This window comes from Myotis yumanensis, unplaced genomic scaffold (genome assembly GCF_028538775.1).
Source record: "Myotis yumanensis isolate MYYU_CA2020_CCGP unplaced genomic scaffold, mMyoYum1.0.hap1 SCAF_5, whole genome shotgun sequence".
Classification (NCBI taxonomy): Eukaryota; Metazoa; Chordata; class Mammalia; order Chiroptera; family Vespertilionidae; genus Myotis; species Myotis yumanensis.
Genome location: NW_027223756.1, coordinates 11,453,959 through 11,598,137, shown reverse-complemented (window position 1 = coordinate 11,598,137; position 144,179 = coordinate 11,453,959). Strand labels below are relative to the sequence as shown.

Here is a 144,179-nt window from a genome sequence, read left to right as displayed (position 1 = left end):
ATCTCCACAGGTTAGGCCGAGGGACCCCACCTGCTGGAAGGACCCCGCTAACTCCGCAGATGCCCTTTGAACCCCGGCACCACCCCAGGTGTGGCCGGCCGGGAAGGGACCTCAGGAGGCATGTCCGGCCCATCTCACCCAGTCCTGCCCTGCCAGCCACCTTCTAATTAATTTCCTTTCAATGTGCACGAATCCGTGCACCAGGCCTCTAGTTAAAAGATAAATAACCCAATTTAAAAATGGCAGATTTGAATGGACATTTCTCCAACGAAGATACACAAATTGCAAATAAACATATGAAAAGATGTTCAATATCATTAGCCATCAAAGAAATGTAAATTAGAACCACAAGGAAGACACAACTTCTTATTCGCTAGGACTGCTATAATAAAATAACAAGCACTGGCAATGTTGTGGAGAAAGCAGAACATGCCAAGGAACATTTGCTGGTTGGAACATAAAATGGCGAGCTACTATGAAAAAGTCTGGAAGTTCCTCAATGGTTAAACATGAGTTATCATATGATCCAGCATTTCTACTCTTAGGTACACTCGTATACCCAAGAAAAATGGAAACATACCTCCTCACAAAACTTACACGGAAATGTTCATAGAAGCATTGTTTATAATATCCAAAAGGTGGAAATAACCCAAATGTCCATCAACTGATGAGTAGATAAACAAAAGTGGTATATCCATACAATGGAATATTATTCACAGATAGAAAGGAATAAAGTAATGGCACATGTGATGACCCTTTGAGACATTATGTTAAGTGAAAGAAGCCAGTCACAAAAGGCCACATATAGCATGAAATGCCCATAGGAGGCAAATCTATAGAGGCAGAAATTAGAACCTGTTGCCTAAGTCATTTTGCTAAAATACGAAACTAATTATGCCTCTCTCCTGCTTAAAATATGTCAACAGTCCAAGACTCCTTAGCAAAGTATGCAACATCCCTACGATCTTGCCTCACCTACCACTCCATCATATTCTGATACTCTTCAACATGTTACCCACTACCCACGTAGTGTTTTTGCACATCTTTTACACTCTGCCTCCACTACAAATATCTCACCTCCCATCTCCACCCTCCAGTCTTTCTATCAATCATAGTAGCTTAACACAACTCAGCTGATGCAGTTCTACCCAGTATAGCTTCTCAGGTACCCAGGCAGATGGAAGCCATGTACAAATCTGTTTATCTGCAGTCCTATCAGTGGAGTAAGAGAACACAGCAAGTCACTCACTGGTTTTTAAACCCTGAAGTGATACATACATATGAACCCTGCTTACCATATATTTCATTGACCAATGCAGCAGCATGGCCATGCCTAACTTCAAAGGGGGCACAGAAGTACAATGCTTCCATTTGTCTGAAAGACACAGAACTGGTCTTTTAATGTTATTTTTATTTAAAACAGCATTACTATAATTTCACTTTCACCCTTCTCTCATCCTTTAAAATTCAGCTCAGGCATTAACTTAATGGGAAGTTATTGCCCATTTGCATTTTTTTTTGCACATCTTTCCCAGAGCATGTATCAAACAATTGCAATTGTAGACTTTTTATTCGTCATCCTCAATGTACTGAACTCCATGGGGGTAGAGACTATATTTTGTTTATGTATTTCCGGTTCCTAAGTTGTGAAGTGTCAGGCATACAGTAGTTTATGAATATTTATCACGTGAATGAATAAATGAGTGAATGAATAAGTATATGAATTAATTTTAACAAGCTTCTGCAGATCCAATTATGTGAGAATGTTTTAACGGGACTCCCTTTCAGAAGGGGGTTCCACTTTATCTCATTAAATCCTCATTTTGGTACTGCTTTTATCCTGACCTTATAGGTGAACAGAGAGTATAAATAAACTGTGGAAGTTCATACGATGCTGCAACTTTTTAATACCACACCGTGCTGGCAGTCCCCATGATATTTCCAGATGACTTAGATCAGTGGTTCTCAACCTGTGGGTCTCGACCCCTTTGGCGGTCGAACGACCCTTTCACAGGGGTCGCCTAAGACCATCCTGCATATCAGGTATTTACATTACGATTCATAACAGTAGCAACATTACAATTATGAAGTAGCAACGCCAATAATTTTATGGTTGGGTCACAACATGAGGAACTGTATTTAAAGGGCCAGAAGGTTGAGAACCACTGTCTTAGATGCTATTTCAGAATTGAACAAGTGTTTAATATTTTTAAATTAAATTTTTATTGTTGAAAGTATTACATATGTTCCTCTTTTTCTCCCATTGACCCCTCCTAGCCTACCGCATCCCCTGCCCCAGGCCTTCACCACTCTATTGTCTGTATCCATGGGTTATGCATATATGCATACAAGTTCTTTGGTTGATCTTTAAGTCTCTGCTAGCTCAAAACTTTAAGTTCAGAGATAATACTCCTTCAAAGTACTCTTGATTTTTTAGCCGTCTGGCCTGACCTATTGTGTTTGATTAGCACAGTGTTTATTTTAAGAAATAAGATTTTTAATGCTTTGAGGTTTGGAAGGCATTCAAGCTTCTTCCCGGCACAACCACTCCCTATCGTCACACATTGTTATTTTCATGGCCTCTGAAGACATTTGAATGTACTATATCTCAGACACAATGAACAGCATTTCTGCCCACGTGGTCCCCTTGCTTTCCCCTCTTATAATGAGTTTAGTCTCTGACCTAGTCCTGATTTCATTGGCAGGGTCCATAATCATTCCATCTTTTTCATTTAAGAAATAATACCATTTTCATCAAATTCTGTTAATGTGGTCATAACACATATTCATTTAGTGTGACTCTTTTGTAAGTCACATTGTGATTTTAATAGAAAAATTGCTTTAAGAAGAGAAACCAATCTCACAGAATGGAATTTCAGACTGTCAATGGCTTATGTGAGCCACTCAAATGCTAACTTTTGTTGGTATCCATTTCTGTATGAAAGAAAGAACAGAAATCCCATTGCTGACCATTTCTGTTAGGTTAATTTATTCTATTAATTGAATTATTGACTCTCTTTCCTTCAGCTGAATTGGAAACAGGAATTGTACTGAATGGTTTTCCTACTCATGTTTACAATATGGGAAGAATTAGTGCTTTGTCTTTGGCTCTTTTAAGAACTTTGACCAGTTCTCAAAAAATATACTCATTTAAGTAACATACAGGTAGTAAATGTGTTGTAATTTACTTACATCTAATTAAACTTGTTAACAGAGTTCTGAAATTTTCTTGGAAATTTTTATCTTAGAGGTCTAAATTCTATAAAATAATGTGAGAGAATGTATAGAAAATATTTACCAAAACATGAATTCTTTCTTGTTTGTATTCTTTTATATAATTGGTGGCAGCCTCTTTTGTTCTAACTACCTAAATGGAATTTCTTTGGAATATTTTGCTAATCTATAAAAGCTACATCTCCCATGCTAAATAACCATATCATAATGAAAACATTAGCCTTCCTGTCAGTTTTCAACTTTTTAATCTTTCAGAATTTAGATCAAATTCTCTGCTTGAATTGACAGTTCCTGCCTAATCCCTCCAAATTCTGGGAGCTTTACACATTATCATCTTAGCATGTAATGGAATATAACTACACACAGTGCAGACATAAATCCAAAATGGCTATAATTAAAAAGAATAAACTTATTTTTAAGAGATGTGCTTTCATACCCAAGACTTTACCCAAATTAGCTTTGGAATTTTCTAAAATCTAAAAAAAATACTATTTGTGATACATTTCCTCCTTGTTCCTCTCAGTTTCCTAAGGTGCATAGTTTGAGGGGTGCTTGCATATGAAATGCAGGCATACCTTGGTGGTATTGTGGGTTTGGTTCCAGACCACCACAATAAAGCAAATGTAGCAATAAAGCAAATCACACAATTTTTTGTTTCCCAATGCATATAAAAGTTGTGTTTCCACCATGGTGTAGTCTATTAAGTGTGCAATGGCCTTATGTCTAAAAAACTGTTCATACCTTAATTAAAAATACTTTGTTACTAAAAAATGGTAAGCATCATCTAAGCCTTCAGCAATTTTTTTTTTCTGGAGGAGTGTCTTGAATTTATAAAAAAGCAGTATCTTCGAAGTACAATAAAGTGAAGCACAGTAAAATGAGATATGCCTGCATTTACCTTCCTTAAAATCATTTATTTAGCTAAGGAAAAGGATATTACTTGTAATAAAATAAAGTGCTTAGGAGCTACATAAATGTTCCTTGCCCTCTTTGGTCAATCTGTTTAGTAGAGTGACTTTTAAAAATTCACCTGACTCTACTAGTAGCAGTCAACCAGCCTAAAATTATTTACAGGTTATTAATGCATCATTTCAAGCCAAAAAAATGGTTTCATTGGGAAAGTATGGGTTTATTTGTGTGAAAAGCTTCTGCCAACCAAAAATATCAGAGTTGTTATTATGTAATAATAATATTGATTAGACTTAGGATAGCATGGAGTTTAGTGTTAGGAAAGGGTTCAGAGTAAAGTGGTCTATGCCCCATAGAATCAATATCCTTCCCACCTCTCAATTGTACTTGCCTACATTCAAAATGAGGGCATTCTTCCTTGTAGGATATGATTTAGATAATTTAATTAGGTGTGAATGGGATTTCAACTCTGCAGTGGAAACACAATGATTTTATTCAGTCTAGTACTTGATTTGGTTTCTTTGTGCTTCAATACAACTTAAGAATCCTCATAATGCTATTTTGTAAATTTCTATTAGAATTTTCAAAAGCTTAGAGAAAGTTCCTGAGATTTTTAGATTAAGGTAGCTAGAAGAAATATTTTTTATCAGTATATATTATGAAGATGTTTTTCCCTTATTCATCCTATCTAAATGTTTCCTGATCCCTCATAGCTAAAGTACCATAAATATTTGAGCCCACAAAGTATATGTGTAAATATATCAACTTGAGCTTTATAAGAAACCACTCTTGAGCTATTATTGCAAGGTGTTTCTTGACTATTTCTTTAACTTTCTACATACTAGAAGACAAGAAATATATATGTATATATACATGTATAGAAATAATGAATTAATATATGTCTATTAAATATGGTATTTACTTATATATATCCTATATACATTTTAGTAAAAATATTCATGGCTGAAAGCTGATAGCTAATTACAATCCTCTAAGAGCATAAACATGGCAATAAAATTATTCATCTTAAAGTATTTCTAATCACATTTCTATCCTGTACCCAAAGTATTCATGGGCTCAATTTAGTTAAAAAAACAAAAGCTCTACCAACTTCTTACCCACACATTCAAAGCTCTCCATGGTATATGCCCAATCTCTGTTGGCAAACACTTCTCACTGTGCTTTTTACACAATATCCGTGTCTTGTTTCATCATAGTAATTTTCCTCACTCCATTCTCCCTCCTCAAAATGGCCATCCCTGGCTTTTTACATGTACCTAACCTCTAAGGGTCAGCATAGATGCCATTTTGACCAGGAAGCCCTCCCTGATTTTATATGGAGGTATTTATTTCTCATTCTTTAAACTTGCAAAGGACTTTATTTCTGCCTCTTTCACTACGCTCATTACGTTTAGTCTCCATTGAACAAAGTATCTGAACATGACTGACATTTGTATTCTACAGACACTGTGCCTAGTAGGCGCTCAGTATATTACTGACTCAAGCAGATAAGTCAGCGTGACAATAAAAGTAATGTTTACTCACATTAATTGTATAGTTTTTAAGTGCAAATCACGGAGTTATGCACTTTATACTCACTAAGGAGAAACTAAAATATATACAGGGTTAGTCAACTTCCTTCAGTCTAAATATTCTGGGTATGTGTTTCTCCAAAATTACCACTAAATAATTTTAGAAATGATTACCAGAAATATTAAAAAATATGTTTCTTTTATTTAAAGTGAATATAACAACCTGTGTTATTGCTATGATAGCTCAACACCCTAAATGTTCTCTGCTGTTTTATGGTTTGGGGAGATGTTACAAATAATATGCGACTCTAAAGAAAGATCATCAATTTCTGGTGCTGCTCACTCCCACAAAGTCTGAGACGGTGAAGGGAATGCTGTGAAATGCCACTGAAGCTTAGAAAAAGTGTTTCTAGACCTCATTCATTTCCTCTGTCAGTAAGGAAACCTTGTGTCAGACAACAGGAAGACGAAACTGGTAATAGAAATTGCTGCAAATTCTGTTTTTGTTGATCCTCCAAGTTCAAACCTTTCACATCATGGGCTGCAGCCCTTAAGAAGCGAACTGGGGTAGCTGGATTATTCATTTCTATAATTAAAGAGATACCCAGTCATTGAAATAGAATGGCCTTCTCTGTGACTGACACCTGCTAGGATTGGATGTTAGCAATGGACCACATGGAAAATGAATTCAGGTAATCTCTAAATTTTTTTTCCTTCTCTGAGAAATGCCTCAAATTGACACTAATTTGAAGTCTGAAATCCCAGAGCCCCTTGGATACTGAGAGTGGAATGTAAAGAAATTCTCCTTGGTGTCAGTAACTTTCCCTTTTCTTTAGGTTATAAAGGGTGATTGACAGGAAGAGAAGGCCTGCTCACTGCTACAATAGAGATGAACTTGAAAACTGGATTGGCAGCTATCTGCTCTGGATATTTTTTTCTCTAATTGGGATACCAGTGATGATAAAGAATAGATAAGTGCTCATGGGAAGATTGATACCTAACAGCCATTGTCAGAGTCAGATGGCACAACCGAGAAGCCCAACCAAAATAAGGTCAAGGTGCACTAAACACATCTTCCTTCTTCCTTTTATCTATTCAAGTAGCACAAAATTAAAGACTAGAGGTAAAAATACAAATACAGGTGCTCTGTACTTTCATTGAGTAGGACTTTCTCATAAAATAGTTTTCCCAACCCATCACTCCCTGCACATAGTAAATGAGTAAATATGAGTTGAGTAAAAGAAAGTGAAAAATAGAAAGTAACACTCTATCTCAGAAACAAAAACAGTAAAGCAAGTTGCCTATTTGTAGTATTTTATTTTTTTAATTCTTTTTTAATTTATTGATTTCAGAGAGACAGAAATATCAATTTGTTGTTCCAGTTATTACTGCATTCATTGGTTGATTCTTTTTATTTTATTTTTCCCATCACCACTTACCCCTTTATGCTCTCTTCCACCTCCACCCCAACCCCCCAATCACTCTCTTGTCCATGTCCATGAGTTCTCTCTCTTTTTTTCTTTTTTGTTCAATCCCTCCACACTAAACCCCCGATACTACATGGCCTGAAAGAGGCCACACACATATGTACATTATAGATGCCAGAGGTGAAGACGATGGAGTGGAATAGAGATGCCACTGGAGCAGAATTATGTACAGCACCTCTCAGTACACATTACTTTGCTCTGGTTAGGTGAGTCTTTGTACACCTGGCCAGATCTCAGGAGCTTGATTTTGGGTTGCCTCACAGTCCAGTTGGAAAAACTTGCACAATATATGTTTCTGAGAATATATGTTCTGTATCAACAGGGCTACTTTCTCATTCGGGGGTGGAGGGAACAGAGTAAGTATGCAAGCATTACAAAGCCCTATATCCAGCACTCTAGAAAGCAGTATTACCCTAAATACAGTGCTTTCTAAATACAAAAAAAAATCAAAGCAGAAAAATATATTGAATTATATATTAAAATTCCAGTTTAATTTACTACCTGGTATAACCATAAAAAAGGAAATCTGAGTGATCCATATTTTGGAATGTGAATTCCTTGTGTTTTCTTTCTGCACTACTGTCAGCACCCAGAAGACCTCCTAGTATAGTTGTTTTACAATTAATTATTGAACTAATGAATATGCAAAAATACTCAGAATGCTGGGCCATCTCCAGGATATTGTTCAGAGCTCTGATGATCCAAGCTATCCCAGAAATAGTAAACACCCTGGGCACTTGCAATTTCATACTGGCTTCTATTAGTCACATCTCCTACTTGATTGTTTTAAGAAAAATCAAGAAGGGATTGTTCAATTAGAAGCAAATATTGCAAATTGCTCAGAAAACAATTTCAGCTCCCACTGTTGCCCTTTTTATCTCTGCTATCTTAATTTAATGTTATGTTCTATGTGCTTCTATTATAAGGGCCTCCTTTTACACGGAGCGAGTATGTACTAGGAGTCATATTTGAGTTGCAGGTACCACCTGGATGCAATTCCTTAGGAACTTGTGGGCTAACTCTTTTGCCTGTTAAGAGAAAAAGTTCATGGTAAAGAATAGCTGCTCCAGCTTTCCAAAGATACCTCCACCAATCCCAAGGTAGATTATTTTAGCACTGAGAAGACTGTCAGAGGTGCTGAGGTAACCATTTGGTTACACCAGCAGGTGTCCTTCACAGGGGAAATGTACACCCTTCATTTATTTTTCTTACTCAACCAATACTTATTGAGCATTTACCTCATGTAAGCAGTATGCTGTGATTTGGCTAAAGTAAATATACAGTCCCTGCCCTCAAGGAGCTCAAAATCTGGGGATGGAGATATGGGAGTGTCCTTGGTCAAATGTCTTTTTATGGGAAGGATATGCCTGCCAAAAATTGGCAGACAAAAAAAAATGACTTTGCTGTCTGCCCCGCCCAAAAATAAAGATAAAAATTACAAAGTGTGATTATTAATTATCAAGTGAGTCACAGTAACTTCTGTGTGTCCAAACATTACAAAACAACACAGGTAAACAAGTACTGCAATAAATATAAGAGGTAGTACAACGAAGTTCCTATTAAAACACTCTTTATGTAAAACCTTTCACTTTCTTCTCTTAATGTTGCCACTAAATAATAGTCCTTCATTGGTTAAACCTGCCTCAAAAGAGATAATGGAATCATTAGTAGATATTATCACTGCTAGTCTTTCTGTCCAAGGGGAGGTACTAAGACAAGTAGACTTTCTCCACCTTCTTTTAAATTACTCACCTGACCACCGTCCCGCATCTCCCAAACCTTCAAAGAAAAAAAAAAAAAAAGGAGAAATTCCTCACTGGGTAGGGTTAAAACCAATGATTACTGTTTATTATCACTCAGAGTACATAACAAATAAATAAATCGACAGGAGAAAAGCCCTTTGACAAGTTTCTCTCTCTTGCTAACCCGCTATTTCATGGCATTGCTCGTGATAAAGAACCACAGAGTCGGGTTCAAGACAGCAACAGAAAAGTTCTCAAATCACCTCTCCCACAAGCACACGAGCCTGTGGCTACAACGACTTCCTTTCACAAAAACCTAAAACCCCGCCAACTCCTGAAAGAGAAAGCCCACATGCAAGCAAATAAGAGAGGACTTGTATGCATGCATACTAGCATATCTAATGGACACAGGCACCCAGGCGGTGGGGGCGAGCCTGGGTGGGAATGGCTGGGGGGGTGTCAATTGGGGAAAAAGAAGACAAATGTAAAACTTTAGACAATGAAAGAGAGAGAGAGGAGGGAGAGAGAGAGAGAGAGAGAGAGAGAGAGAGAGAGAGAGAGAGAGAGAGAGAGACAGGAGAGAGAAAGGGAAAGAGAAAGAGAGATTTAGGTACAACCTTGCTATAAATATAAATAAACCTCACCTGTGGCCGCGACCCACTGTTCGCCAGGAATTACAAACCCGAAGCTAAGGACCCGGCTTTGATGACCTGCACCTGCAAACCATCCGGCTTTGGAAAGCCACGTAGCACGTGGCTCAGTCTAGGAGCCAATGGGCGCTGAGATGCGCGGTGCTCTCGCGAGAACTGTGGGCCCGAGCGGAAGCAGCGATGCCCCGGCCCACTGGTCCTGTGCGCGCCATGGCCCGGTGGCTTGTCTCCGGTGTGCACTGCAGGGCCAGGCACCTGATCTGACCCAGGTTGGGAGCCTGCCATGTGCCCTCGGGGACAGAGACTGACGGACACCATCGCTGCCCGCTCCGTTGGCCTTCCACCAACCAGGGGGCCTCAGTGTTTTAACTCGAGGCTTTTGTTATCCTTTTTTCTTTTTCTTTCACCTCTGATGGCATCCCCACCGTTCGCCCTTGGTGGTGTTCAGAAGGTAAGTACCTCCCAGAGGGGACCTGTACACTCACCTGGTGTCCTGGTATTTCTTGAGTTCCCCGTTTGTGCTGCTGTCGCCCCGGGGGTGCCTGGCTCCTGGGGCCGGGACAATGGAAGCATCAGTTCTTGGAAGGCACTGCCCCCCAGGCTACTCACAGACAGCGGAGTGAGACACCCACACCCCCGTCACTTGGGTGCGGGGGGGGGGGGGGGGGGGGGGGGGGGAAGGCTGGTTCGCTTGTCCAGAAGCTTTGGCCAGAATCTGGGGGGTGGGGGAGGGGCGCGGTGGTGGGAGGGGGTAAAGCAACTGATAAATACAGAGAACAGGGTGATGGCTACCAGAGGTGGCGTAGGGCTTGGGTGAAATGGGTGAAGGGCATCAAAAGGCACACATTTCCAGTTGTAACGTAAGTCATGGGGATGTAATGAACAGCACGGCGACTATACCTGGTACAGGCATGTCTCGGAGGTATGGAGGGTTTGGTTCCAGAACACCGCAAAGTAAGTTGTCCTCTTGTTGCTGGCGGAGGGGTTTGCCTACAATTTGCAAAAAAAAAAAAAAAAAAAAAGGAGCACCTGTGAGTCACAATAAAGCAAAGTGTAACAACATGAGGCAGGCCTTGCCCTTCACTTTATTGCACCTCACGGGTGTTACATTTTTTAACCTAACCACTAAGTAGCCATTACTCCAGAGGTTTTGTTGATTTCTGCTACCAAGTCATCATTTCTGGGATTTCTCTTCATTCCCCAGTTTTTCAGTCTCTGAACTCTGACTGAAAAAAGGCTAGTTCACTTGTCCCGGCATGGAGTCTCTCCTGGCCCCGTGTGTGAGAGCGGGAAGCTGCCCGGCGTCCTGGAAATTAACTCTACACATTCACAGTTTCATGTGCAACAACAGACCAGGAAATCCTACACGGAACTCCTTTCCTCTGTAGCTCCCGCCTCTCCAGCGCTCGGCCTCACCCATCCCACCTGCGTCTTTTCCCTAAAGCCCAAACACTGTCTTTTCCCCTTGGCATCACTGTCCTGCAGCTTGGATTACCATCTCTGAGCCACCATCTGTAAAGGATTTTTCAGGCAGAAATCTTGGCCAATAGGAGGGCTCACTGTATCCAGTATGGTTTTTTTTTTTGGATATTGCACACTGTTAGGTAATGTCTAAAAGAAGTTTAGAAGAGGTGATATTTCACAAATGTGTACGTATTACTAAGCTCATCAAATTGTATACATTAAAGATATACAGCTTTTTGCTTGTCAGTCATGCCTCAGTAGCATAGTTTTAAAAAAATCGCAAGTGAGGATACAAATGATGGCTCATCAAGATTTAGTTCCTTAAAGACACCTTGCTTGTAAGTGGAGGAGCCAGGATTAAAGGCATCCATTCTAACCTCTAGTTTAGCTCTTAACCTATTATGATGTAAAACTATTTTTTAAAAATTTCACAGCTTCATAGACTCATGAGTAGAATTTAAAGTATTAAGTATATGTATATTTTCTATTCTATCACCATCTTTATATGTGTAATTTTTCTCTATTCCTCCACCTCCTTTGGAAAAAGAACTGTATATCTTACATTTTCTTTGTACTTTTCACTCTAGTTGAAATCAGAAGTATTGTTTAAGGTATGAAAAAGTAGACATTGTTCAAGTGAGTTGGGGAAACCTGAGATTTGTGCAGAAATGCTTGCTTTCCATGTTACGGTCCTGAAGGAATTCACAGCATGGGCATACAATTAAAAGACAAAATGTACAAATTAAAAATCGAGGCTGTCTTTCCACTTGCTTTAGCTCTAATCTGGCTGGATTGATTGCTTGCTTGCTTGCTTGCTTGCTTGCTTCCTTCCTTCCTTCCTTCCTTCCTTCCTTCCATTTTCATCTTGGTTGTCATCTCCCAAGCTCATCACCCTGTATTCACACCAATATGTTGGATAAGCATCCTTTTCTCTGTAAAGTGATTGTTTTGTTTTATTTTTCATAAATGGCACATGTTATACATCTTCTGTTTCTTGTGTATTTAGCATTATCTTTCTAAGATATTGTATATCTATGTGGTGGTGTGAATATCGTGTGTGTGTGTGTGTGTGTGTGTGTGGTGTGCTATACAGTATCTCTGTTGGGCCTCACATTCTCTTATCCATTCTCCTAAAATGGACACCTAGTTTTTTTTTTCTACTCCTTATATGCACAGACATCACTGTGGACAACCTCATTCATGTACCACCACAGAACCCAGGAGAAGTTCCATGGGACATAGAAGTGAGATCTATGGGTCATATGGCATGCATGAGAATACTTAAAAAAAAATAGTTTATTCATTTTTTACAGAGAGGAAGGGAGAGGGATAGAGAGTTAGAAACATCGATGAGAGAGAAACATTAATCAGCTGCCTCCTGCACACCTCCCACTGGGGATATGCCTGCAACCAAGGTACATGCCCTTGACTGGAATTGAACCTGGGACCTTTCAGTCCGCAGGCCGGTGCTCTATCCACTGAGCCAAACCGGTTAGGGTGAGAATACTTAATTTAACTAAATCAGTGCTATATTGCTCTCCAGATAGGATCACAACACTACACTTCCACTAGTGCAGGAGGGTTATAACCCTAGGTCCAACTTCCCAATTTTTGATAACAGAAAGAATATCAAGTGACATCACAGACTTTTTTTCCCCCCTCTGAAAGATACTCTATTAGTAGAAAAGAAGATCTTTGACATCATTTTTGTACTGGGAACAAGGCAGACTTTACATAACTTAGAAAACCAAAGGAAAAGCATTCTGTTGGCACTGATCTTTTTATCAGAATTAGGCTGTTTTACAGCTAATGAGGGGGTCAAACATGGGTAAGTGACTATCCCAATAATTTGTTCCCTGTACTGCTACCTTTTAAAAGAACAGAGAATATCCAACTGACTCCTTCTAATTACATAGGAGACTGAATCACGGTTCTTTAAATGTAATAAAAAAGAACAATTTGTCAAAGAAGGAAGCCACTTCCTGACAGACTTACATAAAATAGGACAGAACATTTGGCTTGGCTTAGCATTTGTGAGAAACAATCCATAAATTTTGTTAATTAAAAGTATACATTAACTATTGAAAGGGGGCAAACATATATCAATAAATTTGAAGTTTTTTAAACTTTTAAATCCACTCAAAATTATCCATTAATAGCAATTCTGAAAAATAGCTTATTGAAAAAAATAGTGCTGCTAAACTATGAGTCCATATTTTTAAATAATTTCTTCCTCCAACATTTAATTGATATAATTATATTTTAAGTGATTAGTATAATTCATAGATAAATATATAAAGTTATTTTACCCTTAATATGCTTATAAGCCCATTTTACCAGAAATAGGCTATTTTACAGCTAATAAGGGGGGTCAAAATGGATATGTTACTATGTGACTAGAAAATAATAGAATTTAATATTGACCAGAAAATTTACTACCTTTGAATATAAATATTTTATAATAATTTATCTTCACTGATGACAATACAGGTATGTATGACATATAAACAGAAATCTCAGTCTCACTTCTGAATCTCAACTTCTATAAACACTGCTTGGTATATAGTTGATGTTTGAATAATATTTATTAAAATAGCATATTTTAATATGTATTTCTGGTACCAAGGATGTAATGGATTTAGAGTTAGGATTTATGGGTTTTAGTTTGGAACCATTCATTTACGATGCTGCTGAAACAGATATACACACAAATCTGTGTGACCCACCCACCTTCTGCTGTGCATGGAACTTATTTCAAAGCTGTTCTGTTTTCTTGAGAGAAAAGGTCTGGCTTCTTTAGTAAGGCATGTTTTAAAAGAAAGCAATGCAACAGAAAGGCAGCTCCATGAAAGAGCTCCAAGCACAGGTATCGCGATTCATTTGAAAGGAAGGATCCTAAGAAATATATAGAGGTAGAGTACATGAAGGTTTCAGGCAGTTGGTAATAAGTGGCCTTGGGAACCTATGAAATGGATCTGAAGCATGCTTAGAAATGAGAAGAAGGTCATTTCATTTACCTAGGGACAGATGTAGTTTAAGAGACTTAAAATGGGGCACTGTAGTTAAGAAGAGGCTGAGATCAGAGATCAGTAATATGGTTAAAATTAGAGCTTCATCTCTTTCTACCTATGTATTCTTTTTTAAAAAAAATATATTTTATTGATTTTTTACAGAGAAGAAGGGAGAGGGATAGAGAGTTAGAAACATCGATGAGAGAGATCGACCAGCTGCCTCCTGCACGCCCCCCAGTGGGGATGTGCCCGCAACCAAGGTACATGCCCTTGACCGGAGTTGAATCTAGGACCCTTGAGTCCGCAGGCCAATGCTCTATCCACTGAGCCAAACCGGTTCGGCAACCTATGTATTCTTGAGCAACCTTTTAACAGTGTCCTATTTGAAAACTGGAAATAATAACATCAACCAGTGTGGATTGTGAAGATTAATGTGTATGCATTTCATGATTTGCTATTACACTCAATAAATATTAACTAATATTGCAGTATTGCAGCTACTTTTTAAGACATCAACATTAACACACCATAAATACTGTATATAGGGTGTTCCTCCCAAAATGTCTATACACTTTAACAGCTGATAGCTCACTTTTGAAAATGAAATACATTTTAATAAACTCTGCCTTTATAATTATTCAAAGTGTGTGTATACATTATAATAGTATCTATACTAATAACAGCCAAATATGTAAATTGACAGTCCCTCCACAACACCCACAGCCAATCAGGAGTGAGTATGCAAATTAACTCGACAAAGGTTGCGGGCCTGTAGGCAGCATGCTGAGTGGCCAGGGATGGGGTGGGACGCCATGGCAACGATGCAGGCATTCCACCCTGCCCTGGACGCTCTGGACCTCTGGGCAGCGCGCGAAGGCAGCTCTGGCTGGAGCAAAGGCAGTGTGGGCAGCCAGGGGAAGGAAAGCCTATTCTTGCATGAATCTTCGTGCATTGGGCCTCTAGTATATTTATATGCTACTATATTTTGACTTCTATTTATTCTAACCCTGGTTCTCAAACAGTATAAGACAATGGAACTTGCATTTTCAAGAAGCTGCATAGGAACTTCTTAGTTGTCAGTCCTCCATTCCTTAAAAAAGCATAAAATGTGGATAAGCCACTTCCAAAGGTCCCTCGGTGACAGCTGTTCCAAGGGCATGGACTACCTTACAATATTTGTGCCTCTTGTATCATACTCCATATGTGCTCTGGGTCCTTCTGGCTCCTGATAACTAAAGTGCAGGGGTAGCAAGATCAAAGTAATATTTTATGGGAAATCACTGAGATCTTGATGAAAATATATATAATTATATATAATATGAATTGGGTGAAGGGATTAGCTAAAGAACATATATGCATAACCCATGGACACAGACAACATTGTGGTGATGGCCAGGGGGAAGAAAGGCTGGGGGTTTGGTGGAAAGGGCATTTGTAATGGTGTCAACAATAAAAACAAAATTAATATGAATTATTTTTTTCTCATTATCTGTCTCTATAAATTATTTTTCAAGCTGTCAATACATGCAAAGTCCAAAATAGAAATATTTACCTGATTATAAAGTCTACTTATGCATTTTTCAGGAACTATCAAATACATTATATTTTCTCTTTTCTTTACCAAATGCTGTCTGACACATCTCCTATTTAAATATCAAAGACTCACCCAAGAAACTGCATCATTTCCTTGGGCATGAATATCTGTAATAATATACCAACACTTTGGTTGTAAAGAGAATTAAGAACGCATCAGCTATTACTATTCCATGAATGGCAAGCATACTCATACCTCAAATATAGAAAGGAACAAAAACTGTAACTTTGACTTCAGGATCAACTGCTTTGATAATTTGACATTGATAGCGATGTTAGGAGCATATTGCCCTGCTCTTGAAAAACAAGGCCCCTTCTCTGCTATATTTATCTGAGCTATAAGATAAAATAAACCCCTCAGAACAATGCTATACATGTTACAATATTTCTGGAGCAGTATTTGGTAACATGTATCTGGGCAATCTCTCATGTGGATGACCATTTTTCAAATTTACCCTAAAGAATAAGAGAGAGGTGAACAAAGATGTTATTTACACAATGATCCTAACAACAACTAAAAAGTAGAAAAAATATAATTTTTCAACAAATGAGAATTGATTCAAATAACAATGCTAATTCATGCTAGAATACTAGGTAAGCAGTAACAATTATTTGTGGAAATGCATGTATGTAAATATATTGATAATACTGTAGTGCCCAGTGTGTATATATACGGATTGGTAAAGGTGTTTATAAATATCTGTAATGCAAATCACCCAAAGTTCATCTCTTCTGTAATATTCTAAAAATCAATTACAATATTTCCAGTGTCTTAAGTGGTTTACTGTGGAAAATCCACAACTCCACCACTGTCTTTATAAAGGCAATGTTTCCCTACCAAAGAATTTTGAAAAGTAGAAAATTGATCTCAACTTTGCTTCTGGATCAGTTTATATTGCAGCTTTTAAAAAATTATTTAATTTTGAATAGTTAATATATTCATGAGTTGAAAATGCAAAAACAACACAAACATGCAGAAGACTCCCTTTTCCTCATCCTTTTAATTTCTTTTTACCATTGTCATTGTGTTTGAAGTGAATTTCCTGTAGACAGCATATCGTTAGACCATGTTTTCAATATGTCCTCTCAGTCCCTGTTATCTTAATTGGCATATTTAGGTAATTTACATTGAAGGTCATTCTTGATATGTTATAATGGCTCAAGTCTGCCATTTTATGATGTGTTTTCTTTGCTTCTCTCATGTCACTGTACTGTGGGTTATTGGTTCATTATTTAGGATTCATCTTAATTTACCTAAAGTATTTCTGAGTATAACATCTTATATAAGTTTTTGGAGGATTCCAAACACTACAGTGTACATACCTAACTTATTATAGTCTAACAATATTGACATTGTATAACTTTGAGTGAAGTGTAGAAACCTTTCTTCATTTAGGTTCTTTTATTTGCCCAACTTTTTAATTATAATTGTCTTAAGCATTTCCTCTGCAGACATTGAGTACCACATCAGAGGATGTGATAGTTTCAGCTTCAACCATCAAATTTGTGGGTTAAATTTTGTATATACCCCTTTATGACTCAAGCCAAGTCTGATATTCCGAGACTTCTTTTGTTATCATTTCCTCCTGTTAGAGGACTCCCTTTAACCATTTAAGGGTTAGGTTTGCTACCAACAGATTATCTTAGAATAATCTCCATTTGAGAATTTCTTTCTCCTCCATTCACGAAGGATATTTTTCACTGAATATAGAAATTGCTATTGATAATTCTTTTCTTCCTGTTTGAAAATGCAGTGTTTCTCACTAGGCACCCTCCATCCCTTCTTCTCAGCTTCAGGCTTCTCTTCATAAGATTTGTCTCTCAGTGATTCAAAATAGTCATAGTATTATGCTATATTGGTGCCATGTCCAGGGAACCTTGCCTCTGTCAACAAAAGTGCTCAATGGGATAGACTCTTTCCTATCGAGACATCCACCCCAGTACATAGCTTTAAGGAAGTGGAAGCCTGGCAACCAACTTTATAGCATTTATTTTCCTGTTTTATGTATAATGACTTTTTATGAACCTAACACTGTTACAATAAAATTAAATTGAAGTTAATTTTAAAGCTTTATGTATATAGTAGTGTATGCAGATAAAATTTCAAACATGATTCTTAATTCTTGTGATGCATCAGAATAAACTGGAATGCTTTTAAAAAAATGTTAAGGCTGGATCCTGGCCAGATAGCTCCATTGGTTAGAGCATCATCGATGCAATAAGCTACACCTAGGTTGTGGGTTTGATCCCAGGTCAGGGCACATACAAGAATCAACCAATGAATGCATAAATAAGTATAACAACAAATTGATGTTTCTCTCCTTTCTTCTTCTGGAATCAACGACAGAAACAAAAACAAAGCAAACAGCACAAGTAAAATAAAAATGCTAAGTCTGGGGCCCTAAATCCATAGATTTTGATTTAATTTGCTTGATTGGGTCCCAAAGTATACATTCAACCCATTCACAAAGGGCAGAATCTCACCTCATCTGGGATTCCTCTTGCATGTTCATTTTCTATATAAGTAATTTCCATATATGCATTTGTGGTATTCTTTTCAATATCTACTTTTCCTTTCTGTATTGCCTACCACTATGCTAATTCAGACTCTCATTAATGTTCACTAGAATTATCATAACAGCCTCTTAAATAATCTCTCTAATTTTCCTCATGGCACTAGGTTTATAACTGAAATGAGTAATAGTGGCTATTTGCTAAAGATTTCTATTACACTAGGCATATTATGTAATTTAAATCAACAGTGACCTTGAAATATATAAATTATTTTCTTTTCCATATTATAGGGATGGAAACTGAAGCAATGAGAGGTTAAGCACCATATCTAAAAGTGGCAAAACCGTGAGTGAAATACAAATTACTTAATTTTCAAATGTCTCCCACTAAAACATTCCTTCTGTTCCTCTCACTCTCCTTCTCTATGAGATGCTCCCTTGTGTTAAAATTAGATGCTTCTTTAGGCATCTCTAGTCTACTGCAAGCTCCCTGAGGCTCTAATTTTATGTACTTTCACACAAAAACTATCCTGTAAATTTTACTCTTTTTACATTATTTAGTGGAATTTACATAATAGAATACTTTAGAAGGTATCTTCTATTTGAAATTTGTAACATTAATGTTCTATCTTCCCTGAGATTATATTTCTCTTAAGGCAGACATGATCCTCCATCTTCATATTATACTATTTCTGTTTATTTTAACTTTTTAAAAATTGCAGTTGAAGTACAATTTTTTATTAGTTTCAGGTGTACAACATACTGATTAGATATTTATATAACTTGTGAAGTAATCGCCAATAAGTCTAGTACCCATCTGACACCATACATAGTTATTACAATATTATTGACTATATATATTTCCTATGCTATATTTTACATCCCATGACAGTTTTTATATCCGGTATTTTGTACTTCTTAATCCCTTCATCTTTTTCACTCATCCCCTAATCCAACTCCCATTTGGTAGCCATTAGTTTATTCTCTGCATCTATTAGTCTGTTTCTGTTTTGTTTGTTCTGTTTTTTAGATTCAACATATAAGTGAAATCATATGGTATTTGTCTTGCTCTGTCTGACTTAGCATAATACCCTTTAGGTCCATTCATGTTGTTGCAAATGGCAAGATTTCATTTTTTTATGGCTGAGTAATATTCCATGGTGTGTGTGTGTGTGTGTGTGTGTGTGTGTGTGTGTGTATCACATTTCTTCATTCATTAGTGTAGTGATGGACACTTAAGTCCCATATCTTGGCTATTGTAAATAAGTCTGCAGTGAACATAGGGGTGCATATGTCTTTTCTAATTAGTGTTTTGGATATCTTCGGATAAAAACCAAAAAGTGGATTGCTGGGGCATGTGGCAGTTCTATTTTTAATTTTTTGAAGGACCTTAATCTGTTTCTTGTAGAGCCTGCACAATTTACAGTCACTCCAGCAATGTATGAGGGTTCCCTTTTCTCTACAACCTTGCCAACACTTGTTTGTTGATGTATTGACAGATATAAGGTGATCTCATTGGGTTCAACACCTATGCAAACATAAATATTCATATTACAGGCAATAGAATTTAGAAGCTAAATTGAACATCTGTCTTTTCTTGGGTCAATCTTGGTGATGAGAAAGAGACAAAGCTCTGGTTTTAGAAATATCTTTCATTATCTTCACAAAGGAATAATCCCCAAAGATTATAAAGCAAACTCTTAGATATTTTGTTATTAACATTACAACCATGTGCCTTATAATGACATTTTGGTCAATGTTGAAGCATAAATACAGCTTTGGTCCCATATGATTATAATGAAGTGGAAAATTCCTATTTCCCAGTGACTTCGTAGCGATTGTAATATCCTAGTGCAATGTATTACTCGTGTTTATGCTGGTGTAAACAAAGCTGCACTGTCAGTTGTATAAAAGTATATCACTAATGATTATGTCACTAATGACTATAATATACTTTTTACCATTATTTTAGAGTATTCTCTTTCTACTTAAAAAATAAAAATGTTGCTGTACAACAATTATGCCCACAGCAGCGTCATACATCTCTTGTTTACCCCATCTCTCAATTGCATCATTTTCTTTTGTGTTCCCTCTAATCTCATATTGTTTTGTTCATCACGGCTCCTAAGCATACAAAATCCTCTGGTAATGTTGCCAGTAAGAAGCCACATGAAGTGATTGACCTGGAAAAAAAAATTGAAAGTGATTAAGGACTACAAAGGTGGAAAATCAGTGATGGTGACTGCTCACCAGTCAGGCTTGTCCCATTTTACTAATTTGAAGAATAAGAACAAAGGGATGGAAGGTGTTAAAGGTCTGCTTTATTGAAGGCAATGAGACTAACAACAATTCCAGAAGGACCTGTATCAGACAAGGAGAAACGTCCAACAACCTGAATTGAAGACCAGACCCAGAAGCATACCTCTCTCAGCACCATGGTGATCATGGCCAAAGCAAAACGGTTTTGTTTGATTTTTTGTGATGTTGAAAGAAAAGGCTGAACCCAACTGTAATGTTAAATTTACTGCTTATCTGGCTAGTTTAATAATTCAAGAACAATTACTTATTACATAATGTGAAAGGGTGTGGTGAGTCTGCTGAGTACTGATGTGAAGGCAACTGAAAAAATTTTGGAAACTCTAGATACTAGTAAGCTAATTGTGGCAGAAAATTATATGCCAGAGTAGATATTCAGTATGGCTGAATCCTCCCTTTTCTAAAAACAGATATTTGAAAGGACTTTCATTCATAAGGAGGCCAAGTCAATGCCAGGTTTCGAGGCTTTTAGGGGGAGGCTAACAGTCTTGCTTGAAAGCAATGTTTCAAGCTACAAATTGAAATCCTTTGTGATCTGTCACAGTGAGAACCCCAGGGCCTCTAAGCATGTCAGTAAGCATGTACTGCCATTGTACTACAGAGGCAATAAGAAATCTGGATGACCCAGCTTCTCTTCTAAGATACCCTTCTGAATTGCTATGCCATTGAAAATGCTATGCTCCCCAACTATCGCTATGCTCCTTAACAATTGCTATGCTCATTGACAACACATCTGTTCCAAGAGTTCTGATGGAGATATACAATGAGATTAATGTTGTTTTTATGTTTGCTAATAGAATGTCCATTCTGTAGCCCATGGACCAAGGAGTAATTTCAACTTATAGGCCTTGTTATTTAAGAAATGCATACATGTTTTAAGGCTATAGCTGCCATAGTTAGTGATTCCTCTGGTGGATCTGGGCAAAGCAAATTGAAAACCTTCTGGAAAGTGTTCACCATTCAGATGCCATTTTGAACGTTTGTGATTCATGGGAAGAGGTCAAAATACCAACATTAACAAGAATTTGGAAGAAGTTGGTTTCAACTCTCATGGATGACTTTAATAGGTTCAAGATTTCAGTGGAGGAAGTAATTGAAGATAACAAGAGAACGAGATTTAGAACCTGAAAATGTGACTGAATTGCTGTAATCCCATGATAAAAATATGGCAGGTGAGGTGTTGCATCTAATGGATGAAAAGTGATTTCCTGAGATGTAACCTACTCCTGGCAAAGATGCTGTGTAAAATTGTTGCAACAACAATAAAGGACTTAGAATAGTACATAAACATAGTTGATAAAGTGGTAGCAGGATCTAAGAGAACTGACTCAAAATTTGAAAGAATTTCTTACTGTGGGTAAATGCTATCAAAGAGTACTGGATGCTACAGAAAAATCATTTGTGAAAGGAAGAGTCAATCAACATGACAAACTTGTTGTCTTGTTTTAAGAACTTGCCACAGCCCCTCCAGCCTTTAGTAATCACCACTTTGATCAGTCAGCAGTTAGCCTCATGAGGCTAGCTAGACACTCCACAGGCAAAGGATAACTCGCTGAAGTTTCAGGTGATGGTTAGCATTTTTAAGTAATAAAGTATCTTTTAATTAAGGTATGCAATTTTATTTAGACAAAATGCTATTGCACACTTAAAAAACAATAGTATATTGTAAACATTTATATGCACTGGGAAACACAAAAATTGTGTTACTCGATTTATTGCAGTATTTGCTTTATTGTAGCAGTCTGGAATTGAATCTGCAATATTTCCAAGGTATGCCTGCAATGTGTCCTCCTTATTTGTATTTTGGAAAAAATTTCTTTATTTTTGTCACTGTATTTTTCAAAATGCTTCTCTTGCGGCAATTGCTTTATTGTCATCGAAAGTAAGTTGTTATAACAATGATATTTCTATAAAATACTTTTTTTCAAATTAGCTGCAAACTATCACCTGTTTTCAGATGATCCAGGTTATACATTTTATTCATGGGAGTGGAAATAAAGCTGGGGAAGAAAAACAATCATATTTTTAAAAAAAGAATTTATAGTACAATACAAAGAGCCTTCCCTAGGATAGAAACATCAGATTAGAACACTCTTACATTAGAAAGCAGACTTAAAAATAAATACAGAAGGAAACACCTAACAACTGAGAGAAACCAAGATACGCTGGTGGAGAAGAGGCATTGAACCACAGGTAAAATGAGTCCTCCTTTCTCATTCTTCATTACCTTATGTTTTAAAAATGTATGTAAAGAGTCTGAGTACAATTTTATATAAGTGTTCATTCAGTATGTATTCAATTTGAAACACGTGAGTAGTAGGATAGGAAATAAAAAGAAATCACTGTCTTTAAGGAGTAGATAGACCTGTTGGAAAGATAAATCACTAAACACATACAATCCTATATAATAAAAGGCTAATATGCAAATTGGCTAATATGCAAATTGACTGAATGGTGGAACAACCTGTTGCTATGACACGCACTGACCACCGGGGAGCAGATGCTCAATGCAGTAGCTGCCCCCTGGGGGATCAGTGCGCTCCGACAGGGAGAGCACTGCTCAGCCAGAAGCCGGGCTCACAGCTGGCGAGTGCAGTGGCAGGAGCCTCTCCCATCTCCACAGAAGTGCTAAGGATGTCCGACTGCCAGCTTGCCATCAGTCAGATATCCCACGAGAGCTCCCTTCTGTGAAATGGCACAGGCGAGGCTGAGAGACCCCCTCCCCCAAAGCATGAATGTCGTGCACCGGGCTTTTAGTCTATATACATAAAAGCCTGTTTGACTAGTCCCTATGACATGCACTGACCACCAGAGTGCAGTCAACTTGGACAAATGAAAAGAGACACCGACGATTGAGTCTATGAAAGATCTCAAGCAGGTGGGGCTGAGCTGCAGTTCACATTGGAAGGAAGGGGCATCGGCCCAAATTCCGCCCCTCTCCAGGCACTGCTCCAGAGGCACTGCGCCCCTGACCCCCATCAACTTCTTTGGTTGCGTCCTTTCTGGGTAGCCGGGACCGAGGGGTAGAGGGAGGGGGAAAAAAGAGACCATGAACTCTGCCCCTAGCGCCCATCTCCTCCAATCAGACTGGGGCCACCCCAGGACTTGCAGGAAGGTGCGTGAATTGGGCAGCCTTGCTGCACAGCTAACTTGACTCCCCCCCAGGTGCCCCTCGGGCACTACCCCACTTCTCTGAGCCTCATTCTGCACCCCTAGCAAGGCCGTGGGAGCTCTGCCCTAGGGAACCACTTCTCCATTGCTGGGTGAGGCAGACAAGGAGATGAGAGGGGCAGTGGTGGAAGTGGGTGGGGTGGGAAGGGTGGGGAGGACAGATGCTCAGCTGACCAGGGTGAGTGGTAGTGGCTCCTCCCCAGCCACCTGCCACTTCTTGCATTACTACATCTCTCGGGGGATGTTGGATGCTGGTGTCAGCCTTATCTCCACAGGCCACACTGAGGGACCCCACCAATGCATAAATCTGTGCACCAGGCCTCTAATTAATTATGTATTGAAACCTTATAGAAGATAGTTAAGTGCCAAAATTCTATATAATAAAAGCCCAGCGACCATAATGTCAGAACGACCAGAACAACTGCTCAACCAGTCACTATGAGGTGCACTGACCACCTCTCAGTCCCTTTCCCTGGCCAGCAGGCTCCGATCGCTGATGGCAAACGGGGGGCCCGGGGTCAGTGGCGGGGGATGCTGGTGGCGCCAGGACAAGGCCCCCGCCCTGCTGGTTGCCCCACACACAGAGGGTGACCCGCAGCAGGGGTGGGGCTGGCGAGCTGGTGGGAACAGCTGACCTCTCGGTCCCTCCCCTGGCCGTCAGGCTTCCATTGCTGGATGGCGAATGGGGAACCGGGGTGGGTGGTGGTGGGGGGTGGGGCTGGCTGCCAGCAGCCGGGGAAGATGGCCCTGATCGCAGGCTAGGCCTGGGGACCATACCTGCGCACAATTTCATGCGCTGGGCCTCTAGTGAATACTATAAAGTGAACACCAAAGGAGATTAGAGGAGAGAGCAGTAAACACAGATTAGAAGAGAACACTTAACAGGATTGGGAAAAGATCTTGGAAAATGTGGTCAAGAATTAAGTTTATGATGAGAGAAGGTTTTTCTGGATAAAAAGCCCAGAATAAGCAAAGGCATAGAGAAGCAGAAGCAGTGTTGAGGGAACAGTGTGTATTTAGCTAATGTTAAAGAATGAGTTGCATTAGAGAGTGTGAAATTTAATAATAAGAGAAAAAGAAGTACCTAACAATTACTGAGCATTACTGTATATCATACACTTTACAACTTCTCACAAAAAAATCATGAGATAAGTACTATTATTTCCATTTTAATAATTAGGAGATACATTTGGAATGGATTAACAAGATTTATGAAAGGAAAATATTATATGCTGTGTGCTAAGTGAGAGGGTAATCTGCAGAAGGAACTGCAGTAGGTAAGAAAAAAGAGAACAGAGTTTGGGAAGTAGAGACAGTACTCATTTGTGACTTAAATTTCACTTTTCATAGACCCTTGACATTTAAAGAACTAATCTATAAAGTGAGTTAAAGAATGCAAGTCTAGGAAAATTCCTAGCTTCAGTGAATAAATTCATAATATTAACACTGAACAGTGACAAAGAAAAGTAGCTTCTTTTTTGAGGTAATGGTAGATCTCATTTCATATAATTTTTTAAAAAGTAATTTCATTCATCATGCAGATTCAGAAATATGCCATACAGATTCTACTGTCTGTCGGTAGCTAAGTAGGTATTATACCCATAAAAAGTCTAAAGTGTTTTCTCAGAAACAAAATGGGACAAGTACAGAGGACAGAAGAGCTGGACATAACTTACAGAAGATAATAGACTTAGTCACTCTTTTCTTCTTTGCTCTAAGTTTGTAGAATCCTTGCATCTCTTTCTCTTGCTCTCTTGCTCTATTTTTCTGTCTTTATTCTTTATTATTTGGATGCTGGTAAATCATACTATAGGAAGTGCAAAGAACAGATAAATGATTATGCAGTTATGAAAATCAGAATGATAAACTCTGTTAGAATCTGAAAAAATACAATTAATACCAGAAAATACAGTGTTAATATTTAAAATGTATTGAGAAGCTAATGCGAACATTAGGTACAGTGTAGTTTACTTTGGCTAATTTTGTTGTCATATTTGGTAATGATGACAAACAAAACAGAAAAGACTTTTTAAAATTAGAATAAGTGATAATAGCATCTATGCTTTTAGGGCACTGCTTTTGAAATTTGACAAGTTTCACTAACAGTTACAGATATACTGAAGGAATTTATAATAAGCTCTAAGGTGGAAGAAGTTGGCAATCTTAGGTCAGTACATGGATGTTAGTAAAGGCAGTAATAATTTTAAGTTAAAATAAAAAAAATTACCTAGATCATCAAGTTCTTTATACAAGTTCTGTCACTTGACAGCTGTCAGCAGCATTTCTTGGTAACTATTAATATTTTTAATCTGAAGGGTCAAGGTTTTCTTTCTAGGTTATACACTTTCTAACTCTTATTTTAACAAAATAAAGATTAACAGTGTTCAAAAATGGCTCCAATAAACTAAGGAATATGGGGGAAAGGAATTAATATTTAGAATAGAGTAGATTACAAATATTTGATTTATTAGAATATCTTAAGAGCTGTATTGGTAATGAGATTAATTGAATATTTTAGTTTAAAATATAACACACGTTAGGTTGAGAAATATTAAACTACACCTTTTGTGGGTTTAAAAATGGAATAAGGCACTTCTACTTTTGGTCAAGATAACAGTGACCAAACTTATGCTTCTACCTGGATCAACAAAAAAAGTGGGGGGAAATAATAAAATTTCAAGACTTGGCCTCAGACATCCAAGGACTGTGATCTGGAGAGCTGGTGAACAACTAGGTGAGCCCTGTGTTTGCCCCACTTACCAGCCTTGCGAGAGTTTCATTACCATGGAGCAGGGAGGGCAAACCCAAGCAAAACCCCGTGGACTCACTGCTTTGAGAAGCTGGAGATGCAGAGAAACCACAGTAGTTAAATTTCAGTGGATAGAGGACACAAATGGAGAGAACTGCAAGAGTGAACTCTGGAGATCAGTAGAGGGTTTCCTCTAGCTATTGAGCAGAGCACGGGGGGAAGACATTACCCAAGACTGGAGAAAGAACAATTGGAAAGGGTTAGTGAGAACAGTGTCATGCTTATACAGTGACTTTTCTCGCCAGCCATATCAGAGAACATTATAATTCAGGGAGCACTTGGTAGAGTACACGAAAATATCTAGTCTCAATAATAGGGAATAATTAGACTCAACATTGCTCTGGCACAGACTAACATAACTTACAAGCAAGAATGAAAAGGATCAAGATGTTTCTAATTTAATTGCATTCTAGGACAAAGCTCAATGTATATATAAGAATAGAAAAATATCCATTACCCAAGGAAGTAAAACTTTCTTGTTATTTTCTTTGTGAGCATAGAACAAGTCTCATTTTAAAAGGATTCATGTCATATAAAGTGGGTTCTCTGACCACAGTGGAATAATTTAGAAATTATTATTTTTAATCTCGAAAAATTCACAAACATTTGGAAAGTAAATAACACAATTATATATAACCTGTGAATCAAAAACAAAAAAGGAAATTAGAACATAATTTAAATTGAATGAAAATAAAAACAGTTTATTAAAATGTGTGGAATACTATTAAAGCAGTTTTTAGAAGGCAATTTATAGGACTAGCTCCCTATGTTAGAAATAAAAAAAGTCTCAAGTGATCTTTCTATATTAATAAATTAAACAAGAAGGATAACCACCACAATAACCACCCCAAAATTCATGAAAATCAGAGCATAGAAAATAAAAAAGAAAAATCAATGAAACCAAAACTATTTACTTGAAATAAAAGAAATTAAAGAGGTTTCCAAAAAATGAGTGGATTCTAACCAGACCAACCAGGATAAAGTACAGAAGATACAAATTACCAATTTCAAGAATGAGAGAGGAAACATCACAACAAATTCTACAAATGTCAAATGCATAATAAGCAAGTATTATGAATAATTTTATGTTTATAAACTGACAGCTTACATTAAATACATATTCCTTGAAAGATATAAATTATAAAAGCCCACTGAAGAAGAAACCTGAAAATAAATGTTATGGGATGTAATATACAGACAGTATGGTAACTACAGTTAATAATACTGTACTGCATATTTGAAAGTTGCTAAAAGTGATCTTACTAGTTCTCATTGTAAGAAAAACATGTATGTATGTATAGTGACAGATGTTAACTAGACTTATTGTGATCACTTCTAAATAGAAACACGAACTCATTATGTTGAACATCATCATGTTGTATGTCAATTATACCTTAAAGCTGTTTAAAAAGTTGGAATTTTAGCAATTTCACATGTTCAGTACATACAAACAGTTCATTCTGTTTATTCAGAAATATATTTTGAATGAATAGGAGAGGTTCTGTATTTAGGATATTGCTTTGAAATTACTTTATCATTAAATCCTTATTCATTTAATTATTTTGTATATATGTGTGACTATGTGTCCAGAATTCTGTCATAAAAGCATTTTGGATTGTTTTAAATTTTTCCATGTAAGACTTCCTTCTAAAAGCTTAGTACAGAAATATTAATTTAGCATTTTAGCTAATTGTAAAATGGCCAGTGTAAGAAGTTAGAGGAAATAGAAAAATAATGGCCTTATAAAGATCAGTTTTATTTCTCTACTCTATCAGTATCCTCAATGGTGCCCACCTTGACAAACTACTATCCCAATTTTGTAAAGATGTGGTTCTTTGACAGTGTAGCCACTTAAGACAATATTTGTGAAATGCCATAAGTAACTAAAAAGAAAGGAAACAAACCAAATCATTTTGTTCTCTGGCTTAATAAAACATTGACCTCAGTTAGGTAATTTGAGGATCAGTGTCATTAATAAAATTCACTACAATTGTAAAGTATTATCAAAAGAGCATATCAGATTGCAAAGCTTATTGTCCAACCTAATCACTCTCAACAATGAAATGATACAACAGCAAAAGAAAGAGGAAGTTATCTAAATTGATCTCTGTGGTTTCAGAAAATTTTATCAACTTAATCATTGATCTTCATCTGCATGGGTCTTTGAGAAAGCCATTCAGAAGCTTTTACATGCTATCATATCACTCAACAAACATATTCAACTTATCCTAATATTGAAAGTAAGGTGATGCGCAGCAATTACAGCCAATAAACTTGGTACCCATCACTTTAACAATGTTCAAATGAAATATTAATCAGAACACTTGTAAACATTCAAAAAGAAAGTGATGCTTATTTGTCAGCAACATGGTTGCACTAAAACAAGTCACTACAGACTTTATTTCCACTTTCAAATTGTCTGCCTGAGAATGAGTAAGGGAAAGCAGAGATCATACGGATTTTAGTAAGGTTATTATCAATGTTTTCCATCCACCCATGTATGTCAGGTGGAGGAATGAGACTTTAGTAAAAGAAGGTCCTTGTACACTGAACATTATGTGATTTAATCAGAAAGCATCTTTACTTTTTATCTCTCACTGTTCTTTGAATTTACTCTGAGAGGGATGTACTTCTGCTTTCCTAGATGGAAACTTCACTAATTCCTTGAGTTTTCTGAACCCTCTTAGTCAAATATTTTACAGCCGCTTTAAGCTGCAAATATAGACTCGATTTAGAAATTAGACATAAATTCACATAATACCAAAACTTCTATATTTAACTCCAAGTAGTTAAAATCTCTCACCCAAAAGGATATCCTAAATAGGACGCTGAGGAAAAAGGACATGGTTCACCTCTTTTCTGCATCATCTTGCTTACGACAGCTTTTTGACACCGTTCATGTCAAGGAGGCAAATAATGTTTTCCTTATGATACAGAAACTATTTTTGATTTCCTTATGATATAGATTTCCTTATGATAAACCATTTTGCTAGCAGAATTTTGAGTGGGTTGAACTATGCTCACCTCATGCAGTAGATATGACTAATATTTACTTATTAGCCTCTTCTATACTAATTATTTATTTATGGGTCATAATTCACTAATTTGATTTGTGGAATTTTGAGTTTAGGACCCTTGAGATGGGTCTGCAACCTCAAGTTCAGTATTCTTTAAGAGTCTTAAAAATTAAATGCAGCCCTTTTTATTCACATGTTAAGAATCCTACTTTAATATATAAACATATATAGGTAGAACACTTTATTTTTCTATGGCATCTAAAAGGAATAAGTTATTTCTCTTTGTGTCTGAGTACACAGACACACATGCACAACACATTTTTAAAAGTTGCAAAAAGGAGTAATTTAATAAAATAAATTAGGGGAAAGAGAGAATATGAGGCTTTTATCTGGACTAGACCCATAAAGTCATTAGAATCTGTACTGACCAAAGGAATATATTTCTTTATATGTGTATATTTAGGTATCTGTGTCTTTACATTTGCACAAACAAATGTATAAGTATTTTAACACACATTTTCCTTTCACAAAAATCAGCAATAATTTCAAAGGAAACTGAAACTGTTAACCATACTGGTTTTCTGTACTCATAATCTTATCTAGGCAGGCATGTTTTTATCACATAAACCTCATCTCATGTGTCATACCTAATAGATCCAAGATTGGGCACCCACATCCAAGGAAAGCCAATGGATAGCTTTCCTGTGACCTATGAAAAGGCTGTTATTGTGAATTAGCCACATTTATTGGTCCAATCAGATTTCCTCTCTTGGGTATTTGAACTACAGCAAGTGAAAAATGTTAAGCAGAAAGAGATCTGTAAGGGGGTACTTCATGAGGAATTATCTCAAAATGAAGTTGTTATAAAGTAGAAAGGATGGCTGCATGTTTATGTTCCCCAAAAATGTATATGTTGAAACCCAATCCCCAATGGATTGGTATTAGGAGGTGGAGATCTTGGGAGGTGATTGGGGTTAGATTGGGTCATGAAACTGGAGACTCCATGCTGGGATTCATGCCCTTATAAAAGGAATTGGACTCTATATCAGATACTGGATCAGCCAGAACCTTGGTCTAGGACAGGGGTGGGCAACCCCTGGCACGTGTGCCAAACATGGCACACCAGTAACTTTTGCTGGCATGCAAAACCCTCTCTTATAATCTTCCATTTACATTTTTTTCTTAATATCGACTTTTTTATTTTTCAGATAAATTCAGTGTAGGTGCATCTTAGATAAATAAATAATTTTACATAACAAGTTATCTTAAAGACCATAGACATGGATTGACGAGAGAGGGGAAGAGCAATTTCTATGCCTCTGCCTTAACTCTCCCTGCCTTCCTAGAGCCAACCAGTGTTTTGGTTTCATCCACATACACTTGTGAATCTTTGTTCTCAGTGATGAGTTTTGTTAAGTCTCGTAATAAGAGTAGCCTGATGGATGAAAGTAGTAGCTCGTGCATATCTCTGAAGGTCACGAAATATAAACCTGATGTAAAATCTCTGTCATCAGTGATGCAGCAGCAAAAGTCCCACTGATGATATCAAATGGAGTCATAAAGTTTTCTGTCGGACTATCAGTGTACATGTATACATTCAAAAATAAATGTATTTTTCATCATCATATACTGTTTTTTTGTCGCTCGAATGAATTTTATTTCTTCAAGGTTCTTCACATACGTACACCTTGAGATATCAAGTAGGCGTAACATGTTCTCAAAAAATTGGGGTTGGCACGCAGAAGAATTTTCAGTCAGAGATTTTGCTGGTTTTGGCACGCACTCACAAAAAGGTTGCCCACCCCTGGTCTAGGACATCCCAGCCTCCAGAACTGTGAGAAATAAATGTCTGATGTTTAAGCCCTGCTGCTGTCTATGGCATTCTGTTACAGCAGGCTGAGCTGACTAAAACAACAACTAAGACAAATCAGCCAAAGCTCAAAGTAAATTTATAGATAAGAGGGTAAGATCAATCATCTGTAGTGAGAGTTAAAATATTTATAAAGACTCCAAGAATAGATTGAGGAGCTCATCTATAGAATTGTCTCAAATTCTAAGGATAATTCTGGTTCAGGTGAATGCCCACTATCTCTCCTTCACTCGTTCCTTGTCGTCTTATTTTCCTTAAAATTCTCATTCTTGCAACTAAAAAATATTCTAAACTTATCAAGATTCAGCATAAGTAAGTTGCTTAGAAGAAGAAAAAAGTAGTCTGGCTAGGTGGCTCAGTTGGTTGGAGCATTGTCCCATGTACCAAAAGCTTACCTGTTTGCTTTCCAGTGAGGGCAAATACCTTGCAGGTTCGATCCCCAGTTAGGGCACATAGGGGAAGTGACAGATCAATGTTTCTCACATCAATGCTTCTTTCTCTCTTTTCTTTCCTCTCTAAAAAAATTAAAAATCAGTAATAAACATATCTTTGGGTGAGGATTTAAAAAAAAGGGCTTCAAATTGCAGTTTTATTACTTATCACCAGTATGATCTTTAGCAAGTTACTTAATGGTCAGTTTCTCTCTCATTTTTTTAAAAATTAACTTTATTAGGCTATAACTTACATAAAATATTATATACAAATTTGAAGTGTACAGTTAGAAGACTTTGAAGAAATGTATATATCTATTTTAACTATCACCACAATCAACACACAGAATGGTTTCCTCCAAAGAAGTACCCACATGCCATTTTGTAGCTAGTATCTCCCTGCTCTCCTGGTCTCAGGCAAATACTGATCTCTTTTCTGTCAGTTCTATTCAATTTTGTTTTTTCCAGAATTGTACATAAGTGCAACATTACAGAATCTCACAAGTTCATTCATGTTGTATGTATCAGTTGTATATTCCTGTTTATTGCTAAGAACTTTTCCACTGTATAGTTATACCACAATTTGATTATTTAGTCATGTGTTGATTGAAATTATTTTTCCTAGGTTTTGTTTTTGTTATTGATAAAACCTGTTACAGACATTTCAGTACAAGTCTTTTGTAGCCTTTTCCCCCTCTTGGGTTTTATATTGAGGAATGGAATTCCTGAATCATGCATGATTAAATTTTAAGAAGTTGCCAAATAATTTTCTAATATATGAGACTTCCAGTTTGTTAACATTTTCACCAATGCTTAGTAGCACTAGTCCTTTTCATTTTAACCTTTCTAGTGAGGGTGTATTTACCTCATTATGTTTTTATTTTGCATTTTCTTGAAAACGAATGACTTGAAACATTTTTTTTCATGAACACGTTGGCCATTTTTAGATCTTCTTTTGTGAAGTATCTATTTAACTCTTTGTCCATTTTTAAATCAAATTACTATTCTTGAAATTGTGAAATTGTACTTGTTAAATTTATTCTTAAGTATTTTAAGTATTTGATGCTATATTAAAATATATAAATTATATATACATGTATATACATGTATACATATACATATGTAAATGTATATATGCTTTTGTTTTACAACTTTTCACTGGTGCTGTTTATAAATACAATTGATTTTACATATTTACTTGTATTCTTTGATATTAGTAAATTCACTTATTCTTATATATTTTTATTTATTTTTGAATTCTTTAGGGTATTCTATATATATAAACATATTGACTAATAGTAAAGATAGCTAGCTTTACTTCTTTCTTTCAAATCCAGCTGCCTTTTCTTTCTTTTTTTTAATATTGCAGTGTTGAACATCTAATACAGAGTTGAATAAAAGGAGATAGAGTAGACAACATTGTTATGAATAGATGTTGAATTTTTTCAAAAAAATTAACATTTATTAAGATGATAATATAACTTTTCTTATTTAAAAAAATTATTGTTAAACGTATTACAGATGTTCCCCTTCTTCCCCCATTGGCCCCCTCTTCCCCACTCCCCCCACCTCAGGCCTTGACCCCACTATTATCTGTGTCTGTGGGTTATGCATATGTGCATACAAATTCTTTTTTTAAATACATTTTTATTGATTTTTTTACAGAGAGGAAGGGAGAGGGATAGAGAGTTAGAAACATCGATGAGAGAGAAACATCGATCAGCTGTCTCCTGCATGCTCCCCACTGGGGATGTGCCCGCAACCAAGGTACATGGCCTTGACCGGAACTGAACCTAGGACCCTTGAGTCTGCAGGCCGACGCTCTATCCACTGAGCCAAACCGGTTAGGGCCATACATGTTATTTGGTTAATCTCTTCTCCAGCCCCTTCCCTCTATCAGTCTGTTCCATGCTTCCATGTCTCTGGATCTAAATTTTCTTATTAATTAGGTTAATTCATAAATTCTATTGTTTGGTTTTTTAATATTAACTCAAACTTGAATTCTTGGTATAAACCCTTCATGGTCATAATATATTATCCTTTTCACATATTGCTGGATTTACTTTGCAATATTCTATGAAAGACTTTTATATTTTAGTTCATGAGAGATCTATTTTTGTCCTCTTCTTTTTTGTGATGTCTTATTCTGGTTTTGGTATCAGGTACTTCTGGCTTCATAAAATTGGTTGATCAGAGTTTCCTCTCACTCTATTTGCTGAAAGGGCTTGTGAAGTTTTGGTGACATCAATTGTTATCATCTCTTCCTTGAATGTTGAATTGACAAGTACAGTCACTTGGGCCTGGAGTGTTTTGTTTATGGAAAGGTTTTTTTATTATTATAAAATCAGTTTCTTTAATCTACATGTGACTATTCAGATTTTCCTTTTATTTCTTTTTTTGCAACTTTGGCAATGTGTGTAATTCCATATCTTAATTCATAAAATGAAGATAATAGTTATATACTTCTCAAGCTGCTGAGAAGATTATGTAAGTTCAGATATTATAAATACTTAAAGCAGAATTTGACATAGGGTAAACAAACCCAAGGGCAACTGTTAGCTGTTAAAATACAACAATTATTATTATGCACTGAACTGAGATCAAAAGCACACAGGATAGTCTTTTATTCTAGTTAAAGTCTGAGAAGTAATAATTGTAACAAAAATTAACAGTTATTTAAATTTATTGAGCTTGTGACATGTCCCCAACTCATAAACAAATTGGATTTCCAATAATCTTAATGGAATGTCAAATTAAATTTTTAGAACAATTAAATTAAATTGTTAGAAACCATTTCAAATAAATAAATTGAAAGTTTGAAGACCTGTGTAAGTAGAGATTTAATATGTTCTTTATATTTCTTATTGTAAATTAAGAAACAATAGATATCGCTGAGCCATGGAATTTTACACATGACATTAAGACTGAAGACAAGAAGTTATATATCAAATGCTTAATAACAGTGCTTGATTTCATGTAGAATTGAGAATGCTTTTGGTTACTAACAGAAAGCAGTATCAGCATGGCTTTTTAAAAATTCAGCATACTGGAATATATAACTAGAAGTTTAGAGTTAGTGTTAGCTTCAGAATTGATTAATCTAAAAGATAATAGATTTCAAGTAGCAAATTTCTTTTTCTTTATCCAAATTGTCATATTCACCTTAAAACTAGATCCTAAATCTTTCCATGTTCAACATTTATCCCCTTCTTTTTGAAGGTGTAGAGAGTGGGTCAGTATTAAAAATTATATGCCATAATTAAAAATTAACTGCCACCAAGTGAATATCATGCTCTGAATGGCTCAGGCCTGGCTTCCTTAACAATCTCTTCTAGTAAGTGTGATGCTGTTACCATAATTGGTTGAGACTATACAGAGTCCCCTGCTGGAAGTGGAATCAATTCCCTAAGTTACATTGCAGTTATGCAGTGGGATAAAGGTGGCATAGATGTTGTGGTATCATTCACAGTATCCATTATCCTTTATTTTGCCATAGCATGCACTGTTATTTCCCCCCATATTCCATTATTTATTTCTTCCTTAGTAAGGGAATACTCGGATTTTTAGCTACGTACATGGTCATTTAACAAAGATACTCTGTTTTCCAGGCTAGCATGCAGTTAGCTGTGATTATATGGTTAATTTCTGGTCAAAGAAATGTCATGTGCAGCATGATGTCCTTCCAGGATATGTCCTTAAATAAGGAGCATGTTCTCCTCATCCTTCTCTCTTCCTGAAGTTTTGGTATTGATTTGATCGCCACAGCTTGAAAAACCACCTGGCCCATGTTGAGGATGGCTGAGTAAGAGGAGCCGGATCCCTGATGATCATGGAGCTCACAGCAGCCCTGGATTATTTAGCTCTGCACTTCATCTTCTTGAGGGATAGAAATTTATATTTTATTTCAGCCATTATTTATTCCAAGTGTATTGGCATTTATGGATAAATCTAATCTTAACTTATACTTAATTAATTTTCCAAAACAACTGACTGCATTGTATTACTGCACTTTTTAAAAGACTCATCTTAATAGTATAAATTGATTGGGACCAATATTTGGGGTTGTGAATCCCTAAGCTCCATATTCATAGTTGAGTAACATGAAAAAAAATCTCTAACTTCCCTTAGGCAAACACCTGCAGGCTATCATCTACTAAATCTTTCTGGAATGCAGAATATATGTTAGCCTATGTTTATGTATATATGAATACTAGCAGAAAAACACAAAAAATGTACTAGGTAAGTAGAATCTCTTTCAGTTATCAAACCCGAATGATAGTTATAGGAAATCAGTGAGTCCCATTTGTTTACTCTGTTCATTCCTTTGCACTTATATCCTTCCAGACTCGTTCATCAATTTCACTTTAGTTTATCTCAGTTTCTATTTTTGGCACCTGCGAGATACTGATGCTTTTTGTTTGTTTGTCTATGCACCTCAGCCCCAGACTCTTCCCACTCAGTCCCTGTGGGGATACTCAGACTAGAGAAATCCATCTTCCTTTACCATGAACACATTTATCTGAGGCCTAACAGAACTGATCTTTATCTTCAAAAGTTAGCAAATTCAGTTACTTTGGCAACAACTCAGGGATTAGTTAGGTTCTCCAGGTTTAACATAATAGAGCACGAATAAAACACTTTTTGTGTAAGAGGTTCAGACAGTAAATAACAGGACAGAAAACAAGGTCCCCTAAAGGGGAAGCAAAGTCCTGAGCCAAAGTTTAAGGTGCACGTTCCTAGGAGGGAGGGCAAGGGGGATGTGATCCATCCCTCTGGCTGCCTGGCTGCCTCCGGAGTCTCAGGGCAGAGCATCCTTGCAGGGCTGTTTCAGGTAGTAATGCGCTGCTCTGGTCGGGCTTTGTCTTTATTCACAACACATTCATGTGTCTCAGCAGGGGAGGGGGGGCTGCACTGTTGCCTGCCAGCCTGTCCTCTTTGACTCTGCCGAATAAGCTGAGTGGTAACTCTCCATTAGTGAGGAGAGAGACAGAGAGAGAGAGAGAAAGAGAGAGAGAGAGAGAGAGAGAGAGAGAGAAACAGAAACAGAGAGAGACAGACACGCATACACTGAGATACAGAGGAAGAAAAACCACGCAAAAAGGAAAAGGGGAGGGGGGGCTAAGGATGCTCTCCGGCACACTCATATGTTAGGTCTCTGCGAAGGCAGGAGGCTGCAGGAGCAGCAGCAGCAGGCTTTCGGCAGTGATTCTAACTACTGCCCATAAACACCGTGGTCAGGACGACTTTGAAGAGGCAATGTATTACTTAGGCGTAGAACACTAGCTCTGCTAAAACTGGGAGTGCAAACACCCCCGTTTTCTCATTTAGAGACTTGCATCTTTTCGGCACTCCACACTATCAGGACACTCTGCTTCTACAGGTAAGACACAGTTAAGATTTATGTATCTGTTACATTATTGTAGTTTTACACACTTTAATCATGATGACTTCTTAATATAGTGCCAGCTTTCTCTCGATCTGCTGTGTTTTTCTTACTAGTCTCTCTTCAAGAAAATATTTTTTAATGAAAAACTGCAATTAAATGAAGGAACTGCCAAATCTTAACTAAAAGGAATGTATATGATGGTCTGCTTCTCCATGAGCTCTGAGTTCATAGTTGGGAACTTGATCTCAAACTGTGATCTGAGATGCAATTCATAGTGTATATTATTTCTAAATGTACAAAATTATTCATTATAATTTGGATAAGACATAATTCTTCCCTGTCTACAGTGTTATGCTGTATATATGCTTCATAGTATTTTATTAACTTCTATAGTTTGGGGGAAACCAATGATGAGGTTTATATCTTATAAATTTTGATCAGATCATTACAATGTGGGGTAATGCACTCATTCACAAACATGTGCTATGATAGTCTTATCTAGAAGGTGTTATCAAGAGCCTGTATGTATATAATTAACAGGTACCCGCAGACATGTGAAATGGTGATATTAAGAGAAAATGCAAGGGCATTGATAATTTATATATTGTATCATATCACTGAGTCTTAAGTTTTTCTAATGAAAATTTAACTTTTTAAAAATTCTGCTCAGTTTTTACCTGTCGTTATTTTATTATGTATTTATATATGATTAGCTCTTAGATGAGGTCATTTAAAGTTGCTGATATTGCTTAGAAAACTGTAATAATAGAAACACATTAAAATGTGTTATGAGTTTATAGAGAATGTAGGAGTAATATTGTCAACAGGTTTGTAAAATTTTGCTCTTCTGAGTTTTAATAAGAACATCTTGCAGTGTTACTCACTTGTAACTTGGTTTACATTCTGCTGTCCTGTTCAGGGTCCCACTAACTTGGTAGGCTGATTACATTGCTGTATATGATCAGAGCTAAAAGCACTGGACGATGCTAATTATCAAGCCATTTTTACTTGACATTTTAACTTAAATTGACCCCAATGACTATGTTTTCTTTCCTTGTGTTTCTGTAGTGTTTTTCTTTATTAATCATCTTTTTTATGAGTTGCTCCTAATCAAATTATCTCACATGAAGTATTTACATGCTAGTCATCTGGAATCATTAGAGTGACATTTGGCAGTTAATGGCTTTCACTCTTACATACAATAAAATATATAGCATAGGATTAAAGCATGTTTAACAGTAAAGTATTGTGAAAATAGAAGCATTTGCATGCACAAATACATAATTCATTGGAAGACTTGTGATTCTTGTTCCTATGCATGACTTATTTCATTTTCCAATTTCACTTACAAATGGTTTAAATCCATGGGGAGTATATGTAAAATATTCAATTGACTGAGAATGTGAAAATTAAAGGAGGAAAGAATTATTACTGCAGTGACTTTTTTAGGACTTTTGGGAAGTTGGTAACTGGTACAAATGTAAGGAATTCATTTTAGAGTTTCTCCTAGGGTGTACTAAAAAAGAAAGAAAAGGTGATGTGAAATATATGTTGGCCTGTGAAATTACTTGGGGAAAAATAAATGATGAAAGAGTAGAGAAGGGGTGTATAGTCTGTAAAGGGAAGAATATTTTCAATAAACATGGAGTAAATTCTATATTCTTTTATGACTGGCAGGAAAAAAAGACATACCATTTCTCAAGCATGTATGAAATCTCATTTGACCAAATATCTAATTGAAAAGTAATGGTTCTTTTTACTTAGTTACCATATTTGAATATGCAATTACCAAATTTACATCTTTCCTGAAAGGTTTCTTGGAACTATAAAGTTATTTTAAAGTTTTTATTTTGAAAATTTTTAATTTAGTATTAAAATTACTTACCCCAAATGGTTTAGTTCAGTTATCTCTTTTATCCAAAAAGAAACATGTCTACATTTTATTTTTTAATATACTACAAAAGCACCATGTAAATACAACATATAGCAGAGCTGTATACATAATTACATGATTGTATAAACATTTGGTAACATGCTCATTTTGTTTTCATTTCCCCCAAATCTCTAGTTTTTATAACTATGTAAGAACTTTAAAAATGTCTAATAAGAGTAAATTCATAATTCACAGGATTGCCAAAGCATTGGAATTTTAAACTAGTTCTGTGAGAAACTATTTTTAAATTATAGAGAATAAGCATCATATTAATAATACTTTTATTTATTTATCCCAAAGTTACCTAAAACATATTGGTTTGAATATGTCCTTTCTCTCAATTTCTTTATAGTTTCAACTTTCTGATTGAGAAAGTTTGGAAAAGTTTATTTTTGGCACCATTTTTTGTTGAGCTAGATCACAAGTTGGAAGTTTACCTGTATCTTGATCTTTTAATATAAGATTAGGTAATATAGTCATCATTGCACCACCTTTGACATTTGTTGAGTTTTAATGTGGCACAGAGCTAAGATGGGACTTGGTTAAGAAAGTTTGAGGCTTGGCTGATATAACAAGAGTCAAAAACAAAACAGTTCATTTTCTTATTATCTAAGAGGAATTTATCTATGTGTATATTCCATCAACTATTTATAACTTGTTGACCAGATTCAGTTTTCATTGATGTGGCATTGGTTTACTGAAATTTTTCTCTTTGATTTTCTACAGGAATTTTGTTTTGATAATTCTGGGGTATCATATAAGCCTTTCATTTGGAATCATGGACAGTTCCTTTGAAATTACAAAAAATATATACATAATTCTAGCCCTTTTCATCATTGAAGCATGAATAGAAATAGCTACAACTAAAAAATTCTGAAGTAACAAGCTAGAATAAGTAATGAGGGACCTCCAGCTAGTTTTCTGGTTCAGCTACTTCACTTAAAAATATTCTTGGGCTGTGATGTGGATCCTAGAAATCAAAGCTCCTTGCTGATCTCAGTGACAGAACTAGCAAGTAGCAGCTTTCTCGTGCTCCCCACAGGCACAGGTGAATACTGACCCTCCAGAGGAATTTTTTGGACTGAAATAATTCTTGTATTTTAAGTTATGTAAATGTAAAATATCGGAGCCCCCAAAAGTTAAGAATAATCATAATTGTAAAATGGCTGATTGCCTGTTTTGAAGTCAATTGCAGTCAACATTTTAAAGGTCATATTACAGAAGCCTGAAACAGTCATAAACATCCAATGTCAAAAAATATGACCTTAGTATTCTTTCACCCAATATTAATGTTTCTATGCATGTATTACCCAACAGTCTTTAAAAATATTGTGGCAGTATGCTTTGCTTCAAGGAAAGGAAAAACAGGAAAACCTGTTCATTTAATAAAATGCTAAATTACAATGTTTATTATTAGTTTTCTTAAAGTATTTCCCCTCCAAATCTAGTTAAAACAGTTTTTAAAGAACAAGCTTATTCAAATACATTCAAGACCATTAATTTTATTTAAAAAGTTGTTTTATTCACACTTTAAAAAAAAATAACCACCAGACAGCAAGGTACGTTTGGTAACACAATTACATGAGTATATGTGTGAACTCATAATAAAAACAATGCTAATTTTAAAACAAAGTGCCCATTCATTTACTTTCCTAAAACTGTGTACATGCAAAATGGCAAAACCAAACCATCTTAGTTTATACAATTGTTTGTATGTTATGTAATAGCAGCATACCTAACAAGGTAAATGAACTTGTCCATATGTAGAAAGGTTAAGTTGTTGTTACTTCTGTAGTGTACAAAAGTTGGAGATTAAAGAGTTTCCCTATCATGAGCTAACTTTATCAGATTAAAGGGTTCCTGACATTTCAGGAAAGTTCTGTTCAAATTAGCTTTCAGTGTTTTCTTTAATCTGCACAGGCAACTATTACATGGGTTAAGGTTACTCTTAGAAGGTTACAGAGTCCAATTAATTAGTTTCTGCTGATAGATATATACATTGTAAATATAAACCATCGGGTTCCAATAGAGAGATTAATTCAATTTCTACATGAGAAGACTGGGATCAATATTCTCTTTTAAGTATTATAAGACAATATACTAACCATTAGGCGATTATTAAATGAAGACCAAATTCTAGTTGTGATTAAAAGAGATTATATTTGCATTTTAAAACAGAATATGTAATGCTTAATCTGTTTAGTAAACACAGAATATGACTTGGGAGTCTTTGGAAAGTGATATTATTCCAAAGATCCTTTTACTTTTTAAAATGCAAATAATCATTGTTTGGTGGTTTGTTTTTTTTTACAGAAAATGTTATATGAAGAAATTAATTGCCATATAATTCAATTTGTTATTATTTTTCTTAAAACAGTAATCAAAACATTTGTGTGGGTTAGGGGAGATACATATGACAAGCATTTTAGTAAAACTAATTCTGTTTAAAAGCTCATTTTACACCCTTATTTGCTATAATAAATCCCAAATCATATTTGCAGAATACATTTCTCATCATCTGGAATACCTCTAGAATATCACCACCATCTCTTTTTTAAAACCTTGGTCTTCTAAATGACGTTTCATTTCCAACTGAAAACATGTGGTAAGTCCAGATGTTCAAACACTATCACTCCCCAAAGGCTTACAGTTACAGGTTGATTCAGGCATGGCTATGTATAAATATACACATCAGATCCCTAACTTAAAATTAGAACACAGACTGCGAAGTGCATAAAAATGGTAGGAGACCACAGTTGGCTGTGTAAACCCCTTGTTTAAATGAAAATGCACTTTCTAGCCCATCAGTGCAGCACATCTGATAGAGTCAATATATTCTCGAAAAAGTACTTATATATATGTAAAAGGATAGATGATATGTATGGCTTTATTGTCCGAATGAGAAATGTGATTTATGTGGTAACCCTATTTTAAGTAACTTTGATCGGCATCATTGGTTCATTTGGGAAATTCCAGGGTTCAAAGAGTTTAAAATGATTGATTCCTCTAGTAATTTCAGTGATGAAGGCATAAACAAAGAAGTTGGTTGTAGGAATAATAACTTACATGTTCTGATGTCCTAACAGTTTATTCAAACCTCAAAATAACAAGGAGAATGTCAGAAGAACTCCCTTCCTCAGGGGAAGCTAGCACTTGCCAACTAAGGATATTTATGGTGCTTTGCTGGCTACTTCATCCAGACAGATACAACAAAGGTTCGTGATAGAACAATAGTGAAAGCAGCAGACAGGTTTATGAACCACAGGGTGACTCTCCTGGGACTCCCCCATAATTGAGTTTTTTTTACATTATGCACTCATTGCTTTATTTATTTTTCTTTTTTTTTCTGCCCATTGTTTATAGCAGGGGTCCTCAAACTTTTTAAACAGGGGGCCAGTTCACTGTCCCTCAGACCGTTGGAGGGCCGGACTATAGTTTAAAAAAAAACTATGAACAAATTCCTGTGCACACTGCACATATCTTATTTTGAAGTAAAAAAACCAAACGGGAACAAATACAATATTTGTATTTGCATGTTGCCTGCGGGCCGTAGTTTGAGGACCCCTGGTTTATAGTCACATTTCCAAGCGTCTGAACAAGGGTAAGAAAACCCATCTTCAGCATTTTCTTAGTTCAAAATTCATTATACATGTTGTAATCAGATTTCCCAAACCAGTCAATAACTTTCCCTCTGGTCAGAGCATGTTACTAAGCCAAAACTTGTAAGGTTGGAATGACCAAGACAAACTCCACTATCAGTGATTGGTACATGGTATTAGTTTCCACATGTGTGGGAAAGGAAATAGACTCTGCCTGGATGCAGGTTATGGTATAAGCAAAGTCTTGCAGTCTAATTAGTCCCCTGATTTAAATCCATCTTTGGTCAATCTTTGTCCCACTCTACTTAAATTAATGGATGACACATCTTACAAAGATGGGGAAAAATAATCAAGTCTACTGGAAAATTCGATCCAAGAGTAGAACCATGCTAATATAATAGACACAAAATGTCCTTTTATTTCTAATAGAATAGGGCAAATGGAAAGAAGAAGCCAAACCAATTCAATTGCTCCTTCTACCTTCTAAACATCACAGTAAGTCGGCTCTTGCTCAAGCTGTAGAGAAATATTTCCTGATCAAAGGGAACTTTTATAATGAATAAGAATTACTACTACTGCTTCTGATGTTGCTGCTACTAATACTGATTGAGTATATTACCAAATGTCATTCTAGACACATTATGTGTATTATGTAATTATAAAAAAGTTTATGAAGTGAAAGTTAGTATCCCTATTTAAACAAGACAAGGTAGCCCTGGTTAGGCAAAGTGTCTTAATCAAGGACTTAAATGAAAGACAATTCTGAGTCTCCCAACACCTATAACCACTAGGATTTGATCTCTATGATTTTATTCTAGGAATCTACAAGTTATTTAGTGGAAGTTTACAAGATATACACCAGCCAGTAGGAAAACAGAACAGAAGAAATAAGAAAAATACAAAGCTTGAAGTGTTTTAAAAATTTATGACTAGTTAATCAACTTTAGTAATCAATCCTTGCTAGCAACTATATACATTTTATTTTCTCTTTACATCTGTTACTTTTACAAATCTGCAATGCGTACTTTTTAAAAATGCTGAAACTGAACTGAGTGCAGTTTTCTTTTTATTCCCAGAATTTATGAAGTAGTTATTTTCAAGCAAATTGTCTAACTCGTGGGTATGTCAGAATATCATTGTTATGTCCTGTCATAAAAATGTGAATAGGTTCTTATTGTGGCTTAGAGCCTCCAGCCAAAAACAATGGATCTGCTTGCTACAGTTAAGCCAGGATGGTTTATTGGCCAAAGAGTTAGTTATTCCCTCGAACATTCTTAAGATTTTGATTCTGGTACCACTTCTTCTATGTAATTTGCAATAATTTATTTATTGCATTTCTCAGAGTCAAAGTAACCTAGTGAATGCCAATCTTCACTTCATATATTCCCACTCAAATCATTTCCTTTGGAAATCAAGAACTCTGAATCATCCCAATTCAGTTCATGAAGTCATTTAAAAATATAGATGATATAGAATTCACAGATACTTCAAACACAAACTGCAATGTGCATCTGAATTTTAATTATATTTACAGAAAACTTCATGATTTTTTTATGGGAAAGTCTCCAAATTCTTGTCAATTAGTCCCTTGATTTAAATCTGACAATCTATTGTCCACTCTACTTAAAATAACAGAGGTAAAACCTTATATTGCATGTAACCTTTCCTATGTCCTTAGTCTAGAAACACTTGTATATTTGTGTGTATGTTATCGTGGATCGTTTTTTGGTTTGAACAAACAGGTAGCTAAACAAATAAATGTCTCCACATATAAACTAAGATTTACTGATTTGCTTGCTCAGAATGAACTTCAAAGGCTATCCTAAATACCTACATTTGGCAAAATTCAGGTTTGTCTACATCTAGAAAAATACAAAATTTTAAGGCAAGAATTCTAAAAGGTCACAAAGAAGCATTATGATTTGAAAGCAATTGCTAATGTTCTTAAATTTGCTAAAACTACATTTAGAGTGAATCAGTACCCGAGAGTAGGGTGAGACACTCTTACCCTACATTGTTTTTAATTTTTTCCTTTGAACATTTCAGGGGTTCTGAAGATTTATTTCATCTTCAATGGTGCATATTTAGTTTTCTTTCCAGTTTTTGGTAAGGAAGGTTATTATAGGCCTGCCCTTCCTGATAATTATTATCAAAGCTTCCTTGATTGCAGGAATGCTTGAAGAGAATGCAGGCTGGTTAAGTGACTACATAGCACCTACATTTTTCTTGACAAAACTGGGTGAAACATTACTTCCTGGTCTTTGATGTTGTTTTGATTAGGCCAAATTTGATAAGGCCGTAATTTTCAGCTGTCCTAGTGTTAAGAAACAGGAACCAATTGGTTACCAATAGATTTTCCATACCATAACTTTGTTTTCAAGACAAGAATAGAGGCAAACAGCTGGAGCTACAGGTCCTGGCCAAGTTTATCAAATATGCAAATCAAGGCTATAGTGACAGCATTTGGCTAAGATTCTTGTGGGTATACATGAATCAGCTGACTGTTGCTTAAAATACTGGTTTAAAAAAATCAATGATAAAACAAAATATAGGAGTTTTAGATTATAATCCCAAATATAAACTAATGTCTATGATATCATTCTGACATAAATGATTGAAAAAAATAAATGGGAGAATTGATACATCTTTTGCATAGAATTTCAAATAATTCATGTGGACACTTCATCTTCCAGGAGGGGGAGCCTGACTCTCCATTCCGTAAGTGTCGGATGCTCCTAGCTCCTAGCTCCTTCCTTCCATAGAGGATAGTGTGGAAGCGGGTGGGATGGGGAGGAATTTTATAGTGAAGAAACTTGACACACACCATCTCAGCCAGGTGGTCACAGTTCGCATCAACAGTGTATCAAATAAAAACAAATCAAGACTCACCTGGTACCATACATAGTTATCCCAGTATTACTGGCTATATTTCCTAACCTGTACCTTTTATTTCCATGACTATTTTTTAACTACAATCTGTACTTTTCAATCCCTTCACCTTTTTCAGCCTGTCCCTTAAACTCCCTACCCTCAGGCAACCATCGGGGGTGAGGGGGAGATATTCTTTGTAAAGTATATGATTGTCTAATGACTATGCTGTACACCTGAAAGTAATACAAAATAATACTGAATGTAAATGGTAATTGAAAAAAAATTTTTTAAAGTATTTGTTGTTGTGTTTGTTTTTTTTTTTAAAGAGAACAAGTCCAGACTTAGATAAGGAAAACTTTATTCAAAAAGACTACAGTTAAGTGCCACATAAGAAGTTTCAGTCAAAGATGGACCACGTATATAATAGTGGTATCATCCTCTTATATAATAAAAGCCTAATATGCAAATTGTCCCCTTGACTGGGAGTTCAACCAGGAGTTCGACCAGGGGGCGGGGCTGGTGGTGTAGTGGTGGCAGCTAGTAGCCACTAGGGACCCTACCTGTGCACAAACTTCGTGCACTGGGCCTCTAGTAAGATTATAATGGAGCTGAAAATTTTCTATCACCTACTGACACCGTAGCCATCTAATGTGCACCATTGATGTAAGCAAACCTACTTTGATGCCTGCCAATCATATAAAAAAAAGCATAGCACATTCGATTACTTACAGTACATGATACTTGATAATAAACAAGTGTGTTACTGGTTTATATATTTACTATCCTATAAGTTTTACTGATATTTTAGCGTATGCTCTTTCTACTTATAAAAAAGTTTCCTGTAAAACATGCTGTATTATGCAGGCAGCAACCTTATGCATCTTTTATTTACTGTGTCTTTTGATTGCATAAGTTTCTTTTGTGCTTTATTTAATCTTGGTTTGTACAGTAACATAGTCTATAGGCTTATAGCCTAGGAGCAATAGGCTGTGGTATATAGCCTAGATGTTTAGTAGGTTTTCCCATCTAGGTTTCTGTAAGTACTATTCATGATGTTTGTGTAAATACACTCTATTTGTGATGTCAAAATCACCTAGCGGTGCATTTATCAGAATGTATCCACATTGTTAAGTGCATATTCAGATCTTAGAAATATGCAAATGCCTCAAAAGCAAACAGTAAAAGGCTTTTCTTTTATAGGGAAAGGAGGGGTAAGCAGTAAGTAAGGTGAAGTTGAGTGCTATGAGCTGAATTGTGTCCCCAAACTCATAGGTTGAAGCCCTAACACTCAATACCTCAAAATGTGACTGTATTCAAAGATAGGGTCTTTAAAGAAGTGATTAATGCTAAATAAGGTCAAATGGATGGGTCCCAGTCCAATATGACTGGTCTCCTTATAAGAAAAAAATTTGAACACCCTAAGAGACACTAGGAATGCACACACACAAAGGAAAGACTCTGTGAGGACATAGTGCGATGGATAAGTCAAGGAGAAAAGCCTGAGGAGAGATCAACTCAGCCAATACCTTGATCTTGGATTTCTAGTTGTCAGACTGTAAGAAGTTAATTTCTATTATTTAAGCCACCCAGTGGTGTTTCATTATTGCATCCTAGCAATTAATATCTGGGGCAAACAAGGAAGTATAATGATCTTGTGGTTTGATAGGGGTGTGTCTCTGTGTGGTCAGAAACAGTGCGTAAGTGAGACACAGTCTTCATTTTAGTGTTTTCTCAGGCTTGGGGACAAGAACAGTTCAGGGGTTTGTGGAGAGGAGAGAAGCCTGACAAAAGACTGGTCAAGACAAAGCAGAGGTAAGAAATGGGCAATTGTGAACGTTTGGTCAAGAGATAAATCATAATGATTGTACATAACATTCATATGACATGATGAGAATGGCAATTCACCTTTGTTGTCTCCTCCCCAAAACCTACAATCTAGGTGTATAGAAAAATAATTAGATCCCAATTGAGGGGTATTCAATAGAATTCCCGACCAGCATTCCTCAAAACTGTCTCAAGGTCATAAAAAACAAATGTTTCAGAAACCCATAGTCAATGAGACGTGCCTATTAAATAAGTGGTTTCTGGAACAGAAAGAAGACATTAGGTTAAAACTAAGGAATTCTGAATAAAACATAGACTTTAGTTAGTAATAATGCATTGATATTGGTTCATTAACTGACAAATGGACAATAGTAATGTGTTAGTAATAGGCAAAAATGTGTGTGGGTTATATATAAATTCTATGTATCATCTTCCCAGTTCTGCAAATCTAAGTCCATTATAAAATAAACACTAACTGAAAAATGTGGAAATAAATAAAATCAGAGAATCTCACCAGTCATTTCAAACAACGAGATGGCACCAATCCATCATTAAAGAGTTCAAATAAGCTTTGAAATATTGCTGTATCTTCTTTAAAGCATGATTCAACTTTAGAGGATTGTGGCTTTAATAGAAAGTAACATATTTCTGCATTTACCAAATTCTATGAAAGTAATCTTTATCTGCTTTATGCAAAGTGTCCATCAGTGTGTAGAGTATAACAGTAGCTCATGTGTATTTAATTCTAAAACATCTTTTCCCTTCAAGTCTCCAGACACATTAACTGTAATGCTCTGGCCTTCACAGATTGACCTAAACAGCCATCGCTTTCAAGGCCTTTCTGGTAGGACTGCTTGTTTTCCTCAATGCTAAGCCGCTTTCCATGCCCACCTTACTAATTGAACTTATCTGTTATTCTAATTTAGGAAAGTTTTGCCTTTTGACAGCACATATACCACTAAATGCAATCCAACTAATAAGTATCCCACCTTTTCCCTATACAAAATTCCAGTAGCAGCAAGAACAAAGTCCGTTCCTCATAACTACTTTTAATATACTTTTCTCAAATAAAAAAAGTTACTTTTCTTTCTGCCTCTGGTATGTTCCCTACATGTGCAAAAGAGATGAATACCAACTTTGTTTCTAAGTGACAGGAAGCATTGTCTCATTGTAGTATTTCCATTGATGAAAATACTTTTATGAACCATTGTCAAATCAGAGCTATCTCCCACTTAAGAAATCACCCTTCAAGGATACTGCAGAAATAGCTTTTGTGCCCATAGACTTGAAAATTTTATCACACTCTTCACTTGGCATTTGTATTTAATTCCATCTTGCTTTGAATTTTTAAAATATCATTTCTGCTTTCTTAAGAATAATCAAAAGGGAAATAAGAAAGCTGACTGGGCAAAAGATAGTAATTAAATCTTCCTGGCTATTTGTCATATTTGATGATCATTTCAAAATTAAAATCTGATTGCTACAGGAAAAAATATAATATCCCATGAATAATAATGCTATTATTTGATATTTTTTATACCTTGAAAAATGGATTCACTCTGGAAAGTTTGAGTAATTATAGCCATAGAATTTTATTTTTCCCAGGTTCAGTAATGTGATTAGCCCTTTGGAAAATGAACATATTTCAGTAGCTGAAAAACATGACCTGTATGTATGTATTACACTTACAGTTTAATTAGGAAACTAATGAGGTGCGATTGGCAATCTGATTGGTGAGGAGCTGGTACAGTAAATTTCTATTAGCAGATTTGAGTATTTCTCTTCCAGCGCTGCATTCACCCAACCTCAGAACACAGGAATTATTACATTGGACACCTGCCATCTGGGTGTTCGGAAACCATCCTCCTGTAAACCACCAAATTAATTACAGTTCAGAGTAAGGGAATACTGGGAGATTCACCTACTTATGAATTTAGCTTAGAAGAGCAAACTATGGAACAGATTAAATATGGCTATTAGTTAGATGTAAAAATTCATTACAGAAATACCTTTAGACTGATATAGAGAGTAGTATTTAGCTAGAATTCATATTTTTGTGAGTGTGTGCACTTATGTATTTGTAATATATTATGCGGTGTATTTTCAGTGTCATCAACATTTTTTTGGAAATCAGAAATATGTGTTACCTTTCTAGATAATTTACAAGCTTGTTGATGTAATTTTACTCTGATACATATTGTTTTCATTAACACCAGTGTACTGTTCATGATTTATAGCAAATTTATATTTTAAAGCATTTTCCACACTTTCCAACTGTCTGAGGCTCATTCTCATAAGCATCGTAAATTCTGCTAATTCCATTCAATGCAGAGCTTGAATTGACAGAACAAATCAGCATTCTCATTGGTTGTTGTGAATACAACCAACTTTCTATTGTTAGATTTCATTTTGCTATTGAGCCAAATTCCATTATTTATAAAACATTGGATTTTAAATCTATTTAATAAATGACTTAAAGGGGATTTTTATTTTCTTGCTAAAAGCCAGCAAACTCGTTTAGACCGTAAAGCCTGAATCAGAAATACCAGGAAATGCCCCAGTATTTACTTACTAATGAAACAAGAAATGACAAAAACAATATTAGTAAACAGAGCAAACATTTTACTATAGTTTATCCGCTAAAAAACACTGTGCATTATTATTGCCACAGTTTTAAATGATGAAGATCAGACAGACACCAAGAAGTTTGATAATTTGTCCAAAAATACAAATGCAGTGAGTGCTGACATGGAATTTGAACCTGGGTCAACCTGACAACAAAGCCATGACCTTTAGTATTTTGCTGGACTGCAATTTAATTACCTATAATGAGCAATGCTTTCCATAAAAAAGAAGGAAAACTGATTAAAAGGGTATGAAAATTAATTTGAAGTGAAATGAATGGAATTCATTGGTAAGGAGTAATGTTGATTCATAATTTCCATCCTGCAGATGAACCCAGTACTGCGATTATTCCATAATAAACTGTCTCCCAAATGACTACTGCTATAAAACAGTAGTACATCTCTCATTTTAAAGTTCTGATATATAAAATTTCAATATTAGAAAAAAGTCATTTTTCTCTTAGAGTGTGTGTGTGTGTGTGTGTGTGTGTGTGTGTGTTTCTAGTGGAATTCTTTTTGTGGAATTTTTTTGTGTGTGGTGGTTTAGATCACTACTTGAGATGGAGGCAAGCAAATTAGAAGGGGAAGTAACAGAGTTCAATTATAGGTTGATTGAACCCACTGAAGATCAATCCCAAATGAAGGCTAAGAGCTCTGAGTAGATAATGTAAATCAATAGAAAATATGATTGGTCTTCAAAAGGTGTGATTTTTTTCAAGCTGCTTTTTAGGGAACTATCTATTGTGTAAATTAATATCCCTGAGTTTATTTCTAAGAAGTTTGCAAGTAACATATTCTTGAGCTCACCTAATCATCTTGCCAATTTCGATACCACATGTCCCAAACATCACCATGTATAAATTTTCATTCCAAGTTATATATTTCAACAAATATTTGAGCACCTACTATGAGCAAAGTAAAATTCCAGGTGCTGAGCATACTGTGGTGGGCAATCATTTAGCATGGTAACTATTAGACCAATCAACCCATAGTTATGTGTAACCCAGTGTTTAAACGAATGGTTAGAAACCCAAAACAGCTCATGTCAGCTACATCCGCCCCAATGCTAGGTGCTATCCAGGTCCTGCCTTACCTGGTCATAAGGATGTATAAGTTTAAGTTATAACATAGCTATAACCTTAAAGTATAATAGTGATTAAAATACCCCTCAGCTCTAACCCGTGGCTAGTCCTTTTACAGAAATTTATTTCAGACTTAATAGCTGTTATTTAAGAAAATTATCTCTCAAAAACCCTTTTAGAGTATGGGTTGGAGTTCTGGGTTTGATACACTCTTTCCATTGTGTTTTACATTGGGCAGGCTTTTGAGTCCCTTTTAATGTGGGGGTAATTGTGACTACTTATAATTTGATTTAAGAATTGAATGGGAGTATGTAAAATTCTTGCAGCACACATACATGTCATCAAGAATTATCATTAGGCTATATTTGCAGTGTGACTAGTTTTTAATGTTTAGTTGGATAGACTGGTTAGCTGATTCGATCCACAATTCATGAGGAAATGACAGATGACCTCAAGCATTAGAATAACACACGCACACGTATATAGAAATAAACTTTATTTTTGAATATAAAATGTTAAAGATATTGAATGAACTAAAATTCACGTGATATCTTAGCCTTAGAGAAATCGATATCACCTTATTTTTATTAGTAAAAGCAAACTTTCATATTTCTGTCTGGGAGAGCATTACAAAGGACATTTTTTGATAGTTATTAAATATGGCTCTTGGAAAATGAATCAGTTATAATTTCCTTTCGACTATAATTAAGGCACTGAGTGTAAAGTGTGGATACATGACTACACATACTTATTTCAAATATCAGGATCCTAAAACACTCAGATTCTAAATAACAGAAAAAAAATTAAATTCTATAAATTTTCCTTTCATTTAAGTCTCTGCATACACTATGGATTCTTTATAGCTCCAGAAAATTATATGCACTTCCATGTTGACATATGCTATTAAAAATGAATTGTACAGAAGAATGTGAATTAGATATACTCTTCTCTAGCATGGCATCGTCTGGTCAGATTATCAATATAGATTCTGTTTATGGTTAGATCAAAGTTTCTGCACTAAAAAATATGTTAAAATTTGATGGATATATACACATGTACATTTTGTCATTTTTAGTTTTCTTCAGAGTTTATGACAGCATGACTTTAAATGGTTAAGAACAACCGTCATAAAGGCCATTTTCACAGTTGCATCCAAGTAAATGAGATTGTTTACCATAATATTTTTTTCTTTTGCCTTCATTTCTTCAGGTCTACAATATTCTCCATCAGTCACTTTTCATACATGTGTCTTTTTTATTGCTGACACTATTGCAGATGTCCCCATTTTCTCCCCCTTTGCCCACCTCCATCCAACCTCTGCCTCCCCCTCCCCCTCCCTTGGCCTTCACCACACTATTGTCTGTGTCCCTGCGGTATGCATATATGTTCTTTAGCGAATACCTTCACCTTTTTCCAGTAACCCCCTAAACCTCTTCTCTTAGATGTTTGTCAGTCTGTTCCATGTCTTCATGCTTCTGGTTCTATTTTGCTTATCAGTTTAGTTTGTTCATTATATTCTACAGGTTAGTGAAATCATATGGCATTTGTCTTTATCTGAGTGGCTTACTTCTCTTAGCATAGTATTCTCCAGGTCTATCCATGCTGTTGTCAAGTGTAAGGGATCCTTTTTTACAGCTGCATACTATTCCATTGTACAAATGTACCACAACATTTTTATCCACTCATCTCCATAAATACACTCATCTAAAGGCTAAGGTACACTGTGCAGTAAACACATCATAACAGAGTTCTGCTGTGTATAAGAAACTAGTGTTTTACTTTTGTGCCCTAGCTTGAGTTTTCATACAGATGGTCTTCTACATAACAGGTAAGTTACACTCAGTGACAGTTGCTGGACCCCAATATGTTTTTCCTTCATTTTGAACTTCCATATTTTACAGAGGACAACTCTGAGTCTGGTCACACTAATTATTCTGGCTTTTTCTGGTTAAACACTGGCAAAGGGAAGATAGAGATGGAGGCAATTAAACAATACTTGCAGTCTAAATCATTTCAGGCGTAAGCATTCCTAGTCCCATTGTTATTTATCTTGTTAAGAGTAAAAGCAACATGAATGTAAACAAGGAAAAGAGTTTTACATTTACGCTTTAAAAATGAAGAGCATGCCATGTAGAGCGTAAACTAAGAAACTTCAATAAATAACCAGCAGTGCCTATCTGTCAAGGAAGAATTCATTGCTTATTAATCACAAACTGGGTTTTATAATGGTTTATGCTTGTTTCAAAGTCCTATTTTTTCAACCCCCAAGTTAGCAGCGTTCTTTCCTAATTAAATTGGATTTCTTCCAGTATGCCTCAGACTAGCCACCAAGATTTATTCCTCTTATTTTTTTTCCTGCAGAGCAAAAGTAATATAAATAGCAAGTATAAAGATTTTCCTTCTTCCGTTTCTAAAATTTTAACTGAAAGGTTCCTCTCTATATTAATGTATTCCAGCCACTTGACAAGATAATGCTCCTCCAATGTTATATATCTGATCTAACCTTTTGTCTTTGTCAGAAAAGGAAAGATTTTTCATGGAGATATCTGAGTTCAAAAGAATGCAGTTTGTCTCTTGAGTTGTTGCGTAGAATGAGCTATATTTTGGTGCAGGCACATGCCACTTTAAGTAAAGTGCTTCATTTATAAAGTAATAGGAACATCAGCTAAATTTGTGTTCTTAAATGTGAACAGAGAAGACAAACAGAGGTTTTATTTCAAACAAAAAATCCCACCTTGCCATATTGTTAGGTTTTTGACAGTTGCTGATTAGAGTGGCCACCTTTCATTCGTCACAGGAAAAATTAAAGCTTTTTTGGAATTTAATATCATCAATGCTAGAATCAGCTATTGTTTGGTCTTTTGTATGCTTGACTTGTTCCTCTGATGAGCAATCATTCTTAATATTCTATTCTTATTAAGGTCTTCGCTTAATAGGAAACTACCTAGGTGTGATTTCATTTACAAGTTCCCGAGAACTCCTTTTATTTGCATTCTTCATGCTTCTGAAAACAAAGTAATGCCCTCTTAAACTCAATGAGAATTAAACCTATACTATTAAAGAAATTAATTTTCCCAAAGAATAAAACAATGTGCTATTTTGCAGAACTTCATTGTCTATCCTATTCTGACTCCAGTTAACATCAAAATATCATGCTTGTCTTATTTACTTATTAACTCTACAAAATAGAATAATGTGAACAGAATTATCAGCATTTTAAAGTTTGTATCTTTAGACTAGTGAATCATTTCTTTTTATAGCAATTAGTCATTTTACAGCTCTCACTAAAAATTAAGGCACTTGACTTAATTTTAATAAGTAAAAAATGACTTGACATGGAATCTATTCTTTATTCTAGAAAATGTCTACCTAATTGTTTGGAACCTAAACATACATTAATTAGCAATAGTTATACTCTGTAACACCCCTAGTTAGGTAATAATTCATGGAATTCTAGTAATTGCATTGTTGTACTTAATTTTAAAATAATTATTAGTGCATATAAGTTCTTTCAAGATTAGGCTCTTTCCCTTTAATTTTATTGTCATGCAGGTTAAAACTTTGTACTACAAAAACAAAAAGTGATTTTATTGTACAAGAAAAATAAATTTTGTTATTTAAAAGTGAGGTGATTATTTTTAAAAGATTAAACTATTTTCTACAATAAAAGCATTTTCGGTCTATGTTAAAAATTTAAATGTTGTTATTAAAGAGAAACCACCACGGTTGAATAATGTGATGTAAAATTTATGAAAACATTATCTAAAATAAGATTTAAATCATCATATAATCCACATTAGGACACATACCATTTTGTAATGTTTTAAGGTCTAAAATGTGAACATTGGGATTCTTGTTACAATCACCAAATTCCTGTTAACCTGAAATGGTAGTACAAGGATCTTCTTTGTTCATTTGAGTATTTTTATTAAAATGGAATCATCCTTCTAACTCCAATATACAAAGTGTGCTACGTCTAGTTTCATTTTTCTTTTACAAAATAAAAAATATAAGATTTATAAATATATTATAGTGTAGTATATATTATACATGTTTAAGGTTTATTTTTCTGAGCATTCTTAATCTAAAATTGCAGCTAAGCTTTCCTGTTGTTGGTAGTCTAGATAAATAGGGCATTGCTCTTATGAATAATTATTTCATGTATCATTGCCATGCATATTACAAGTTGATACAATAATGCAGTCCTAGGAAATGGTAGAGACCTTATGGATCACCTAATGAAATTTCTACTGTGTCAATATGGCCCACTTTTAAATACCCTCAGTAATCTGCCAGCCAAAGCCCCAACTCCTCAAGGAGATAGGTCTGCGTCTCCTGAGGCAGCACAATCCATCATTGCAGCTCAGGTTCCTAGAAGTTTCTTCCTTTTGGCAGATAGAAATATTTCTCCTTATAGCTTATTCCATATAATTATCCTTTCATTTTCTTTCCCAACACACTTGCCTAATCCTGAATGCCATCTTATTCATTCTCCCCACCACTCTAAAAGGGAGGTGTGAGTGTCGCCATTCCCTGTCTGAGGATGTGGAAAAGCCTAGGTGTCAGGTTAATTGATCAAGCTGGGATTGTCTTCTGGTCAAGTTACTTTCAATCCAGTCTTCTTTTCAAGACACTTGTATTTTTCCTTTTCCTTATATGATAGAGGCAATAATTCCCCATCAAGATTCTATATGTAGGGTTAAATGGTTTTTATGGCATGGTTTTAATTTACTTACCACCTTGGCCAAGTTCCTCTGAACAACTTCTATTGGTCTCTTGTTTAATTTGTACCTCTTTATTTCTTCCCTTCCTCTCTTCATGCTTCCTTCCAGCCTTCCTGTACATATTGGTGGAACACCTTTTCCTTCTTAGGCTTGAGGCAGAACATAGTGAATAAGACTGACATAGTGAATAAGCTCCCATGGTTTTGTGGAGCTTACATCTAGTGAAGTATAAACACTTTTGAAAATTAGTCATTCTGAGGGTAGTAAAGAAAACAAACTCAGCACCAGGAAAAAAAAGGGCAAGTTTATAAATTTGTATAAAGGAGATATTAGGGCAGCCTTTCTTAAAGTGTGACATTTCTTCACTTTTCAGCGTTAACTTAAAATTTCAATAATATCCTTAACATCTCACTTTTAAAATTTGCTGTAGCAGAAAATTGCCATTTCTGAATTACCAGTCCCCCTCTCTACATCCTTCCATGCCGCAATTGACTTAGTGTGGGCTTAATGCATTGTTTACATTTTTAGGAACCATGTATGTGTATCATAGCTCTGACAAAAGTAAATTGAAGATAAATGTTGACATTTGCTTCCCCAGTAGAGTGAAAGTTCCATGAAGAGGCCATACTTATTCATATTTATAAATTCAGAATTTGATATGGTGTCCTGCATATAGTATGTACCCAATAAATGCTTACCTGAACTCAAAAATAAGCAATCTTCAAGTAAGATTCTTCAAACATATCCACACAAACCATCCATCATCTTATGTTTTGCCATATTTTCAGTAATTTTATCAATTAATACCTACTGACCATTTACTATAAGCCACATAGAGTGGTAGGTACTGAACAAGACTATTGAAGTCCCTGCCACAATGAACTTAACTTATTTTCTGGGTCTGCCAATATATAAGCATTAAAAACTCCTTTACTGGCTAATTGTATTTTAGAACATAATCTCATTGTCATGTTATTTTATAATGGCTGCTTTGATTACATTGATCAAAGTTTCACAATTCCTGATTTTTGTCTTTGATTTCCAATAGGAACATTTAATATAGAGCATAAATGTAAATTGCATAGAAGAGAGGGAGAGAGTAAGTTTGAGGGCTGTAAGAGAAATGTAATACATATACACATTTTGGTTGTCTTTACTATAAAGGGTATGTTTTATGGTTATGAATATACAGAATAACTAAAGAATGGAGACTTGTGCTATTTCCTACAGTCTCTGCAAAGCTGCACTAACACTCTCTGTCAAACCTGGGTCTAAACTATATCCTCTTTGAGAACCAGACTTTGTTTTTATTAAGTATCCCTCACCACCAGAGCATATGCTGAACATAATTTTGGAACATGAATCAAGGAGATTTCTAATGTGGGGTTTTAATCAATTGCAATTATTTATATATATAAATATATATATATATATATATATATATATATATATATATTTATATATATAAATATATATTATATAGAGACACACACACACACACACATATATATAACTCTAATATGTAAATAGACTGAACGGTGGAACAACCGAACAACTGGTCGCTGTGACATTGGTTGACCACCAGGGAGCGCATGTGGAACATGGTGGGTGTCAGCAGCAGGCGGCAGAGCACAGAACATGGCAGGAATTGGCTGCAGCGGGAAGGTGGAGCTGGTGAGTAGGGGCGCCAGACCAAGGCAGGGCGCTGGTCGCTGTCATTGGGGTGAGCCTCTGGTAGTTACTGAAAATTCTTTGCTCCCGCATGCCGTGGTCCTGCCGGGAGCTTGCACCTGCTGCTGGCACCAGCCCCACTTGCACCCATTGCCTGCGCCGGAGCTGCCACTCGCAACTGCTTGGTGCTGTCAGCAGGTGCAAGTGGTGGCTGTCGGCCCTGATTGCCCCTCAAGGCTTCTCCACCTACCCCTGATCCTGAGGCGCGATTTGGGCTGGCAGCCACCTCTCACACCCACTGTCAGCGACAACCCTGCTCTCACCCACTGCTGGCGCTGGAGCTGCTGCTCGCACCCACTGCTGGCACCCAGCGCCGGTCACAATCGCTTGGCACTGTCAGCAGGTTCGAGCAGTGGCTGCTGGCCCCAATCGCCCCTGAGGGCTTCTCCACCTCCCCCTGCTCCTGAGGGGTGATTGATTGGGGCAGCAGCCAACTCTCGCACCCGCTGATGGCACCGGCCCTGCTCACACCCACTCCTAGCACCGGCCCCAATTGCTCTGTGCCATCAGCAGGTGCGAGCAAGGCCGGTGCCATCAGCACATGGGAGCAGCAGCGGCAGGAGCAGGGCTGCAGGCAGACAGGGGACCAGGGGCTGAGGTGGAAGGGGCCAAATGGGGGTGGAGAGGGTGGGCCGAGACCTGTCCCCCCCATGCCCACCGTAGCCTAGTGGCCCACACTTCCTTTCAAGGTGTAAGAATTCATGCACTGGGCCCCTAGTATATAATAAAAGGCTAATAATTAAATTGACTGGTGGAAAGACTGGTTGCTATGATGCGCACTGATCACCAGGGAACAGATGCTCAATGCAGGAGCTGCCCCCTGGTGGTCAGTGAGCTCCCACAGGGAGCGCCGCTCAGCCAGAAGCCAGGCTCAAGGCTGGCGAGTGCAGCGGCTGTGGCGGGAACTTCTCCCACTTCTGTGGCAGAGCTAAGAATGTCCGACTGCCGGCTTATGCCCAAGCCGGCAGTCGGACATCCCTTGAGGGCTCCCGGACTGAGAGAGGGCGCAGGCCAGGCTGAAGGCCCCCCCCCCCCCCCGCCAGTGCATGAATTTTGTGCACTGGGCCTCTAGTTCATTAATAAAATACTATGGTAGCAGTTAGCATTTGTGCAATCTGACCCTGCCTGGTATATCCTGTGTAGCAAACTGTTTCTTCCTCCTTAAATTCTACTCTTGAAATAAGACAAAAATAATGACTTCTGGCAAATAAACATATTTAATGGAAAATCTATGTTATAATCCCCAAAATTCCAAAATATTTGTTAGAAAACACAAGGTTTAAGTGAATTGAAATGATGCTCTAAGAACAGAAGAATTAAATGTTCTAATGGAAGAGTAAGGGTTTATTTTGTTTGTTTGTGGGTTTTTATTCTGCTTGGTATATTTGACAAAATTGCTCAAATGATTATCTAAGTAATAATGGCCAGGGATGTTACATGTGATAAATTGATAAAATATTCATTACTGGGGAATAGAGTTAATGAAAGATTTTGTGAACAAGACACCATGTGGTAGAGTTTAATATGTATAAATTAAATCCTCTACTTGGAAATATACTAATAAAAGCAATGAATTAAACATCAGGACCAAGAGATTCGGGCTTATTAATATGGTGTAACTATTTAGCGAACTCTAATTTGCTGAACACTGATACTACTGGTAAAATTAATAAGTAGAAAAAGTGTATCCAGCAAAATCCAAATGTATAAAATATTAAAATTTAAAATTTAATAAGGAGATAGTACAATATTAAAAGTTGGAAGGAAAAGAAACTTCATAATTTTAAGTAGATGTCATGGCATTATTGCTATATGAGCTATAGGAAAACATGTTACCAATGTTAAATTGTCATTTGTGCTTTGCAGGCTCCTACTCAGTAAGGATGAGTTCTCAGAAAAACATCTCACTTATCTTTCAAAATTTTGAGATTTTTAGATCTTGCATTTCAAAGCCATTTTGAGATAAGCCCTATACTGGTATTGACTACCAACAATGAAATGAACAATTTCACAGTATATTGAAGACATAAGACTGATAAATCTTTTGTTTTCCAGTCTGCACAGCAATTCTCCTTACACTAGAGGTTTTAATAATGTATGCAATAGAATATTTGAATGCCTTTTAAATGTAAGGCATTGCTTTGGGTCCTGGGGATACAAAAGTGACCGAGACATCCATGTATTCAGCCATTATGGAACACATATTCAAGGGTGACAGACAGATAAAGAACAATTAAAGAAGTAAATTGGTAAATGATAAAAGAATAACATTTGAAATTGTGTGATGGACGTTAGGATGTCCATGGTGGAGAAGGACCTATCTTGGGTCACTTTTCTGTGACCTGTAAGGCTTTGTATGTATAGGATTAGCAAATTAGACCTTTTGGTTCTAGTCCCACTTAATTGGGATTTAATAGGACCAATTTTGGAAGAGTTACCACCAGAAACTCCAATTATTGGAAAACACTAGGCCCATGATGGATATCCTTGTAGAAATCAATGCATATATTCTGATTTCCAGAATGATCCCATTGGCACTTCATTGAGAAAGCCACTTTGAAGCAGTTATATCTATACTAATAAAAGGGTAATATGCTAATTAGACCAGATAGACCGGACATCTCCCGGATGTCCTTCCAGACAAAGCCATGGTGGCAGGGGCCAAGGTAGAGGTGGTTAGGGGTGATCAGGCAAGCAGGCAGAGTGTTTAGGGGTGATCAGGCAGGCAGGCAGGTGATTGGTTAGGAGTCAGTGGTCCCGGATTGCTAGAGGGATGTCTGACTGCCAGTTTAGGCCCCATCCCCCAAGGGGTCCAAGATTGGTGAGGATGTAGGCCGGGTTGAGGGACCCCACCCCCGTGCATGAATTTTGTGCACTGGGCCTCTAGTTACCTATATAAAAGCCTAAGCAACCATTACGACTGGTCGACTGAACAACTGGTCAACTGGTCACTATGATGTGCACTGACCACCAGGGGGCAGACGCTCAGTGCACTGCCCCCTGGTGGTTAGTGCACTCCCACAGCCAACCTCCCTCGACCAGCCAACTTCGTGGTCCCTCCCAGCTGCCGGGCTGGCCCTGATCAGCCCTGATGGCCGGCCAGACCGAGGGACCTCCATGCACGAATTTGTGCACTGGGCCTCTAGTTTTTAATAAAAGCATTATCCAAAGTACTCTAAACAGAACAAGTGACGAAATGTTATATCTCTTATAAACTTTACAAGTCAGAAATGAGCTTTGTTATTTGTATGCTGTTTGTTGTTACTGTTTTTATTAAGAGAAAGAGAATGACTAGTTTTAAAAATACTGAGTTGGTTATGAAAAGAGACTATTTAAAAAAATTGAAGAGGTGAAGCAGTGTAAGGCAAAGAGAACCATATAAGACTGCTAAAGTTGGAATTTTGATAATTTAACGTGTGTGTGTGTGTGTGTGTGTGTGTGTGAATTGAAAAAAGACTCAGCTTCGTTAATGTGGCCATTGGTAACTACTAAAAAGAGAGCTGAGAGTGGCAGGTGCCAGATTTTGAGTAAATTAATGGTGAATAAATTACAAGAAGAAGGAAATGATCCACAGAGGTCATTTTTAAGAAAAACACGGTATTAAAGATTAAGAATCCAGTGATAGAATGGCATAATAACTCACCATGTTGTATCTGTTTTAGTCATATTATTTTTTGTACTTGTAAAGTTCATAAGTTTTTAAAAATTACCGTTTACATTTAATGTTATTCTATATCAGTTTTAGATGTACAGTATAGTGGTTAGAAAATCATGTACTTTATAAAATGGCACCCTGGTGTTTCAAGTATCCACCTGGCCCCATAGATAGTTATCACAGTGGTATTGACTACATTCCCTATGCTGTAATCTACAACTCTGTGACTGTTCTGTAACTACTAATTTGTGTTTCTTAATCTCTTAACCTTTTGCACCTAGCCCCCCACCCTCTCTTCTCTGACACTTTTAACATCACTAAAATTGGAATACATTATAAAACTGATAATATCTTATAATAGATTATCTTTTATTAATGGAATATAAAATGATAGTGGATCTCATATTTATGGTCTTTTAAGATTTGTTGCTTACTTCATGGTTAAGAAAAATAATTAGTTGAGAAGCTTTTGGTAAGATACTTAACTAACTGCAAGAGCCTGAGAGTCTTTGTGTTTAAAGTTGGAATAATTAAAAAGCAACTAATTGAGTTAAGGAGGCCAAATATGATAAACTATGTAAGTTTATTGGGAAATGCAAAGGGTTACAAACATATCCTATATAATAAAAGCCTAATATGCTAAGTGTCTAGTCATCCATTCAACCAATCAAAGCATAACATGCTAATGATATGCTAAGGCTGCTCAACTGCTTGCTATGATGTGCACTGACCACCAGGGGGCAGACAGTCGTTGACCTGTCGACCAGTCGCTATGACATGCACTGACCATCAAGGGACAGACGCTCTGACTGGTAGGTTAGCTTGATGCTGGGGTCTGGCCAATTGGGACTGAACGAGACATGCTGGACAGGCCCGGAGCCCTCCCGTAGTTCCCCCCTCCTCCCCGCTGGCCAACCTCCCATGTTCCTCCCCAGCCCTGATTGTGCAGCAGTGGGGTCCCTAGGCCTGGCCTGTTCCCTCTCACAATCCGGGACACCTTGGGGGATGTTGGAGAGCTGGTTTCAGCCCAATCCCGCAGGCCAGGCCCAGGGACCCCACTGGTGCATGAATTCGTGCACTGGGCCTCTAGTAGAGATATAATTATCATCATTATTAGTCTTTGACCAGAGAGTGCTTACTCTTTTGTTATAGGGCAGAGTGTACTCAAACAAGAAAATCTGGATTGATTGTTCTGTAATCTATCAACTACAACTCATAATATAAACCATAACACAATATAATAAAAAAGAAAGGTTACATACAAGGGTTTTGTCCAAATATAAAGATGTGTATTGAGATTTTAATGTTAGTTCTTAAATATAATTCATTAATGATAGAGCATGCCAAGTGATAGCATGTTTAGTCATTTGAATATTCTGATTAGACCCAATTTTATAAAATTTTTAGAAATTTTCAACATGAAATTTAACTTTTTTTTGCTATGTAGTTCTTCCTAGATATTTGACCATGGAATCTAATGGAAATTCTCCCCCCTCCCCACCTCCAACCTCCAGTTTACTGCACTATCCAAGAAAGAGGGCTATCATTTAAACATAGTCTTGTCACCTGTCAGAAGCTCATACTGCCTGAAGATATAATGCAGGAGATAAAGAATCCGACTCTACAGTTTCCAACATCAAAATGGATTGAACGATTGCAGCCACAAAAAGAAGGATTAAGAGACCTTACTAGGAGACAGCTTTAGCTTGGGACCTTAGGCAATCCACTTCATCTCTCTCCTTCTCTCAGAGACCCAGTCTCTAAAATAAGATTTATGATATCTGCCAGCACCTGTGGTTATGAAGACACAACACATGTGTTTTTGTTGGTCAAAACATCTGCCTGCATACATACTTGCATAGAGGAGTTAGGGTTTGGTAAACTCAAATCATACAGAAAATAAATAGATTGTATATTTGTTCATATAACCGAGTTTCCCACAGCAACGGCACTGTGGTGACCTGTAATCTGTCATGTTTCAAATAATACCCCTTGGACCGAAAAATAGAGGAAGAAATAGAGTTAGAGAAAAGACCAAGTAAATGGATGAAAACTTACCAAGCTGGTAAATGCCTCCCTCTAGTGATTGAGGCATATGTAAGAAAATACTAGAAATACAATAAACACTGAGTATATACCACCTTAGAAAATGTATCATTGTTGGTTGGGCCCTCCCCATTACAGAATTAAGGAGTATCTCTATTTTAATAGGAAATGATTTTCTGTGTTATGTTTGCTTTATCTTAAAACTTCTAAACATTTTCTGACATCAAACCTGGCATTTTATAATTACTCCCCACATTTGCAAGAAAGCAAACATGATGCTATTTATAAGAAATTCCTAATAAACCTCCCTTTTGTGGTCATTTTCCATTTCCACTGTTTCTTTCTCACTGACACCACTATGGAGTTCTAGCTCTTGCTAGAGTATCTTTTGCTAGCTCTCTCTCATATGCTGTTATAAATACAAGGTAATCTGTTTAGGTGAAAAATTCCCCACGTAATTGACAGATAAATTCTGAGTCCCTTGGAAAATATTACATAATTGCTTGGCTGCTGACATTAAAGATTTTGGTGTATCTGTTCATTAAGGAACACACACACAAACACATGTCAAGATAATTATTATGTATCATGTATCCTCTACGCCTCCAGGATATTCATAGAAGCATAGGACCAAAACACTGACACCCCACATCATACTAATCAATGCAAACCAGTGTCTCTGATGTTGACAAACTGGCTGTGGAAAATAGCCTTGGTCAGCAATGTTACCTTCAAATAGGATGAACTTTTTAAGTCTCCTACAGAAATTTGGCCCAGAGCCTACAGCACAAATTGACAATCTTTTCTAACAGTTTCTAACTATACAGTGGTTTGGGACTTAATGCTATAATTGCACTCTAAGCCTCAATTCATTTCTAGTATGATCCTCAAGAAGGTTGAAATCCTCATCTTACAGGTGTTTATAGTATATGCAACTCAAAGCAAAATTGTAAACTCAGTGTTATGGCTTAGAATATAAATCCACAAAAGCCAGAAAACTCAATATCTTTGCTCCCAGAGCAATTATAACTTAGCCTCTTGCAGTTAAATAGCTTTTTATTTGATTAGATATCATCTGAGCTGGTTTGTCTCAATATTTATATGAAGCAAATATCCTCAAATGGAAAAATGTGGCCATATATATATTTTTTTTTTAAATAAGTATTTGCTAAAACTTAGTTGGCTAACATTTTTAAAGCCATGTATGTGATGAGAGAAGGTATAAGGGTATTTTAAATTTAATCAATAAAATTACATATTCAGTCTCTGGTAAAGAAGGATGAATAAGAAGAAAAAGTGGCAACAAATCCTTATAATACTGCAGGAAATAAAAAAGTCTATTTTTTCTGGAGTCCTGAGCCAATAGTGAGTCCACTTACCAATGTTCTTCAGATTGACATAGGCATAAAATTGAGAAACTTGTAAAAAAAAATCTGATTGTACTCCCAGAGGTTCTGACTCATTTGATCTAGAATGTGGTCAGTAATTTACAATTTTTGCAAGTGCTTCAAGAATTCTTATATAGGTGCATTAGGTATCAATCCTATAACTTTATTCTGTAACCACTTCTCCCAGCAAAATTTATCTTTAGTACATGTAATCAGCCTAAAATGTAAGTATTCACAAAAAATGCAACATTTATCTACATATACATATATTGAGATAGAGAGGATGAGAGAAAGCTACTTAATTGCTCTCAAAGAATAGTCTAGAAGTCAGAAGTTATATATCTAAATTTTCTGTGTTAACATATAGCATCTATTTAGCAATTAAGAGTGTTAGATACTCATGAAGTGTTTACATAATGAATATGTCATTTCTTATTTTGATAATGGAGCTCCTGAGCACAGCTATGCAATATTTTTTAGGAGGAAAATGAGGAAAGTCCCAGTGAAATAATTCAGAAATTAGTATAGCCTCTTGGCTTCTGTATTTTAAAAGCATATAATACGGAAGGAATGGATTGTGTGAATCTTCTTGGGGGAAAACATTAAATATCCTTAACTTTCAAGAACACAATAAAGTCTGTGATAGGTAGACCTGTGAATATGTTGTCCAGAAATGCCAGAGATTTTTCAGAAAAGTGATTGTTCATGGACTAGGACTTAGCTTTTCTTGTTAAACAATGAAGATGTTAGAATTTCACTAATTATCACCAGAGGTTTATAGTTTTTGAGAATGAAATTGTACTCTGATCTAGCATTATAGATACTGAACAAGAAAGGAGAGGCCACAGTGAATAATATTCTTTTGGACATTGCTGTATAAGCTCTGTAAGACATTATAGTTTAGCTAAGAGTAGTATTTTGCATAAATATTACACAGTATTGAATATATATTTTCCCTGCCTGCAATTAGAACTCTGATTTACTCCTAAAAATAATATTTGAGATAATAATTAGAAAGCATGCCTCACAATTGCCAGAATATATATTCAGTTTCATGATTTTAAAAAAAAAGCAAAGAAATTCTCCTTTTCCCAAGCTCTCTCGCTCTCATACACATCCCTGCTTGAAAGGAAGCACAAAATTTCCTATATAATAAAAGCCTAATGTGCAGATCGACCGAACAGTGGAACAACCGGTGTAACAGCAGGTTGCTATGATGCTCACTGACCACCAGGGGGAAGGCACTCAATGCAGGAGCTACCCCCACTTGTAGGCCCTGACTGGCAGCAGGGAGCGGGGCCAGAAAGTGGGCGGCTCCAGGCCAGAAAAAGTGGGTGCCAGCAGGGGCTCCCCCTGATCATCCCACTGGTCGCCCCGGAACACTGGCCAGGCCTAGGGACCCTACCTTTGCACAAATTTCATGCACCGGGCCTCTAGCTTTTAGATAAAATATTAGTTATAAGCATGGGACACTTATAGCTTCATTTGAATTAAATGGGAATTTATAAGAGATATTCAAGTTTTGTGTCTTCACACACAATTAAATATAACTTTAGGACAGGTATACTATTTGAAAGGAAATTCTATGCAAAATTCTCGACATTTTTAGTTTAATAATCTAAATCAGGAAGGAGCAGTTTGGTCAGTCCTCCCTACTTTGTGCAGAATGTTGGGACTAGTGCTAACATCTGGATACATGTGTGAGCCACGCAGGCAGTACGTTTCTTCTAGTGGAATATTTGGAGAAGTGTTTAGGTTTTCATGCCTGTTTGTATTTTGCATGTTTTGTCTTGGGGCAGAGAATGAGCAAATCCAAGGTGAAGTCTCTTAATTAGACCAGTTGTAATTTCTTTCAAAGTTAAGTGGATGTTAATGATTCAGTGGCTAAAGTCTAGAACAGTGGTTCTCAACCTTCCTAATGCCACGACCCTTTAATACAGTTCCTCGTGTTGTGATGACCCCCAGCCATAAAATTATTTTCGTTGCTTCTTCATAACTGTAATTTTGCTACTGTTATGAATCATAATGTAAATATCTGATATGCAGGATGTATTTTCATTGTTACAAATTGAACATAATTAAAGCATAGTGATTAATCACAAAAACAATATGTAATTATATATGTGTTTTCCAATGGTCTTGGGCGACCCCTGTGAAAGGGTCGTTCGACCCCCAAAGGGGTCGTGGCCCACAGGTTGAGAACCGCTGGTCTAGAATGTTCTGACACAACCAAGATGCACTAGTAAGATGCTTTTTGTCCTTGGGCCATGCTAGATTTTTTTTTTTAATCTCTAAACTAATCCCCAATGGGGAAAGGAACCAGTTACTATATTTGATATATTTTACAGTGCCTTAAGTAATGAAATGTGAAGGTTGCTGTGATTTTCTTATTTGGAAACCCATCTTTCTGAAATGAGAATAAGTGATTTTAGAGTAAAACTACCCATTTCAAAAATAGAGAACTTCCTAAAGACCTAAACATTTCTTTGTGGTTTAACTCCTCCACCTTATAGACACAAAATTATTCTCCATATTTACATTATTACTATTATATAATCTTACAATTTTATTCTTCTAATTATTTCCAAGGACTTCCACCTCTATCAAATAATGTTAGCCTAATTAATAATGCAGCCATACAGAACTTTACAGTTTACAGTATATGACTTTTTTTCCAGTTTAAAATTAGGAGAACTTGGAAAACACTATAAAGAATATACGAATATGAGTTCATCCCAATCTCTACTACCTAGCACTCAGAAATTTAAAAGTGGTTTCCATTTATCATTGCATTGATCCTTTTTGTTTCACTACTCTGTAGTTATTAAAATAAATTTGCCACTAGTTGGTAGATGATAAAATGAGGTACAGTATAGACAAGGACTGTTTAGTCGTGACTTTGGTGTTTTTTAAAAAAGTTTCTGACCAGATGGATATTTAATTCTGCTTTTGAAGGTTAGATGTTGCTGAATGTAATGTGTTACTTTGAGTCATAATATTGACTGGGTGAAGAAAGTGGTGACATCTAAGGAGTTGCATATAATTTTTAATACTATGGTTTCAAATCAAATTATCATGGGGAGCCTAACCAATGGATACAGACACCAGGGGGGTGAGGGCTTGAGTGGGGGTGGAGGGGGAGGGCGATCGAGGGATAAGGACACATATGTAATGCCTTAATCAATAAAGAAAAAAATCTAAAAAATATTATCATTGGGAAGTGACAGCAGCTGAGGAGGAGGAGGAAGAGGAGAAAGAGGAGGAGAAAGGAAAAAAGAAAGAATTATAATATGGGCTAAAGAGTGATTATTGACTATTCCATTTGATTCCTATAGAGTTACTTAAGTATTATTTAAACCTTACTAGGATTTTGTTATGTCACATTGGATTATATATGTAATGAATATGAGTGAACCTTGAGAATTAGAATCCCTAGTCTTTAAATGACTACTCACCATAATGTAAGGAGATAATATCATTTATGAGAAATCTGAACTTTTTTTTACAATGTATAAAAATGTCAAAGTGTATTAGAAAATGTAAAGAGGGAGAAAGAATGCAAATAGGTTCTCTCTATAACTTTAGTAAGTGTTGACAATATTAATAATAGTAATTTTTAAGGGGGCAGCAGACTTACCTATAACTTAAAAAGGAATACCAAAATATTGCACAGGATATCCCAAGGTAGTTCCAAAATAGATTCCATCTTCAAATGTAGCCAAGTTGCCAACATGTCTGTTTACACAATATAACTTGAAATGCTGTTTCCTGGGATGAGGGGTGACAGATCTGGGACCACATCAGCTGAACCTCGTCATGCTTTGCCAAAAGATAACAGTGAACTGCTCAGTCTCAGAGAATCAAAGGCTCTTTGGATTTAATTCAAAATCAGCTAAGCTCTTTGGCATGAAATAAACGTTTTCGCCGGCATCCTGTAACAGCAGTCATTCCCCAGGTTTGTTGTAATCATAATTCTCCACAAGACCTCAGGAAGCTTAAGAAGTACTTCCAAATCTTTCCTGGAGGAATAGGCTTTTTTCTTTGTACTCATTCTGGGAAAGACTATAACCTGTTCTTGTTGTAGATGGTTTTGCATTTGAAAGTAGTGAACACAGGCCTTTTTCTTTCTTCCTTCTTCTTAAAAAATTCATAATGCTCATCTTTCTTCATCATTTAAGGAATGCAATTGCTTTGTTTCTAAAGCTGCTCTTTAAATAAATCCAAATCATGGGATTCTAGAATTTAAACATCTTTTGTATGTTTGGGAATATGCAAATGAAGGGACCAGTGGGTTTGTGTGACTATATAAGTGAAATAAAGTCACCGGCCAGGAAAGCAGGAGATAAAATGAGCAACAGAGCAGGGTAGTGGCAGGTGACAAGGACAGAGGATGCAGGAGATTGTGATTATTTACCCTGGTAGAGAGGAGAGAACCACAACCAAAACTAATGGGCTGGAATGCTGCTGTGTGAGAGGGAGTGAGAATCCTAGAATGTGGGGAGGAAAGGTTTTGACTGAGAGAATTAGTTTCAGAAGTACTGTCCCTAAGGGAACTGTTGGAAAACCCATTTCTCAGAACATGTGTAACAGGACAGGACCCAGGCCCAGAAACTCTGTTATGGACACCGATTCTGTCAGCTCCCTGGGGAAGGGAGTGGAGAAGCTTTTGGTGGTGTCTTATTTCTGTCACTATTTTTGGCCAGTTCCAGATAAGTTGACCATTTTTAAACCAAGAGAACATCAATTGGTTGCTTTCTATATGTGCCTTAAAATAAAGAAGCAGTTTGGGGTGGGGGAGTAATAGGCATTCCCCATGATTGATAAGGCCAGGAAGATGGAGAGTTGGACACAGTCATGATCTGGGTCCCAGGGCATGGGGTTGGCTCTTAAGGATTGTATCCAGGTGACTTTGATGAGGTTAATACCTCTGTTGTAAGGGAATCATCTCTGAAACAGAAACTTACTTTTTTAATCGACTAAAGTTTGCCTGATAGATAGGAGATCTTATCATAGATGAAAGGAAATAAAGACCAAGAACCAATTTTCTCATTATTTCTATTCTTCATCAACTAAAAGGGCTAATGTTTTTTTCTTGAAGATTTGACACATTATAGTTGAATATCTATATTAATAAACTAGAGGCCCGGTGCACGAAATTCATGGAGGGGAGGTGTCCCTCAGCCCAGCCTGTGCTCTCTCACAATCTGGGACCCCTCGATGATGAGAGCTTATTGGGCTTCCCTTTCTCTAGATGCCGGCAGCTGGCCCTGCCCCCACCACTGTTTGCCATTTGTGCAGTGCTGCCTCTCCCTCCCCCTCAACCGGTCGCCACCCTCTGCAGGTGATGGGTGTGGGGTGCAATCGCTTGGCTGGTCTGGGCCTCCCTCTCTGGGGAGATCGCTGCCTGGCCCCGCACACCTGCCACTGCATTACTGGACGGTGGCCTGGGTCTCCCTCCGTGGGGCGATTGATCTCGGGGCCCCCAGATCAATTGCTGCTCAGAGGGAGGCACCGCCCATCTGCCACAGTGCTGCCAGCCAGGTAGCCTGGGCCTCCTTCTTTGGGGCGATTGTGGGGCAATGTCAGGGCCCCCTCCCCTCTGACTAATTACATCACACCCGCCTTAGCTGGCCTGACACCAGTGCATGTCATAGCGTGGTCGTCCGGACAGTTGTTCTGCTGTTTGGTCATTTGGTCAATTTACATATTACACTTTTATTATTATAGAGTAGAGGCCTGATGCATGAAATTCTTGCAAGGGCTTCGGCCCTCGCAGCCCTGGCTTCATCCGGAAGGTTGTCCAGACGGTCGTTCTGCTCTTCGGCCGTTCAGTCAGTTCGCATGTTACTTAGATGTAACCTGAAGCCCTATTATGATTCACCTGCTGTATCTGCAAGGTTCAACAGAGTGTGTACCAAAAATGTCCAATCAGATTCAGGCAGACCAGAGAAGGCACAAGGGGGTAATAACACCACTTGTTGCTGTGTGACACCCAGCAAATGTCTTAATTTCTTGGGGTCAGCTTTGTCACTTTCAAATGCATTAGTGAGTGTCTGAGAGAACGTCTAAGAAGATTAAGTGTAAATAAATATCTATCATGATTAGCATTGAATAGGATCTCAGTAAGTTATAATTGCAACTTTAGAAACTTTGTCTCCCAGGTTCACCATGGATTTATTTGAATGCATTTTGCAAACTATGTCTCATGAGTAGTTCTCTCTCTGGTCCTTAGTTTTATTCATCTGTAAAATCAGGAGTTAGGAAGAGAGACTGTGACATCAGTATATTCTACATTGTTATACGCTCACACTCATATTTTTGGTGGCAATGTAAATTTATATGATAAAATTGGAGGGTAATTTGTCAGTGACCAAAATAAAGATGCATGTGTCCTTTCCTGATCCCCAGCAGTTCCATTTAATCTTACTGTCTTTTTGTAGCCGTTATATGCCTAACTATACTAGAAGTAAGCAAGAAAGGAATGAATTAAGTAACATTCCCCTAACCTACTTGACTTTGGAACACTTTTCTGGCAAAGCATTTCCTGTAACAATTAGTCAGTGAAACATTTTTGGGGGAATAGCTGATCTGGAGAGTAGGCAGAATTTGTGCCTGATAATGGAAGAACTAGAGCTTCTACCTGCCAAGCTCCTTCGTAGGCAGGAGGCAATACAGTGACATTCAATAAGAGTATGATGAATAAATGAATAATATCTTCCCATTTAATCCTTATGAAATGGATATTACTATTTCATTTTTTAAAAGTGAGGCTTCTAGAGGTTTAGTCATGATTCCAGAATCAAGTCCAAGTGGTAAATCCAGACTTCAATCCCAAGTCTGCTTCTCTTTCTCCTGTGTACTCTTATCCTTATACCATGCAGGAGAAGGAGGTCCTATGGGGCAGTGCAAGGCAGGGAGAAAAAAAGATTCTACAGTTGTGAGGGACTGTCTAAGGATAGTTAAATAAGAATTTGTAAAGTCATAAATGGATTTAAGCTAGAGAACATAGAGTTAATCTTCAGTTCTTGGTATACGTTGGGGAAACCGTGCACATCAGTGATAATTTGAGAAGTGATGAAGGCTGCAAAAGTCTAAATAGAAGAGTAAACATTCTAGATTTATTATATGCATTGAGATAAATAGATAACACAAGGCTAGCAGCCATTCATTCAGTGCTTACTCCACTTGACTCTAATTATGTTATGTCAGACAACTCACTGATAAATATGCCTGTATTTTAGGGATATGCTAACCGAGACACAGAGAAGTCAAGTAACTTGCTATAGGTTTCTTAATAAACAAACATATTTGTCTTAATCCTCACCTAAGGATATACCCGGAGGATATACTTATTGATTTTAGAGAGAGGGGAAGGAAGAGAGAAAGAGAGAGAAACATGGATGTGAGCGAGAACATCAATTGGCTGCCTTCTATATGTGCCCTGACCATGAGTCTGACCTCAACCTAGGTAGGTGCACAGACCGCAAGCTTTAGGTATCTGGGAGGACGCTCTGGCCAACTGAGCCACACTGGCCGGGCTAAACTAAGATTTGAACTCCACTCTAAAGAGTTCCAAATTTCCAATACATTTTAATACAGGGTGTTGCAATATGGGGAGAATACTCTCAACAATAAAGATAATTTTTAAAGTGAAAGACAAGGAATGTCGCTGTATGTTAACTGCTGTGATGTTATTACAAATTGAACTTTTGTGCTCTCAGGTTAATGGGCTTTAAGTGTCAACTTGATTTTGAAAGAGAAAGAAGGGAGGATAGGACAAGAAAGGGAGAGAGAGAGGAGGGGAAGGGGAGGAAAGAGGAGGAAAGGCTTCCATTTTATAAGAGGCTATTTATCATGCATTGTTAATGTTAATTTTGAAGGGAGGGGGCCAGTGACCCATACTGTGAAAGGTAAGTAAATTAATGGTGGTGGGTTTTCAAAGCTGGAATCTCTCTTTTGTAATTGTGGGCATTTCATTCAGAAGTACATCATGCATTTCAGCTCCCACATTTTAAATTAAATTTCCTTATTACTTTTTAAGTAGCTTGTCATGGGTTATTGAGTATTTACTGTATGTTTATACTGTAATTCTCTGAAATGACATATAGTAATTGCTTTAGCTACTGCATCTGATGTCTAATTACTGTAAATACATGTAAAGAAGTAATTAAATGGAAAAAATAAACTTTTCCCATAACTTCATATTACAGATTAAACAGAGGATGTTAGTTCTTCCCCTAATTTTTTGTAAAAACAAACTCGTGGAAGCAGAATGATAAACAAGCCACAGGGGTAAATTGATCCGAGGTGTGCTCACTCATAATGTTCTGGCTAATCTCCAGTGGGGATGGCAGACTGACCCTGAACCTGGCAGGAGCTGTGAACTCACGCTGGCCCTTTCCACACCCTAAAGAGAAGCCAAGGCTTTCACTGTTCAAACATGTTCCTCCTCCACCTTACAATTCTAGTCAAGACTGCAACAGGGCATCTCAAGACATTTTGCGTAAAACCAGCCTCTATAAATTAGTGGATCAGTAGTGCAGAAAAAAAAAACCCACATGAAAAATGACACCAAGTAAACATTTTAACAAATATTTAATTCAATTTTGCAGAGTCTGGTTATTTTTAAGTGATTTGCAAATCAGTTTCCTCTTTGTTTTACGGATGATGTAAACTATTAGGGGCCAGAGGAGGACAGAAACCGGTTGTACAAACCTGGTCTATTTTAACTTCAAAAACAGCATTACTACACTGGTTAGGCAATGCCAAAAATTGTCAAATTGCCTTTTCCACAGGAAAAAGAATCACAGCAGGATGGATTTAAAGTAAGATCCAAAATTAAAGGCTGCATTATTCCTCTCATCCTTCCAAGGGCAGGTGAACGCAGAGGGGCGTTCTCCACCACTGAGATAATAATAAAGGCAGACACAAAGAGCCCGTTGCAATCTTGCTGCTGTAAAGTTTAAGTTGATCCAATCTTTTTTCTGACCTTTTGAATTGCCAATTGGAAAACATATACAAGCGGTCCTCAGCTGAGAAGCAGCTCAGTGAGAGTTCTCTGCAACCTGTGGTCATCCCTTGAGCAAGGAGTTTGAAAAGGGACACGATCTCTCAGAAGGGGCATCTTTCTCACTGGTTTGGTCTGCAAGTGTGTCATATCCCACTGTCCTGTTTAAAGTGGGCTCCCTTACTGACCCCACCCCCTTTTCAGGTGCAATAGAAATCCCCGTACTGCCTCCAGGCTGGCAAATCTGAAACTAAGTACCCAATAGTCTGAACTTAATTTCACGAATGTGAACAAATTTCACTTTTTGCCTCAATTACAACTAGGTAAAACTAATGTGAAGGTGTCCCTTGGCTACACTAAAGAAGGGAAGAAATCCTTGGGATTCTCTAGAAGTGCTCAAAAAACCTTTAGATTAATCCTTTCTTCGTTTGCAGATGCTCAATATATGAACTGTAAGAACAACCAACACCCAGCACTCAAGTTTCTCTCCACCAACCCATTCTTCACTTCGCCAGCATAACCCATTGAGGCACATTCTTGAGGAACATAATTTTAAAAACATTGCATTTTCATTAACACATTCACTCACGTTATTGTCTGTCAGTATGTTTATTCATATATTTTTCCCAGCTTTATTGAGAAATAATTGACATACATCCTGATGGTTTGATTGTGCCAGACACTGTGCTAGGAAGCTAGCTAATTTTTTTTTAAGGCCAAAGGATGGCAGCTCACCTTCCCCAGAGACATTGGATCCAGAGAGTCACTGGTGAAAAGTCGACTTTCTGGATAATTTGATTGGATAGACTTGTTCACATAATTCCTCTTCTATTTGTGATGGAATGGAGCTAATGAAGTTTCACTTATAGGCTCAGGGTCAGAAGGGACTTGTGAACATTAGGGTAGTCGGCGTTCTAGTTCATTATTATCTGTAGCTTTTCAGCTAACAAATGTGTACTTTTAATATCCTAAAATATTTGAAATGGAATTTGATGCATTCATCTTCATGGCAGAAGTGCTAGATAAATAATGGCTAACACGTGTCATGCTTTCTGATACCCTTCTTGACATGTATGTAATTGAGTTATGGGTTATTATGATTACCATTTTACAGGCAAACCAAAGAATGATTAAATAATGTATGCAAGGTCACACAGTGGTAGTGAATGGAAGTGATGGGATCTGAAACCAGACAGATTAGGTAGATATCCTGGCTTCATAACCCTCTCTATTGGCTCTGGGGATATGACCTAAGGTAAGAGCAATATCGTATGCATTTTAATTTAGGATAAACAGACTTTGAATTATTTGGATCCAATGGAAGCAGCTTTACTGAACATATACCAGATGATAGCAACTATATCAGAATCAGTGTGTGTGTGTGTGTGTGTGTGTGTGTGTGTGTATGTGTGTACAGAGGAGCTTAGATGCACCCACAGAAAACACACAAAGATGAAACTATATCTTTACAATCCAAGTTTATGAGAACATCACATCCTCACAAGGATCTAGGTTAAAAAGTATAGATAACTCAAGAGGAAAAGAGCTCAAAATACAAGTTATGTTATAACAAAATGATTGCTATGTCATGTGGACAAGGACAGTCCATTTGTCTTGGAGATGATAGTTGATGGGGTGAAGGTTAGGGGGAAGCTTCCATCGAGCAAGTGAAACTGGAATTGAGCCCTAAGAGATTGTTGCCAGGTATCAAGAAATATTATCAGGGTTCGTAAATTCTAGGAGCAAGGTTAGGCTGCAGGTACCATTTGAGTGACTTCATGGTTTCATTGCTGCTTTGTGTATCTCAGGGTCTTATTTTTGTAGTGGTTTCATATTCTATAATTGTATTAGGTAACCAGTAAAAACATTTTAGGTATTTAGGAGTCAAATAAATGCGTATAGAAATACTAGTGCACAAATTCGTGCACATTGAAAGGAAATTAATTAGAAGAAATATTTAATATCGCTATTCATCCTTTCTCTATAATCATCCAAATTCACGATCAACAATGACAGATCAAAACACACATGTGTGATTGGCTCTAGTGAGAGCTTTATATGTATTGTGCATGCACGAGTCAACTTAGCCTTTTATAGATATAGAATAAACTTGCTTAATTAGACCTGTTTTCTGATTTAGCTAAACTTTTTCCAGCCCAGTGAAGCACCCCAATTTCTCTTTCAGGTAATTTTCAGCAACACAGCAGTAAATATCAACACAAAGCAGATTATTATTATAGATCACACAAGGAGAACAAAGTGTAAAATATTTAACTGCAGCAGTGGTTGACTATATTCTGTGCATTGAGAAGACCTGCAGTCATTTTCAAGGTCTACCATTTCTTCTTTTCAGTGGGGTCAAGTTTCTGAGCTTGCTCAATCTTTTTTTTCTGGCTAATGAAAAGAAAATAGGATTCCACCAAGTCTCCTATCTACCTACTCTAGGACTTCTGTGAGGATCAAAAGAGATGAGGCACAGGAAAATGCTTCAAAGACATTTGGTTAGAGTGTAAAATGTTTCCACCTGGCTATAAAGCAAGTTGTGTTCCTGGGCTGAAGAAATGCAAGTAGGCTAGTCGCTAGGGAGAGGAAGCTCAGCGTTGCTACGTGATGTCATTACCTGGACAGACACTTATATATTTGAAAGGCTTCAAGAGTAAGCTCCAAACCTCACAACAACAACACTGAGCTTAGCCTTCCCAGGGAACTGTTTCCCCTGCTGCAAAGAAGAAACTGAGGAAACATACAACTGCTAGCTCCACATTAGCCATGATCTGTAAATAGGAAACTACTTCCAAATTTGTTTGATTCAGAGTCATGCCTTGCCAGCCTCTATCTGCTTAAGCCACTATTGTTTCCTGGAGAGTACTGCCTTTATTCTCATATAACTCAGTTCTGAAGATCAGGTTTCACTATAGTGGACCTCAGTGGCAGAACCTAGTTGCATCTAGAACTTTCCATGCAAGGACACTAGGGAATGTGGCCTCTAGTGTACAGGAAGAGTCATTAAAATGAATCTGTAATGGATGTTAAGAAGCTGGTCTACTCTAGTTGCCACATTATCACTGTTTGAAAAATCCTCAAGTCAGTATATTCACGTAAAATAACTTTTGGAGAATGTCTTCTAGACAGTGAGGTTGGTGGAGACATCTATAAAATAGATGTCACGTGCCATAGCAGAGGTTGTTCATTGGTCCTTGCACTTTTCCCACTGAGCTCCATTCAGCAAACTCCAAACACTTTTCTACCAATTTCCAAAAAACCCAAAAAAACTCCCGAAGTCAACACATTAGATATAAATCTATTTGCATTCCTGACCAGAAATATAGAATATAGAAGACAGGCCAGAGGAAATCAGACTATGGCACAGATAAGTTGGGGGTGCTAGAAAAAACTAAGGACTAAGGTGTGCCTCCTCACAATATTGTTTAAGGCTAACCCCCAGAAAGCATAGGTATAGTTTAAGTCACTAAAATCATTTTCTCAATCAAGAAATATTGTTTCTGAAATCTTGGCTAGAAATGTATACAGCAATAGAAAAATTGGTATTATGGCCTAGACAGAGCAAATGCATCTAACTTAGCTATGTCTGCAGAATGCTGGCAGTGAGCTGCATTCCTGCAATTAGGGCTCATCAGCTGGGCTGGCAGCTTCCCAAGAAGATGCTCCATGCTCCTGTGTTCTTGCCAGCCTGTGGAGAGGGCAGGGGCTGGGCTACATTGTCTGGCCTCTTTCACTTGCGTTATAAGAGGAGCCACGTCTGGACCATGTGGATAATTGTTTGTTTGCTTTTGTAACATTTGGAACCATTGTAAATAAACCCAATCTGTAAGAGAGAAAGTAAAAGCCCAGAGCACCTGGAGTGTTTTGATGGGACTTAGTAAACTGAAAGCTTCTTGGCAGCCGTGAGGGGAAAAATGACAAATGCTGCACTAGAGGGAGTAGGAAAATGGATTGAATGGTCACTCCCTGAAGGGGCTGCATTTGTAATTTTCTTGAAAGACAATAAGGACCCATTAAGACACAGTCCCTGCAATGGAAGGAAATGGTGATCTGCATTGGAAATGTTACTTAATTGCTCCATATGAAATACAAAATATCTGCCTCTAAAAAATTAGTGGAGCCCTCCGGCATGACTCAGTGGTTGAGTTTCGACCTATGAACCAGAAGGTCATGGTTCGATTCCCGGTCAGGACACATGACTGGGTTGTGGCCTCAAACCCCAGTGTGGGGAGTGCAGGAGGCAGCCAATAAGTGATTCTTATTGATGTTTCTATCTCTCTCTCCCTCTCCCTTCCTCTCTGAAATCAATAAAAATATATTAAAAAATAAAAATAAATAAAAAATTAGTGGGGCCCTAGCCGGTCTGGCTCTGTAGTTAGAGCATCACCCTAAGGACTGACGTGTCTGGGGTTTGGGTTTGATTCCCATCAAGGGCACATGCCCTGGTCGTTTGTGCCCAATTATGTGTCTCTCTCACATCGATGCTTCTCTCTCTGTGTCTCTCCCCCTCCCTTGCATTGTCTCTAGAATTCAATGGAAAAAGTACCCTTACGTGAAGATGAGCAGCAACAATAAATTAGTTGACATTAAGTCATTTGTCTAGAAAGGAAAATAAATTGAGTATGTAGACATAGAATGCGAAATCATAATGCAGTAAAAACTCTACTTGTAAGAAAGGGGCACAACCTGTCCAGTGGAGAGTGTTGTCTCCATTATTCCTTTACAGAAGAGTCAAGAGCATGGAGCCAGCTGATAGAGAGTGTAGGGGACTTACCTAGATAGTGTTTGCAGAGCCCTTTACGTAAGATTAAAAAGAAAAAGTAAAAAGCACTTGTCCATATAAAAGAAATGGGAGAGAGAAGCTTACCTGCGCCACTTTTCTCCCCTCCTCCCCTACAACTGCTGGTGGCTTTTTGGTTCTAGATAGCTTGAGAATTTGGTAAAATTTTCCGATTGTGCTAAATTTATCTCCATAAGTTGTTACCAATTATTTAAGAGGGCTTAAATCCCCGTGTCCTTCCCATTTACTCCCTGCCTTCATCTCTCATAAAATACTCTGTTTTCTGGAAACAATCAAAGACTACCTCTTTCTATCTTGTTGTGCATTTTTTTTAACTACAATATTTCTCTCAAAGCATCTCTAGTTATAGGAACTGTGAAAGATGAAATTTTAAATCTTTTCATATTGCTATTGGTGCTACCTTTTCTCTCTTTCCCTTTCACACATAGTTTTGAGCGAATATGCCATACTCTGAGGTTACAGAGAGAGTGAAGAAGATCAAAATCTAGTGGGAAAGAAAGGCAAATCAGAGAAGCCTGCGGTGCTGTGTGACAGGCTACAGTGGAGGCTGGAGTGGCCGTAAGAAAGGGTAATGAGAAACGCTTCAGCCTGCCTGGGGGATCCTCCAGGAACTGGTGCCTGCACTGGAGCTTGGCCTGAGCGTGGGGAAGGCCGAGAAAAAGAGAAGAGAAGGTCACTCTGTCAGAAGGAACTTCAGAAGTGAGGGTACAAAGGCCCGGGGGCACAGTCACAGGGGCTACCAGTACAAACACTGTTTCTCTTTACCTTCAGCCTAGGGCTTCCCATGGAGCCGAAAGAGGGAAGTTTAGGTATTTGATTAGATATGGGCAGCATCAGGAAGGGTTGCATGTACCTTCTTGAAAATTTCTGACTCTGTTTTGAAGGTGAGGGATTCACAGCCAGGGAATGATTGAAGAACACTGTATTGATTCCCTTCCCACTGATACTCCTATCTAAAGAGGTAGTTCTTTCTGTCAAACAGCAGGTGTCACTAGACCAAAAATGCAGGTTTTGTGGCTGATGATCTCTGGGAAACCTTGTGTAAAACAAGGTTAAACCAGGATCTTTAATACTTTCATGGAATTACTCAAAAAAGAGGAGATTTATAATCAATTAATTTTCTGGGAAAAGTACATTGAAAGTCATTCTCTCCAGGACTCTGTCATAGAACCTCAAGTACTTTGTCTAGGATTTTTAACTTGTTAGGTCTCAGGGAAATGAGATTACGAAGGGGAAATTTTTTGTTTTAAACTTGTAATTTTTAATGTTTTTATGCAAACCCAAGGAGCGAGGGATAAATATAATAGATCTCTGAACACCCATCTCTAGATTCAATAACTGTCAATATTTTATTAACTTTTTTTCATTTATCATTCCCTTCCTCACTTCACTTTGTATTGCCATATGCTTTATAGTAGTTTGCTCATCTGGAAGCATAAATATCTGGTGGTCTCACTTTTAGTGATGCAAAAATTGATTCTTGGCTGTTGCTCGATCTATTGACAGTTTCTCATCAGTCTTTTAGTACTTTTTATTTAGTGGTTGAAAATGGTGATTATCATCATTTCTTCCATAATAAAAGACTTTATTTTCTGTAATAAGCCCATAACCTAAAATTTTCTTGGGCCCATCTTATAAATACCTCCTCTTGATTGGAATCAGCCATTTTTTCTAAGAAGTCCTGGTTCCTTTCATTTAGAACCCTTTTCCTATATGCAAGAGAATGTTTATTTGCTTGAAGGTTTCCCATGCTGCCCCTAAGAAACCTTTTAAAATTATTATTGCTGGCTTTTGGTTGATTGTTTCTGTTTCTTTTGGCAAAAATAAGAACATATTCATTTGTATTTTCTCTCTTTCTAACATAAAAGTAACATGATGTGTTCAGTATTCTATCCTTTGCTTTATTTTGTTTCTTTCACTTAAAAACATATTTCTGATACCATTCCATATCAATACATGGAGCTATTCCTTATTCATTTTTTCAGTTTCCTAGTATACTACTCTGTAGATAGTTTATTTAGTCAGTCCCCTGTAGATGGATAATTGATATTATTCCTATCATTTGCTATTACTAATAATGCCACAGTGAATAACCACATATATAGATCATTTTGTATTTTTTTCAATATAAGTTTGTATTGGGTTTAAGAAGGAGGATTATTGAGTCAAGTAGTTTCTTCATATACAATTTTGCTAAATATTTTCAGATTCAACTTGAGGAAACTTTGGGGATTGTGCCATCTTATATTCCTGTCATTCAAAATATGAGCAAATCTCTTTTCCCACAGTCTCAAAAGCAGAATATGTTGTATTCTAAGTAGAATTTTGGTGATCTGATGGGTGATAAATGGTACCTCAGTAAATGCAATGTTTCCATTGCATTTTTTTCTTATTTTTGAATGATCTTGAGCATCTTTTTAACATAAGGTTCATTTGCATATATTTTTCAAAAACTACTTGTACATAAATTTTGTAAAAAAGACCTTGAATAGAGGAGGAGGAGAAGAGTTAAGTTTGAGAGTATTGTACCATCAAACATTCAACCAACACCCCTCACCTTGCCATTTAAATTGAAGAGAAGGTGAAATAGAGAACCCTCATCTCAAGGTGGACTCTTTGTAACCAAGCAACACATGAAGGTTACCAAAGCCCAGAAGGGCACCATGTTTAAAGAATAAGGTCCCTTAAATGAAATTGCCCAATCTCTTCTCCTTTTTCCTCTTTTTAATTGTTCTCTCTCTTTCACAGATCACAGGATGGGTCCTTTAAATCATTGAAATACATCACCTTTATTTTAAGGATAGACCAGGGTGGTGACAGATTATTGTTTTCTCGCTCTCTCTCTCTCTCTCTCTCTCTTTGTTTTTGTTTGTTTGTTTTTGTTAATCTTTGTCTGAGGATATTTTCCCATTGATTTTTAAGAAGAGTGGAAGACAGAGGGAGACCGAGAGAAACATCGATGTGAGAGAAACACATCCAGTGGTTGCCTCCTGCACAAGCCCGGACTAAGGCCTGGGCTGGGGAGGAGCCTGCAACTGAGGTACGTTTGACTGGAATCAAACCTGGGACCCTTTGGTCCGCTGGCTGAAGCTCTATCCACTGGGCCAAACTGGCCAGGGCAAACTATTGTTCTCTTGATTGATATCCCAGTGCCATCTCTTCCCCATTTCTCCACAGCTAGTTCCACTGATGGTAAGAAAGTTCCTCTCCTCTCCTTAAAGGTAAACTTAGCTCTTTCTTGGAAATGGTAATATTTCTTATCCATACCCAGTTACATATACACACCTCCTTAGATATATGAACCATTAAAACTGCTACTCCTCACAATTCTAAATGCCTAGACATCCCTGTGATCTCCTTGTATTTTTCTCATCATATAATTTGCCCTTCATTCAAGAGGAGTGGATCAATGAAATCTACTTAATTGCTTTTCAATTCCTTGATTATCACATGTTGCTAAATGTCAGGTAAAGTGAAGAACACTTTAATTTTCTCCAGCTTTATGAATATAACAAATATAACAGTACTTAAAACACAGAACCACATATTTCTGAGAGTTAAAACTTACAGTACTGCAATTTAGATTATGATCCAGTTAGGAAGATGAGGTATGTGAAGGAAAATTTTGTTATTCATTGCTGACGATGATCGTCATGAATGCTGTCAAGTTAATAGTGATTAATGCAGAGTAATATAAAGGACTACCAAATGGTAAGGAGTTGGACTTCTTGTGTTTAAAATGCAGCTGCATCACTTACGTTATCTCTTTGTTTCTCATCTGCAAATAGATATTAAGCAGAATATTTGCCTCGTAGAGTTCTATGAGACTTCAACAGGAAGAGCTTACAAATGTCTCATAGTTGAAAGCTCAATAAATGTTAGCCATAACTACTGAGATGGCTTAGAGAAGTTAAAAAATAGGGGTGGAGGGGTGAACCTGAGAAAATTGTTGGTTTCAGTCATTAGCAAGTCTCAGGTGACTTTAAGAAGGGCAGTTTCTGCCAACTGGAAAGGCAGGAAGGCAAAGTACAGTAGGTTAAAGGTAAATAGGCAATAAATGCTTGCCATACAGAAATCAATAGAAGCAGAAATCAATAGGAAGTTCATCCATCTGAGCTATTGGAGAGCAGAAATGGTAAAATGGTGATATGATGAAACAGGTTTTCTCTCTTGTAAGGAAAAGGTAATGCTTGAGAGCAGAAGGCATTTATTTAACTGACAGGGGTGAGAGAGCATGGTTTGGTGAGACTGAGGTTACTTTAGGTTAATGCCATAAGAGTCTTGAGTGAAACAAGAAAGAGGCTCAGTCTTAAGAGCAGCATGCCATCAGATTTATATTCCACAGGATCAAAGGCATTTTCTTACTAGACAGAGTAGCTTCCCACTCTATCTAAAGCTAAAGGACCGTAAAGAATTATATGACCCTGACTAAAGGTTGCACAAAGCTGAGGCATTAATGAATTAAGTCACAGGACCTTAAAATGTGTTTAGCTGTCATCTGAACAAACGGTGGGCTTAGGTACACCTGCTGCTGGGAGTGTAACTGGCGTTACTGTGTTCATTGAGGTTTTTAGAAAAGAACTAAGCATGATTATTATTAAACATGACTATTTTGTACCAACATAGACATATATAATCAGTATCAAAATAATTATCTGTTTTATTTCTGGCTTCAGCACAAAAAGTGGCCTGGAATATAAAATCTGCTTATTCCTCAGAAACACTTTTCTGTCCTTACAAAACATTGAAAGGCTTGGATTGTCGTTTTCTTTAATGTCCAAGTCCTATTTTAAAAGCAATTATAAAATACAGTAGCAAGCAGATGTCAATTCTTCCAGGCTATTGCAATGAATCAAAATAAGTCTATCATAATAATTGTATTAAACTGTGTGATATGCTCAGTGAAGCAAGTAAAATATACAGAACACAGACAATATCCAGAGGGTTATGACTAGTTATAATGTGAGAATTATAATACCCTTGCATGGCTAAAATTGTGATGTCTTTGGGACCCGATCCTAGATATAATTCTGGTTTACCACTAGGGAATTTTCTTAACTTCTCTGATTCTCAGAGTCCTCATCTCTGAGATGGAAGCTATAATCTATAACCTTCTGGATTAGTGACAGGATTAACGAAGGTGAGTGCCAAGTGCCTAACCCATTATGTAGCACATTACTTCTTAAAAACTGCTGTGGATCCCTATAATTACTTCTGCTATTTCATTTCCTCATTCTGTAGTTTTTAATCTTAGCTTAAGTCTGAGGGTGCAAATTTCATGGGGTACTATCCAGAACTACTTTTGAAAATGCTCTGGGGTGGTACAGACATACTGCCTCCCAGCTCTGAGATAGTGACTGGCCCCTCTGGTCAAGTACTGGACATCCTGACTAGAGTAACTGGCTCACATGTAACAAAAACATACCAGCTTTTAAAGAAGCATCATACTGAGGGAGCTACACTTAGGAATAGAGACAGACCGAAGAAAGGGAGATTTAAACCCCCAGTATATTTATTCATACCCTGGAGTTAGGCCATTAGCAAACTGTCCCATGTATTCATGTGCATGACCTAATGTTACTCCCCTTTTTCTTATTGGGACATATGTATTTAAATTGGCATATAATTGAGAAAATACCCATTTCTGATGCTTGGGCTGCTGGAAACACCATGGAACTGTACTCAAATTTAGAAAGGTTGTTTCTGTATGTCCCTTCTTTAAATCATGTTCCAATTAGACAGGTATATCTACTGAAAAAACAATAATTAAAAAAACACACCACACAATCACACAAAGAAGAGGAAAAAATAAACAAACCAGGATTTAAAATTTCTTATAGCCCTCTTTCAAGTATGTCTGAATGTCTAATCTAAATCCTTTATGTTGTAATCAAAACCTTAGCCTCAGATTTTTCTCTGATTTCCTAAAATAGCTTTGTTGAATTTCTCTGTCTCCTGAGTAGATCCTTGCCGTAGAAAACACATCTGCCAAGAGACACTCCTGTGGAGATATACTGCCAAGTCAGAAACAAAAAATAGTAAACATTAGAGGCATTTTTACTGCTAACACCCCAGAGGCAATAATCTTATCTCTAAATCTGGAACACAAGCAAATTAATCCGATTTGCATGTCATTTGAACAGAGAATGGGTTTAGAAAGCTCTGAATCATCTCAAGTGAAAATTAGATTAGCAACATCCTTTAAATGTTGGCCTATAAAGAGAGGAAAAAGTATGCTTAAATAACTTAATGTAAAAGAGTAAAAGTAAGGGAAAGTGTACATATCTTTCTTTCAATAAAAAGTAGCTGCTGTTCTATCACAATGATATAATCTATATATATAAAATACTAATATGCAAATAGACCGAACAGTGGAACAACCCAACAACTGAACAACAGAACAACTGGTTGCTATGACGTGCGCTGACCACCAGGGTCGTGCTCAGAACATAGTGGGCATCGGCCGCAGTGGGATGGTGGAACAGGTGAGCGCGGGCGCCAGACTAAAGCAGGGTGCCGGTGGCTGTCATCGGGGCAGGCCCCTGGCAGTTACTGAAAATTGTTTGCTCCCAGGCGCCGTGGTCTTATCTGGCGCTCACACCTGCTGCTGGCACCATCAGCGGGTGCAAGCGGCAACTGCGGGCCTCTATCGCCCCTTAGGGCTTCTCTACTTCCCCCTGCTCCTGAGGGGCAATCAGGGCAGCAGCTGCCACTCACATCCACTGCTGGCACCGGCCCCAATTGCTCCGCTCCAACAGCGGGTGTGAGCAGCGCCGGCACCGTCAGCGGTGGCGGTGAGAGTGGGGCTGCTGGCAGATGAGACTGGGGCCACAGTGGAAAAGGCTTGGCAGGGGTGCGGAGAGTAGGCCAAGACCTGCCCCTGAGCCCCTCGCAGCCTCGCAGCCCAGTTTCTTTCAAGGTGCACGAATTCGTGCACTGGACCCCTAGTATATTATAAAAGTGTATAACCTCACTTGATAAATAATGGGGTTAAAAGTATTTTTCTGGAACAGAATATAACTTTTGATCTTAAACAGTCTCATGAATCTGTAACACCATGAAAATATTCAGTTGTCACTGTACCTAGAGTTTACAATAAGTCATGGATGTGGATGACTGATAAAATCCCTACACATTTTATCTTGTGCTATGCTTGCCTACATGTTTAATTTATGTAGAGCCCTTTGGGGCATATTGACTGTGTTTGCCAAAGATATATTCTCCAGTACATCATGTCTTTTATCAATGTTATCACTTAAGAGAGTGGTATGACTGTTATATCAATATTTTATATAAGCATAGGTGGTTTCCAGTGACAAAAGAGCTTTAGTCCCTGAACCTGAGCTTCATTTTTATTTTATTTGAGGAATGTTTAGTATTTCATTGAGTTCCAAACTGGATTTATTTATTTATTTTATATGTAAGTATCTCTAAAAAAAAAATCACTTTTTACTATATTCCAGGTTGACCCCCCAAATTGACACCTTCCAACTTACCCCCTCTAAAGTGAAAGGTGCAGTATACCAAGTGAATGCAATCTGCCTTGGTAAATGAAAAGAAATTTAGTAATTCAAAAACAAACAAAACACTGGCTCAGAGCTCCCAATGTATTTGCCCCAAGAGAGAAAGCACTACAGAAGGTGAAGTCCTCTTTCCTTTGATGACCTACTCTCAGAAGTCATGCCTTGTCACTCTCCTTTATTTTATTGTTAAAGGCAGTTATAAGGATTGGGCCAGCTTGAATGAGAGAGAAAATAGACTCCTCTTTTCAATGGAGGAATGTCAGTGTTACATTAAGAAATGCATGAGGGGTGGGTTATATGTTGGTTCAATCTGTTTTGGAAAATACAATCTGCCATATCAGGACTCCCACTTTGCTATATTTAAGCCCTCACCTTCTTCTTTGGCTGTTAACCTTGTACAGTGAACAGCCTCACAATCAATCATGCATGATGACCTTGCTTAGGAGGTCAACAAGGCCTTTGTTTGATAGCAATTATTCCACTCTTTAGCCACATGATTTTGGAAAATTTCTTGAGATTTCTAAATCTAAATTTCCATTTAGTATCACAGTGAAAGTTAAATTAAGGGACTGTGTTTAATATGAATAGCATTATGCTCAATGTATATTTCCTCTTACCCCTGTATGCATAATAAATCTATTAGACTGAACCATATGACATTGCCATCTTTGAAGTTAAAAATGTTAAAGTGTTGTCAATTTCATATGGTTTGGCCTAATACAGTTAAATGAATAAAATTTTAGGAATATATTTTATTCTGTTAAATTATAAAATATCCTCAAATTGAAAAGAAAATGTGTCTTAAACTCTTTCTGGTTTTAAACAGAGATTACCAATGGACTTAAGTAATACCAGAAAATAAAATAAAAATTGTGGTTGGGGGAATTGCCCATTTGTCTTTTAGTTCCCCAAATCCATTCCTATTATAAGATGATCTGCAATTCATAAACATAGGAAAGCTTCTTCTATTATTGTTTTTTTTAATTAGGCTAAAATTGATAGTTTATATATTGGCTAACTAAAGGGAGATCATAAATTTGCTACTTTTTTTCTTGTCACCTCCCCACTGCTTCAAACCTAAGAAGTTTCCAAATAGCTTATGCCTTCTGAACATTCTTTTGAGCTCTACCCTTCGATGACTAAAAGGCCAATCTTTAGCTTATTTGTCCCCATTCTGGGCATCAAGTTTAGAACTCATCTTCAGAAGTGACAGATCAGCTCATTAATTCATTGTACCACCTTGGCTCTCTTTCCAGTTCTGCACAGAATGATTCATGGTGATTAAAATTTTCAGCACTGGCAATCAGTCACCTCAGCAAATCATACATCTAACCTCCAATCTATCCCATGTGTTTGGATAATGAAGCTTTCCAAAGCTTCAGTCATCTCAAAGCCATGTTACCAAGAAAGGTGCACAATTGACAGAGTCATATGGGAAATACATTGAAGACAGGAAGTTACTCCCTCCTGAAAGTTTTTTTTTTTTTTAGAGCAAAAGGAAGAAATACAATGTTAGTTAGTTATGTCACATCTTAAAGAAAGGGATAAGTAAGAAAAAAATATGGAAGAAATGAAAGATAATTTTATTCTTGATACTTTGACATATTTCTGTTTTCATTGAGACATTAATTAATTAAAGGGCCATCTTTTGTTGTTGCATTGATATGATGATTCATCATTAATGAAGAAAAGAAATGCCAAATGAATCACATTGGTGTATTTAGGAAAGACCAAATCCTCCTGAAAGATTGGTGAGCAAGCTCAAATGGATGATCACCTAAATGTAACTGGCTAAAATAATTACTGTTCAGTTTGGTCATCTAATTGTTGAGAATGCTTTTGTGGGAAAAGAGTACTGAGTGAAAAAATTTCAGATATGACAAAGTTTCCCAAGATCTGTCTATAATGAGGTGCTGTGAAAGCCACACTGGTTTGCCACAGAATTTTTAAAATATGCAATCCCTGACTAATCATGGTCACTAGCCTTTTCCCCCTAAATTGTCACATTAAAAAATGACAACAGCCAACAATAGATGAATCAAAATTATACCTGTTTTTTGTTAAATCAGCAAGATGTATTTACTACTTGTTCTACTTGCTCAGTGTATGCAGAATTTTAGTAGTTTATGTGTGTCATGATATGGAAAAGGTTTAAAATTGCTACTGTAAATAGTTGTATATAGAAACGAATGTACATTTCATAGGAGATTTAGGACATTTTTCAAGTATAGTTTTTACCATAAGGGGTTTTCAATACTCAAAATTGATATCGTAACCTGGAATAGGCTGCCAGTCTTATGTGATTTGAAAAGAATTCAGAAAATAATATGTTAAAATTCCATGCTTACTTTGTAGGATAATTTGTATGGTGTAGGCTATTTTATATTGGATATTTTAAGTGAATAATCCCACTACTTTATAAATGTTAGTTGATTTTTTTCAAAAATGAATATATTTCCTTATGTGAGTGATGTGGTATAAATCAAATCAGCGCTATCAGGTTAGAGAAGTGACATTGTAGATGCAAGAATTTAACTATAATGAATGGACTCTGCTATAGAACAGAAAAAAATATGAAAAAACACACCTCACATTAGAATCTTACTAAATGCTTTTGGACACACAAACATTAAATTTCTGCTTTGTGCTGAAATTTCCCACTTGACAAAAATGTATGTCAAATTAGTGTAGATGGACACCACAGTTCTTTAAAAGAGATTGGCAAAGGACTCAGTCCTAAAATAACAAGTTTGAAAACACTGGTTATTTTGTTATAGCCTGTTGTTTTTGTGTAATTCAGTGACAGTTTAGCATTGATACCCACTGCTGGCCTTATGTTCTCACATCTGCTGTGTAAAGAAAACATTTTTCCCTTAAAGAAGCACCCACCATACTGCTTGCTCTCACTTTCTGTTCCTGTTAAGCAGTAGATGAGTAATTTGTCTTTTAAGGCATGTATATAAAATCATTTGACTGACATAATGACTTCCTTTCAATAGGATTTAAAGGTTTTGTAGCTCTAGGACATTGTGATTATCTTCCATTTGTAATTCTTGTCTCTATTAAATCGAACCTAACCTGAATTTATACAGCCTGAGTGAAGCAGTTAAAATGAGAAATACTCAATCAATTGACTCTTCTGTCTACATGACACCTGTATGACTGGCTAGAATGAAAAGTATCTACTACTTGTTCTACTTGTTTGTGTATCATATAGATACCATTGTCAAGATACATCTATAATACTCCTTTAAGTACTTTTATAATTTGATCTCTTGAAAGCCATATCTATATATGTATAAAAGCCTAAGCAGTTGGCTGGCTGGCTGACTGTCCGGTAGCTATGACGAGCAATGACCACCAGGGGGCAGATGCTCAATGCAGAAGCAGAAACCACAGGCATGGAAACATGGAACAGACTGATGAATCTCAGAGGGCAGGGGGGATGGGGGAGAGGGGAGGGCAGGAAGAGATTAATCAAAGATCTTACATGCATACTAGAGGCCTGGTGCACTAATTCATGCACCAGTAGGGTCCCTTGGCCTGGCCTGTGCCCTCTCCCAACCTAGGACCCCTTGGGATGTCAGAGAGCCAGTTTCGGCCCAATCCCCACAGGCCAGGCTGAGGGACCTGCCCTTAGGCTTATAGACTAAAGGCCCGGTGCACAGATTCATGCACCGGTGGGGTCTCTTGGCCTGGCCTGTGCCCTTTCGCAATCCAGGACCCCTTGGGGGATGTCGCAGGCCAGGCAAAGGGACCCCACTGGTGCACGAATCTGTGCACCGGGCCTCTAGTTTTAGAATAATTCTGAACTACTTCCATTGTCATTTCTCATTTGCTTCATATGTTATGTGTCTTCTTTTATTTACAAACATTTGAGAATGTTCTTGTTATTTTATTATTGATATCAGTGTTCAGAAACTATACCAACTGTGATTTCAGTCCTGTGAAATTTGTTGAGACTTTATGATGCAGAAGATGGTCACTTTTACAAATGTTTCATGTGTTCTAGATAAAAAAAGGTATATTATGAAATTATTGGTTGCAGTATTCTATATTTATCAACTAGCTCCAATTTGTAAATTTCATTATTAAATTTCCTATGTATCTATTGCCTAACCATTTTTCTTCTTCTTCTTTAACCTCACCTTTTTAGCTCTTGTTGATTTTTAATTCTTCATGTATTTGAAAGGCAATAAGACAGTAATATCATGGTTTTATATAATCAGTAATCATTTAGATTTACTTTATCCTGTTATGTTCTTCTATCATTTTCCTCTTTATGTCTGGTATCATTTTTCTCCTAAAAAACTATTTTGAGTTTTTTCTTTAATGTAGTTTTGTGGTGGACAAATTTTCTCAATGTTGTCTTTTCTAAGAACATCTTAATTTTATCATAATTATTTGAAGGATGTTTTCACCTGATGGCAGTTACTTTCTTTTAAAACATTGTCACTCATGTGTCTTCTGGTACACATTCATTTCTGCAGAAAAGGCATTTGTCACTCATTATTTGCATTTTTTAAAGATAATATGTCTCTTTCTTTGGTTATTTAAACAATTTTAAAAATATATTATTTTGTTTTCACAAATTTTATTATGATGTGGTTATGTATAGATTTCTTTGCATTTTCTCAGCTTTATAGAGCTTTTGGCATCATTGGCTTAGGATCTTTCTTCAGTTTGGGAAATTCTTGGCTAATATTTTTGTAAATATTGCTTTGGTTCCATTATTTTAGGAGATTCTATTTAGTCTACCTTAGACTTTCACCATTCTTAAGCGTCTCATATTCGTTTCTGAAAGTTTCAAATTATTTTCTCCTTCAATCTAGACATCTATTGACCTATATTCCAGTTCACTGATTATCTCTTTTGCTTTTTATAATTTTGCGGTTAAGCCCTTCTATCAAATTTTTTATTTCAGCTATTCTATCTTTTAACCTCTAATACCTATGTTTGATTATGTTAATGTCCAAATCATCTGGCGGTCTGATTTTATTGATCTTTTTTCTCTTGGTTTTTGCTCACTTATTCCTGTGTGTTGGCCATTTTTCATTGAATATATGAAAATTTATAGTTATGGATTTTATCTTTTTAGAGAAGACTTACTTTCTTTCAGGAAGGCTGTTGAAGCAGGGGCAGAGTACCTTAATCCATTAAAGATTGAGATTGTTCAAGGTTGAGTTTTATTCCATGGGAGGTCTAGTTTACTTCTGTTTTGCTTTTCCTACTAGAGTGTAGTCTATCAAGGGTATTAACTAAATTCCAGTGTTGTTTCCCATTGCTACTTCTCTTTGATGATCTTTGAGTTCTAATTTTGTCTCAGGTTCTGCTTGTCTTTCTAGCCACTTAGGAGCCACTCTTTGTTTGGTTTGTTATTTCCTGTCCCATAAATCTTAAGAATTAACAAATTGCTTGAGTTAAGAGCAATAAAGAATTCCACTATTTTGGTTCTGCTTAGACTTGTGAAATGACCACAAATTCTAAGCCATCATTTTCTGCTTTTTTTCTAGGCCACACTGTAGTACCACTTACTGCTTCCACCAACACATCTTAATACAGAGGAGAAGCCAGGCTCACCTCTAAGATCTTGACCTTTCAAAGTTGGCTGCCTTGGCTGCTCTCTAATGCCCTCAAACAGTGATTTTTTTAAGTCTATTTTTAATATTTATTTGTAGTAGATGGATACTGATCTGTATCAAGCTACTCCATAGTAATCAGAAATGGCAATCTCCTAAATTTCTGAACAGAAGATAGGCTCATAAGTATTATTTTAAAGCCACAACATAGAAGGGAAGTGAAAAACCAATAATAACAAGAAAAAGTAGAAAACAGGAAATAAAATTTAAAAATAGAAGAAAATTGCTCTTAGAAATGTATTTGCTATAGAAAAAAATCCATGTTAACTTTTGTCAGCTTTTGATGGTTACTGTGTATCACCTTAAAAAAAAAACACTTATGGCTATAATAGTTTCAAAGCAATATATGAAAGAGATGGAAAGGGAGAATGTTTTAAATCAAGAAAGAATTTCCAGTCCCTAATTTCCACAGTTTAGGAAAATAATTCCCCACATATATATGAAATTCTTAGTATCAGCATTGGCTTGCTAAGTCATTTTTGAATGAAATGAAATAAAATCTATTGCTCCTACATTCTGAAGATCTGAAAAATAGAAAAGACAGTTGTTAGTTTTATTTTAATGTAACTTTGAATCTTAAAAAATTATTGCTTTTCTTTATAAACTTAACAAATCCCTTATTTATATTGCATAAACATAATATGAGCATTAACTCATTTAACAAGAGAAGAAACTGTTGCTACCACAAATTCAAATAGAGGTGACAAATATCTGAATCATTTGAAACTATATTTATTTAGATAAGGGTGGAGAAAACATTTATTCCTTTTTCTCTAACATGCTTTGAAAGCAGTAGCAGGCTGTAATTTATAAGCCATGCTCTGCTAAAAGGAATCTGGGCTCCTCAAAGAAATGGGTAATTCAACTACAGGGCAGAAAACATCAAAATGAGCCTGGAATATGTCATTCCCGAAAGCATGAAAGCTTTGATAGACTATTGGGATTTTTTCAAAAGGGCCGAATAGCCAACCTGAATAAGTTCTACTGGTCAAACATTCAATAATTTGAGCATCAATGAAAACAACAACTGGAATATGTTTATATCCACAAATTTCATAATGGTACCAAATACAAAAGCATACAAATAAACAAAATACATTGTTCCTGTGCTAGGGAACAAGCTTATTCTTTTGAAAGCTGGCAATAAAAGGAGACAATTGAGTATTTTTGTTGCATTTAGTGTGTAAACTGTGGCTCTCAGTAACCAAGTAGTTGATAATGGAAGAAAGCTTCTCTTTGCTGAAGTATTTCAGGTAATACGTAAATTAAAATTATTAGATTAGAATATTGCTATTTTGCAAACCAAAATATAATCATTGACCTAGTCAATGATAGTCAATGACTGCTAACATTTCAGAAAGACACATTATATACTTCCTGATTTTAAAAACTCATAGGTAAAACTAATGGAAGAAAACACTACCTGTGGCATTGCCCCTAACCCCCACCAAAATCAAGCCTCTAGATTTAATTTAATTCGCAACTTACAGAAGATACAGGAGATGGAGTTATCAGCTAACTCTGCCAGAGAATGCAATGGCAGAATCCAAACCTTGGGAAACTGTACGGGAAAAACCATTTGTTTCATTCCACAAAAATTTATAAGGCCAAGGGAGGTGATAGTCTATTCAGTGGTTGGCAAACTCAGTCAACAGAGCCAAATATCAGCAGTACAACGATTGAAATTTCTTTTGAGAGCCAAATTTTTAAACTTAAACTATATAGGTGGGTACATTGTTATTAATTAGGGTACTCCTAAGGCTTAGGAAGAGCCACACTCAAGGGGCCAAAGAGCCGCATGTGGCTCTCGAGCCACGGTTTGCTGACCACGGGTCTATACAGTAGGAAATAATTAAGGAACCTATCTGAACATGGACCTTATTTAAAATCTAATTAAAGCATACATGTAGTATTAAAGTATCTTTATAAGAAAGTGGAAGCAAATTAATATTGAGCAGATATTTTGATGACATTAAGGAATTACCGTTACGTTGTTTTAGGTATCCTCTTGGCATGCTATGGCATATTTCTGACTAGTCCCTATCTTTTATGTATATAAGATGACATATTTACAGAAAAAAAGTACATATTTTTTTATTTTCTTCAAAGTAATCTATAAAGAGAGAAATTAATAAAAGTATAAAGGAACCAAAACTGACCAGGAATATTGAAGCTAGATGATGGGTACATGCAGCTTCATTATGTAATTCTCTCTGCAGTATATGAACACACAAGAAATAGTCAGAAGAAACATGACGCTGCATATTATTTTAAGCAAAGCAATAGGTAAGGGACATTCAAGAAAATAATGTTGAATGGCCCAGTTTTTCTGCAGGAAACATATCTTGTAAATACAATTCCCTTTCTCAAAGTCTCAAACTTGTCATTACCAAGATGGCTTTCATAAAGCAATATTTCATGTTTTCCTGAGTAATCAAGTTCAGTAAACATGGGCAATTTTTCTTCCAAAGGAGGGAGACCCACTTAGGCTACTTTACTACCCACAAATACTCTAATGGGGATCAATCACACCCAATTAAAACTCAAGGAATTATGAATCTTTAATAGGTTTATCATGAGATAATTCAGCTGTTAAGTCCTCTTTGGGTTCATGCTAGGCAGGCTCTCTCCAGCTGGAAACTAATCATCTTTGTGACATCATTTTCAAAGAGGCTTTGTGATTTTTTGTTTGAAAACAATTCCAAAGAGCTTTGCAATTTGCACCAGAATTAAAATTCCCATGTATTTATTTGAAATTTTCAAGCTCTGTACTACTCATATGAGCCCATGTTTACATTAAGTAAAACAGTTTTGATAGTACTAATAAGTCTAAAAAACATAACCCCTGAGTAACTTCTATATATTTCCCTTTAATGGCTTTACCTGGCCTTTCTCCATGGCCCTCATTTCATCTATAGTTCATATTAGAGCCTGTTGTTGTTGTTTTATTTTTAAAAAAAAAACTAGAACAGCATAACAGACTTGAGCCTTGTCTTGTCGACCTCTGTAACATAAGGTCAAAAGAGCAGACTTCAGCATCAAGCCACCTGGTTAGACATTTTCTAGGTGAGTAGCATCAGCAACCTCTTCATGCTTTCTTTTCTTCATCTATAAATCATAATAGCACCTTCTTTGCATATTTATAGTGAGTGTTCGAGGAAATATTACCAATGAAGCATTTTAAACAGTGCCTAGTATCATGATGGGTCTCAGTAATTGCCTACTGAGGAAAACAGTTGTGGTAGAGCAAAACAGATTTTTTTCTTCTGTGGCTAAAACACATAACTGGCAAAGACCACAGTAGAATGGGCACTATCCTTTTTCACATTTTTGAACCAGGACAAATCATTTCCTTAGCCATGTGTGTGCCTGTGTGCGCGTACTTTGCAGAACATTTGGTCCCGTCCAAAACATCCATGGAGACATTTTGTCCAGTTAGTAAAAACCCCATTCCCACCTGTCTAAACCCATGTGCCATTTATTACCCACTAGGCTACTGAGTTAATAAGGGTTTTTATTGGCAATACAGCCAGAATGCACATACTGGACCAATAAATCATAGTGGTACTTTTTAATGTATTAATCCTCTAAACCCTTTTTGCAGGATTAATAAGTGGGTTAATCCTCTAAACCCAAAGTAGAAATAAATGTTATGGTATAGTTGAATCTAGGGACATCTTCCAGACAGTATGGACAGGACCAAGTGTCAATCAAATACCTTTTCATGTGAACCAAATGTCTCCATAGATATTTTTGACAGGACCGAATTTTAAGGACATTTTGGCAGGAACCAAATGACTCCGTAGATGTTTTGGACAGGACTAAATATCTTTTCATTTGTGTATGTGTGTATGTGTTCGTTTGTGTGTGTGTGTTTAATGGGAAATATCATATGTGCTGATACAAATGCACGTGTTGATTATTGGTTTTGAAATATTTTGATAGCATGGAATAGAGAAAAGGAAGATTATAGTCAGATGCTTTTGGCAACAGTTTTTTCTCTCTTTATTTTTAGATTTTGTGAACATTTAAGAGCAACTTTTTGCAGTGTTCAGAGAAATGGTCAAGGAGCCAAGTTTGAAACATTTAGCAGAACCCCAATCAGCCACCACATCTTCAATGAAGTCTTCTCTGAATTACTAATTTTGTCTGCAAATATCTATTTAGAAAATATTTTCCCCTAGCTTTCCTTTCACTCAAGCTGTGGCATATATTTTTTGTAATATAATTATACTTGTATAATGAGTATAAATAAGTCATTAAGATTCACAAACATAATGCATAATTAATTGATGTGATTACAATAAGAAATGAGCACATAGAATACATATTTGTATATAAATTTATTCAACCACATAGGCACTGCAAACATTAGAGTTAGTTAAGGTAGAGAGTTGTAAACCCACTTATTAATGCCTACAACCATACACAAGATATTACTAATGAAGAACTTCCTCATTCTAACTCTGCAAGTGTAAAAAATTAGTAGTTTTGTAGGTGCCTTCTAATTTAAACAAATTTATAAAAAAGTATGATTTTGTGCAAGGAGGTAATACCTTAATTTTAGCCTGAGATTATTGCCAAATTCTAAAATAGTTGGTAATTTTCTCATGATTTCCATTCTAATATTTATGTCAAGTACAAATTATATTTCTTCCTTAAAGATATATGTATATCAAGGTAGTTTGGTAATTTTTAAGTAACTTTTTTTGTAAATTAACAAATGAATTTCTACATTCATTTTTTCAGTCATTCATCTATTCAAATATCTACTAGGTACTTGTGATGTGCCCGTGTGTGTGTCCAAATATATGTATGTGTATTAAAAGGTCTGGCTTCATAATGGTGAATATGGCTAATATGATAAATATTTATCATATTATTTTTTCTTGCTTAAAACAATGAAATAAAACAGACCACTTAATACTTTACATCTAAAATCAATTTTTTCTATAAATATAAATAACTCTTTTAAAAGAGTTATTAGATCATCTTATAGAGTTTCTTAAACGTTAACAGAACAGACACTTAGGCAAATGAATCATTTCTGTAGTTTCCCAAAGTTTAAAATGTTTACAGGAATCAAAGGCTATGCTTTTTCCACATTATGTTATGGTGGCTTACATATGCAAGTCTGGAATGGCCCATTCTCTCAAGACAAACAATTAAGTTTCTCATCCAAAATGTTGAGTACTTGAGACTTTCCATGTTTCTGCTATGGTATCCTGACTCATACACCTCTTCTTCTGGAAGAAGGAAAGATATTGCCTTACTGATAACAGTTCTGTCAAACTGACTTATTTGACATTGCCTATAGGATGGCTAGAATAATGCCCTTATATACATGACCCCATTACTAGATAGCTGACACCACCTGAGCCAGGGGTCCACCTGCTCCCTCCTTTTTAGCTAAGGCTCTGCTACCACTTCCTAAAAGAATTCCCTGGATCCACTATGACATGTCTCTTGCCTGCTGCCAGAGAGATAAGCATTCCAAGGCCTGTCTAGACTTCTATCTGTCATTACTTCTAATGTACCCTGGAAAATATATCCCTCTTTCCAGCTTAGTTGAACCCTGGTTTTGACATTTTATAAAAAAACGTAGATGCAATCAAAGGTAAAAGATTGTCACATACTATGTAACTGGGATAAATGTATGGGGGGTGGGTGTTAAGGCTTAGGTTATAGTGTCAGTCTGCCAGATTGACACCAAGCACCACCACTTCCTAGCAGAGTGACTTTGGCAAAATTGCCTAAATATTCTGTATTTCAGTTTTCTCATTGTTAGAAGAGGTGTATAACAAAAACATTTACTTGATAGGATTAAATGTGCTTAAATACTGCCTTTACATAATAAAGGTTCAGTAACTCTTAGTGTTATTATGTCCAGGGGTAATATTCAAAATATTTAACAACTGGCATGATAAGAATGTGCTTACTAGGTTCCCAAGGTTACTGCTAAGGGTACCATCTCATCTTTTATTAATAAATATTAATCCTTAGTTATTTGTTACCTAGAATCCCACATAGCATTTGGATATATTTGCTTTGAACCCTGTTTTACTCATTATGTAAAATAACAATTCTACAATACTATGCAATACTGTGCATAGTTAGATAATTTCTTTTTAAATATTGAAGAAAATGATGTGATATTCAACTCAGAAAGCACACATTTGGTTATAGAGTGCCAAGACTTGTACATACTCAGAACAAGCATTCATAATAACCTCTGAAAGTGATAAGAGATGATCTCAGAACAAAAACTCTGAGTGAAAATGCATTGTTTTCTGCTTCAATGCATTTGTGCCCTGGGATAACCAGAAATAATTATTGGAACAAGCCTCTTGTTAATAATAATTATACTTCGTTCTATGAAAACAAGAACAAACAGCAATTATCTATAATTTCTCATTTGCAAAACATTCTCATTATGCTAAGACTTCTTGTCTGTTTTTGATATTATGTTCTGCGCATTGGAAAAAACTCTACAGTTTTGAGTTGTTATTTTCAAATGTTTCAAACTCGACTGGACGAAGCCTGATGCAGGCTTAAATGATTCCTGTTTTAAGACTGAACAGCTTCTTTGGGTAGCTAGTTAGTGAGGAAATGGTCCTTTGGATTCCTTCAAAGAAGACAGGTTCATTAACCAAAATAAATGCACATTGTTTCTATATTAGCAAAAATTGGTTTAGGAAAAGAGACATAGAAATTAGCCTCATTGTCATTATGAATACAATAGATTCTTAGAAACTTAATATATATAAATGAGGAAGTATTTTTATTTTGCTACCTTATTACATGCTAATGTTTTCTTATATTACTACTTTGAATAATTCTTAATCTTTTTTGTGTCAATAATTTTGTGTGTAGAATGAATATAGTAATTTTCATTTTTCTCCTATTTATGTGCATTGTTGCATATATCTTGATAGAATATAAGCTCTTTGAGGGAAATAATAATTTAATTCCAGTTTGCTTCTACTATATTATTCAAATTAATGGTTTGATAGGAGCTAAAAGCTTTTATTACATGAGTGGCTATTTATTAAACAACCACTTGGTTCAGTGGATTGATAATTTTACCACACTGAGCACTAGTTTCCTCATCTCTAATGAAATGATAACAATACCCAATTCATATGGTTTCTGAGAGGCTTGAGTAAAATTATGTGTGCAAAGCATTTGCCACATTGGTAAAAAATTAAGTTCTTAATACATGACATGGTTTTATTATCACAACTAGAGGGTTAAACCTAAGTCACATTCTCCAATTTTATTTTTCTGGAAGACTAAATTGAATTAATTTTACTTGGTCCAATCTAAGGCAGATAGGGCCAACAAAGTTTCTTAAACAAGTTTTGGTTGCCTAAGTAGCACTACATAGACACAGTTCCCATTTGAAAGTGACTTCAGATTTGAGAAAATGGAGTCAAATTATGCTATTGGAATTATAGGTGAGGATTTCTATCTTAAAGCTATGTTAATTCTTTGAAAAATGATGCAAGTTTTGGGCTATTTTACATGGTCCACACTGTTGACCTTCAGTCTTGATATCTGTCAAAATAAAAATGGTGTATGTTGAGCTCTGAGTGTACCATATTTGTGTTCTCCCTGGAATTTAATTTCCAGAGCCAAATAACCTCAGGTAGTTTTCTAGCTGATCAAAATAATTTTCAATAGTGTTGGCATGCTACCCAATTTGAAGGTGAGTTCCTAACTAAAATAAAGCTAGCCAAATGGTCACCTATTGAATTCCTGAAAAACAAAATGGTCTTTTAAATTATTTTCTGTAACAAACCAGTTTTTTAAAAGGAAAATAGGAGTTTGAATTAAGAGAGTCTCCTTTGGTGTTAATTGCTTGTTTTCTCAGAAAATGTAATGCTATAGAAGGATTTCTTATAATCCCCCCAAGATAAGACCATCCTAAGAAAACTTAAAAATATTTATTGAGAATATAAATTTAAGGTACCCATAATGACCAGGGATGGTTCAGTTACAGTAAAACCTTGCTGTTTTAAATGGCCTGATAGGAACTACCATAACTTACAGGATACATTAAAGAAAACACATATTTTTTTCTTTCAAACATAGCCAGCAGATCAAAATAGCAATGAATACTGTGTCTAGTTAGTTGGTTTAAAAAAAGGTTTGAATGTGCATGCATTCAAATAATGACGACAAATTTCCTTCAGTATGTTCTAAGTTATTGATAGTTTGTTAGTAGAAACCATTTAGCCAAAATGCCCTACACTGTTAAGGAGATACTATAGTAAATCCTATTTTCATATATCCTGATTTAATAGAAATGATAGGTAAACACATCAATTTGTGCTTAGCGCTCTCTATCTTACAGAAAAACCAGAAAGTTCATTAAAAATGATCTCCACATTTAGAAACACAAATTTTCTGCCTCCAATACATTTTAAATACATTTTTAAAGCAAGAAAATATATATATATATAATCACATTTAAATTTCTATAAAATGTTTTCAAAGTTTGGAAACAATAATTTGCTTTACTTAAAAGCTTTGTAGCCTCATCAGAGAAAAAAAGTGTGTGTGTTGAGAAGGCAAAGGCTAAGACATATATTTTCCTACTCAAATTAAGAGTACCTAACCTTCCCTCAGACGAGCTGAGAGTAGAGAGGCCGGGCTTCCTTCCCCTGGGAGAGGTGGTTAAGAAAGGAGCCTCACCTAGACTGCCCTTGTCTCACATGAAAAAAATAAATAAATAAAGAGTACCTAGGCTTAAAAATAAACGCATATTAGTGACCATAATTATTGGGTGTGTGGTGGGGATGAAGAATTTTGCACTAATAAATGTGAATTATAGACGGATGTAGCAATATAACTCTACTATCATGCTGTTACATATTCATCGTGGCGCCCTATTGGGGTTCTGCTTTTAGAGATAGTACAAGTCTCAATTACACGCGCTTATCTGTAGAGTAATAATCCCACTGAAACATCATGGCTGGTGTTCCAAATGGAGAATTTGGAAGTTTGCTTTCAGTACTCAGATGGCCTCTCCCATCCTCCATGGGAGAAGCTGCTTCCTGGCCACAGCCTGGACAGAGGTAGTTCTGGGGGATTGATACTGACTCAAACACGGCTCAGACTTTCAGGGTGTTGAGGGCAGGTATTCTACACCTCCTCTCACACAAGCCTTGCAAAAAGCCCAATGACTTATAAGCAACCTCAGGTGCTGCTGTCATCCTCATTTTACAGAAAACTATGCTGCTTCTATTATATTGGTCACTACAAGGTTGACCAGACATATGACTGTATTAGTCACTTTGTCTGTGGCTTCCACCCTCCAATTCCTTATGGTCAAGGCAGGGCTCTCCTCCAACTGCAGGGGAAAAAAAAAAAGAAAAAAATATATATATATATCTACACTAATAAAAGAGAAACATGATAATTAGCGTACGACCGCTACCCTTCCCATTGGCTAATCAGCATATCCTTATGCAAATTAACTGTCAGCCAAGATGGCGGCCGGCAGCCATGCACTGAAGTGAGCAGGGAGGCTTGCTTGCTCCAGTGACTGCGGACTCCAACGTTCCCCACCTCACTTGCCGGCCTCTCAGCTGCAACTCTAAACAACTATGTACTATGTTGCAAATATAGAAGCTAAACAAAACCCCAGAAACCGGCTTTCAGTCAGCCCCGGACCGCAACATTATATCGATGTTTTCAGCAGCGAGGACTCAGAGCTAGAGCTGGCCCAGAATAAAAAAAAAAAAAAAAAAAAAAAAAGGAAACAAGGAGCGGTTGGGAGCTTCAGTCACTCTTGGGAGCTGCAGTCACTCGCCAGCCAGAAAACAGCCCTCAGCCCCTCACCCAGACTGGCCAGGGACCCCCACCCTGATCCAGAACACCCTTCAGGGCAAAGCAGCCAGCTCCCACCCGTGCACCAGGCCTCTATCCTATATAGTAAAAGGGTAATATGCCTCCCGGCACCGGGATCAGCGGAGCAGCAAGGCTCCCAGCACCGGGATCAGCATGACAGTGGGCAGCGCCCAAACCCCCGGATCGCCCTGCGGCTCTGTGTGTGACAGGGGGTGGGGCCACAACGTCCCTATCTGCCCTGCTCTGTTCGTGACAGGGGAAGGCGCCCCAACCCCCTGATCAGCCCTGCTCTGTGCCTGATAGGGAGGAGCTCCCAATTTCCTGATTGCCCTGCGGCTCTGTGTTTGACAGGGTGCAGTGCACCAACCCCCTGATTGGCCCTGCTCTGTGTGTTTGACAGGGTAGAGCCATAACCTCTCGATCGGCCCTGCCCGAGTGTGACAGTGGTGGCGCCCCAACCCCCTGATCAGCCCTGCTCTGTGGGTGTTAGAGGATGGCGCCCCAACCCCCTCCACAGGCCTTGCTCTGTGTGTGACAGGGTAGAGCCATAACCTCCCCATTGGCCCTGCCCTGAGTGTGACAGGGTGCAGCGCCTCAACCCCCTGATCCGCCCTGCTCTGTGTGTGACAGGGGGCGGTGCCCCAACTCCCCTATCGGCCCTACTCTGTGAGTGACAGGGGGGAGCTCCCCAACCCCCTGATTGACCCTGCTCTGTGTGTGAAAGGGTACGGAGCCCCAAGCCCCCTGATGGGCCCTGCTCTGTGAGTGACAGGGGGCAGCGCCCCAACCCCCTGATCGGCCCTGCTCTGTGAGTGATGGGGTGGTGCCGCAACCTCCCCATCGACCCTGCCTTGAGTGTGACAGGGGGCGGTGCCCCAACCCCCCAATCGGCCCTACCCTGAGCGTGACTGTGGGTGGCATCACAACCTCCCGATTTGCCCTGCTCTGTGCATGACAGGGCGGTGCCCCAACTCCCCAATCGGCCCTGCTCTGAGCCTGACCAGGGGCTGCACTTAGGGATTGGGCCTGCCCTCTGCCACCTGGGAGCAGGCCTAAGCCAGCTGGTCGTTATCTCCCGAGGGGTCCCAGACTGCGAGAGGGCACCCCCTCTCCCCCCCCCCCAGTGCACAAATTTTTGTGCACCAGGCCTCTAGTATATATAATACAATTCCAGGTATTACTGGTACATTTACCTCAAGGGTGAAAAGAAACCAGAGCAAAAACCCACTTAAGGATCTGGGAGCATTTCTACTTCTGCTTTCTCTCTCTGGCCTGTGTTTTCTGTCCCCGAACTTAGGCTGTCAAAGTAAATCTGGACAATTTGGAAAATAGAGGACAGTGCTGAAACTGGAGATAAGTTGAAAACTTATGAAAAGTTAACCTCTAATACAGTTTGATAAATTTAAATAAGCTTAAGTATAAATTGGAGTCACATGTCTGGTTCTCAGCCATGATTTTATAGTATTCAGCTAGGGAAGAAATTTCATAAATTGGGAAAAGATGTAGTCAGTCCAATTAATAGTCCTGCTAATGACATATAGTAATCCTTAAACTTGTTCTCTGATTAAAATAACTAGGAAGTCTTATAAAATATGGAGTGACATATTTGCCAGTCTCACATTCGTTTTTCCTTGTTTTCCTTGACCACAACTCAGCCTGATATTTGGTAGCCAGAGCCATTGTGAGGCCTGAGATAAGGTAGCCCCGGGGGAACAACAACTAAATAGTAATTGAAACTCAAATTCTTTATATGAATTATGTCAGTAGCCAACACCTCTGATTAAATCTATGCATAAGGTAATATGGTTATCTCTACTTTCAGACTAGAGTTTAATGATCTTCACATCATATATATAAATTATAGATGTAGGATTTGGATTTAAACCCAGACAGGCTGATTCCAGAGTTTATGATCTTAAACTTTATATCACCTTGCCCTGGTAGGAAGGTGGAGGCTGACTAACTCACTGATGATGGGTTTATCCTCCCTTTGGAACTTACAGTGACCTATTAATTGGGTGTCAAGGTCAGCCTTTGCTTGTGTTTTTTAAGATATCCATTCTACCTTTAACATCTGCTATTCAGATTTCTGTCAAACTATCATTTATGAATGTGTGTATATCAATACATATGTGTGTATATATGTATTGTACATATTACTATATTAGCATATAGTAATATGCTAATTAGACCAAACAGCTGAATGACCTTCTGGACATCATTCCGGACATCCTTCCTGATGAAGCCATGGTGACAGAGGCCAAAGCAGAGGCGGTTAGGGGTGATCAGGAAGGCAGGTGAGAAGTTAGGGGTGATCTGGCAGGCAGACAAGTGGTTAGGGGCCATTAGGCAGGCAGACAAGCAAGCAGTTAGGAGCCAGTGGTCCTGGATTGCGAGAGGGTGCAGGCGGGGCTGAGGGACCACCCCCACGTGTGCGAATTCTGCGCACCAGGCGTCTAGTATGTATGCATGTATGTGTGGATCGGGCAGTCGGAAATCACTCTCACAATCCGGGACCGCTGGCTCCCCACTGCTCGCCTGCCTGCCTGCCTGCCTGATCACCCCCTAACCACTCCCCTGCCAGCCCGATGCCCCTAACTGCCCTCCCTTGCCAGCCTGGTCGCCCCTAACTGCCCTCCCTGCAGGCCTGGTTCCCCCCAACTGCCCTCTCCTGCAGGCCTAATTGCCTCCAACTGCCCTCCCCTGCAGGCCTAATCGCCCCCAACTGCCCTCCCTTTCAGGCCTGGTCCCTCCCAACTGCCCTCCTCTGCTGGCCTGATCGCCCACAACTGCCCTCCCCTGCCGGCCATCTTGTGGCAGCCATCTTGTGTCCACATGGGGTCGGCCATCTTTGACCACATGGGGGCGACCATCTTGTGTGTTGGAGTGATGGTCAATTTGCATATTACCTTTTATTAGATAGGGTGGACATTTAGATTGTTTCCATATCTTGGCTATTCTATATAATAAAAGCCTAATATGTAAATTGTCCCTTCGGGTGGTCATTGGGAGTTCGACTGGTCGCTATGACATGCGCTGACAACCAGGGGACGGCATGGAAGATGGTGAGCGTCAGCAATGTGGCGCTGGCAGTGGGCACTCAGGTGCTGGGCGCCTGCAAGGAGCCCGCTCACACCCTTGCGGCCTCTTTCAGATGAGCCGGGCCACAGCTGCAGGGACCGCAGGGGCCAATCAGCTCCCCGTGGGTTTGCGCAGGAGCCAGTTTGCAAGGCCGGCCGGGAGAAGGCATGCTGCCTGCCTGGCTTCTGTGTGGCACCACTGGGCAGCCCAGAGGCCCACGCTGTACCCTGGCCTGTGGCGTCTGGCCTCACTCACAGCATCTCCACATGGGGATGCAGGTGCCGTGACTCAGGCTGAGGGGGACAGGCAGGGACCTGGGGGCCCAGGTGCTTCCCAGGGCCCAGAGGTCACCTGGGACCTGCCCTTCCACGCCAGATGCTCACACTTTGATTGCTGGCCAGGCCTAGGGACTGCACCTGTGCATGAATTTCATGCACCGGGCCTCTAGTTACAAATAATACTGTAATGAACATGGAGGTGGGTATATCTTTTTGAGTTAGGGTTTACATTTTCTCTAGATAAAAACTCAGAAGTGAAATTGTTGGATCATATGGTAATAGTTCTATTTTTAATTTTTTTTTAGGACACTCTACTGTTTTCCATAGTGGCTACACCAATTTGCATTCCCACCAACATTGCACAGAGGTTCCCTTTTCTCCACATCCTTGCCAGCTTTTTTATATCTTGTCTTTTTGATGATAGAGATTCTAACAGATGTGAGGTGATACATCATTGTGGTTTGATTTGCATTTCCCTGATGAATAGTGATGTTGAGTACATTCTCATGTACCTATTGACCATCTGCATGTCTTCTTTGGGCAAATGTCTATTTAGATTCTGTGTCTATGTTTTAATAGGATTTTTTTTTTTTGCTATTGAGTTCTACATTTTATTTAAGTACTTTTTCATGGTTTTTTTTTTAAAGCAACAGTGTCCTGATAGATACTTGGAAATTAAGGACCTTCTTAGTTTGATTATCCTATGACTTTCTTGTAGAGATAGACATTTGAAGTTTAATTTAAAATATACAGTAGTGGACTTATGCACAAGAAAATATTTTTCACAACAGCAATTATCTTGCTTTTAGAGCTTTATACCTTTAAGCTAACAGTCTCTAAGTTTGTTTAATCTTAATTAAATTTTCTCTCAAAATTAACTTGCTCGACTGGCAGATGAAAAATGTTTTTTCCCTTTGGACTCATACATACGTAAATTAAAATGTCGGAAGTTTTGAATCCTTAAAGAGTAAAACACTTAAGTAGACAGTGTAGTTATACAATAATATCCATTCATCTATATATTTCCTAGAGTAAGATGTTTATTACTTGGTGGTATCTTTGTATAGAAAGCAGAACAGCCTGTTGATATTAAGGAAAGGTATGGGTTACACTGGCCAAAACATTATTTTATTTCTTTGATATTAATTTACATTTCTGGCTTACTTTACATTTCATAATTATATGGCATAACTTTACTGTTAAAATATTGGTTGTGAAAGGAAACAGAGCAGACCAATAAGAGCACAAATGTAAATGCTTAACACTACTTACTGAAACTAGAAATTTGTGATACTATTCCATTTCTCTGAAACAAAGACTCTAGCTTCCAGAATTGTATTGGATAAATCTCTGTTACAGACCTACCATTCCACACTAGTTCATCTGTCTGACTCTCCCTGTGACACTTTCACGATGACATCCATGTGTCCCTAAAATTTAGCTCAATGAGGTTATAAAGTTGCTATTAAATAAATATTAATGAATGGATAAATGTATTTGTACATTTGATGAAAGTTACTAAAGCTACACATGCTGAGTTTTACTTCATCGTTTTATGATTATATTGATTATCTGAATAAGATATGTTACCCCAGACATACCATAATAAACAGTGATTAAAGAATGTTGACGATGCTGTTCATGATTTAAGGCTGATATTTTTTTCTTTGTTCCTGAAAAATCATTTAACATAACCAACAGATTTACTGCATGAAATTCCACCAATACTTCCAAAGAAATTATAGAGAATTTAACAAAATCATTTTAAATCATTGGGAAATAAAAAATCATATAAGAGCAGCAAACTTTATATATGTTGTTGACATTGCATCAAATACATACATCAGTTTCTCAGGATTAATAGCTGGGTAATATTGAGTTAGACTATCCAGGAATATGCATGCCTCCCAATTTATTAATTTGTAAAAATTCCTTTAGTACAGCTTTTGTGTTGCCTCCATATAGGCCTTGGCTATCTACTAATTTTGCCAGTGGTATTTTGTGTAATTTTTTGCTATTGTTGATGGTATTTCTTATATTTTCTAAATACTATTTCTAGTATGCAATAAAGTAAATTATTTTGGTATAATTTTTGGTAACCAGATATCTTAGTAAACTTTATTCCTTGTATTTCTTTTGGGTAATTTGGATATTCAATAACATGCAAATGCATATTTTTTTCCTTTCAAAGAGTGAGGTCTTTTCTTCCTGACTCTACCTTATTACATGGAATACAGGGGCTATAAATTTTGAAATATTTTTAAATAATAAAGATGAAAGGGAAAATTTTTGTCTTTTTTAACTTTAATAAAATTGAGTATTTCACTGTTAGGTGTGATATTGGATCTGAGTTTGGTTAGACAATCCCTGTTATGATTAGGATGTATACATAGTAAGAATTTTTTTAAATGTTTTTGTTAATTTTAGAGAGAGAAGAATGGAGAGGGAGAGAGAAACATCTATGTGTGAAACATCAATTGTCTGCCTCCTGCACCCTGTATGGCCCCTACTGGGGACCAAGCCCACAATGGGGCATGTGTCCTGACCAAGAATTGAAACAACGACCTTTTGGTGCATGAGACGACACTCAACCAACTGAGCCACACCAGCCAGGGCCTAAGAATTTTTTTTTAATAAAGAATTTTATTAAATGCTTTTAAATGAGCTCAAATGGTCACACAAAATTTTCTTTATGCTATGTTTAATCATATTGCAAGTGTCAAAATTAAATGTTCTTGCATTCTAGTGCAAATTCTTCTTGGATAAGATACATCCTTCTTTTAATACATTGGTTAGTTCAATATGCTAGACCTTTTATTTACCATTTTTGTTTCCATGTTTATAATTGTTATTGGTCTGAAGTCTTTTGATTTTGTGCTCTCACATTTTATCAGTGTATTATGGCCAGTGTATAAACACATTGGGAATGTTTTTATTTTTATTTTTTTGTTTTAATGTTCCAGAGGGTTTAGATATTAAAAATACATTATTTGTGTTTAGAAAGTTCAAGAAAAAAAACAAAACTGGGCTATAAACTGCCTAGACCTGAAGCTACTTTGGGAGGCAATTCTTTGACTACATTTTTAAAATTTCTTCTTTGCTTATTGATCTATCCCATTTTCTACTTCTTGAATATGTTTAAGTTATTTATGTGTTTGAGATTTTTACATTCATCAGCCCTACATTTCCCTAGCCATTTTCAAAATTAAGAAATATATTTTGCATTCTAGTGGTCTTTTAAAAATTTTTCTCCTGTGCTATTTCCTCCTCCTCATAGGACATTGAAATTAAAATTACTGTTTCTTCATCATCACCATTGTCAGCAAAACTAACTTTGGGATCTCTGCCAGCCACTTAACACCATAAAGAAATGTTTCAAATCCATAAATCTCAAGTGTATAGGCCCATCGCATATGCACCATAAGATGCCAGCTAAAATGTTGTTAATTTAGTCAATACTTGGAGAGTTTTTACACTTGTACAAACATCTGCTCATTTCAAAATGTTTTCAGTTGATTGAATATTTACCATGTTATGGAAGGGATCCACATTTCGCACAATGTCATTGAAGTACACCATGTTGCTGATTAAGAATTCCAAATATACTCAGAAATTATTATACAGAAACTGAAATGATTGAGATAATTATCATTGAAGGGAAATGAAAGTATTTCTTTTAAAAAATATACATATAGTTAATTTTAGAGAGAGAGGATCCCTTCTGATAGGATGTCTCCTTGGTAGCTAAACGAAATAATCTAAAGTTGTTAAAGGGTGATATTAAAAAATTAATAAAATACCACATGATCTCACTCGTGGAATATAATGAACAACATAAACTGATGAACAAAAACAGATCCAGAGACAGAGAAGCATCGATCAGACCGTCAAACCTCAGAGAGAAGGTAGGGGAGGGTGGGGGTAAGGGGGAGAGGTCAACCAAAGAACTTATATGCAAGCATATAGGCCTAACCAATGGACACAGACAACAGGGGGGTGAGGGCATGAGTCGGGGGGGATAGGGGGTAACGTGGGGATAAGGTCACATATGTAATAACTTAATCAATAAAAAAATAAAATTAAAGAAATAATTTGTACATGCCAGAAAAGATATTTAGAGAAATAAACACTCTTGAACCTTAAAAAAAAATTAATATTCTTTATTTATTCAGTTTTTTGTTGTTTTTTTCCTCTTCCCATGTGCCAGGCCCTATTCTAGACGCTAAGAAAAAACATGCCCTGTATAAAACATAAGTCCATTTTTCACATTAAGGCAGATAAAAACAGTTTACAAATACATAAAATAAATGTCAAGTGATGTAATGTAAGGGGACAAGGTGATGGGGGTAGAGAAGGATAGCATGGTCAAATGTGTCTTTCTGGTGAAGAGACATTAGGAGAGACCTGGATGAAAAGGAGGAGAAAGTCGTGTACATATATGGAAGAGGGTCTTTCTAGGCAGCAGAAGAAATCAATTTGGAAGAAGGTCTGTTATGCTTAAGGAATAGCATGAAAGGAGGTCAGTGTGTGAAGGGAATGAAGATGGAAAATCAGAAACCTATGTGTACTGTGGGCGGGCCTTGTGGGCCATAGTGAAGCCTGGGATTTTAATGTGAATGTAAGGAGAGTTGTTGAGTGGTTATAACACCATTCCAGAGTTCAAAACTATAATCACCTAAAAAAAGAATCACCCACTTTAGATATTTCTCATGTTGCTGCAGATAGCAATAAAAAAAAATCCTTTCTTTTTCCAGAGGTAATCATAGATGATAGATCACCATCTACCAAGGAGAGAAGAAATGTATAAAATAATTCTTTGAATTAGATGGACTCAAAGAGTATTCCCTACTCTAAGATTGTGTAATTAGACGAGGCTGTGGGACTTACACTTCACACTCCTCTAACAAGATTATTAACTTTCATGAAATTTTGCAAGTAGAAAGTAAGGCATATGATATATTGACATAAAGTTAAGTATAGTAGGTTCAGACTCCGGAAACTTTCATTATCGTTCAAATTGTGCTTCACATCAACTGTGGGGAATTGGGTATGACTCTTGTTTACTTTTCCAGGATTCTACTTCCAAACAAGAAGTTTTGAAGTAGGTAAATGTTAGGGTTTTAGCAACATCAAAATTCCATTATGCAATACACTTCCCATCCACAGTTACCTATGCCCATTTCTCATTCCCTTTTCCTTACCTTTCTACATCAAAATAACTCCATGTAGGAGTTACTATTACTATTAATAGAGGAGCAGTTTAAAATGTCAGTGCTAACGGTGTGTTCAACATCACAAAGCTATGCCTGCTAAGTCAGGAATAAAATATTTTCTAAGAAGCTTTTTGAACAAGGCCCAGATCTGACTAAAGTGAAATAGAAGTATTAAGCAACCTAAACAGTCTCCCTTAGACTTCTGATCTAGAATGTAAATAATGGAAGGCCTGACTTCTTTATGTATTATCTAACTAGAAAAGGCATGGTAGAATGAGGCAAGAGAAAGATATTGTTCAGATTCCCTAATCTTATTAAACAATGGTTACCTCTATTGATCAGTCCTTTTGAGTTAAATTTCTTCTACATGTGCTGGGGTCCAATCCCAGCGGGTCCAGGGGTCCCCAAAGGTGTGGACGGAGTCGGCGAAGAAGGAATGACACGGAGACAGCTTCAGTTGATCAGCAGCCTAGTCAGGACCTCTAGCCAGGATCTCCAGCCAAAGTTCTGGTCGGAGTTCTGGTTAGGAACTGATGAGGATCTGATGTTTATTGTCTTGTTACATCCATATTTATACCAGCCGATTTTAATCCTGTCAATTTCTATTACAAAGGTTAGGGCGTTTCTTATCTCCATTCCAGGGAGTAAAGATTATGTAGCTTAACTACCCGCCTGGCACTTAATTAAGGGGTTGTATCCCCTCCCTAACCTCAGGGAAAGATCCCCACCTGGGGAAACAACCTTTCTCGGAGAGGTGACCTTGGTTAAAACACATGGCACTAAAGGGAGCAAACATATTAAGAACAGTATGCTATATATGCCAGGTCCATTGAAACATATGCTGTGCAGATGTTTCTTTCCTGCAGCGACTGTGTCAAGCAGCAAGGATGGACCGGCTTCCGGCATACATGTACATTTGCTTTTGCCCCTACAGCATATTTTTCTCTAGGTTTCATCCCCTCTAATTTAATATTATGGCCAAAGAAAATAACATGTGACTCTAGTGTAGAGGAACATTATGAGAGTTAAATATTTAACTACTAATTGTGACATCAAGACACATATTATATCATCTACAGCAGTGGTCAGCAAACTGTGGCTCTGAAAACTGCGGCTCGCGAGCCACATGCGGCTCTTTGGCCCCTTGAGTGTGGCTCTTTCACAAAATAGCGACTTCTGCGCATGGGCCACGGAGTTTCAATCACACTATACATGCGCGCCCGCACGTGGTATTTTGTGGAAGAGCCACACTCAAGGGGCCAAAGAGCCGCATGTGGCTCATGAGCCACAGTTTGTCGACCACTAATCTACAGTATCAGGTTTTTATCCCCAACTTCCCAAAGCCTGGCATCCTTTTTATTTCCTATTGTAAGCAGGTTCCTTATTCTCCATCAGTGTGGTTGTTAGCACTGTCTTTGTCTGATAAAATAAAATTATTCAAGAGCAGATGAAGCTGTAATTACAATCAGAGTTCCTACTTGCAGGAGAAGAAATAAAAATTAAAAGTACTAACTTTGTGACATTTGGGTTATCTGGAAATTTTCCAGTCTGACAGATGACTGTAGGGGCACGTGGCTACATTCAATCGTGGAGACAAGAGGCTTCTTGTAAATCAAGCAGAATTGTTCCTGACTAGGTTTCACATGTATTTGCCATTTCTCCAGTTCTTGTGGCATTCTAGATCTTGATTAAAGATTTCATTATAAATAATGGACATTTTTTCCTTTAAATATACTTTGATAAAATGAAAAAGTAATACTTATATGTTTCACAATGTAAGAGAGAGAGATACAGGGAGAGGGAGAGGGAGAGGGAGAGGGAGAGGGAGAGGGAGAGGGAGAGAGAGAGAGAGAGAGAGAGAGAGAGAGAAAGAGAAGTAAGTCTGTTTTTCTATGAGGGAAAGGAAGTGAAACAAGTTTCCAGGATAAAAAATGTACATGTTTCTGTTTATTTAAAAACATGGTAAACCTAACAACAAAGTTCTTCTGCTACACAGGTGGCCCTTCAATCAACTAAGACACCATTGTGTTCAGCAATAAGTCAACATTCATGCAAGCACATTAGCTTGGTTCACATCCACTCACTCACACAGCAGGATCTTCCTACATTTTTCAAATAGAAATAATACAGCCTCTAGTTTAGTAATTCCAGGAGCCAAAAACAGTATCCAAACTTTTCATAAAAGAATATAGAAAAGTGTAATGCAACTTTTCTCCCCAGCCTACTTTTTTTCAACTCAGTTTTAATGAATAAGTGATAGCATGATTTGGGGAGAAAGGACCAGGAAATCTAAAAATGTTCCCTTCCTCCTGCTCAGTGTATTGTCACACAATGAATTGTTTCCTGCTCAGTGATGGAGAAGAAAAACTAAATGATAATTGGGATGACAACTTAAAGTGTATAACAGCATTATACAACTATAAAGTGAAGCTTATGTTTATAATCCATTCTAATTCTAACAGATTCTTCTTTAAGGCTTTTGTAACATTTCTGTTGCTTAAATAAAATCTACAACCATAGTGATTGTTTTCTACTAATCTCAGGAAAGGAAGTAACAATGATAGGAGATAGTTTTTTTTCTAGTCTTCATACTTTAAATAACATGATTTTTAAAGTTAGTATCACTTGAGAGATCAAATTTCAGTTTCTAATCAACCACTCTCTATTTGGACACCTGGTGCAAAAACTTGACCTATCATGACCTCATTTTTTTTTTCTTTAGAATGAGGAAAATAATGTCTGCACACGAAGTAATGGGGAGAAAAAAAAAATCTGTGACTTGGATGGGTGTGTGTGTGTGTGTGTGTGTGTGTGTGTGAGAGAGAGAGAGAGAGAGAGAGAGAGAGAGAGAGAAATAGACACACACACACACACACCCCAACCTCTCATTAGGAGAGTTTAAATAACTTAAGAAATATTAAGAGGTCTCAAAACCAAGTTTGTCTCTCTCCAGAATGTTTTAAATCGGTACTATTAACTTCTTTAATATATTTGCCTTATCTGTTCTTCCACCTCTTCAGGGTGATCAGTGTTTCAGGAAAGTTGCTGGCAAGTGTCTGGGTTGGGACTCCATTCATCTCTAAATCATCTACCAGAAAATCAGAATAACAGCATTTGCATATGTCTAAAAAGATGAATTGGAAATAAGGTGACTTAAATTATAAAAAGTACTTATAAATCAAACCAAATTTAAAGTGAGCAAGAGTAGGAGGAGAGAGATTTTAAGTATTCAATCAAAGCCAATGCTATGCATAGCCTTTGCAGAAATGGTTCCAGGAGAAGAAACTTTTATAAATGGAAGCAGAAATAAGTAACAGTGCATCTTTGGGACAGAATAATCCTTACTTTGCTCTATTTCACAGTTTTATAACTTAATTTTTTAGTCATTGATCACACAGGCACACACAAAAGAAATCACTTACTGGATGTAATCTCAAAATCTTGCAGATTTGTTTCTCATATTGAAAAGTCAATATCCTATGTTGGATTTAAGGTCTTGGCAACTTTTTATTTTTAAGCCAAATTAGTGAGTGAGAAATTTGTCTTCTTTTCTTTCATTAAGGGAAACAAAGAAGGCTTTGAGAGTTGTAATGTTTTAGAGTTTCTTAATTGACTTGATGGATTGTGCTTAATTGACTTAAGGTCTGTGCTTATAGTTGGACTACAAAGATTGCAGCAGACAACATGTTGGGAGCTAAGTGAAGAGCACAAAGCCTTGTCTGCAGGCTAAGTATTTGAGTGCAAAGTCAGAGGAGGAGATACCTTACAGAAGGGATTAGAGTTAACTTTTCTAGGGAGGTCTTTTATAAATGAGTTGTTATTGGAAGGGCTTTGTTTTATAAAGGACTGCTGAGAGAATTTTACAACTTAATTCAGACCCTGAGAAAAGTAAATTAACTCCATTGGACTTCAAATTAATTTTTCATTATAAAGATTTGTCTTCTTGGCCCCTTTTCCCCTACTGCTCTGTATATACCCTCTTAAGGAAGTATTCTACACTGTTTCTACTCCTTCTTTATGACAGTGAGTCAGACATTCAGAGATTTCTAGTATCCTCACTTTCTATGTATATTCACTCAGTGCCAGAAACTCACAGTGGAAATCATTGCACTCATACTGCTTCACACACTTCCTTTTTCTCTTGGCTATCCAGTAATAGCAGCACAGCTTTTTAAAAATGTATGTATAGAAGCAGTGTTGTCAACCAGTCACATTTCAACTAAATTTCCACGTCTGATCACTCATAGGTTTGTTCGTTTCTTCATCTCCGAACCAAATTGAGGGCATTATAACCTTTCAGTACAAAGTTGTCTGGAATTTATTCCCGTAGAAGAACTACAGAAGACATCTTCTCATGGACCTCTGATCTGATCACTACTCTTTTAAACCAAAAACCAAGTCATTCCCAGCAGCTCCATCTATTTTTTGCTGAGTAATGGTCACAAGTATTGATATGCAGTGCCGTCTACAATCCATGATATTCTCATGCTTTTGTCTTCCCTCACCACATACTTTCATACTCAAACGGAATTTTTGGACTGGAACCCGGATTCTTTGTCCCTCGGAGTTGAAGAATGAATCCACGGAAAGAGGGTAGTATAGCAAAGGTGGAAATTTATTGAAGAATAAGTACAGACTCCCACTTGGGGAGAGGGAAAGAGCCCCACAGAATGGACTCCCATGTGGGGAGGGGGAAAAGGCTCCCACTGAGTTCCTTTTCCCTAAGGCTACAGATTCTGGTACCTTGATATCCCCTTTGATCGGTCACTATTCCTTTAGACTGGTTACTATAGTAACTCTTAGGCTCAAAGGTTGAACCTCACATGGGATATGTGAAGTTCTCACCCACCTCCTTCCTTATTGTTTTTCTATTCCTTTTGGGCTTTCTTCTTCTCCTTCTAGGATGAAGGGCTTTCTTTATTTAATATAGACCTTTTGCTGTTCCCAGAGTCCTTATTTTATGGAAATGTACCTTCTGCTGCTCTGCAGCCCTGTGCTTTCTTCATGGTCCTCTTAATTTCCAAAATTTCTAAAATTTCCTAAAACCTGTCTTTTTCACCCCCCAAAATTCCTGTTTCAACACCAAGTGCAAAAAAAGGGAGCTAGGAGTCAAAGGCATGATAAAAAATGTTGAAGGTGATAGTAGTAGGGTGGTGGTGTCAGTGGTGGTCAAAGGGGTCTCCAGCCAGAGACAGTACCCTGTACCCCCATTTCTTGTTTTGCTTGTAGGAATAAATTCAAACAAGAGACAATAGGTATTAGCAAAAGTAGGTGAGGATTTATTTGTAGGAAATAAATACACTTAGCTAGGACCTGAGCAGGCAACTCAGCTGACCATATCCAAACCGAGTTTCCTGAGTGGGCTGCTCAGCTGGCTGAAACCAAAGTGCTCTTAGCAGGCAGCTCAGCTCGCCAAAACCAAACCAAGTGCTCAGATATTTGGGAGTTTAAAGGATTTATACCCCTAGGCTGGAATGCCCCAAGGCAAGGAGCAAGTCACCCCCTCCCTCATGTTGATAGGGGCAGAAATAGAATACTGGGGACCAACTATAATGTGAAGGCAATTCGGGGTGGCAACCTAGGTTTGTGCCCAGTCAAACCTGCATTCTAGAATGTATGTGTACAAGCCTATAATTAAGCCCCAACCCCTTTCTGCTTGTGGCATAGCCTTGAAAATCCTGTCTTAAAAGGGCCATAAAACTATGCAAAACCCCCAGAAGTTTTCATTTGGAGAGTTGAAGTTTTAGAGACTGATGCCTTTCATTGTTTTAGGAGCTGGCTTTTTACTCAATTTAAGCCTTCAACTGATTGGATGAGGCCCACCCACATTATGGAGGGGCAGTCTGCTTTACTCAGAATTCACTGATTAAATGTTAATCTCATCCACAACACCCTCCAAGTTTTCACACAGTATTAGCCACCCTACATGTTACTATGAATATATTTTATGAATAATAAAACATTATTTTCCAAAAGAAATTTAATGACAAGAGTGACTTACATTTTGCGGAAACAATTTTTTTAAATATATTCTTATTGACTTTAGAGAGAAATGGAGAGGGAGCAAGAGATAGAAACATTAATGATGAGAGAGAATCATTGATCGGCTGCCTTCTGGACGGCCCCCACTGGGGATTGAGCCCACAACCCAATGGGATTCATAGGCTCAACTACTGAGCCACGCCGGATGGGTGTGAAATTTTTTTTAGATGTTTAGCTTAGTGGGATCAACCTGGATTCCCATATCTGTTTCTGTAGTCAATGTGTTATAATCTGTTGAAATATCTAAAGAAAATCCAATATCACACAGATATGTAGTTGGAAAAAGGGAGAAGTATACTATAAATATTTAGTCTTTTCAGATAATTGTAATTCTTTTAAAGTTTGGCAACGTGGAATAAAACTTTATCAATGTACTTTTTGTACTCTGTTACATTAAAATAGAAATCAACATTGAAACAAAAATCAAGATTGCTACCCTTCACAAACATGTGAAACCTAGCATTTCCAAAACAGCTTCCTGTTGCTTTGTTGCTACTAAGTGTTGATGTGGGCTGATTCTGCTTCCCTGGCATCCCTTCCCCTCCAGTAGCTGGTTATAGAAAGGATGGTCAGCATCCTTCCAGTCCAAACTCAGGTCACATTTCTTTCCCAGTAAGCTTTCTTGAATTTTTCCCAGTGAACTATGACTTCTTTTGCTCTGGACTTTCAAAAACACTTTGGATATGTCACATTCTCTCTTAATTGGAAATTCTCATGTGTATCTCATCTCTTGGAGGATGGGGCCATTTGAAGGCAATGGTAGGATCTTCATTTGGTTTCATATTTCATATTCCACTTGTTTTCATTCCCAGTGAGTTTAGCATAGAGCCTTGAACCTGGTAAGGGCTCAAATTTATTGGATGAATATATAGCATAAATAATGTACAGCTACTACTACAACTTTTTCAAGGAAGTCACAGAAACTCATTTTCTTAGACTATTTTAGCATGTGACCCTACCTCTTAAGTAATTTATAAATAATTATGCTTGAGGAATCAAGAGAGTTTCTACAAGGTGTTAATGTTTTTTTTAATACCATTTCATTTATAAAGAAAAAATATATAAAATTAGATATGTTAATATCTTAACATTTTACAATCTTTTGAAAATAAAGATAAAGACAGTAAAACTTAATCCAACATTAGAGTCAATAAGAAACTTTAAAAAAGTGTTACATTTCTAAATTAGTAATTTGTTCCATATACAACATCAACCTGAGAGATATTTATTGTAAAGGCCAATATTTTTTTCTAATCATTCATTTAATTTTTTAAATTTCAGTAGCATGATTATTTCTTCTGTATTTTGCTGGCTCAAGTAGTATATATCCTCCTTGAATGTTCAGCATATCCTAAAGGTGTTCTATGGAACTGTTCCTTCCTTTTGACATTCTTGTACAATTCTTGTTACTTTATGTTCTAATCAATCCACTCTGGCCAAAACTGCAATTACAATTAATCAATGTTCATATTGACAGAGACAGCAATAATGAGAAACTGCTGATCAGTTGGAACGTGTTTGGGCCACATTTTATAAATAGATTACAATAAGGAAGGGCTGGTCATATTGATTAACTCATAAATGACTTACAATCTGTTTTTAAACCTTAACTAAGCAAGAGTATCTCAAAACAAACAGTAAGAGTGCCTATATTTTTAGTGAGAAAACACTTTAAAATTATGATTGAGGTGAGAGTAGAATAAGGGTACAGCTGGGGTACAAGGAAAAAGGATAAAGTCAAGGTTTATGCAACAATAACACTGGTGCTGTCACTCAGATTTGCAATTTTTAAAATGTCCTCTAAATCCTATCTAACATTAATTTTATATCCAGCAGTTAGGACTCATTTATTTCCAACATAAATGGTATTTTTAAAAAATTTTAACTGGTTAACTTTTACTTACTTCTACTAGTTTGTTCTTAAAACCATACAAAAGTTTTAAAACCTGCAAATTTTGCTTAAAGTATTCTTTTTCAATCTTAACACATTATCAAATTAACTGTTAAATTCCACCCATATGTGATGTCTGTTTACTATCCACACTGTGCAGTTAGTGTACCATAATATACCTGCCTGTTCCCTAAACCTTCAGGGGTGTTTTAATCTCCTTGGCAAGAAAGAAAGCTATTTAAGGGCAAATGCGAGGTCTTAAACTTCATCCATATCCATATAATTCTCAGAAATACACTAAGTACAAAGCAATATTTAAAATTACAGGAGACAAGTAGGTAACATAAACAAGTACAATTAACAGGTGTCCAATGTGAGACTGAAACTCAGCTTCAAAGCTGGAAAGAGTTTGCAAGTGAATGGGGACTGTGGTTGCAGGAGGAATATAAAACCTGTTCAAGAACAGTCATAATTCAGCTCTAACTCCTATATCTTGGAAGAAAACCTAGGCCCAGTACTAACAAATTTTCTACTTTTTCCAGAAAATATATTCTCAAAATTCTATTTGAATGTCTTAATTTTAAATGTAGGCAATTATTTCAATTTCAAACCACCATAAAGGCCAAAAAATAATTAAATAATCTGTAGATCGCCTTTGTCCATCCTACCAGTTATGAACCTCAGCTTTATGGGAAATTAATCTTAATACATTGGTAATATTAATGAGCTTAAGTTTTAGACGTTTGTATGTATATATATAGTTGATAGTTCAGTGAATCTCTGTACTCACAATTTTCATATTTAGAGGTTATTTTTTAAAATTAAAATTATTTAATAAGAATTTTTCATAGGATCTGTTACTGAATTTCTCTTCCACTGAAGAGAAAACTATTCTGAATTAACATGTGTATAGTTATATTGCTTTCAAGGACAAAATACAGAACTAAACAAAAAGCTATACTTTTCTGATATAAATTTGGAGGAAATGTTTTTCCTTAAAATTTCCGGGAAACTTTGGAATTACAAAGATATTCTTACAATGTTCCTTACCTGTCCCATTTTTATAGTTTTGCCACTCTATTCCAGCAATAGCTGGGTGAAGGGCATGGTATAGAATGAGAGGAGATGTTAAAACTATCTCTACATGTTTATAGAAATAGGAAAACAAAGAAAGGTAAGATAACTCTGACACCCTGCTTCCAAAAGCTTTCCCACCAAGTGATCAAACAAACAAAAACAAAATCACACTAGAACAGAAAAACAAAAGTGGTAAAATTAATGCATTGTTCAGTTATCTAAGCTCATGTAACACATTGGAGCTATTTAAGAGTACCCACTTGCCTTAACTGGTTTGGCTCACTGGAGCGTCAGCCTGCGGACCGACCAAAGGTTCCCGGGGTTCAATCCCCTATAGGGGGTGTGCAGGAGGCAGCCAATCAGTGATTCTCTCTCATCATTGATGTTTCAATCTCTCTCTCCCTCTCCCTATCTGAATTCAATAAAAATAAAAATAAAAGATGTATTAAAAATAGTACACACTTATTTTAATCATCAAACACAACCTTCATTTTGGGGTATTATTTGCTTAGAAAATATGTCTTTAAAAATAACAGTTAAATGGAGTCTAAATAAATTTGTATTGCATAAAAAAGAACCCAGTTGAAAGAATTAGGTGGCAAAAGGCATATCTTTCTCTTAATAAATGATACCTTTACTATGATATATGCTGTCTGGTGATGAACTATATTTACTTTAAATGAAATTCTTTGATGCCATATTGCTTTGATTTATTAGGTGGTTTTTTGATTTAGTAGGAGACAGTTTTGAATCAGATGGTGAGGTTGATTTACTAGAGAAAGTATTTGATTTGATAGATGATGTATCTTCTTCAGTATTCAATAAGTAATGATTCAATAGTGGGTGTCTGATCTGGTAAGTGAACTATTAGATTTGATTTTGATCTATTTTCTTAGTAAGAGATACATTTATTTTAATAGTTGATGTATCTATTTTAATGTAAAATGTGTCAAATTTATGACTTCATGTTCTTTTTTCTGTACTTGTGATTTATGATTTTTACTACTAATATATATGTTTCAATTAAAGGAAATATAGAACATTCATTACATTCTACCACAGAGTTAAAGTATTCCAAGCCTATCAGAAAGTTTTTCCTCTTTTCTGATAAAAAGCTTGCAGTTATTAAAGTGAAAAAAATCTCAGCTTAAAATACAATCATACCTGGGCAGAAACAAGGTGTATGTGTATCTTTGAAATAAAAATTAATTATATTATGAATTTAGGTTAGAAAATGTCACATCTTCCTTTTTTCCTTTCTCCTCACAGAAGTGCCTGCTCAAGTTTCTGTTCTGTTTTTATCTTCTCTAATAGAGAGCTTGCTGACAACTTTGTTTTTAGAAATACTGATTATACTAGCCACTGTCTTTTTGGGGATCTCCTTTCAGGTTTTCTTCGCATCATGGCTTTCTTGTCTGAACTTTAGAGATTGAGAAATGACTTGCTGTAAACTTCAGACAATGATTCTACTTTATGTGTTTTTGAATCAACATTCATATTTGCTTAAAATATTACTCACTGGATCTGTGATGAAAAGAGCTATATATACCTTGACCACATAAAGTGAAATACAAATGTGACTAGGATTTGAATAAAGCAAAATGCTTGGCATTTGTCATCTTAGTGCAGTTTCCTTTATAATTATCCTTGTGAACATGCTGCCTAGGTTGAAATCTAGCTGAAGGTGGTAACATCAAGGGAATCAGTCTTCTGCTGCTGCTTCTTTTTTTGTGTGAGATAACCAACAAAATTAACTTAGGCAAACTCCAGAGAATGCATTCTCAACATGGACAGTGTCACCCCCTTGAGGGTGAAAACTGGTTCTTGGTAGTAGTGGTGGGAGAAGTCTTGTTCTTTCTTGTTCCTTCTATGTATAAAAAATGCTCAGATATACAACACATAAATGGGTGCATAGTATATCTGTGATGTCCGTATTTTATTGCAAGAGGCAGCAATTAGAAAAATTAGAAAAAAATATGGGTGAGACATGAGACTATGAAGTGGATAATTGATGGTAATGACAGAAAAATCTCATGTAGCCTCCATATTTGTTTATGGACTTCCTTTGCCATTGGAAGGTGACCTGAAACCTAATAGGAATCTCCAGGGAAGTCACATACTTCTTTCTGGTCCCTTAGACAACCCAAGCCTAGAGCAAGGGGGAGTACCATTAGGGATGGCAAATGTCCACATCCTATCATGTATGTATAGTTTCAATGATGCACCTTCATGAAGCCAATTCACACCAGTAATTAAGGTGTCTTTGCCACTTTAAAAATTCTGTATATTCTTCTCAAAATGAAAAACATATTAAGAAAAATTAATGTAATACATTTTATTTCCAGGAGAAACAAGTTATCTTTTTAGAAGGAAACAAAACATTCTTCTTCCTCAGTAAACAGAGTAGGAGAAACATCAAGGGCTGGCATTTTGCTAGCTGTCCTGCTATGTGCATGTAGATAGTCCCTTTCATTCATACATCAGCCTCATCAGGCAGCAGTCCCTATTGGACAAGAGGACACAGAAGCTTGGAGGGTTGAAGAATAGGCTACATGACTATTTCTCATGGATAACATAGGTGGTGTTACTATAACAGAAGACAGATTGTTATAAATGATTGCAAAGATCTGGTTCAATCCTAACTTTCTAAAATTTGCATCATTTTGTCACATTTTTATTGAAAATGCAGCCTTTCATTATGTTGAAATGCAGATAGACACTCTTGCCCATAATCATACAATTAGGAAGCAAATCTGCCATTTTGTTTTTATTTTATTTTATTTTTTGAAGGAGAAAAGTTTAACCTTTATTTGGCAGATCTGCTAGTCCAGGGGAATTCTGGATCCAAAGCCTGAACTCCAAATCTGCCATTTTAATTCTGTATTCCTCAGCCTACATTTTTAACCATAATGCTTAAAACCATCATACAACCCTCTCCTTTCCCGTTCCCCATGATGGTGTCCCTTCTGAAATAGAAGTAGTAAGAAGAGGGGAATAAGAATAGTGATAAACACTGGAATTGTGTTAAACTTACTGTTCTTCATATTATCTCTCTTAATTCTCCTAAGTGCACTACAGAATAAGTGAAGAAAATACCCTACTCCGTTTGTAGATGAAGCACAGAGTAATTAATGACTTCTTAAGTAGAACTAGTTAAGATCCCATAGCTAGTGAGTGATGAAATGGAATTAAGAATCTAAGTAAAGTCTGGCTGCAGAGTATCACTGGAGAATTAGATAGCGGAGCAGATGTGGTGGAGATTAGAGACAGAATATGCAGCCACAATTCTTCAAATGCACTTTGCCCAGTTCTCTCCACTCTGATTTACTGTGTGGGCCATGACCCTCCCCAATGACTCTTAACAAGCTTACAGCCCACATCTGTCCGGCATTTTCCTTCAGCCTCTTAGACATGTTTTTCTTCACCAAGTAGCTCTAAAGCCATATTAGTATGTTGGTTGTGTTCTGTCATTTTGTTTCTTCCATTCTACTCCTCTACCCATTCTACTAATTCCACAGCCATGTAAAAGCCCTGAGTGACGCAGAACAAAATTAGAATCTGCCTCAGGAAGCTAGAGAAGGAAAGGTGGTAGATGTTTATATATTTATACTTTCTTTTTTTAAAAAATATATTTTATTGATTTTTTTTACAGAGAAGAAGGGAGAGGGATAGAGAGCCAGAAACATCGATGAGAGAGATCGATCAGCTGCCTCCTGCATGCCCCCCAGTGGGAATGTGCCCGCAACCAAGGTACATGCCCTTGACCGGAATCGAACCCAGGACCCCTGAGTCCGCAGGCCGACGCTCTATCCACTGAGCCAAATCGGTTCGGCAATACTTTCAACATTTTGTCTGTGTCATAGGAACATAAACAATACCCCATGAAATAGAGAAAACACAATCACAGTTATTCTAAACAGTCTTCAACATACCCTAGGCATTCCCTAATCCTTATCTCAAAGCCTCTGTTTAGGCTGTGACCAAGTCCTCAGAGAGGCCATCCATCAAACATATCCCTATCCAAATCATACTTCTCCTAAAAAGACTTCCTCAAGTCCCATCGCCATCAGAAAACCTTCAGTGCCTGGCATTCTATTTCTTGCTTCTCTGAACTCCTACTGCCGTTACATAGAATCTAATACAATTACATTTTCAGTAGACTTCTAGCTTTTTTAATATGCATTGTTTTTTCCATTTGGTAAAGATTATTTCTCAGAAAAAAAATCATGTTCTAAAGATATAAGTTAATTTCACAGATGAAGATGGAAAATGAAAAAATATCGTAGATCTTTAGGCAAGACACACTGCAGCTAAATATCTCCTCACTGTTCTCACTCACTGTATGAAAAAGGTATTTTTGAAAAGCAAAAGAGGTAAGATCATTAAAACAAGTAAAGCTGGAACTCAGATTAAATTACGTGCAGTCTTGCCATGGTTTTGACATTCTTCCTGCCTTTACTTTTTAATAGTATGACAGTTTATCCAGTTTCAATAGTAGTGTTAAAATTTGTATCCCCGAAATGCAGCCACGAATGTGGCCTAGAGGTGGAAGAATTTTGAATTGTCAGATAGTACACGGATCATTAACCATTTTCAGGAAGAGAGGGTCCAAAATTGGATTTTGACATAAGTAAAGTCAAGAACATGATTCATGAGCTTGCGCTAGATTCTCCCTGGGTTATTTAAGGTACCCAGATGGAAGAGGTTGTACCAGTTCATTTTTCTAAGCAAAGTCATATTTCTTGAAGGGCAAGAATGGTAAAGGTTGCAGATAGCAAAATGCCAGTTTTACATTACAGTAAATTGCCCAGACATGTGACAGTATGCAATTTTAAATAATTGAAAAGAGGACTATTGTGGGGCTGAACCATATTCTTCTTAAATTCTTATGTTGAAGCTCTAACCTCAGAATGTGACCATTTATTGAAGTGACTGTCTTGACTCCATGGTATGTTCTTGCCTCCTTTGTCAAATATTAATTGAGCATAGTGGTTTGGGTCAATTTCTGGGTTCTCTATTCTATTCCATTGGTCTACATGTCTGTTCTTGTGCCAGTACCAGGCAGTTTTGAGAACAGTGGCTTTGTAATACAGCTTGATATCTGGTAAACCATCCTGTCAGGTGTGGCTCAGTGGTTGAGCAGTGACCTATGAACCAAGAGGTCACAGCTCGATTCCTTGTCAGGGTACATGCTTGGGTTGTGGGCTTGATCCCCAACTGGGGGCATGCAGGAGGCAGCCGATCAATGATACTCTCTCATCAGTGATGTTTCTAGCTCTCTCTCCCTCTCCCTTCCTCTGTCTAAAATAAATAAAAACATTTTTTTTAAAAAAATATAAATCAAGTGTAACTCCAAGGTCTTTGTTCAGCAACTGGAAAGATGAAGCTGCCTTGATGTGGTATAGGGAAGGGTGTGACCAGAGCAGGGTCAGGTTATCAGGTCAAGGATTAAGATTTCCATGTTGGACATTGTTGAATTAAAACCGACTGTTGGACTGTTGCACTGTCTGAACATGTTAAAGAGATCTGTTGTAGAGACGTGAAGCTAGGAATCGCTGTGGTAGAGATGCTAGTGAGTGCCATGACACTGATGAGGTTATACAGTGAGGAGTGTGGGGAGAGAAGAGAAGAAAACCAAAGATTAAGTCCCGAGTCCTTGACATGAAAGGTTAGATACAAGAGGATGCTCCCACAGAACATCAGTGAGGTAGAGAAAAACAAGGAGAATATCGTGCCATGAACCAAGTAAAGAACTCATATCACAGAGAAACAAGTGAACAAGGCTGGTGATAGGTGCAGGAACATGAGGAGAGATGATTTAGCACTGAATTAGAAGTTCTGCTCTCCTGCATCTCACTCTGGAGCCTCACTTCTGAGCCATCTTCCTCCACTCCCAATTTTGCCTGGCTGGTTCTTTGTTACCTTTCAAACTTGTTTGCACAGTGAAACCTGTTCTAGACTCCCGGGGGAGCACATGCTCTTGTCATTTGCTTTCTCTGAGCCCGGAATTCTCCTTTATAGACTGTATCAGTCTCTTGTACAGCACCCTGTCTTTTCCTTATACTAGAACATAAGCTCCCTGAGGGCAGGGGCAATTTCCCTCTTCTTTGTAGCTGAATTCCAAGGTGCCTTTGTAGCTAAAAAGTACTCAAGTCATATTTGTTGAATAAGTGCCTTTGTACCTATGTCCTATGTATACCGTCCACACACATGTAAGTTAATCAAGTGCCCACTCTCATTTTTATTCATTTAGTGCTTTCGAGACCTATTTTATATAAATTAAAAGTATATATACCAGATGTTTTAATTATGGTAATATGATGCCATTGCAGGATAAATTGTCAATGGGAGATAATGATAGCTACAGAACACAGATGGAAAATGATGATTTTATAAATAAAAAAGGTGTCAAGAAATAAGGACTCATTTTGAGCATAAGCATGCATCCTTTTTTTTAGAAACATCCATATCAATCTCTCTGAAAAAAATTTTAAATGCTTCATTCTCTAAAATGACATTAGTGAAAGGTTAAACACATAGACTTTGAAAATCAGACCTCTTACTTGATTAAAGCATTGCCCCCTTTGTAAATATGATACAAAATGTTACTATGCTCACCAGGTGATAAAATCTGACCACGTAAGGTCAGATTTTAAAAATTAAACTTTTAATCTAAAGATTAACAAGTTAATTTTTAAGTTATAAAAATCACATCATCCTAAAATTCCTAATTTCTGTTGATAGGGTAACATTTTTGGGAGCGCTGGGGGAGACAGAGGCAGATGAATGAATGGTAATAGGATATATAAGGTAGTAAAATGCCATGAGGCTTCTGAGAAAGGAGATATTTACATTGACATGGGTGAGAAAGAATATGAATTACATAATCTAGTTGTTTAAGGCAGATAGGATTGGCCTCATCAACATGTGACTTGTCCAGTTGCATAAGGCCGCACACTTTGAAGGGCCCCACACTTGGTTAATGATCTGCTATTTCCATCCTCAAATTTTTAAGACTCCTGCAACAAGGGGCTGCATTTTCCTTTTGCACAGGGGCTCACAAATTACGTGGCCAGTCTTGAGGATGGATAATTATGGGAAGGATCACTGTAACAAAGTTAAGAAAAGAACACAAACAAAGGATTATTAGGAGGCTGTGAGTTCAGTTTTATTAAAGTAAAAGCTTTACAGAGATGCAGGAGTGTTTTTCAAAAGTTTATTAGACACAACTCTGGCAGCATAGCACAACTTGTTTCTCTTCCTTGTCATCTGTCACCTGTCCTTCCAGGTGCAAACTCATTAGTTCTAAAATAATATGAAGTTCGTGAAGCTGCAATTTATAACATCTCTCTGTCTGTATGCATTTTAATTACTGGGTTCTGATTTACACAGTTTGATCAAGGTTGTAATGCTCATGTCTTAAGGACTCAGGATTCATTTCATCATGAGCTAGTTATGCAAATAAAATCAAATGACATAGGAAGAGAAAGGGAGAAGGAAAAGGGATACAAAGCCCTAGTAACCTGTACTGATTGCTTGCTGGAGCTCTCTTCTTTCAAATCCTACCTGAACAGTCGTATGACTTCCTGAATCTTTAAGGCTATACCTTTGACTTCCTCAACAACAAGGCTTCTAAAAATGTTCATTAGTAATTGTGCATAGTCAGAATTACCATTCTGTAGTTTATATCCATGGTCAACTACTAAATATCTTGCACACAAATTTGGAACATTGAAAAAACAATAAGAGGATAGGGAATGCCATCCCTACACAAAACAGGACAGATATTGGTTATTGTAATAAGAATTGACCAGTATGCTCTGGCTGGTATGGCTCGGTTGAGCATCAGCCCATGCACTGAAAGGTCACCTGTTTGATTCCTGGTCAGGGCACATGCCCAGGTTGCAAGTTCAATGGGAAACAACCAATTGATATATCTCTGTCACACCAATGTTTCTCTCTCTCTCTCTCTCTCTCTCTCAAGTCAATAAAAACATTTTAAAAAATAAGCCTCTTAAAAAATAATTGACTAATATGGGATGTCAGAGTCATTGTCCTAGTGTAGCTCATCTTACAATTTAAATAATTGTAGGTAGTTTACATTAATTTCACATAGGTATTCTGAGTACACTATACATTTTGACAGATAATTATTCACCCAGTGGCATGACAAAAACCTAGCCCATTTTTTGTAAAAATACAACCATGTATAGTCAACTGATCTTTGACCAAGAAGCAAAGGCAATTCTATGAAGAATGGATAGATTGTTCAACAGATGGTACTGGAACAACATGCAAAATAAAGTGAATCTAGACACTGGCTTACAGTGTAGGAGCTTACCTTATAGGCTCAGAAAAATGAAGAGTTGGACAATGGCTCCTCTGAGAGTGATGTACAAATACAGACAGCCCCTTTGTCATTTAATAAAGGAAATAACCAGTTAGAGTTTGGAATATTTAAAGTCCACATAGCAGGTCATTTCCTTCTTAAAGGCAGACCTTCAGAAAACTATTCATTATCAGAAGTTTCTTTGGAAGATATGATCTTAATCAGACCAAAGAGAGTTCAACAAGTTGAAAGAATGCACTAAATGGCCTTTCCAATGGACTATGTACTCCAGGCCCATTTGCTAAGGGAGACTCCCCATTGCAGTATGGCATGTCTGTGCTTGCTCTGCAGCCATCATTTCCCCACTTTTCTATAGCTCTCCAAACCTCCTTTTGAGCAATATCTTTTCTTGTTTTGTCTTTTAATTTTTATCCTATATAATAAAAGCTTAATATGCTAAGTGTCCGGTCTTTGGTCATCTGTTCAACCAATCAAAGCATAATATGCTAATGATATGCTAGGCCACTCAACTGCTTGTGATGATGTGCACTGACCACCAGGGGGCATACTGGTAGGTTAGCTTGCTCCTGGGGTCTGGCTGATTGGGACTGTGGGAGATGAGTCCTCCTGCAGTCCCTCCCCAGCTGGCCAACCTCCCATGTTCCCCCACCCAAGACCTGATCATGCACCAGTGGGGTCCCTCGGTCTGGCCTGCACCCTCTTGCAATCCGGGCAGAGGGACCGCTTCCCCCGCTCAAGTGCACAAGTTTCATGCACTGGACCTCTAGTTTTATATATTTATTAAAGGCCCAGTGCATGATGGGTGCCGCCATCTTGTGGCTGTGGGTGCTGCCATCTTTGAGGGTGGGGCAGTCAATTAGCATATTCCCTCTTTATTAGATAGGATTGAAAACTATTATGCAAATAGAGCACATAGCTCAGTTTCTGACATCAGTTAAACACTCCATAAATATTATGCTTTTATTATCAAAGAGCAAGCTTATTTCCAGGATTTTGGGGATGCCTTTCCTTTTCTTTCATATGCTACCAAATATAAATCAGTACACCAAAATGCCCCTGGCCGCGGTGCGCGGTGCATAAAGGCCTGACTTAGGCACAGTGCTACACTAATAAGATGGGTATAATGATCCAGTCAAAAAGAACTTTGATTTGGGAAGATGAGTATGGGAATGAAAATAAGGGAAGGTAGAAGTGAGTGTTGACCAGTATCTGAACCTTTGGATAAAGCTATGCCTAAAGCTTTTCACTTAGATGAACCAACTTCTCCTTCCCTCCCTTCCTCCCTTTTTCCTCCTCCTCCCCCTCCTCCTCCTCCCTCCTCCTCCTCCTCCTCCTCCTCCTCCTCCTCCTCCTCCTCCCTCCTCTTCCTCCCTCCTCCTCCTTATCCTCCTCCTCATCCTCCTCCATTTGGGTTGGATTTTCTGTTACTTGCAAACTACAGTTTCTTAACTGATACAGCATATGGCACAGGGATTTTGTTTAAGATCCAAATGAGAGAGCACATAGTAAACTTGTAACATGGGATGAAGTCTGTAACACCATCACACTTTTGCTGTACATTTTTGTGCCATCATAATTTTAAAGTATTGTCCTTTACAAACTGGGTATTGTGAATTAAAGAGGAAGAGGAGTGGTGTTACTGTTTCTCATAAAGCAATTGCTGGGCTACAGTTTCTCCTCTTTGTCAGGAGGCCACAGAACTGAAACCAAGCTGGGAGACTCTGGGGAAGCTACTCCCAACTCCTCTGTGAGAACAGTCTCCTAAATGATGGAAGAGGTGCAGAGGCTGGACCGCCTGGCAGCCAAGTTGCTGTAGTTGAGAGCATTGCAGTTCTGCCTCCGGTACCTCGGGTCTACTTGTGGATGTCAGATCCCGTGGGTTAACAGGTAGGTGGACCATATACACAGCTAGGGAAATGAGAGCCTCTCTTAAACATCAGCTCCACTGACTGTGCAGAATGATATTTCTTACATGTTATTTTTATTTTTATTTTTTTTACTGCATCTGATTCTAGTTCCTCTGGGAAAGGGACAGTATGCTTACCTATAAATGAATAAACCTCAACCAGCACCTTTTTTTATATTATGTGACTCACAAGACATATTTTAGTTTTGACTATGTCTACATGGAGATTTCAAATAATTAGTAACAACACTTGTGAATGTTTATTTTAAAAATATCACTATAACGAAGATATGAAAAACATATACGTATATGATACTTCTAGGTTTACGCTTCTGGTCTATTAAAAAGGCATTTTAAATGTTTATTTCACTTATTAAATGTAAAACTTTTTAAAATTTGGAATTTATTTTTAATCTGTGGTGTTACCTTCATTTGTCTACAAAGAAGAAATATTTAAGGAGGGCATTGTGCATCTAAGTAATAGAATTCCATGGCTCATTTTTGGATCAGGATGATAGCTTTAACCTAACAGCTTTTCAGTAAGTACTTACTGAAATTATATAAATACATATTTCTCATCATTTATAGAAAGAGTTTTAATAGTTAAATAAGCTATTTTGTCCACTTTTACTCTTATTAAATATTTTCACTTTAATACTGAAGTTTGACTTAAAAATGTACTCTAAGACATTAGTACATTCAAGTCAGAGTAGCCTCAAAAGGTGTTTAAGAGAGGCAATACTTGGGTAGTTAACACTAAACATTTTCCCAGAGGCTCCTTAGGTAGAATAAGTATGTGGGGCTGACAGAGAATGAAGGAGAAAACTCTGTTTCCCTTTTTTTTCTTTTCTGGTTCCTTCTCATCTCCCGTTCCTCCTTGCCACCCAGGTCCCCATGCTGAAGGTGACCTTTAGGAGGTTCTATATAGTGTGCCTCATGCTCTAGCCTTAATCATCTCTTTTCCTGTTAAAATCCAGTTATCCGTTTCCTTCTCTAAGAACCTTGCAAGAAAACAGGATTTTATTTGTTTTATTTTGTTTGTTTCTTATTTTACAAATTGTCTCCTGGGAGTTTTCTTTTTTTGAAAGAGAGAACTCTAAACCTTTTTGATGGCTTCACTCCATGTCTCCATAATATATTTTTAAAAAAAGAAGATGAAAAGCAAAATAGAAGGAAATACAATGTGAAGAGATGAGTGATACCTCTGTCTTTCACAGGAATTCATGGCTCAGACACAGGGTCACTGAGATTTCAAACCTGACATATTAGTAACAGCACAAGATAAACAGAATACAAAATGGACATGACAAATTTGATTTATTCTAGGCAGAGATTTACCAATCGAGGGATAGCTGTTGTTATATGAAATTATAAATGCTACCATCACATGCTGGAGAAGATAAACAATCTTTTATTCACTTAGCTTTTCCATGTCTGAATTTAAGCTGGAAAAATGCTTTCCATTTATGTGCATTTAAAGGTTAAATCCTGTGACCAAAGTAAAAATAAGCACTAAAAAATGGAGTTTGATTTAAGTAGTGCCTCTGAACCTCCTCCTTGTCATTCCAGTAGAAGTAATTCATTGCTTGGTGGTGAGTCAAGACATTTGATCATTTTCAGATTATTTATATTTTGATTCATTTTTCATTTTTATTATTTTGCCTCATGCAAGTTCACGCTCATTTAAATGAGGTCAAGCTCTTAGTTGATCCCTGAAGGTGTTTTATACCATTTTCCTACGTCGGGTACCTTCTCTATATCAGGTGTGTGCCCTTGGTAACATTTTTGTGTGTGTGTGTGTGTGTGTGTGTGTGTGTGTGTGTGTGTTTCACTGATTTCAGAGAAGAAGGAGGAGGGAGAGAGTGATAGAAACAGCAGTGATGAGAGAGAATCATTAAGCAGCTGCCTCCTGCATGCCCCCTCCTGGGGATCGAGCCACAACCCGGGTATGTGCCCTTGACTGGAATCGAACCCGGCACCCTTCAGTTCTCAGGCCAATGCTCTATCCACTGAGCCAAATGGCTAGAGCATGGAAACATTTTTGCACATTTCCCAAGGAAGTAGGAGGAGGAATTTGTTAAAAAGGTTAGTGGATGAATCAGTAGTTAAATTATGCTCAGATATTTAATAGATCTCTAAGGTATTGAAGTTCTCTGTGGATCTGTTTGACTGCTATTGTCCATTTTTGGTGGCTAATTTTCTTCATCAAAGAAATGGAATATTTGCTGGCCTATGCAAAATATGCTTAAACTTTCATTGTGGACATATCCACTGGTGGAAAAACCAATGTAATTATTAGGATTATCCTTACCTATGACTAAATGAAATCAAAGTTCTTAAAATGACCAGGATTTTCTTCAAAAGTTCACAACTGTTAAAAGCACTTCTTAGATTAAATGTTCAGAAAGGTAAGCATGTGTAATAATAGCATAATATATATATCAACATTAAAAACTTCGTAAGTCAATAACTTTTACTTATAAAACATTGAATATGCACACTAGGCTTTAAGGTACACATATGTTCTTTTCTGCGAAGGAGTTAGATGGAGTTAATGAAATACATCGTATTAGTTATGATCAGAATTATAGGAACCAAAGAAACTAATAGAAAAGCAGCAAGTGCAATTTATTGGCTGATACACTTCAGGAAAAAGTTGACCAACTGCAGAGGAGATACATGTCTGCTTTGTCCAGAGATCAGTGTTGGAAAAGAAATCACTTTAGATAGTTTCGACAGAAACTTAGCTTATGGGTTACCGGGGAGGCTGGAAAACATGAAACCGAGGCCAGTTCTCTAAGAAACAACTTTTAAAAGCTGTGGCAGAACTCTTCACTTGAGCTGCTGTTTGCATAGCCTTCTGCCTCTGCCCCACTCAGCCCTAGGAAAACCTGCTCCTCATTCCAGGACTCTCTCCTCAGCAATTCAAAGTTGAATTCGTGTCTCATTCAAATACACTTGATTAGCAGAGTCCACAGCCTGCCCAGAACCCTAGCTAAAAGGAAGACTTCAACAGGTAGTTTTAGCCTTTCCACCTCAGCAGAATAAGAAGAAACTCCAGGAGGCTGAAATGGATAAAGCATATTGAGTAATCTGCAATACACACGATAGTCATGGAAAAATGCCTAGGATGTCCTGAGTTTATAGTTTAGAGATTCAACTGTTGGAAAGGAATTGACTCAATGCTCTTCTAAGTTTTAAAATTCCCAGGAAAGGAGCTGAGTACTGACCTCCTCTTTCATTGATATGACCTCTATACCAATCAACTCTGGCCAGTGGAAGGGGTCACTCTGTATAAAATTCTCATTCCTGTGGTGCTAATGCTGATGGGAGCATGGTTACTAGCAAAAGGATGTTGGGTCAACAATCCCATAGGTTTTCATTGTGTGTTCATGTGTATGTATGTGTATATATGTACTAATTTGTCATTGATGTGTGTCTATACAAAAATATTTAGATATTCATATGTCTGACTTTAGATACACTGTATTGTATAGTAAATGTTAAGTAGGTGATAGTGTTGTTATAGAAATTTAGAGTTGAGAGTTGCTATATAAATTATATAAGAACGTTCTGCTGCTGGGCCTTCAAGTTGCATATTTCTCAGGCAAGAGTCATAATATAAGAAAAGGTGCCATCTGGGGATTATAATTGACATTTCCTAGAGACAGAGAATAGGTGAAAATTTGGAAAGGAAAACTTGAAGCTGGATTTTATCAGCTCTTGAATTACTGGAAAACTCAATGTTCTGTTCTAAGTAATGTGTTATTCATAAAGACATTAAAGACTGTTTTTTGAGGGTTAATCTAGGGGTGGTATGAAAGACAGTGTGGAATAACTAGAAAGGAGAATAATGCATATATTCTAGGGATGAACTGATGCAATTGAACTAGGATGGTAGAAAGAACAATGAAAAAGATGAGACAAAGAAACTTATCTAATAGTTTTAAAAGTATACCATTTTTTCATATATTTAAAAGTATACCATGTTTCATATATACACACACATACTAGTGGCACAGTGCACGAAATTTGTGCATGTAGGGGGGGTTCCCTCAGCCCAGCCTGCACCCTCTCTAATCAGGGACCCCTTGGAGGATGTCCGATCCTACAGGGATCCAGCTTAAACTGGCAGTCGGACATCCCTCTTGCAATCTGGGACTGCTGGCTCCTAACCACTCATCTGCCTGCCTGCCTGATCACCCCTAACCTCTCTGCCTGCCTGCTCGCCCCTAACTGCCCTCCCTGCCAGTCTGATCTCGCCCCCAACTGCTCTCCCCTGCTGGCCTGATCGCCCCTAACTGCCTTTGCCTGCCTACCTGATTGCCCCTAACTGCCCTCCCCTGGCGGCCTGATCTCGCCCCCAACTGCCCTCCCCTACTGGCCTGATCTCACCCTCAACTGCTCTCCCCTGCTGGTCTGATCACCCGTAACTGCCTCTGTCTGCCTGATCACCCCCAAATGCCCTCCCCTTCAGGTCTGATCTCGCCCCCAACTGTCCTCCTCTGAACGCCAATTTAGTTCTGATTGGTTGGTTTCTATGCCAGTCAGCATCTCTGGGCCTATCTCCGGTCCTGCCACGGCAATCAGCACTGACTGCAGGACTGACTTCTGGTATTCAGTCGAGCCTTCAGTCGGTAGTTATGGACCCTAGGTTTTTATATATTAGGATATTTTTATTGTTGATAGTATTACAGTTGTCTCCAATTTCCACCCCCTCCTCCCAGCTCCTAACCACACCATTTATTATTTCACATTTTTTTTGGAAATGTATAAAGCTTCTTAAGGTAAAGGAAACAGAAAAAAAATTTAAAATCTATTTTTAATGCAATAACACTTTATATTTCTACATATATTTAATAAAATGATATATTGAAGTTTGGAAAACCATGGAGAGTTATATAAGCCTAATTTTCCAAACCAAAATTATGCAAGTTAAATTATTTAACAGAAGCTAACAAAGTTTCTAATTAGAGAAGGTAGAAAGCAAAATCACTATAAATTGATTAGGTCATCAGTATTCCAGCTTTCCATTTCCGAGGAAAGCAGGCTTAGAAGGTGCATGAAATGTCATAATTGATGACTTAAAGAATCTTGCCTGGCATGAGAAGGAATACTTGAAAATCTCATGTTTTCTAAGATAAGGATGATATGGAAGTAAACAGCAAAGTACCCAAATCTAGGCAACTGCTTCTGCTACTTGCTTTCTATCTTTGCATAAGTGGACTCATTTCAAGATGGTTTTACCTTCACATTAACTCCTAATCTTTTTTCCCCTCTACTTTGTTCCTTGCCACTCACCAGTCAAGTGGCTGCACATGTTTTACATAAAGCCAGTGGGCAAGACCAGAGATGGCAGGCAGAGATATGATTCTCCTTTCTTGCTTGACTACCGTACATTTACCTTCCAGATTATAGGAATTAAGATTTAAGGTGATTTTAACAGTCATGTTAATTGTGTTTTTCCTTCTCCCTCTTTTTAAACGAGAGTATCAGTCTGAAATAAGAAGATTTGTAAACAGCCATGTTTCTCTACTTTCTTAGAAGGATGCACATGAACAATCAACACACAGTAATGAAATGGAACATTTGAGTCATGGTTTTTTTCAGATTTAAATTTCACTGGGACTAAAGGAAACAAGAAAAGTTTCCTATTCAAGTATGTCTATAAAACAGACATGTTGGTATATTACATAGCAATCTCTCTAAAGTCCCATGGGCCAAGACTTTGGCTTGTTTACAAGGATTTACTGTTCAAGTTAATTCCATAGCTATGTATCTGTGTGATTCACTTGACCTTCACTGAAACATATGCCTTATTCCAAGTTTCATTATTTCCATTTTATAACTATACTAGAGGCCCAGTGCGTGAATTTGTGCACCTTGAAAGGAACTGTGGGCCTTGAGGCTGTGGTGGGCACAGGGGCAGGTCTTGGCCCATCCTTCGTGTCTCTGCCTGACCCCTCCCGCTGTGGCCCCTGGTCCTGTCTCTGCCGGCAGCCGCACTCCTGCCACCACCGCTCCCATGCTCTGACGGCGCCGGCCCTGCTCACACCCACTGATGGCACTGTCCCAGTCGCCCAGCAGGAGCAGGAGGAGGTAGAGAAGTCCTCAGGGGCAATCGGGTCCAGCAGCTGCCACTCGCACCCACTGATAGCGCTGAGTGATCTGGATCGATACCAGGCACCAGCAGGGGGTGTGAGCAGTGGCTCTGGTCCCAGCTATGGGTGTGAGTGAGGCCAGCGTTAGCAGTGGGCATGAGCGGGGCTGGTGCCAGCAGCAGGTGTAAGCACCTGGCGGGACTGTGGCATGCAGGAGCAAAGAATTTTCAGTAACCACCAGAGGCTCACCCTGATAACAGTGACCAGCGCCGCCTTGGTCTGTCGCTCCTGCTCATCTGCTCCACCATACCACTGCGGCTGATGCCTGCCATGATATCCTTTATTATATTGAGGAAATTCTCTTCTATTTCTAATATACTGAGTGTTTTCATCATGAATGGATGTTGAATTTTGACAAATATTTTTCCTGAATCTGCTGAGATTGTCATAGGAATTTTCTTCTTTGCTCTTTTGATAATGGTGAATTGCATTCATTCCTGGAATATGTCTTACTTGCTTAGGATATCTTATTCTTTTCATATGTTGCTGGATACAATTTGTTATAATATACTTACAGATTTTCCTGTCTATGCTTATGAGGTATATTTGTAATTTTCTTTTCTTGTAATGTCTTTGGTTTTTGTTATCAGAGTAATGCTGGCTTCCAGGCTTTAAATATGAATCAAACAACTGTTCTCAGAATTTTCTTGGTTCCATTTTTTATTTTCTATTTATCAAAGGTAGACTAGAAAGAAATAATCTTCTCTTCTAGATTCTGGAAGAATTTGTGAAAAATTGGTATTTCCAGTCACGTGGAAAAGCTTTAACTATAAATTCTGTTTCTTCAATAAGCTTCTGTATTTTGTGCCTGCAAAGAATTTTATAAAAAGTTGTCTTGTACATAGGTGTAAAGTCATTCATATACTCCCTAATTATGCTTTTCCCGTCTGTGGGATTAGTGCCTCTGTCCCTCTTTCATTCCTAACATCGGTTCCTTCTCAATTTTTCCATCTCAGTCAGACATTTGGTTTGTGTGTTTTGTTATTCTTTCAATAAACCTGCTTTTGGTTTCTTTGATTTTTCTCTGTTGTCCTTATTTTCTATTTGTTAATTTATGCTGTTACACTTATGTCTTTCTTTTTCTTACTGGGTTTAATTTGTTCTTTTGCATAGGTTTAACTCAACCATTTGTCTTAAACTTTTAAAGTTGGTATTTTGAATAATTGGCTTAGTCCTTTCATCTGTTCTAAAACCTGTTTAATGCTATGCATTCCCCTCCGTGCATTGACTGCTTTTACTGCATTCTACAAATTCTGATATTTTTATATATTATACTGTTTTTTTGGTGAAATGTGTTTTTATTGATTTCAGAGACAGGAAGGGAAAGGGAGAGAGAGATAGGAACATCGATGAGAGAGAAACATTGATCAGCTGCCTCCTGGGCACTCCGCACTGGGGATTGAGCCTGCCCTTGACCAGGAATTGAACCCATGACCTGCTGGTGCATGGGACAATGCTCAACAAACTAAGCCACACTGGCCACACTGGCCAGACTTTATGTTTTAATTTTTTTTAGTTCAGAATATTTTCTTATTTTCCTTTCATTTCTTCTTTGACCCATGAGTTATTTATAAAGTGTTGTTTAATTTCCAAATACTTTGGGGGTTTTTCAAAAATCTTTTTGTTACTGAATTCTAATTTAACTCCACTATAGTAATAGAATATATTTTATAGGCTTTCAATCTTCTTAACTGTATTAAGACGTGCTTTATGGCTCAGAATATGGTCTATCTTGGTGAATATTCTCTGTTTACTTGAAAAGAATCTATTTTGCACTTGTTGAGTGTTTTATAGATATCATTGGATCAGGATGGTTGTTAGTGTTGCTTAAGTTTTTCATGTATTTGCTGATTTTGTGTATACTTTTCCATCAATTACTAAGAAAGGAATATTCACATTTCTAACTGCAATTCCCTACCAAGTCAAGGAAAGCTTCACATTAGATATGACAGACAAGAGAATTTGGTCCTTTAAGATGTGAATGAAAATTCAACAGGATATTAGCTGAAGAAAGGGAATCCTAGATTAAAATATATGAATATGTAAAGTTAGCTGGAAAAATTATAAAATTGTACCTACTCTATAATTATCTTTAGAAAAATATTTCTGTTCATAGATAACACTAAGAATGTATTATAAAAATGGGATTTGGTATATTAAGTCATTTTCTTACTTTATTGTTTTGTTAATGCTGTTTTAATTCATCCTATATAATAAAAGCCTAATATGCTAAGTGTCCAGTTGACCAGTCAGCCATTCAACCAATCAAAGTGTAATATGCTAATGATATGCTAAGGCTGCTCAACCACTCGCTATGATGTGCACTGACCAACAGGGGGCAGAGAGTTGATTGGTCAACCAGTCGCTATGACATGCTCTGACCATTGGGGGGCAGGCGCTAGGGCAGATGATTCAACCGGTAGGTTAGTTTGCTGCTGGGGTGCGGCTGATTGGGACTAAGTGAGACGGGCTGGACACACCCTGGAGCCCTCCCATGGTCCCTCTCTGGCTGGCCAACATTCCGCATCCCTCCCCTGCCCCAATTATGCACTGGTGGGTTCCCTTGGCCTGGCCTGCACCCTCTTGCAATCTGGTTCCCCTTGGGGGATGTTGGAGAGCCAGTTTCGGCCGATCCCTCAGGCCAGGCTGAGGGACCCCACTGGTGCACGAATTCGTGCACTGGGCCTCCAGTCTTGTATAATAGAAGAAAAATTTAAATTTAGATTCAGTATGCTGAGGCAATAATAAGTATCTTGATGTATCCAGAATTTAATTTAAAAAAAAAACACAACTTTTCTTGTGAAATGAGAACTATGAAGAAAACTGAGAGATTAACATTGCAGCCTATTTATGAAGAACCTTGAAGGCATGCTAAAGGCTTGATACTTTATCCCAGTGGTCAGCAAACTCATTAGTCAACAGAGCCAAATATCAACAGTACAACGATTGAAATTTCTTTTGAAAGCCAAATTTTTTAAACTTAAACTATATAGATAGGTACATTGTTATTAACTTAATTAGGGTACTTCTAAGCCTTAGGAAGAGCCACACTCAAGGGGCCAAAGAGCTGCATGTGGCTCATGAGCCACAGTTTGCCGACCACAGCTTTATCCTGTTGGCAACAGGAATCACTGAAGGATTTCAGGGAGTGAATGATGGGATAATACATAGGATTTGTCAAGACCACTTTGGCAGGAAAGTAGAGCACTGAAATCAGAGAGAAGCCATTGAGCCCTTAGAAATTCCTGTGACTTTAATATAAGTCATTGAAAGTCTAAATAGGAAGAGGTTGCTCTAATTTGGGGAATGATTTCTGAAAAAAAATTAATTTGGGGATCATTTTTTTAGTGAATGAGAGGAGAGTTCCGATAAGTTTAAGCTGAATAATAAGTTGTAGTAGAAATCAAGCTGAAAAACAAGAGAATCTTGCCCAGATGGTGTGGTTCAGCAGTTGAGGGTCACTCAGCTGCCCAGTGGTTGAACTGGGAGGTCACAGTTCAAATCCCTGGGCCCATGGCCAGTTGAGGGCTCTATCCCCAATGCTGGGCATACAGGAGGCAGATGATCAATGATTCTTTCTCATCATTGATGTTTCTCTCTCTCCCTCTCCATTCCTCTCTAAAATCAATAAAAATATATTAACAAAAACAAACCCAAGAGAATCCTTATTAGGAGATAGGTAAATGCTTTGTTGGGTTTTAAACACACAAAATTTGAGTTGCCTCTTGAACTTTAGTTAGAATTCTAGTAGACAGAGATAGAGCTTTGTGACTTGACACTGAATCCTGGAAATGGATAAAATATTTCAAAGAGGGAGAAGAATGAGTATGGATAGCAATCTGTGCAAAAGGATTGGGACAAAGGTGACAAGGAATGGTTTAGGCAGAAGATGCAAATCTATATAAAATTCAGCCACATCACAGCGTTTGTTTTGTGAGTAGGTTAACTAACTCTGTTTAATGAGAAGCAAATTTTACCTAATTCATCTCATGCTATTTCTGAACAAGCTGAAATAAAATGAAAAATCCTAGGCTTACAATTCTGGAATTATTTCCAGTTTTAAATAGGTTGGCTTATGTTTTAGGCCAAATCTCAGAGTTTTGTAATTTTTTTCCATTTCTAATTATAGGGAATGATACAATAAATTTTTCTCTAAGTTACTAAATCTATTAACCTTGATCTTATAAGCCTTCTTCCTTTTCCCCTCCCTCTCAAAAAGACAATTTTACAAGAAAAGTAGGTATGAACTTGAGGGTTTTGCACCTTTGGGCAACTGAGTGATCTAACTGGATAAGCATCATTAAGGTTAAGAATTCATAACTATTGTGGTTTTTCTGCTGAGTGACTTTCTTTTTTTCAAATGCTGTTAGAGAACCCAAACTCATTCTCATATCCACCGTACTCCATTAGCACATCAGCACAGATAAGCCATTGTGGAAAATGCTAGAGTCAAGAGCACATTGATCTTTCAGAGTAGAAGCAATTTCCTGTTTTCAAAACTTGTAATGAGGTTTAAAAAATACAAACAAATCTAATATATCCACAGTAGAGATTACAGAGTTGGATGAATGCAGACAAACTGATGCTTAAACTATTGTAACTTTCTCTAACATTCTATGGTGAATGTGCCAGCAGGTTTCTCTACTTAGAGTGAAGAGGATCTAGGGTGAATACAAAAGTGCCCTAAAATATATGGCCTGAAATTTATACATAATTTATATTCATGGAAGACCCTGTCTTTCATAGTCTCTAAAATATTTTAAAGATTGATTTTCATTTTAAAATAGGAGAAAAAGAAATTTGTTGTTTCTATGAGACAAATGTTCTGGTACTCAGGACCAATTTTTCTCCCCAGATAGAAGACATATGTTGTTATTTAATTATTAAAAGACATTTGGTACACTAAAACCTTAAGAAAAGTTTAAGAATTTCAACTTGAAGATTTTCTTTTATTAATTTGTATTACCACGTCTACCAGTAATAATATAGCTATACTTTACCGAAGAGATGATTGAAATATGCCACCCAACTTTAGGTTATTATATGTTTTACAGTTCATCATGAAATAAAATGAGGAAGCCTATTCCTCCTGAATATGTGCAATATTTAGCTACCCCCCCATCCCGACTATGTCTGTTTTATTTCTGGTAAGTTCATCTACTTTATTTCTAGTAAGGCCTGCTGGGGCCTTTGCCACTTAACCACTGGGTAATGAAGGTGTTTCCTTGAGGGTATCCCCCTTTCCTTCCAATCTGTTCATTCTACCTGACATATTTCTGCCAGGTTAATATTCCCCCAAAAGCACTCTGATCCTTTTTTTAAGACAAGGTGGTCTGCCTTTCATGAGCCTTGTATCTAGAATCTAGGAGAATTAAACCTTCTCAGTGAGACATGAGAGACTAAATTGGTCCAGGACAGAAACACATAAGAGATGATTATTGATAGTTGAAGGGGAAATATGTTTCCTTGGTGTCTTATGTTTTACATTCTAACATACTGAACTCTTCCTCCAACAATATGTGCATATATGCATTGCCCATGGACACAGAAAATAGGGTAGTGAAGGCCTGGGGTGGGGGGCAGGGTGAGAACTAGTGGAGGAGGTAATGGGGGGGGGGGAGGTGGGACATCTCTAATGCTCTTAACAATAAATATTTTTTAAATTCTAATTTACTTAACCATGTTCCATGGAGCTTTTATTACTTATCAATGATAATTAAACTTCATTTCTTACCTCTTCTGATGCTCTCATCTCCTCTCCATTCACTTACACATTCTTTCATTTAACTATCAAGTCTAAGAGTTCTCTGAGTAGACCTTATACTTCCACCACTCTATCCCTTTGCTTACGGAGTATGGTGCAGTCTCATGCTTTCTGCTTTGCAAAAGCCTGTGCTTCTGTTAGGGTAGCCTCAAGTGTTTCCATGTATGTTCCCCTGATATCATCAGACAGAGATGGCACATTTCTCTTTTTGTGCCTTATTCATCATATCGTTAGTGCAAACCAATGCACTATAGCCAAGTATAGTTCTAAACAAAACTAATAAGAATCCAGTGAAACCTCCGGTCATACTTAATCCTTTTATTCAGTAAACATTTGCTGAAGGCTTACCACCTTTTAGGATCTATAGTAAACATACAATGCTAGTACATATTGAGCTCTTGCTTTCTCTAAGGCACAGCACTCAGAATTTGACATACATCATATTATTCCCCCCAAAACTCTTAAAGGTAAGTTATTACCCTTATTGAAAAGATGGTGAAACTAAGGAACACAGTGGCTAAGACACTTACCAATGCTGCCCAGCTAGGACTGGAGGGCACCTTAAACACAGAGCAGTACTGCCTCCTTTTATGCACATCTCCCTCGGTAGTCATGAGTCTGAAGTGGCAAGGACTTTAAACTATCCACAGGCCCTGGGGGACTGTGTGACTTGCCCAAGGTCACTAGAATTTAAGGCACAGCTAACATTGGGCAAAAAAGTTCTTGAGACCTATGGTTTTCTTTTTAATATAAATTATCCTACTTATTGAATATTTATTTATTGGATAATAATCTATTGAAATTTTCAATTTTGTGTTCTTTTCATGACCCTTTACCGCAGCGGTTCTCAACCTGTGGGTCACGACCCCTTTGGCGGTCGAACAACCCTTTCACAGGGGTCACCTAAGACCATCCTGCATATCAGATATTTACATTACGATTCATAATAGTAGCAACATTACAGTTATGAAGTAGCAACGAAATTTTATGGTTGGGTCACAACATGAGGAACTGTAGTTAAAGGGCCAGAAGGTTGAGAACCACTGCTTTACTGTCACAATGATGTCCTTCTTCAGTTAGTGATTTGAGTTTCCAATGTTAAGTTTTAGCATTAAAAAAAAAGAGAGAGGGAGAAAAGTGCAATTTTAGCCTGGCCAGCATGGTTCAGTGGTTGAGCATTGACCTATGAACCAGGAGGTCGAGGTTTGATTCCTGGGTTGTGGGCTTAATCCTCAGTGTGGGCTGTGCAGGAGGCAGCCAATCAATGATTCTCTCTCATCATTGATGTTTCTATCTCTCCATTCCTCTCTGAAATCAATGAAAATATATATATTTTAAAAAGTGCAATTTTGCATATTTTTAAAAATAATTGTCTCTTGCCTTTATGCCTTCACCTTAATGTTCTAACTGCATAAAACTTACAGTGAAAGTCAGGAAAAACTGTTGGTGCACTAGCATTCCAGTAACTTTATAATGTAACATTATTAAAATCTGTGTCCACAACTGCATTTTTCCAAAGGAAGTAACTTTGTTTGAGCTTTATTATATGATTTTAAGCTAAAGGAAATTGTGAAAGCAATGATTTAGTGTACATCATGGGATTGCCAGCACTAGTTCAATCTAGACCTGCCAGCAAACCTCTATTTCTCACCTGTGAGTCCAACAAATAAATTATAAATGTTGGCACAACATTTATACTATTATTTTATAGCCCACGATTTACAACCCTGGCTGTCCTTGAGAGGTGTGGTGTATTCGTTACAGTCTCCTCTGGGGACGATTCATCGAATGGCGACTTGACATATGCACTCAGAGAAAATTCAGGCTCATTCTACTATATTCCATTTCCCAAGGAACTACTATTCTTCATTGATTGTGTACAGAGGATTAATTATGCTGTCACTTGGTGTATTTACGTCCTTGGTGGTTGTATTGGCTCGCTGACTTCAAAATGGTCAGTATGCGTCCTGCAGAGGGACATATCAGCTACCAAACAGGCATTGTCTGTATTTTAAAACAGCCAGTAGAAAAAGCCGTCACCAGCTGGTTATTTTTACCACTTTAAGAGAAACTGGGTTTTACTAAATTAACCACTAGTAGCTCACAATTATTAAGAGCAAAAATTTCGAGGCTTGATTCCCAACTTTACTTAACCATGACCCTAACCCCTAACACTAACCCCAACCCTCATCCCAATCCCAACTGGTAAAGTTGGGAATCACTGGCTCTGTGAGTTAGGGTGGGCAAGTTACTTATTTAAACATTCTGTGCCTGGGTGTCCTCAACTTTAGCAACAGGGGTTATAATAATGGCCACATTACAGAGGAAAGGAGTAAATGAGATTTTAAAAAATCACATAACAGAATGTCTAGTAACTAACATTAAAAAATATAGCCATCATATTTCTACCATTACTAGAGGCCCAGTGCACGAAATTCGTGCATGGGTAGAGTTCCTAGGCCTGGCTGGCGATCAGGGCCAATCGGGGCCTTCCAGCTGCCAGCCGGGGCTCCCTTCCTTCTGTGCCATCCCCTGGTGATCAGCACACGTCATAGTGAATGATAGAACTCCTGATCTCCCGGTCGAACTCCTGTAGGGACACTTTGCATATTAGCCTTTTATGTATATAGATTATTGTACAGGTATGCTATATAGGGAATCCATAAATATATAGTCACTAGGGCAGTGACTGCAGGCTTTTAATTTTCTCTTCCTTTTTTTTTTTTTAAATGATATATGTAGGAGCTTAATTTCTGCTTATCTATTTATATGGTATATCTACTTTCTTTCCAGCAGAAATAAATGACCACCACTCAAAAGATTCCTTCTTGGACATTTTTTTCCCTTCCTAGTACCTGATGGAAAGACTCTGCTCAAATAATTCTGAATTTTACAACTGTCTAAATGTAGGACAGTGATTAACTTTGAAATATGGTTGTTTCTTTCCATTCATATTATTTGAGTTCCTTTGGACAT

At 37.2% G+C, this 144,179-nt stretch overlaps 1 non-coding gene across 1 annotated transcript; it reads left to right on the top strand.

Annotated features, from left to right (window-relative positions):
* The first annotated feature begins 100,189 nt into the window (after nt 1-100,189).
* On the top strand, nt 100,190-100,306 carry LOC139011944 (small Cajal body-specific RNA 21). Its single transcript, XR_011471747.1, has one exon. It is a non-coding gene; the product is annotated as a small Cajal body-specific RNA 21 (non-coding RNA).
* Nucleotides 100,307-144,179: the final 43,873 nt, after the last annotated feature.